The 107,221-nt window shown below is 39.6% G+C and overlaps 2 protein-coding genes across 5 annotated transcripts; both read right to left on the bottom strand.

The window, feature by feature from the left end:
* Positions 1–3,639: 3,639 nt before the first annotated feature.
* On the bottom strand, positions 3,640–97,742 carry LOC138851589 (laminin subunit alpha-like; the record flags this gene model as incomplete). Of its 4 annotated transcripts, XM_070080842.1 has the most annotated exon segments (12): positions 3,640–3,867; positions 16,483–16,702; positions 16,986–17,168; positions 32,721–32,887; positions 41,477–41,506; positions 45,134–45,238; positions 54,843–55,067; positions 64,927–65,168; positions 67,746–67,845; positions 92,491–92,710; positions 96,548–96,772; positions 97,318–97,736. In XM_070080842.1, coding segments are annotated over 12 exon segments (2,092 nt in total), but the record flags the coding sequence as incomplete, so codon positions are not given.
* Positions 97,743–104,103: 6,361 nt separating this feature from the next.
* Positions 104,104–104,832, bottom strand: LOC138851588 (laminin subunit alpha-like; the record flags this gene model as incomplete). Its single annotated transcript, XM_070080841.1, is given in 1 exon segment — positions 104,104–104,832. A coding segment is annotated over 1 exon segment (217 nt), but the record flags the coding sequence as incomplete, so codon positions are not given.
* Positions 104,833–107,221: the final 2,389 nt, after the last annotated feature.

Here is a 107,221-nt window from a genome sequence, read left to right as displayed (position 1 = left end):
AAACAAATCATGCCAAGTGTCCAATACTCGTCAACTGGTAAGTCTAATATTCTTTCGTAAGTGCGCAAATATTATTTATACCATTTTTTACACCAATGCAGTAGTCTGCATAACAGTAAATCTTCTATTTTTTGCGAGAATAAAAATTCAAAGTGGAAAGCAAAAGAATGTAAGAGGGGCATTGGGACGTGACTAATAACAGAGGAAATGTCATTTTAGTGCCAGGAATGTCTTTCTTGTTTATTCTGGATCCTATTCGGAAATTGGCATCTTTTGAAATTTGTGAAATTGGCAAAATTGCTAGATTCTGATCACTGTACTGGATAGTTGAAATTGGTAAATGGGTGGTGTCTTGCACTCATTCGATAGAAAAAATGGAGTTCTAGCGAAATATTCATGTTTTTTGTCGGCTAGTACAGTGGAATTGGCCGAAAATAGGGCTCAAAGTGGGCAAAATCACCGATGCGTAAACATCGCCAAGACCGCAAACTTCGTGAGAGCATAATTCCGTAAGTTTTCCATCAAATTTCATACTTTTGGTGTCATTACGATCGGGAAAAGATTCTATATCTTTTCACAAGAATTTTTTTTTTTTTTTTTTTAATTTGGCCGACCCTGAGAACAAGTCTCGGAGAGGGCCTGTCGACCCTCAAAGGGTTAAATCTAAACATAATCAGTGTCTTTAGATGAATAAAATAACAGATGATGCATGTGCATGTTTTGTGTACATAATAATTATGAACCAGGTTAATTCTTGTATAATGCAGTCTGTAACTGTAAACTACATGTTACATATCAGTCACCCATGAAATTGTAATAACAAGATTGAGAGCAATCCACAGAATGGGTGGGGTTTGAACCCATGGTAAGTATATTATTCGTCTGTATAACATTCATTTGTGGTCGTGGTGGTGATCCATGCTAACACCCTTACAGTGTGCAGAAATACACCTAATAAGATGAATATTATTAAAGCCAGCTGGCCCAGTGGTTAATGTACTGGCCTGTGAATTATAGGGCTCACTTGCCATGGATTCAAACTCCACCTGTTCCATGGTTTGCTTACACATCAGTGGAAAGTATGAATATTAACTAGGCACTTTTTATTCACTGAGTCAGAGCAGTAATTTGAGAGTAGGCTTTGTTTTAGTGTCTCCAGGATGTATTACCTCAGGTTCTCATCTTCAGTCTAAGAATTTAAACGTGAAAAGAGGCTGTGCTCATGCTATCATTAACTGTGCAAAATTTTCAAATTAAACATCTGCACTGCCTCCAGCCTCCTCCTCACTGTAACAGTTTAAAGCCCATTTCTCACACTCATATAAAAGAAGTTGGTACCAGTATAATCTGGTACATTTCCCTTTTTGCCAAAATAATCTTCTCTCCAGAAACACTTCAATGCTCAACTTACCTTTTTTTTTCTCACTGCCTAAACATTTTGTTTCTCTCATTACCTTGCTCTTTTCTATCTTCACTTTCTATTTATTTCTTTGCACACCCTCACTCATTTACCAACCTTGCAGTTTCTCTTTCAATCTGCTAAAGCAACTGTCATCAGCAAAGAGCAACTATGACAACTCCCACTTTGTATCAGATTTATCTATCAATCCCACGTCTCTGCCTAACACCCTAACATTTACAGTGGACCCCCGCATAGCGAACTTAATCCGTGCAAGAGGGCTGGTCGTTATGCGAAATGTTCGCTATGCGAATTAATTTTCCCCATAAGAAATAATGGAAATAAAATTAATCCGTGCAAGACACCCAAAAGTATGAAAAAAAATTTTTTTTTACCACAAAAAAATGTTAATTTTAGTACACACAAACTGAAAAAGGCATGCACAATTACATGACACTTACTTTTATTGAAGATCTGGTGATGATTGATGGGATGGGAGGAGGGGAGAGAGAGTGTTAGTGTTTAGAAGGGGAATCCCCTTCCATTAGGACTTGAGGTAGCAAGTCCTTTTCCGGGGTTACTTCCCTTCTTCTTTTAATGCCACTAGGACCAGCTTCAGAGTCACTGGACCTCTGTCGCACAACAAATCTGTCCATAGAGCTCTGTACCTCCCGTTCCTTTACGATTTGTCTAAAATGGGCCATAACATTGTCATTGAAATAGTCACCAGCACGGCTTGCAACAGCTGTGTCAGGGTGATTTTCATCCATAAAGGTTTGCAGTTCAACCCACTGTGCACACATTTCCTTAATTTTTGAAGTAGGCACAATGGATTCCACAACTGGCATAGGCTTCTCAGGGTTAGCCCCAAACCCTTCAAAATCTTTCTTAATTTCCATACTAATTCTCACCCTTTTTACCACAGGGTTGGCACTAGAAGCTTTCTTGGGGCCCATGGTCACTTATTTTCCAGAAACAGCACCGAAAACACTGTAATAATACGAAATATTCCGAGTGTATGCTTGAATGTTACCGCGGAGGCTGGCTGGTAAACAATGGGACGGGCGGCACATGTGAGGCTGGCTGAGGCCGCACATTGGACGCGTCTCGGACGAAGGTCGCTGAGCGGGTTTTTGTCCACTATGCGGGGCAAAATTTTAGCGAACAAAGCGTTCGCTATGCGGATTGTTCGCTATGCAAGGCGTTCGCTATGCGGGGGTCCACTGTACTTCTTTACAAAATACATCTTGTAGATAAAATATTTTTATATACATGTATAGAGGAAAGACATGTTATTTATGCCAGACATGAATAATAAATTATGAAATTATAGAAGCAAAACCTTTGTATTTATCGAAAAAAAAAAAACAAGAAAAAGGTTATTGCTTCCTATAATTTAATAATTTATTATTCATGTTTGGCATAAATAATAAGTCTTCTCTATATATAAAAATATTTTACCTACAAAATATATTTTGTAAAGAAGTAAATGTTGGGGTGCTAGGCAGAGGCATGAGACTGACAGATAATAAATCTGATACAAAGTGGGAGTTGTCACAGTTCCTCTTTGCTTATGACAGCTGCTTTTTTATTTATATAGGGAATAACTGTTAATAGTTTTTCTATGTTAGTATAAGCCTTATATTAAATAATGAGCCTTGCCAACACTATGGGACTGGTTTGTATGAGTTTGTTTATGGATTCTGAATAAAAACCATTTTCAAGAATGTTAAAGGTGGGGGGGGGGGGGGGGGAAGTTTAAGCAAATCAAAGCAATTAAGATAAAGATTAAATTTTATTTTTAAGATAACCTAAAACTGTAGCCTTGATACGAGGAAAATGGAAAAATAAGAGGAAATTAGTAGAATAAGAGGAACTAGGAAGAAAAGAAACCAGATAGAATGATAGTAAATAAGTTGTATAATAGTAAATAGGTATAATAACAGGAACTAAGAAAGTTTTCAATGAAATTAATTGTGTAATGCAGTATGGTAGGAACACATAGTTAAACATTTGTTAGCAAAATATAACTATTGTTTAGAATAATGTTGCTGCACACTGTGGACATACTCAATTTTGTTTAAAAAATTCCATTAAGGTTACTTGGCACAGGATGTAGGAATCATCAATCAGTATACAACAAATGAAATAATATTTATGACATATTATAAGTATGTATAATTATGAACATGCAAAAACTTATTCACAGAAACTTGGCAAGATATGTGAGGACAACATACCTTGGATGGAGTGCCAGTTGCCATCACACAACATCCATGGCGATGGTGGGGTATACCTCGCTGTGATAACACCTTTTCCGTTATCGACACTAAGTTCAACGCTACCGTTGTTTAGCTGCAGAATCACAAAATCACGCCTGCCATGAACAGAGGCAATAACACCACTGTTTTTTCTGGGTTTTACATCCAATGTCATTTCAAACACTCTGCCCACACTGAATCGCTTGCCTGAAAAAAGACACATCGCATTTTGTATGCATACACAGTGTGAATTTACAAAAAAGAAATGGAATGAGCTGGACACTGATACAGTAGAACCTGAACCCATACAGGGGTTATAACAAATAAAAACAATAATTAATATCAGACAATCAGAAGTCAATGGGATATGGGTGGGTGAGGATCAAGAGCTAGAGCTTACTTCATGTGGAGAAATTTTCTCCAGGAGGGGGTATCAGCCCCCTTCAGCCCCTTTCAGCCCTGAGGGGCCCAGCCCTCTCAGAAGGGGCAAGCATCTTGTTTACTGCTACAGCAAGTAATTGATCCCAGATGCAGTACCAGTATGCGACGTGTGGTCAAGCGACCGACGCTCCTTGCAGTCCAGTGTTGCAAAGTGTATTTTTTTTTTTTTTACAAGGTTAAGGATCCCTAGCTTTATTGACAAGCTATTTACAGGTTAAGGATAAAAGACAGTCCATCTCTTACCTTAGCAGGACAATTAAGGAAAATCCTGCTCCCATTTTATTACCATGGTAAAGATAGTGTACATTGTTGTCTATGCTTAAGACAGCAAGAATCAAACATTCTGCTTTGCTTCATGGAGGAAGTGGCAAGGAAGCAAAAAGTACTAGGTCAGCTTTTCCTTTATGTGCTAGGGGCAGTGACGGTGGAGGACGCTGTGATTTCAGATTACTTTTGACTCTACTGAGAGTCACACTGACACCAGGATAACCAACAAAGAACATTGATCCGTGCATTAGTATGAATAAAGTGTCTCACAAAACACAATAAACACTTACAGAGAAGTGTGATCAGCTTCTTTAGTGATAAGATTGTGAACAATAAAGATAAATCTTGTGGAACATAGTGTACCAGTGTGCGTATTCCTAGACTATGGAAGACGTGGACATCCAAGGACACTTCAGCTTCTATCAAGTCACCGATACCTGTTGAGGGTGTGAAGAACACCATAGCTCACGCTACAAGAGCAAGGTGGGTTACAGATGTCTTGTAGTACGGGGGACTGCGCAGTTCTTGAGTCGCAAGGAGTTTGTAATCAACCTATAGTCGGCAGTGAGGTGCGGACTTTTGAGTCCATACAAGTACGTAAGTCAGCCATCACTGAATGAAATATGCTGACATAACACCCCCTAGGGGTAATTTATTGTTTACATAATATAATTCATTTCAGCCCGTTGAAAAATGATCAAGACAGCTACTCAAGACCTCGTCTGCAGGGGCAGCTGTGTGGACGAGAGCTGTCTTTCTAAGCTAAGTTTCCTTATATTTAAACTTTAAACTTAGCTGTTAAACCATTTCTCAACACTTCAATCCAAATCTCAAATTGATTGACACATCATCAATGGCTGACAGACATAAAAGAAGCCCAAAAATCCAGTACGTAAGTGCAGATACAAGAAAAGGTGAAAACATGAAAACTCATGCAATAATGTAAACAAAAGTACAGTACTGATGAAGGTAAAAGATGCAACACAGTATACCATTTGCAATTTGTGAATGATACAACAATCAGTGCAATGGACTACTATTTCATTGCTTCAAATGCTGGTACAAGACTAAGTGATCAGAATTAAAAAAAAAAAAAAAAAAAAAAAACTAAGTTTTTCATAAGGAAGTCTGTGATGATTCCTGGTTATTGTAAATGGACAGATGCCCAAACTGGAAGAAGGAAGACCACACTAAGTAATGTAGGAAAAGTAATATGACTAGACAGTATATCAATGTGGATACTGAAAAGATGAGAGTTAATGTTTATTATCCAAGATCTATTATACATCAGAGTAGGCAGGTGAGATACCAAACAGCTCTAAACTGAAGAAAAGACACAGAGTAGAGAACAGAGCAAGACGTCTCATCTCTCGCCTGGACCAATCCTAGATAGATCTGTCATTTCAGCAGAGCCTTCAACACAGTAGGGATGTGGGTGGCCTTACTGTTATATACAAGGACAATATTGTCAAAGTACCACACTTGGATCCACTTCGAGGACAGTGTGAAACAAGCTTTTATGCCACAAGACGGGCAGAAAGTAGCAACTTCACTCTAGCTGTACCCTTCTCCAGAACATCACTTCGTCTGAGATCATATACATGTACAGTGGACCCCCGGTTAACGATATTTTTTCACTCCAGAAGTATGTTCAGGTGCCAGTACTGACCGAATTTGTTCCCATAAGAAATATTGTGAAGTAGATTAGTCCATTTCAGACCCCCAAACATACACGTACAAACGCATTTACATAAATACACTTACATAATTGGTCGCATTCGGAGGTAATCGTTATGCGGGGGTCCACTGTATAGCCAGGATGACTCGAGTGTGGAACACATTTATACAGCATAATGATGTCAACGAGATAAAGTCAGTTGATCAAATGAAACTGTTGGCCCACAGATGGCTCCAACTTCATCCTGTTCCCTACTTGTATGTCTCATAACAACAAAATGCTTTCAAAAGAGTTGATGTAGGTAACAGCTCTTAGCTTGTCAATCAAGTTAGGAATCCTGAACCTGTAAATAGCTTGTCAATAAAGCTAGAGATCCTTAACCTGTAAATAGCTTGTCAATAAAGCTAGGGATCCTTAACCTTGTCAAACCCTGTGTGAAAAAAAAAAAAAGGTACAGAGCATGCTTTCATAGTGATGTTTTGCTCTAAATAAAACTTTATCAACTTTGTAAGGCTCTACTTACACAGGGTAAAACACTGTTACAATAAAACCTTGCTCTGTACCTATCTTTTCTATGATACTGTTAACAGTACACCATTATATCCTCCCCTGCACTAAAGATATATTGATAAACATACCCTCTAAGTAGAGAGGAGTACGAGTATTAAAAGGTGGAATTCACAGAAGAGAGAAAAAAGTTGGTCTGAATATATCATCATAATGCACAACTGAGGCATTGTGCTAAAAATCACTGTGGATCACAGAACCTCAGTAAAATGACCTGGAGTTTACCTGGAGAGAGTTTCGGGGGTCAACGCCCCCGCGGCCCGGTCTGTGACCAGGCCTCCTGGTGGATCAGCGCCTGATCAACCAGGCTGTTGCTGCTGGCTGCACGCAAACCAACGTACGAGCCACAGCCCGGCTGATCCGGAACTGCCTTTAGGTGCTTGTCCAGTGCCAGCTTGAAGACTGCCAGGGGTCTGTTGGTAATCCCCCTTATGTGTGCTGGGAGGCAGTTGAACAGTCTCGGTCCCCTGACACTTATTGTATGGTCTCTTAACGTGCTAGTGACACCCCTGCTTTTCATTGGGGGGATGGTGCATCGTCTGCCAAGTCTTTTGCTTTCGTAGTGAGTGATTTTCGTGTGCAAGTTCGGTACTAGTCCCTCTAGGATTTTCCAGGTGTATATAATCATGTATCTCTCCCTCCTGCGTTCCAGGGAATACAGGTTTAGAAACCTCAAGCGCTCCCAGTAATTGAGGTGTTTTATCTCCGTTATGCGCGCCGTGAAAGTTCTCTGTACATTTTCTAGGTCGGCAATTTCACCTGCCTTGAAAGGTGCTGTTAGAGTGCAGCAATATTCCAGCCTAGATAGAACAAGTGACCTGAAGAGTGTCATCATGGGCTTGGCCTCCCTAGTTTTGAAGGTTCTCATTATCCATCCTGTCATTTTTCTAGCAGATGCGATTGATACAATGTTATGGTCCTTGAAGGTGAGATCCTCCGACATAATCACTCCCAGGTCTTTGACGTTGGTGTTTCGCTCTATTTTGTGGCCAGAATTTGTTTTGTACTCTGATGAAGATTTAATTTCCTCATGTTTACCATATCTGAGTAATTGAAATTTCTCATCGTTGAACTTCATATTGTTTTCTGCAGCCCACTGAAAGATTTGGTTGATGTCCGCCTGGAGCCTTGCAGTGTCTGCAATGGAAGACACTGTCATGCAGATTCGGGTGTCATCTGCAAAGGAAGACACGGTGCTGTGGCTGACATCCTTGTCTATGTCGGATATGAGGATGAGGAACAAGATGGGAGCTAGTACTGTGCCTTGTGGAACAGAGCTTTTCACCGTAGCTGCCTCGGACTTTACTCTGTTGACGACTACTCTCTGTGTTCTGTTAGTGAGGAAATTATAGATCCATCGACCAACTTTTCCTGTTATTCCTTTAGCGCGCATTTTGTGCGCTATTACGCCATGGTCACACTTGTCGAAGGCTTTTGCAAAGTCTGTATATATTACATCTGCATTCTTTTTGTCTTCTAGTGCATTTAGGACCTTGTCGTAGTGATCCAGTAGTTGAGACAGACAGGAGCGACCTGTTCTAAACCCATGTTGCCCTGGGTTGTGTAACTGATGGGTTTCTAGATGGGTGGTGATCTTGCTTCTTAGGACCCTTTCAAAGATTTTTATGATATGGGATGTTAGTGCTATTGGTCTGTAGTTCTTTGCTGTTGCTTTACTGCCCCCTTTGTGGAGTGGGGCTATGTCTGTTGTTTTTAGTAACTGAGGGACGACCCCCATGTCCATGCTCCCTCTCCATAGGATGGAAAAGGCTCGTGATAGGGGCTTCTTGCAGTTCTTGATGAACACAGAGTTCCATGAGTCTGGCCCTGGGGCAGAGTGCATGGGCATGTCATTTATCGCCTGTTCGAAGTCATTTGGCGTCAGGATAACATCGGATAGGCTTGTGTTAATCAAATTTTGTGGCTCTCTCATAAAAAATTCATTTTGATCTTCGACTCTCAGTCTGGTTAGCGGCTTGCTAAAAACTGAGTCATATTGGGACTTGAGTAGCTCACTCATTTCCTTGCTGTCATCTGTGTAGGACCCATCTTGTTTAAGTAGGGGCCCAATACTGGACGTTGTTCTCGATTTTGATTTGGCATAGGAGAAGAAATACTTTGGGTTTCTTTCGATTTCATTTATGGCTTTTAGTTCTTCCCGCGATTCCTGACTCCTAAAGGATTCTTTTAGCTTAAGTTCGATGCTTGCTATTTCTCTGACGAGTGTCTCCCTGCGCATTTCTGATATATTGACCTCTTTTAGCCGCTCTGTTATTCTTTTCCGTCGCCTGTAAAGGGAGCGCCTGTCTCTTTCTATTTTACATCTACTCCTCCTTTTTCTTAGAGGAATAAGCCTTGTGCATACATCGAGTGCCACCGAGTTAATCTGTTCTAGGCATAAGTTTGGGTCTGTGTTGCTTAGTATATCTTCCCAGCTTATATCGGTTAGGACTTGGTTTACTTGGTCCCACTTTATGTTTTTGTTATTGAAGTTGAATTTGGTGAATGCTCCCTCGTGACTAGTCTCATTTTGTCGGTCTGGGGCTCCACGCATACATGTCTGAACCTCAATTATGTTGTGATCTGAGTATATTGTTTTTGATATGGTGACATTTCTTATCAGATCATCATTGTTAGTGAATATGAGGTCTAGTGTATTCTCCAGTCTAGTAGGCTCTATTATTTGCTGGTTTAAATTGAATTTTGTGCAGAGATTTAAAAGCTCGTGTGAGTGTGAGTTTTCATCAGAGCTGCCTCCTGGTGTTATTTCTGCAACAATATTATTTGCTATATTCCTCCATTTTAGGTGCCTTAAGTTGAAATCCCCCAGGAGCAAGATGTTGGGTGCAGGAGCTGGAAGATTTTCCAGACAGTGGTCAATTTTTAACAGCTGTTCCTGGAATTGCTGGGAAGTTGCATCCGGAGGCTTGTAGACTACCACAATGACTAGGTTTTGGTTCTCGACCTTTACTGCTAAAACTTCCACTACGTCATTTGAGGCATTAAGCAGTTCTGTGCAAACAAGTGACTCTGCAATGTACAGGCCAACCCCCCCCTTTTGCCTGTTCACTCTGTCACATCTGTATAGGTTGTAACCTGGGATCCATATTTCGTTGTCCAAGTGATCCTTTATGTGGGTCTCAGTGAAAGCCGCGAACATTGCCTTTGCCTCTGCAAGCAGTCCACGGATGAAAGGTATTTTGTTGTTTGTTGCTGGCTTTAGACCCTGTATATTTGCAAAGAAGAATGTTATCGGACTGGTGGTATTGTTGGTACTGGGGGGGGATTTTTTTTCCGGCATTAGTATCTGTATCTGTTGGTTTGGAGTGGAGGCCATCGACTGTGGTTCCACTCCAGGAATGACTGGATTTGGTGTACGATTTCTGCCATTTCCTGCCAGTTTTTTTTCCTTCCTGGCACTAAAAAACCTCTCCCTCTTGAGTGTCTGTGGCTACCCAGGTTTTCCCATGGCCTGGATGTTTTGTATCTTTTTGTCCCCTTTAGATGGTATGCCTGGCAATTTAAGTTATAGCACAGTCTTTCCTGTACTGAAGAGGTACACATTTCAGGGTGAAAAAGCTTACAGGAAGGGAGTTTGCATTTTCCTGTTGTCATATGGACATGACATTTTCTAGGGTGGTCATAGTTGCATGTCCCATCTGTTTTTCCAGATTTCCCATGCCAGCAGATACCAAGTGCATAGTATGTGCACAGGCTTGGTTTCCGTTTGCCTTGGGTTTCTGTGACTGTATTCCCTGTTGGTGCATGTTTCCCTGTCTTATTCCTATCCTCCCTAGCACCAACAATGGAGCTCCCACCAGTTGTTTTTGGTAATTTATCCTCACTATTGCTATTGGAGTCCTCTTGTTTGCTATTTCCTGCGGTATTTCTTGTTTGCAATATTGGTTTTATCTTATCTTTGACTACACTTGTTTCCCTACTATGGCTCCTGTCTTCTATGAGGTCATTTATATGTATTCCTTCCTGCGTATAATTCCCGACTACCTGGACAAAATCTCCAGCTTCACCATTACTGTCTCCCAGGACAGTATCTCCAGCTTCACCATTTCTGTCTCCCAGGACAGCACCTCCAGCTTCACCATTACTGTCTCCCAGGACAGCACTATCAGCCCCACATTTACTGACTACCAGGACATCACCTCCAGCCTTACAGTTTGTGACTACATGGCCAGTATCAAGGGCAGTACCATTCAGCCCAGACTTTTTATGTTCCCATCTGATGTAGAAAGCTTCCAGGTTTTCTATGAAAGCAGCTTTGATGTTGTCCTCTTTTAATACCCTTGTGATTTTAGTCCACAGATTTTCCTCATTTGGGCATACCCAAAAACACTTCTCTGTTTTAATACTGCTTGTAGCTAGTTCTGGGATATCTGCACAAGGAGCGTGACACCAATTTCCACAAAAATGACAATTTATCCATGTGGAAGCCCGTTTGTTTGACTGACCACAGACTACACACAGCTTCATAATGATGTGAATGGTTGATTTACTGCAATTCTACTAGCAACCTCTTGAATATTATATTAATAACCTTAAATGAAGCTCTAGCTATTTGTATTTCTGTTTCTAACTCTTTTTGTATATTGGACAGCTTACCGTCACGTTCCTGATTTTTAATGTTTGTGTTTATAAGGGCGCCTACAAACCCATCCGTTTACAGTCTGCTTTATTGTCCAACGAAACTGTTTGAAACCAGTCCCGGGTTCGGACCAGTCAAGGGTTCGGACCAGTCGATCTGCTCTGATCAGTGGGTCACTTATTTAAAACATACTGGTCGGTGATTTGAGCTAACACATGAAGGATCTACTGGAAATTATCTACCCGAGTAATATGTGATTTGACTGATACAAAAGTATAACTTGCGTGTTGAAGAGCCGGTGATATCTGGCAGCTCCTACAATGACGTACAGTCGACCTCTTTGTTTATCAATCGCTGTATCTGGCTTTTCTATTTTTGTTTTTTCCGTCTCCACCACAATAAATGCTATATTATCACTATAGTTGACTGGTGCAAATTTTGGAGGAAGGACGCTTTTTCTGTAGTAATAATTGCTTCTCGTTGTGTATATTGCGACCGCTGGTAACTACAGGTTATATGAAATTCACAATAACGTCTGGTATTTCAAGAAAAAGAAACTAATGAAAGTCACTCCACTCCACTAAGTACCATTATAATACTGGTTAGTTGCTACTACAACACTGTATTCTGCTATTCACTGGTATCACTAGATTATATGCGAGTACACTAGCAAGCCAGGAAGATTATTAAAAACAGCTGACCTGTGGTAAGTTTCTGGCGACTTCTGGCACCTGCCTCTATAGGCTTATCACTTCATTTACAAATTCACCTGTTTTCAAATGACACTTTAGCCTTTATCATCAATATACTAGGGAGCCACTGTAGTATACACTATACACTATGTATACTCAATGCTTTCAGGGAGACTTTCTTTCCTCTGACACAAAGTTCAATTATTATTATTTTTTTCACACGGGAAACAGGCCTATGATTCCCCTCTGGCAGTAAACTCTGCTAGGTAATGCACACTAATTCTCCTTTTTTGACTCAGTATATAATGTTTTCCGCCCAAGATTGGTTCCAGGCGCTAGAGGGATGTATCGTATAGGATTGATGACACAAAATAAAGTTCTAGCACGTAAGAGCGACCGTGAAAACAAGAGAAAAACCGGGACAACGAGGCACGCTGACAGTCACGCTAAGCTGTCCATGACACTGATAGATATGGCATTCACTGTCTCTAGGTTGAAGAGAGGATAAGAGGTATACATAATATATTAACCCTTTCACGGTCCAAGGCCAAAATCTGAAGTGGTGCTCCATTGTCCAAGAAATTTTTTAAAAAAAAAAAAAAAAAAAATCTTACAGAATTAAAGAGTATATTTTTGTGAAGGTAATAAGACAAAAAAAATTTTCTGATCAGTACGTACCGAGATACAGTGCCAAGAAGTTTACCCAAAATGACCGGGTGGTGGCAACATCGACGATTTCCACATACGTGCATTACTTTATTTAACGTTTTTTGTAGTTTTTCCTTTTCTTTTCTAATTTTTTTCTTTTCCTACTAACATTTGGGGCCTGAGAGACCAATACTGTATATAATGTATATATATAAACTCACTTTACTGAACACAATAACCACACTAAAGTTATTATCATATTATTGTTTACCACTTTTGTTTATTACAATAAACATGCACAAATTTTGTATAATACTAATGTTCTATCATATATTTACATATTTACAATCACTGGACATGGTTTTAGAACTGCTGGAGCTTGTAGAACTCCTTGAAACAAGGCACCATGCACAGAGGTACCTTACATTCCTCGCACATAAACCGAGTGTCTTTGTGTCTTTGTTGCCGTCGTTTTGTTTGTGCACAGACAATGCATCGCTTCTGAGCAAATTTCTTCTGAGTTGAAGGAAGCTGTATTATGAAATGATCACCTTCCCTCCTCAAACGCTTGGGTATATCCTGAGGAATTCGAGGACCTTGTTTGTATAGCAGGTGTTGTTACCTGGTACTTCATTATGAGTTGTCTGACAACAGACAAACAAAATTCACCATACGGTGGTCTGTTGCCAGTCTTCATTTGGTACATATTATATGCACTGAGCATTGAAATGTCCATGAGATGGAAGAAAAGTTTCATGTACCACTTGTAACTCTTACGAACACAATCAACAAAGCCAATCTGCATGTCACATTTGTCAACCAAGCGCATGTTTTGTGTATAATCAATCACTGTCACTGGTTTTCGAATATTTTCATTAGTCACTCGATCAACGTCACTATCATCATTACTGAAGTCAGAGGCCTGGCCACGCGAAAATAATAGTTTTCTCTTGCGATGAGGTACAACTGACCGTGACTGAGGAGTGCCCACACTAGAGGTAGAAGGTTGAGGATTGTCAGGGTTTTCTGCGCTATTATCGATATCCTGGCCATTCCTTTCGGTCACTAACTGATCAAAGCCAAAGAATTCGTCTTCATTTCCACTTCCATCAGTGTCAGAACCATCAGATAGGAAGAGGAGGGTCCCAATTTTCCTTGGAGTGAGAGCTGCCTTGCAACGAGGCATGGTGAACAAAGGTAACTGAGCCGGCGTTCCCACAATGCTATGCGGGCGCCTAAAATTTTTGCTTACGACGCACACCCACCACGCAGACCCATTCTCTCACATGTAGGCCTATGAGCATTTTTGCACTAAATTTGACGCCGCTAGAATTTTGGCGTAGATCTACGGGACGGACCCTGAAAGGGTTAAAGACAAATGATGGTAAGTGTGCCAGTGAATTTGTCATCATCAGACACTTTTCCCCATTGCACTCATTTGAAGTGCAAAAAACTGTCAACCATTTAACCCTTTCAGGGTCCAGAGGCCAAATTTCAAAGTGCACACCAGTGTCCAAGAATTTTCAAAAAATAATTGTTATTTTTTTATGAAATGGTAGAGAATCTTTTTCTGAAGGTAATAAAACAAGAAGTACGAAATTTGATGGAAAATTGACGAAATTATGCTTTCACGAATTTTGATGTGTCAGTGATATTTATGCATTGGCGATTTTGCCGACTAACTCCCAATATAGGCCAATTACCTTATTCCAGTCAACCAAATTCTTAGCTATTTCACTAGTATTACTTCTATTCTATCGACTGAGCACAAGAAATCGCCAACTCAACTGTTTCAACTACAAAATAAAATACGTAATTGGAAATTGATAATTTGGCCAATTTAGTGAAAAGTTCAAAATATTCCAATTTCAAAATAGGGTCCAGAATAAACAATGCAGGCATTCCTGGCACTAAACTAACATTTCCTCTGTTCATTAGTTACGTTTTCAGGCTTTACAAATGAATTCCATTTTGATTTTCAATTCACATAATGAATTTTTATTCAAACCAAAAAATAGAAATTTACTGTCATGAAATATTGTAATAATTGTATAAATAATATCACCACATTTGTGAATGTATATTAGACCCACCAGCTGACATGTATTAGACGTGTAAGGTCATTTGTTTACTCTTGAACATCGGCAAAAATTTAACATTTCTGCTACTTTGAGCTCAGTTTCCAATCATTTTCAGTACTAAAACCAATCAAAATCATCTCTATTTCTGTAATATGTCTTCCATTCTATAAATGAGACCAAGAAATCGCAAATACAACTATAGAAAACCTACGAAAAAACACTGCAAAGTTACTGTTTTAATCGAAAATTACACTCTCAGTTTTTCTCTCATTATGCACTGTGTGCTGCAGGATTTGCATTATGTGGTGCACACATACCACATAGATGTATTCTCTCATATCTAGGCCCAAATTTACCGCTCACAGCTTATCAAAGTGAACTGAGCTCATGGTGTAGATCTATGGTTTGGACCCTCAACGTAAAGCCATAGATCTATGGCGCAGACCCTGAAAGGGTTAATAAAGGTATAGTCTAGCAAGAAGACTATTTTGTTTGAATATTTCAGGCTATACAGGTGGTGAGAATATATTAAAAATAGAATAATGCAAGAGTCATTCTATCCAGATGAAAAAACTTTATCCAGTTACATAGCTAACAATCCCCTATTTTCCATTACATAAAGTTTTTTTTCCAAGACTGAAAACACTTGTTTACAACTTGTTCTTACTTCACCAGATCCCAGTGTTGATAGTTCTACCTCCCATCACATTTGTAGAAGTTATAATACACAAATAACTTACACTTAAGAGATAAACTCTGTATGACTAGTTAACAGTCCCAGTCGGACCAAAATGTCTTCGTAAGTTTCAGTCTCCCAAGAGCAGGTTGTGTATTGTTCCTGTCACAGTACAACATTTCTTTCATTTACTAATTATATAAGACAACAGTGCCAAAACTCTGAAGGAGGGGTGTTAATGTTGCAGTTTTATAACTGTAGTGTGAGCATGCCTCTGGCAAGACAGTAATGGAGTGAATGATGATGAAGGTTTCTCTTTTTGGGCCACCCTACCTTGGTGGGAAGCAGCCGATGTGTTAATATATAAAAAAAAAAAAAAAATTATTTGATCCTCCAGATATTTGTTTTGCTGATTTGTCAGTTAATTAGTTTAACTCAACCAAATACAGTAAATGCATGACCCTAACAAATTTAGTTTTCTAATTTTTATTAAAATAATAATAATGTTACTATTATTGTTATTATTATTAATTACATTAATAATAGTATAAAAATTTAATTTTCTATTTAGATGTACAGAAAAGCCCCACATTTTCTGCACCCTCTTTTTTGGTGCTCCACACTTTTGGTGTTTTCCAATTTAACCACTGTTCATCATGTTCAGTGCTTTTTCCACTTTTCTGCAACTTTTGCACAACAATTGCATAAGAGAAGGGCAACCTGTGCCATATTGTAAGGCAAGTACTGCATATACTGTGTAATTATTTTAATTTTGCATTTTTTTTTTATGCCTAACTGCACTGAGCACTTTAATATATAATAGTGTAAACATGTTATCAGGCATTCGATATAGAAAAAACTGCTCTTTTCCACCCGCAGGCGATTTTCACTTATCGGGTATGAGAACATAACAGCGGTAGAAATGGGGCCCTCCTATATAGCATTAGTCATCATTTACTCTTTTTATATATTTTTTATGTATATAATTACAGCACTTTTAGCTTGAATTTCTTTTCATTAGGTGTTCTATTAGCGCTAGAACAATATTATAAGCACTGTCAACTTTTTTCTATTTAAGCACTGCATGTTCAAATTATTCCTATAATTTAATGCTTTTCTGAGAATATAATAATAATTATTTACAACAAAACCTGCAGAATGCTTCAACTTACGCAATATAACATTAGCGCGAGGTCCATCCCCAAAGAATATGCCAGGTTCAACATTAGCAGAACAGCGGATAAGACCATAAGCATCGTGTGAACCGCCAACACGCTGGTTATTCAAGCGGAAGTTTCTCAGACATCCATTGAAAGAGAGCTCAGTACCTTCGGTATTTGGTCGGACCACATCTGCAACCTCAGCAGCAATACCACCATAGTACACAGGCTCCTGTTCACACATAAAACTCTCAGTTTTAATTTAAGCTCAAGCCAAGAGAGTGAATCAAATAGGAGAAAGAATATGAAGAAGAGACAGGTGAAGAGGAGCTTTCACTGTGAGAATAATAACAATAACAGCTTGTCTTGCACCAGTGTCTTCATTATTGTCAAGAGTAAATTTCTGTATCCATGAGAAATCATAAAATAAATTAAATATTAATCAAAAAGAACATTTTAGTTTCATTTTCTTAATGCACTATAAGCTTTCATAAAAATTAAAAAATACTTCAAACCTTTAGGTCAATGAATTTGGAATCTCCTTTGCCAGTGCCATTAGCAACCTGGAAACCATCAATAAAGAGCATTCCGTGCTCATCCCGTCGTTCCACTACTGCACTATGCCATGCACCATCATCGTAAGATTGTTCTGATCGCATCAGTGCAGCTCCAGTACCAGTGTTGAAACTGAAAACAATCTGTAAGCAAAAAATTAATAGTGAATTGTAATCATATTAACTGGTACAGGTGTCCCTGGCTTTATATAGTAAAGTACATGAATTTTAAGACCATAGAACTCAGGCCATCAACACTTAATTCCACATAAGAAATAAATACACATTGCAAACCACACCAATCACCTATGACAAATCTACATTACACACAGAATTACCAAAAGAAACTACACATCATATAACAAGTGAATTCACATACAGTAAACCCATATATAGAAAAGGAAACTTGTATATTAATAATAAGTATTATACAACAAAATTCTGGTTTTTGCAATACAGCAGAAAAGGCTAGGTGCATTCACTGAAAGTTTTAGATTGTTGCATTTGACAATCTATATGTTTTATGCTAAACATGATAAAGGTCACAATATCTGAACATGAAATTATTAAATATATTTTTAGCTTAGGAAGTTAGGGGTACATGTATGAGTATATAGTTTGTCCTGGTTCGACATAGGGACTGGGCTGAACAGATCATGTTTGAAAGGCCTTAATGTATTTTTTTTTTTTACTTTTTGAGATACTTTTCAATCACTCTTTCACTCTGTCAACTACATAAATTCCACTAGTGAACCCTACTCATGCACTGTATCTTGCGAAACTTCCAAATGGATTTCTAACTTGTCTTTTGTATAGAAATCTGTGTCTAACTTTTCCTTGGTAACACTTTTCATGTGTATTCATATGAACTTTAGAATATCTGTTATGGTATCACACTGTTTTATGTAAATACATTACTCTTATCTTGTTATGTAATCAATTTTATGTTTTTATCTTAACAACATCCATCTCCCACTGATGAAGGGAGACCCAAAAAAGAAAAAACCTGAAGTTTCTCTTTATACATTTAGTAATATACACAGAAGAAGGGGTTACTAGCCCCTTGCTCCTGGCATTTTCGTCACCTTTGACAACATTCATGGCTTACAGAGGAAGGATTCTTCTCTACTTCCCCATGAAGATGAAAGGAAAATTAACAAGAACAAGAACTATTAAGAAAAAACTGACATGGGTGTGTATACATTCAATTTTATGCACCCTTGATATACCTTATACTTAGTTAAATTTTTATATTTTTTCATCTTTCTGTTTATTATTACTATTCTTTATAAAATTACTATATTTTTAGTACTGTTACAACCTTGTCATTGTACAATAATTATTTTTATTACCCTTATTATTAGAAGCATAAAATAATTTTAATTCTTCCTCATCATTAATTCCTTATTACATACTATATTATAGTCCACGAGTCTCAATGCTGATCCTCAAGTCTCCTCTCTGATCTTCATAATAATCAACTTACAACAGACCAAGTTTGCCAAACAAAAACTACCTTCAGAAACACCAAGAACATCTCAGTATTACATTGTAATGCTAGATCCCCAAGTAAATGATAGCAATACACTGCTAGAGTCACTAAACAACCCTTCCTCCTAATAACTATGTCACACTTTTACATAAGGTATGCTGCCCATTTCTAAGTTAGGTTAGGTTAGGTCAGGTTAAGTTAGCCTAGGTTAGGTTAGGTTAAGTAAGGTAAGGTATGTTAAGGTAAGGTAGGGTTAAGTTAGATTGGGGAAGGTTAGTGTACAGAAAAACTGTAAATATGAGATAAAATACACTTAAACAGTCTGCAGTACATATAGAAAGCATACACATAATGTGCACAGCAGATGTAACTACAGTATATTGTTTATCAACTGTTCAAGGCACCATCAACAGCCACCAATTTGACTGCTTTTACAACAGTGCCATGTTGTCTATGGTCAAGACGACAAGCTGCACTAAATGCAAAACCTAACCTTCCTTATTCTTTTTGAAACTGGGCTAAAGCTTAATACTACAGACATTTAGAACTTACTTGGATACACAAATCTGATCAAAATGAGGTAAAACAGCAATCTACTACATAATGACATGAAATGTATTAGCTCAACATGTACCAGAGACAAACCTGAGGAATACATATTTGCACAATTTACAATGAAACCTTAAAAATACAGTCACAATTGGAGCTGTCTACACAGCACATGCAAATATAGCCAATTCTGGTGGTAATTTGAACCCTTTGAGGGTCCATCCTGTAGTTCTACAGCTTTGTAGCCAGGGTCCAAGCCGCAGTACTACGTCATGAGCTCAGTTCACTCAGATGAGCTGTGAGCAGTAAATTTGGGTCTAGATATGAGAGAATGCATCTATGTAATAAGTGTGCACCATATAAACAAATCCTGCAGCATGCAGTGCATAATGAGAAAAAACTGTGACTGTGTTTTTGGATTAACACAGCGAGTCTGTGGTGTATTTTCATATGGTTTTTACAGCTGTATTCACGAATTCTTGGTCTCATTTGATAGAATGGAAGATATATCAGAGAACTAGAGATGATGCTGATTGGTTTTAATACTCAAAATAGCTCGAAACTGAGCTCAAAGTAGCAGAAATGTTTGATTTTTGCCAATGTTTAAAAGTAAACAAATCACATCATTCCAATACACATCATGTCCAATACACATCAGCTGGTGGGTCTCTTGAGCATTCACAAATGTACTGATATTATTTATACAATTATTACAATATTGCATAACAGTAAATCATCTATTTTTTGGTGAGAATAAAAATTCTTTATGTGAATGAAAAATCAAAATGGAACTCATGTGTAAAACCTAGAAACATAACTAATAAACAGAGGAAATGTTATTTTAGTGCCAGGAATGCCCGCATTGTTTATTCTGGACCTTATTTTGAAACTGGAATATTTTGAACTTTGTGTGAAATTGGCCAAATTACCAGTTTCCAATCACTTTACTGAGTAGATGAAATAGTTAAGTGGGTGATTTCTTGTGCTCAGTAGATAAAATGGAAAACATACTAGCAAAATAGCTAAGAATTTGGTGTAGTGGAACAATGCAATTGGCCGAAAATAAGACTCGTAAATATCACTGACAGAGCAAAATTCACAAAAGTGTAATTTCGTCAGTTTTCTAAAAAATTTCATACTATTTGCTTTATTACCTTCAGAAAAATACTCTACCCTTTCATATGGAGTTTTTTTTTTTAATTCTTGGACCCTGTGGGTTGGGGATCTGGACCCTTAAAGGGTTGAAAACAGTCATAAACATTTAAACAGATAAATATTGCTTAATAATTGAAGGAGTAAGGTGATGAGGGTATCAAATGATTTAGATAAAGAAAAATTGGATGTCAAATTGGGGAGGAGGAGTATGGAAGAAGTGAATGTTTTCAGATACTTGGGAGTTGACATGTCGGCAGATGGATTTATGAAGGATGAGGTTAATCATAGAACTGATGAGAGAAAAAAGCTGAGTGGTGCATTGAGGTATATGTGGAGACAAAAAACATTATCTATGGAGGCAAAGAAGGGAATGTATGAAAGTATAGTAGTACCAACACTCTTATATGGGTGTGAAGCTTGGGTTGTGAATGCAGCAGCGAGGAGGCAGTTGGAGGCAGTGGAGATGTCCTGTCTAAGGGCAATGTGTGGTGTAAATATTATGCAGAAAATTCGGAGTGTGGAAATTAGGAGAAGGTGTGGAGTTAATAAAAGTATTAGTCAGAGGGCTGAAGAGGGGTTGTTGAGGTGGTTTGGTCATTTAGAGAGAATGGATCAAAGTAGAATGAAATGGAGAACATTTAAATCTGTAGGATAAATAAGTATACACGATATGATGTAGGGCGAAATGACAGTAGTTTGTTGGATTATGTATTGGTAGATAAAAGACTGTTGAGTAGACTTCAGGATGTACATGTTTATAGAGGGGCCACAGATATATCAGATCACTTTCTAGTTGTAGCTACACTGAGAGTAAAAGGTAGATGGGATACAAGGAGAATAGAAGCATCAGGGAAGAGAGAGGTGAAGGTTTATAAACTAAAAGAGGAGGCAGTTAGGGTAAGATATAAACAGCTATTGGAGGATAGATGGGCTAATGAGAGCATAGGCAATGGGGTCGAAGAGGTATGGGGTAGGTTTAAAAATGTAGTGTTAGAGTGTTCAGCAGAAGTTTGTGGTTACAGGAAAGTGGGTGCAGGAGGGAAGAGGAGCGATTGGTGGAATGATGATGTAAAGAGAGTAGTAAGGGAGAAAAAGTTAGCATATGAGAAGTTTTTACAAAGTAGAAGTGATGCAAGGAGGGAAGAGTATATGGAGAAAAAGAGAGAAGTTAAGAGAGTGGTGAAGCAATGTAAAAAGAGAGCAAATGAGAGAGTGGGTGAGATGTTATCAACAAATTTTGTTGAAAATAAGAAAAAGTTTTGGAGTGAGATTAACAAGTTAAGAAAGCCTAGAGAACAAATGGATTTGTCAGTTAAAAATAGGAGAGGAGAGTTATTAAATGGAGAGTTAGAGGTATTGGGAAGATGGAAGGAATATTTTGAGGAATTGTTAAATGTTGATGAAGATAGGGAAGCTGTGATTTCGTGTATAGGGCAAGGAGGAATAACATCTTGTAGGAGTGAGGAAGAGCCAGTTGTGAGTGTGGGGGAAGTTCGTGAGGCAGTAGGTAAAATGAAAGGGGGTAAGGCAGCCGGGATTGATGGGATAAAGATAGAAATGTTAAAAGCAGGTGGGGATATAGTTTTGGAGTGGTTGGTGCAATTATTTAATAAATGTATGGAAGAGGGTAAGGTACCTAGGGATTGGCAGAGAGCATGCATAGTTCCTTTGTATAAAGGCAAAGGGGATAAAAGAGAGTGCAAAAATTATAGGGGGATAAGTAGGTTGGTAGACAGCAACCACCCAGGGAAGTACTACCGTCCTGCCAGATGACTGTGAAACAAAAACCTGTAACTGTTTTGCATGATGGTAGGATTGCTGGTTTCTTTTTCTGTCTCATAAACACGTTAAGATAACAGGGATATCTTGCTACTCCTACTTACACTTTGGTCACACTTCATAGACACGCACATGCATATATATATATATACATACATCTAGGTTTTTCTCCTTTTTCTAAATAGCTCTTGTTCTTTTTATTTCTTCTATTGTCCATGGGGAAGTGGAAAAGAATCTTTCCTCCGTAAGCCATGCGTGTCGTATGAGGCGACTAAAATGCCGGGAGCAATGGGCTAGTAACCCCTTCTCCTGTATACAATTACTAAAAAAGAGAAGAAGAAAAACTTTATAAAACTGGGTTGCTTAAATGTGCGTGGATGTAGTGCGGATGACAAGAAACAGATGATTGCTGATGTTATGAATGAAAAGAAGTTGGATGTCCTGGCCCTAAGCGAAACAAAGCTGAAGGGGGTAGGAGAGTTTCAGTGGGGGGAAATAAATGGGATTAAATCTGGAGTATCTGAGAGAGTTAGAGCAAAGGAAGGGGTAGCAGTAATGTTAAATGATCAGTTATGGAAGGAGAAAAGAGAATATGAATGTGTAAATTCAAGAATTATGTGGATTAAAGTAAAGGTTGGATGCGAGAAGTGGGTCATAATAAGCGTGTATGCACCTGGAGAAGAGAGGAATGCAGAGGAGAGAGAGAGATTTTGGGAGATGTTAAGTGAATGTATAGGAGCCTTTGAACCAAGTGAGAGAGTAATTGTGGTAGGGGACTTGAATGCTAAAGTAGGAGAAACATTTAGAGAGGGTGTGGTAGGTAAGTTTGGGGTGCCAGGTGTAAATGATAATGGGAGCCCTTTGATTGAACTTTGTATAGAAAGGGGTTTAGTTATAGGTAATACATATTTTAAGAAAAAGAGGATAAATAAGTATACACGATATGATGTAGGGCGAAATGACAGTAGTTTGTTGGATTATGTATTGGTAGATAAAAGACTGTTGAGTAGACTTCAGGATGTACATGTTTATAGAGGGGCCACAGATATATCAGATCACTTTCTAGTTGTAGCTACACTGAGAGTAAAAGGTAGATGGGATACAAGGAGAATAGAAGCATCAGGGAAGAGAGAGGTAAAGGTTTATAAACTAAAAGAGGAGGCAGTTAGGGTAAGATATAAACAGCTATTGGAGGATAGATGGGCTAATGAGAGCATAGGCAATGGGGTCGAAGAGGTATGGGGTAGGTTTAAAAATGTAGTGTTAGAGTGTTCAGCAGAAGTTTGTGGTTACAGGAAAGTGGGTGCAGGAGGGAAGAGGAGCGATTGGTGGAATGATGATGTAAAGAGAGTAGTAAGGGAGAAAAAGTTAGCATATGAGAAGTTTTTACAAAGTAGAAGTGATGCAAGGAGGGAAGAGTATATGGAGAAAAAGAGAGAAGTTAAGAGAGTGGTGAAGCAATGTAAAAAGAGAGCAAATGAGAGAGTGGGTGAGATGTTATCAACAAATTTTGTTGAAAATAAGAAAAAGTTTTGGAGTGAGATTAACAAGTTAAGAAAGCCTAGAGAACAAATGGATTTGTCAGTTAAAAATAGGAGAGGAGAGTTATTAAATGGAGAGTTAGAGGTATTGGGAAGATGGAAGGAATATTTTGAGGAATTGTTAAATGTTGATGAAGATAGGGAAGCTGTGATTTCGTGTATAGGGCAAGGAGGAATAACATCTTGTAGGAGTGAGGAAGAGTCAGTTGTGAGTGTGGGGGAAGTTCGTGAGGCAGTAGGTAAAATGAAAGGGGGTAAGGCAGCCGGGATTGATGGGATAAAGATAGAAATGTTAAAAGCAGGTGGGGATATAGTTTTGGAGTGGTTGGTGCAATTATTTAATAAATGTATGGAAGAGGGTAAGGTACCTAGGGATTGGCAGAGAGCATGCATAGTTCCTTTGTATAAAGGCAAAGGGGATAAAAGAGAGTGCAAAAATTATAGGGGGATAAGTCTGTTGAGTGTACCTGGTAAAGTGTATGGTAGAGTTATAATTGAAAGAATTAAGAGTAAGACGGAGAATAGGATAGCAGATGAACAAGGAGGCTTTAGGAAAGGTAGGGGGTGTGTGGACCAGGTGTTTACAGTGAAACATATAAGTGAACAGTATTTAGATAAGGCTAAAGAGGTCTTTGTGGCATTTATGGATTTGGAAAAGGCGTATGACAGGGTGGATAGGGGGGCAATGTGGCAGATGTTGCAAGTGTATGGTGTAGGAGGTAGGTTACTGAAAGCAGTGAAGAGTTTTTACGAGGATAGTGAGGCTCAAGTTAGAGTATGTAGGAAAGAGGGGAATTTTTTCCCAGTAAAAGTAGGCCTTAGACAAGGATGTGTGATGTCACCGTGGTTGTTTAATATATTTATAGATGGGGTTGTAAGAGAAGTAAATGCGAGGGTCTTGGCAAGAGGCGTGGAGTTAAAAGATAAAGAATCACACACAAAGTGGGAGTTGTCACAGCTGCTCTTTGCTGATGACACTGTGCTCTTGGGAGATTCTGAAGAGAAGTTGCAGAGATTGGTGGATGAATTTGGTAGGGTGTGCAAAAGAAGAAAATTAAAGGTGAATACAGGAAAGAGTAAGGTTATGAGGATAACAAAAAGATTAGGTGATGAAAGATTGAATATCAGATTGGAGGGAGAGAGTATGGAGGAGGTGAACGTATTCAGATATTTGGGAGTGGACGTGTCAGCGGATGGGTCTATGAAAGATGAGGTGAATCATAGAATTGATGAGGGAAAAAGAGTGAGTGGTGCACTTAGGAGTCTGTGGAGACAAAGAACTTTGTCCTTGGAGGCAAAGAGGGGAATGTATGAGAGTATAGTTTTACCAACGCTCTTATATGGGTGTGAAGCGTGGGTGATGAATGTTGCAGCGAGGAGAAGGCTGGAGGCAGTGGAGATGTCATGTCTGAGGGCAATGTGTGGTGTGAATATAATGCAGAGAATTCGTAGTTTGGAAGTTAGGAGGAGGTGCGGGATTACCAAAACTGTTGTCCAGAGGGCTGAGGAAGGGTTGTTGAGGTGGTTCGGACATGTAGAGAGAATGGAGCGAAACAGAATGACTTCAAGAGTGTATCAGTCTGTAGTGGAAGGAAGGCGGGGTAGGGGTCGGCCTAGGAAGGGTTGGAGGGAGGGGGTAAAGGAGGTTTTGTGTGCGAGGGGCTTGGACTTCCAGCAGGCATGCGTGAGCGTGTTTGATAGGAGTGAATGGAGACAAATGGTTTTTAATACTTGACGTGCTGTTGGAGTGTGAGCAAAGTAACATTTATGAAGGGATTCAGGGAAACCGGCAGGCCGGACTTGAGTCCTGGAGATGGGAAGTACAGTGCCTGCACTCTGAAGGAGGGGTGTTAATGTTGCAGTTTAAAAACTGTAGTGTAAAGCACCCTTCTGGCAAGACAGTGATGGAGTGAATGATGGTGAAAGTTTTTCTTTTTCGGGCCACCCTGCCTTGGTGGAAATCGGCCAGTGTGATAATAAAAAAAAAAAAAATAAAAGTCTGTTGAGTGTACCTGGTAAAGTGTATGGTAGAGTTATTATTGAAAGAATTAAGAGTAAGACGGAGAATAGGATAGCAGATGAACAAGGAGGCTTTAGGAAAGGTAGGGGGTGTGTGGACCAGGTGTTTACAGTGAAACATATAATTGAACAGTATTTAGATAAGGCTAAAGAGGTCTTTGTGGCATTTATGGATTTGGAAAAGGCGTATGACAGGGTGGATAGGGGGACAATGTGGCAGATGTTGCAGGTGTATGGTGTAGGAGGTAGGTTACTGAAAGCAGTGAAGAGTTTTTACGAGGATAGTGAGGCTCAAGTTAGAGTATGTAGGAAAGAGGGAAATTTTTTCCCAGTAAAAGTAGGCCTTAGACAAGGATGTGTGATGTCACCGTGGTTGTTTAATATATTTATAGATGGGGTTGTAAGAGAAGTAAATGCGAGGGTCTAGGCAAGAGGCGTGGAGTTAAAAGATAAAGAATCACACACAAAGTGGGAGTTGTCACAGCTGCTCTTTGCTGATGACACTGTGCTCTTGGGAGATTCTGAAGAGAAGTTGCAGAGATTGGTGGATGAATTTGGTAGGGTGTGCAAAAGAAGAAAATTAAAGGTGAATACAGGAAAGAGTAAGGTTATGAGGATAACAAAAAGATTAGGTGATGAAAGATTGAATATCAGATTGGAGGGAGAGAGGATGGAGGAGGTGAACGTATTCAGATATTTGGGAGTGGACGTGTCAGCGGATGGGTCTATGAAAGATGAGGTGAATCATAGAATTGATGAGGGAAAAAGAGTGAGTGGTGCACTTAGGAGTCTGTGGAGACAAAGAACTTTGTCCTTTGAGGCAAAGAGGGGAATGTATGAGAGTATAGTTTTACCAACGCTCTTATATGGGTGTGAAGCATGGGTGATGAATGTTGCAGCGAGGAGAAGGCTGGAGGCAGTGGAGATGTCATGTCTGAGGGCAATGTGTGGTGTGAATATAATGCAGAGAATTCGTAGTTTGGAAGTTAGGAGGAGGTGCGGGATTACCAAAACTGTTGTCCAGAGGGCTGAGGAAGGGTTGTTGAGGTGGTTCGGACATGTAGAGAGAATGGAGCGAAACAGAATGACTTCAAGAGTGTATCAGTCTGTAGTGGAAGGAAGGCGGGGTAGGGGTCGGCCTAGGAAGGGTTGGAGGGAGGGGGTAAAGGAGGTTTTGTGTGCGAGGGGCTTGGACTTCCAGCAGGCATGCGTGAGCGTGTTTGATAGGAGTGAATGGAGACAAATGGTTTTTAATACTTGACGTGCTGTTGGAGTGTGAGCAAAGTAACATTTATGAAGGGATTCAGGGAAACCGGCAGGCCGGACTTGAGTCCTGGAGATGGGAAGTACAGTGCCTGCACTCTGAAGGAGGGGTGTTAATGTTGCAGTTTAAAAACTGTAGTGTAAAGCACCCTTCTGGCAAGACAGTGATGGAGTGAATGATGGTGAAAGTTTTTCTTTTTCGGGCCACCCTGCCTTGGTGGGAATCGGCCGGTGTGATAATAAAAAATAAATAAATTAAATCTGTAGGGGAAGGAAGGCAGGGTAGGGGTTGTCCTCGAAAAAGTTGGAAGGAAGGGGTAAGAGAGGTTTGGTGGACGAGGGGCTTGGACTTCCAACAGGCGTGCATGAGCGTGTTAGATAAGAGTGAATGGAGACGAATGGTATTTGGGACCTGACGATCTGTTGGAGTGTGAGCAGGGTAATATTTAGTGAAGGGATTCAGGGAAACCGGTTATTTTTATATAGCCAGACTTGAGTCCTGGAAATGGGAAGTACAATGCCTGCACTCTAAATGAGGGGTTTCAGGATATTAGCAGTTTGGAGGGATATGTTGTGTCTCTTTATACATATATGCTTCTAAACTGTTGTGTTCTGCGCACCTCTGCAAAAACAGTGATTATGTGTGAGTGAGGTGAAAGTGTTGAACGATGATGAAAGTATTTTCTTTTTGGGGATTTTCTTTCTTTTTCGGCCACCCTGCCTCGGTGGGAGACGGCTGACTTGTTAAAAAAAAAAAAAAAAATTGAAGGAGACTTAACCCGTATACGGTCCAAGCAGATCTACGTTCACATGTGTAGTGCTCCAAAAGTAGATCTACGTTTTTTTTTTACATATTTTCAAATATAACAAAAAAAAAAGTACACCAAAGTTTTTTACACATTTTCAAATGTAAAAAAAAAAAAGAAGATCTGCTTTTTTTACATACTTTCAAATGTTGAAAAAACGTATATATACGTTTGGACCATTTACGGGTTAATATCAACTTCATTCCATCAGAAGGCCAGCAAGTAGCTGGGTTCCTAAACATACATGTATATAACTGATTATGTATTAATATCTTAAAAACCAAACCTATGAAAATTACTGGGACAGCTGTATTTTCATTTGACTACATCTTGACAAATATAAGAGCTCCTCTAAAAACAAGCATTTTCACCAAAAACAGCTAATCATTACCCTCACGCACCAAGAGACAGCCAAACTGACGCACAAATGCCCCAGACGGCGGACAGACGTGTCCGAAAGGGCCGATTTCCGGGAGTCGAAAAACCGACCGATCACCGAGTTGGCCGATAACAGGAACGGCTGATAACCGAGGGTCTATTGTATACATAAGGATTGATGAGTGAATAGCATAGTGTGAGTAGGCTGATTGTAGTACGTAGTTATGTATTTTAGAGAGGATCCCAACTGTTTTGGATACTTTATTTGTTATTTGTTGGATATGGGTGTTGAATTTCAGGTTTGTGTCAAGGTGCAGGCCCAGGAATTTGCACTCATGTTTAGCAATATGAGTGTTGTTAATCGTTATGTTCAGCAGGGCAATACCTGTTCTATTCCCAAACATAATGTAGAAGGTTTCGTCAATATTAAGTGTAAGTTTATTAGCAGTCATCCAGGTCTATATTTTTACAAGCTCTTCATTAACAATAGTGTTGAGTGAGGCAAGAAATAGGATCACTAGAAAGAAATATAAATCTGGGGTGGAAGCTAGAAGGATCAGGAGTCATCCCAGGAAGGGCTGGAGGGAGAGGAGGGTGTGTGAAGAAGGTTTTGAGTAGTAAGGGCTTGAGCATCCAACAGGCATGTGTGAGCATTTGATCAGAATGGGTGTCTATAGGAATGTGGCTTCTGAATTCCAAAAACTTATCTAATGAATGATTTTCAGGAAAGCATAACCATAACAGCTGAGGAATTTAATGCATTTCTAAATAAAAATTATCAAATATTTTTCATATTTGAATGAAATTTTATATTTAAAACAACTAAATATGCCTGATAATATAAAAAATAATGCAAACCAGTTTATCATGTAACTTCTTAAGTAGCAATGCAATAGTGAAAGACAATACCAAGTGGGGGATTACTTTGTTATATTATTTTTATTTTTTTTTATTATCACACCGGCCGATTCCCACCAAGGCAGGGTGGCCCGAAAAAGAAAAACTTTCACCATCATTCACTCCATCACTGTCTTGCCAGAAGGGTGCTTTACACTACAGTTTTTAAACTGCAACATTAACACCCCTCCTTCAGAGTGCAGGCACTGTACTTCCCATCTCCAGGACTCAAGTCCGGCCTGCCGGTTTCCCTGAATCCCTTCATAAATGTTACTTTGCTCACACTCCAACAGCACGTCAAGTATTAAAAACCATTTGTCTCCATTCACTCCTATCAAACACGCTCAAGCATGCCTGCTGGAAGTCCAAGCCCCTCGCACACAAAACCTCCTTTACCCCCTCCCTCCAACCCTTCCTAGGCCGACCCCTACCCCGCCTTCCTTCCACTACAGACTGATACACTCTTGAAGTCATTCTGTTTCGCTCCATTCTCTCTACATGTCCGAACCACCTCAACAACCCTTCCTCAGCCCTCTGGACAACAGTTTTGGTAATCCCGCACCTCCTCCTAACTTCCAAACTACGAATTCTCTGCATTATATTCACACCACACATTGCCCTCAGACATGACATCTCCACTGCCTCCAGCCTTCTCCTCGCTGCAACATTCATCACCCACGCTTCACACCCATATAAGAGCGTTGGTAAAACTATACTCTCATACATTCCCCTCTTTGCCTCCAAGGACAAAGTTCTTTGTCTCCACAGACTCCTAAGTGCACCACTCACTCTTTTTCCCTCATCAATTCTATGATTCACCTCATCTTTCATAGACCCATCCGCTGACACGTCCACTCCCAAATATCTGAATACGTTCACCTCCTCCATACTCTCTCCCTCCAATCTGATATTCAATCTTTCATCACCTAATCTTTTTGTTATCCTCATAACCTTACTCTTTCCTGTATTCACCTTTAATTTTCTTCTTTTGCACACCCTACCAAATTCATCCACCAATCTCTGCAACTTCTCTTCAGAATCTCCCAAGAGCACAGTGTCATCAGCAAAGAGCAGCTGTGACAACTCCCACTTTGTGTGTGATTCTTTATCTTTTAACTCCACGCCTCTTGCCAAGACCCTCGCATTTACTTCTCTTACAACCCCATCTATAAATATATTAAACAACCACGGTGACATCACACATCCTTGTCTAAGGCCTACTTTTACTGGGAAAAAATTTCCCTCTTTCCTACATACTCTAACTTGAGCCTCACTATCCTCGTAAAAACTCTTCACTGCTTTCAGTAACCTACCTCCTACACCATACACTTGCAACATCTGCCACATTGCCCCCCTATCCACCCTGTCATACGCCTTTTCCAAATCCATAAATGCCACAAAGACCTCTTTAGCCTTATCTAAATACTGTTCACTTATATGTTTCACTGTAAACACCTGGTCCACACACCCCCTACCTTTCCTAAAGCCTCCTTGTTCATCTGCTATCCTATTCTCCGTCTTACTCTTAATTCTTTCAATTATAACTCTACCATACACTTTACCAGGTACACTCAACAGACTTATCCCCCTATAATTTTTGCACTCTCTTTTATCCCCTTTGCCTTTATACAAAGGAACTATGCATGCTCTCTGCCAATCCCTAGGTACCTTACCCTCTTCCATACATTTATTAAACAATTGCACCAACCACTCCAAAACTATATCCCCACCTGCTTTTAACATTTCTATCTTTATCCCATCAATCCCGGCTGCCTTACCCCCTTTCATTTTACCTACTGCCTCACGAACTTCCCCCACACTCACAACTGGCTCTTCCTCACTCCTACAAGATGTTATTCCTCCTTGCCCTATACACGAAATCACAGCTTCCCTATCTTCATCAACATTTAACAATTCCTCAAAATATTCCTTCCATCTTCCCAATACCTCTAACTCTCCATTTAATAACTCTCCTCTCCTATTTTTAACTGACAAATCCATTTGTTCTCTAGGCTTTCTTAACTTGTTAATCTCACTCCAAAACTTTTTCTTATTTTCAACAAAATTTGTTGATAACATCTCACCCACTCTCTCATTTGCTCTCTTTTTACATTGCTTCACCACTCTCTTAACCTCTCTCTTTTTCTCCATATACTCTTCCCTCCTTGCATCACTTCTACTTTGTAAAAACTTCTCATATGCTAACTTTTTCTCCCTTACTACTCTCTTTACATCATCATTCCACCAATCGCTCCTCTTCCCTCCTGCACCCACTTTCCTGTAACCACAAACTTCTGCTGAACACTCTAACACTACATTTTTAAACCTACCCCATACCTCTTCGACCCCATTGCCTATGCTCTCATTAGCCCATCTATCCTCCAATAGCTGTTTATATCTTACCCTAACTGCCTCCTCTTTTAGTTTATAAACCTTCACCTCTCTCTTCCCTGATGCTTCTATTCTCCTTGTATCCCATCTACCTTTTACTCTCAGTGTAGCTACAACTAGAAAGTGATCTGATATATCTGTGGCCCCTCTATAAACATGTACATCCTGAAGTCTACTCAACAGTCTTTTATCTACCAATACATAATCCAACAAACTACTGTCATTTCGCCCTACATCATATCGTGTATACTTATTTATCCTCTTTTTCTTAAAATATGTATTACCTATAACTAAACCCCTTTCTATACAAAGTTCAATCAAAGGGCTCCCATTATCATTTACACCTGGCACCCCAAACTTACCTACCACACCCTCTCTAAAAGTTTCTCCTACTTTAGCATTCAAGTCCCCTACCACAATTACTCTCTCACTTGGTTCAAAGGCTCCTATACATTCACTTAACATCTCCCAAAATCTCTCTCTCTCCTCTGCATTCCTCTCTTCTCCAGGTGCATACACGCTTATTATGACCCACTTCTCGCATCCAACCTTTACTTTAATCCACATAATTCTTGAATTTACACATTCATATTCTCTTTTCTCCTTCCATAACTGATCATTTAACATTACTGCTACCCCTTCCTTTGCTCTAACTCTCTCAGATACTCCAGATTTAATCCCATTTATTTCCCCCCACTGAAACTCTCCTACCCCCTTCAGCTTTGTTTCGCTTAGGGCCAGGACATCCAACTTCTTTTCATTCATAACATCAGCAATCATCTGTTTCTTGTCATCCGCACTACATCCACGCACATTTAAGCAACCCAGTTTTATAAAGTTTTTCTTCTTCTCTTTTTTAGTAATTGTATACAGGAGAAGGGGTTACTAGCCCATTGCTCCCGGCATTTTAGTCGCCTCATACGACACGCATGGCTTACGGAGGAAAGATTCTTTTCCACTTCCCCATGGACAATAGAAGAAATAAAAAGAACAAGAGCTATTTAGAAAAAGGAGAAAAACCTAGATGTATGTATATATATATATGCATGTGCGTGTCTGTGAAGTGTGACCAAAGTGTTAGTAGGAGTAGCAAGATATCCCTGTTATCTTAGCGTGTTTATGAGACAGAAAAAGAAACCAGCAATCCTACCATCATGCAAAACAATTACAGGTTTTTGTTTCACAGTCATCTGGCAGGACGGTAGTACTTCCCTGGGTGGTTGCTGTCTACCAACCTACAACCTATATGCTATATATGTTATATATGCAGTTTAAATTTTTTTTGCACTGGGTACAAAATTAATGCATTAAATTCAGTAAAAAAAAAAAGTTCAGATACAAATTTAGTATAAGAGTTCAACTAAATAAAATTTCTAAAGACATTTTTAACCATATACTAAATATGAAGTATAAAGCTGTACATTACCTTGCCATCTTTAAGATAGAAGGTGATATAGTCACGATGAGTTTTGCCTGAAGCATAGAAGATAATACCCTCATCAGCTGTAGTCTTGAAATCGAAGGAAAACTTAAAGTCGGCACGTGTGCTCCCTGGCAAGGCATTGAACTGAATACGGCTGTTACGTTTGCTACCTGTAAAATATTGGAGGATTTGTGGTCTATAGTTTATATGAAATACAAGAAAACAAATGTACAATTAATTTCTTTATATATTTGCTATAACTTAAACTATACAAATAAGTTTTTTGATTTAGTTTCTTAACATTCCTCTTCAAAAAATATATAACTGTAACTGAAGAATACAAATAAACACAGCAATGTCTCAGTCCATCTACTGCTGTTAACAGTATTATAAAGATTAACATTAAATGAAACGTCAAATTTTATTAATCTGAATTCAACAAGATCATTCTCACACTCAGAGCCGAGTATCAACTCGAAAATGCTAAATGCAAGCACCGTGATATATTTGAACAGGACACATACGTGTGTAGGTTTTAAACATACAGGTTGTAACATACATCGCTTCATGAAATACAACAATATGTGAATTTCAGATGAGAAGACATCGGCAAACAATAACAATCAGCACACAATCATTGACGCCTTCAACCTATGACATTCACAAAGACACAACATGGCTGCAAGTCTGTGTTAGCATACCAGTTGCAAACTGCTGACAGTCATTAAGAAATGCTGGTGGAGAGCAAGCTCTTGCAACAATATTTAGGTCTATTTGGTTCTTTATGAAGTGATTTATTAAAGCTATTCATAAAGCAAACTATTGGAACACAAAAAGCTTAATCTGCATCTATTTATTTGTATCAAAATAATGCTAAGTATTGACTGGGTTACCCATGAGTGAAGCAGTTAGTTTATGTGCATTATAGTTAATAATAATAATAAGAATACCATTATTATATTATACTGTATTATTATTATTATTATTATATTATTAATATTATTAATTATATTATTGTTATTAATTATTATTATTGCAATTATTAATTACTAATGCTTTATAACTAAGATAATTCTCATTATTTTACTTAGTCTTACAGTAAAATAATGAGAAATATTTTGCTAAACAGTATAATTAAAATACCTTAAGAGAAAAAGTTGAAATGCAAAATTGCTTTAAATGGTAAACAGGAAAGCAAGGCAGAGTGCTGGCTGAGAGGTATTATGTGAGTAGCCAGGAAGGTGTAGCATAGCAGGCAAAGTGAGCAAGATAATAAAAATATGCCCCAAAACTCTACTCCAAGTATTGTAGTTTTTATTTTCATAGATTATGTTACCATTTTTGTATTTAACACAGCAACAATGTCACCATCTTTGTCATTCACATAGCAAACTAAAATTCAATACACACAAAGAATATTTTGAATACAATCTTCAAAGCAGTGTGCATTCTCTCAGTAATGTAGTATTATATACAGCAAACATCCCTATTTTGTACTACTCCCTAATCTATCCATACCACCTATAGCATTTATGGATATGGATCAACAAGAGTAAATCACCTGAATCCCATTGCTACAGAGTAGAAATCAGCTCTTAGAATAATCACTCATTTGGGTTTAAATTTGTTTAACTAACAAAAATATTCAAACGTACTACTGTGTGCACTATGTATACAGGACATTCAGTACAAACATTAACCCAGAACTTAAACTCTTCCTGGCGAGCTACAACAAAACCCACAGAAACAATATAAGGGACAAGTATTACTCTGATACATTATCACATGTATGACTCAACCTGTTCAGAAACTCCATGAGAATGAAAGACCCAAAAATTATGGATCACACTGCCTAAAAGTGCCACAAGTTCCTTATCTAACAACAACTTTAATGACACTTTTTAAAAATAACTGTTAAATTTTTTTAAAGGTTTTATTCAAGATATGCCTGTAATATGTGTTCAATATTGTCACCACTATACTACTACTCAAAAAAATTAAAGGCATATAATTGATGTGATACAAATTTACTGCAAATTATCTGTATTTGCCCAAAATTGGGAAGTATGGTGCCTGCACTCTGAAGGAGGGGTGTTAATGTTGCAATTTTATAACTGTAGCATAGGCATGCCTCTGGCAAGACAGTGATGGAGTGAATGATGAAAGTTTTTCTTGTTCGGGCCACCCTGCCTTGGTAGGAAACGGCCGATGTGTTAATAAAATAATAAATAAATAATTGCCTAAAATATGCTATGACTAGAATTAAGTACTATGTTAAGTTCTAGGATTAGTTTGCTCAAAATCTATGCATAATAAGTGGCTTTCTGTTGGCATTCAATTTAATCAAACTGCCTTTTTTTACTGTAACTGTATCAAAACTATAATCAAATGTACCATAAACTTCTATATATGTCCAACAAGAAATTATTTTTAGTAAATGCTAGGGCGTTCGTAAGAGGGGTGGGATTAAATTTTGGGGAATCACATTCAAAATGGGAAGTGGCACAATTACTTTCTGCTGTGCTTATGGAAGATTCTAAAGAAAAATTGCTAAGGTTAGTGGACGAATTTGGGAGTGTGTGTAAAGGTAGAAAGTTGAAAGTGAACATTGAAAAGAGTAAGGTGATGAGGGTATCAAATGATTTAGATAAAGAAAAATTGGATATCAAATTGGGGAGGAGGAGTATGGAAGAAGTGAATGTTTTCAGATATTTGGGAGTTGACATATTAGCGGATGGATTTATGAAGGATGAGGTTAATCATAGAATTGATTAAGGAAAAAAGGAGAGTGGTGCATTGAGGAGGTACATGTGGAGGCAAAAAATGTTATCTATGGAGGCAAAGAAGGGAATGTATGAAAGTATAGTAGTACCAACACTCTTATATGGGTGTGGAGCTTGGGTTGTGAATGCAGCAGTGAGGAGGTGGTTGGAGGTGGTGGAGATGTCCTGTCTAAGGGCAATGTGTGGTGTAAATATTATGCAGAAAATCTGGAGTGTGGAAATTAGGAGAAGGTGTGGAGTTAATAAAAGCAATAGTTAGAGGGCTGAAGAGGGTTTGTTGAGGTGGTTTGGTCATTTAGAGAGAATGGATCAAAGTAGAATGACATGGAGAGCGTATAAATCTGTAGGGGAAGGAAGGCGGGGTAGGGGTTATCCTCGAAAAGGTTGGAGGGAGGGGATAAAGGAAGTGTTGTGGGCGAAGGGTTTGGACTTCCAGCAAGCGTGCATGAGCGTGTTAGATAGGAGTGAATGGAGACGAATGGTATTTGGGACCTGACAAGCTGTTGGAGTGTGAACAGGGAAATTTTTAGTGAAGGGATTCAGGGAAACCAGTTATTTTATATAACTGGACTTGAGTCCTGGAAATGGGAAGTACAATGCCTGCACTCTAAAGGAGGGGTTTGGGATATTGGCAGTTTGGAGGGATATATTGTGTATTTTTATGCATATATACTTCTAAACTGTTGTATTCTGGGCACCTCTGCAAAAACAGTGATTATGTGTGAGTGAGGTGAAAGTGTTGAATGATGATAAAAGTATTTTCTTTTTGGGGATTTTCTTTCTTTTTGGGTCACCCTGCCTCAGTGGGAAAAAAAAAAACCATCTTTGCTATGTATATAGCATCAAACATGAATGTTATGGAAAAACACCTGCCCAGAGTAATGGCCTCTGGTGCTTGTAGTCATTGTGTTTTAAAACCACTGAATACACAGGCTATGAGCTATTATCCTATCTCAGCTCTTTTCAAGCCCAGCCCTAAGTAACCCATGATAGTAAACTATTTACTAATAGGTAAAAAAGGCCAGAAAGTGTAAGGAGACTTGCATGTAGTTTATACTACTAGTGACTGAAGTTGGGTCTTTTGGGTGCAAGTGAAAGGAACTACCACTGAGCTATAACCCACCTTAACACTGAAGTTGGAATTTTGTCGCCATATTTAATATAAAATTCAGTACCATAAACCTTGATGTTTCTGATGAGATTTTTAATCATGTATTGAAAACGTGGCCAAGTATCAGCAAGGAAAGTTTTGCACTGATTTTGGGTTGTGCACATTGTAAACTGACAATTTTATTAAACTAATTCAGCTTGTCAGTTCCCTGAACCATTCATCTAAATTCCTGTCAGACAGCAACATCTTGGGATTTTAATACAGGGAATTCTTCACTTGCCTAACCTTTAGGCATGATCTACTTCTTCATTCGGATTTGTCAAATGTGATACCACCTATGACTGCTGCACCTCACCTGCCTACAGTATATAAGCCCCTTTTTTTTTATTTATTAACACATCGGCAGACTCCCACCAAGGCAGGGTGGCCTGAAAAAGAAAAACTTTCATCATTCACTCCATCACTGTCTTGCCAGAGGGATGCTTTACACTCCAGTTAGAAAACTGCAACATTAACACCCCTCCATCAGAGTGTAGACACTGTACTTCCCATCTCCAGAACTCAAGTCCGGCCTGCCGGTTTCCCTGAATCCCTTCATAAATGTTACTTCGCTCACACTCCAACAGCATGTCAAGTATTAAAAACCATTTGTCTCCATTCACTCCTATCAAATACGCTCATGCACACTTGCTGGAAGTCCAAGCCCCTCACACACAAAACCTCCTTTACCCCCTCCCTCCAACCCTTCCTAGGCCGACCCCTTCCTTGCCTTCCCCTTACTACAGATTTATACACTCTCTAAGTTTACCTGGAGTTTACCTGGAGAGAGTTTCGGGGGTCAACGCCCCCGCGGCCCGGTCTGTGACCAGGCCTCCTGGTGGATCAGCGCCTGATCAACCAGGCTGTTGCTGCTGGCTGCACGCAAACCAACGTACGAGCCACAGCCCGGCTGATCAGGAACTGACTTTAGGTGCTTGTCCAGTGCCAGCTTGAAGACTGTTTTGTTCCATTCTCTCTACGTGTCTGAACCACCTCAACAATCCCTCCTTAGCCCTCTGGATAATAGTTTTGGTAATCCCACACATTCTCCTAATTTCCAAACTACGAATTCTCTGCATTATATTCACACCACACATTGCCCTCAGACATGACATCTCCACTGCCTCCAGCCTTCTCCTCATTGCAACATTCATCACCCATGCTTCACACCCATACAAGAGTGTTGGTACAACTATACTCTCATACATTTCCCTCTTTGCTTCTACAGACAAAGTTCTTTGTCTCCACAGACTCCTAAGTGCACCACTCGCCCTTTTCCTGTCATCAATTCTGTGATTCACCTCATCCTTCATAGACTCATCTGCTGACACGTCCACTCCTAAATATCTGAATACATTCACCTCCTCCATATTCTGTCCCTCTAATCTGATATCCAATCTTTCATCACCTAATCTTTTCGTTATCCTCATAACCTTACTCTTTCCTATATTCACTTTTAATTTTCTTCTTATACATACCCTACCAAATTCATCCACCAACCTCTGTGACTTCTCTTCAGAATCTCCAAAAAGCACCGTGTCATAAGCAAAGAGCAACTCTGACAACTCCCACTTTGTGTTTGAATCTTTATCTTTTAACTCCACGCCTCTTGCCAAGACCCTCGCATTCACTTCTCTTACAACCCCATCTATAAATATATTGAACAACCACGGTGACATTACACATCCTTGTCTAAGGCCTACTTTTACTGGGAAATAATCTTCCTCTCTCCTACATACTCTAACCTGAGCCTCACTATCCTCGTAAAAACTCTTCACTGCTTTCAGTAACCTACCTCCTATACCATACACCTGCAACATCTGCCACATTGCCCCCCTATCCACCCTGTCATATGCCACTTCTTTGCACATATTCTTTTCAAGATTGATGGACTGATTATATAGACTCAAACTGAGGGACTGATTACCTCAAACTCCTCTTGTTCTTCACCATTCTCCTTTGTATGGACTGATTAAGCCACTGTGTGGCGAAACGTTTCCTCAATGGGGATACCCAAGTGTTGCACGTGTCTAATTTATTAACTTGTCGGTTCTCTGAACCATTCATCTACTTTATGATTTTGTTATTCACTGACAAGGTGTACAGTCAATAGAGATCACTGGAGTGAACACAGTATATAGGTATGAGAAGTGCCAAAGTGGGTGAAGGAATGCAGCAGCCCAGAAGGAAACAGTTGTTTGCTTGACCATAATGGTGCATCATGTGCATAAGACAAATTGCCAAGGATTTGGTTAATTGAAAACTCCCTCTGTTCTAGATAACAGGGTTAGAAGTCATGATAAGAGTAGATATCAGTGATGGATTCTTCTGTTATAATGAAGTCCAACACAATCCCAGCTCAGCAAGCAGTCTTGTGCCTTATACAAGACCAAAAGACTGCCCCAGTGTCATACCTGCTACTCAAGAGCAATCACCATAAATTCCTATTTAGTCTTAATAAACACTAGGAGCCAGCCTATGAGTATCCCACCTGCCAACATTTGTGGCTTAATTGCTAATATTAGTGTGCATGTGCACAGTTTTGTCAGATTTACATTTTTTATTTCCTTCCAAGTTTACAATGTGGTTGACATATTGTAGGATGTATATATGCATAGGAAGTTTACAATGAGGGTTTACAATGATTTGTAGTGCAAAGAGCCACTATCATGCCTTGGCATTACGGGCAGTCTAAACTTAACAGATTACTGGTTACTTAATACTAGACGTACAAAACATAGTTTGATCAGGTTACACTAATTATACAATAGGTTATACTTATATCAAATACAGTGGTACCTCAAGTTACGAACTTAATTCATTCCAGAAGGCTGTTCGATTGCCAATACTGAACAAATTTGTTCCCAAAAGGAATAATGTAAATTAGATTAGTTGGTTTCAGACCCCCAAAAATACATTTACAAAAGCACTTACAAAAATACACATACATAATTGTTCTAGTTGGGAGCTGTTCTACACTCGAGGAACTGCTATATATGTTAGCCAACATTTGCAATTAAGTATTTGCGTTAAAATATGAGAATTTATTGTACTCTGAGCATTTACTTTTGGGGTTCTGAGGCTAGGGGAATAACACAGTGAGCAATTATAATTTGAGGCAGTGGAGAGTGATTTGGTAGCTTTGTTGGTAAGGTTGGGTATTGAGTATTTAGTTATGGGTGAACAGGTGGCTTTTAAGATGAGTCTTGAATTGATTTACTGACAGGGTTCCTTTGGTATTCACCGGCAACGAATTCCAGATTTTTAGGCCCTTTATGTTTATAGAGTTTTTACATAGTGCGAAATGGACACAAAGAACATCAAAGAGTGATCTGTGTCTTGTGTTATGGTCATGTGTCCTGTTAAGGTTGGTAAGGAGAATTTTAAGTGGAGGGTTTATATTTGAGTGTAATGTTCTATGTATGTAGTAGGCACAATAATAGGTATGGATGTTCTCTATGGTGAGTAAGTTAACCCTTAAACTGTCCAAACGTAGATCTACGTTTGCATGCGTAGTGCTCTGAACGTAGATCTACGTTTTCTTTACATAAGAAATAATGTAAAATCGAACATTGATCTACGTTCAGAGCGCTACACGTGTGAACTTAGATCTACGTTTGGATAGTTTAAGGGTTAATGTTCATCGCAATATGATCGCCTTCACTGAGACATTTTTGAACAACAGACCTCCAGAGAATTATGCTTCAATTGGTGGCTACACCACATGGATGTGATGAGACAAGTGAGGTCATAGAAGCTGCATTAACATGTACTTTAGTAAAAGTATACATGCCTATCCCATTGCTCCTGTCACCTCTTTACACTAACAAGTAACAAGCTCCTCTCCTAGTTCCCATATATTGTGTTCACCACAGTGATTTCTATCGACTTTAAAAAGTATGCTAAGCAAAATGCTATCATTATTACTAAAATTTCCTGAACTGCACTTGGAATCTTGGTTTATATTAATTAATTTTTTAAGTCCACTGTATCTTCATGGATAAATGGATGAATAAAAATAACAATGACTCATCCAAGTTGAATTTTTTTTTTAGGCTACACTTTAAAGAAAATATTCTACGCATTGTAATAATGATAACAAAATGTCAATGTATCACCAATTTTCTTCCTAAAATTGTACTTAAAATAACTTACGAGCCTGAATATTATCTAGGCTCTGGAGTCACTCTTACACTTAGATAGCAAGACATTTCAGATCAGTGCTGTTCACAAATGAAGAATTAAGTACTGATGACCTGAGATTACAAGCTGCCATGAGCCTGGACTGCATTTGCTGCACAAAGTCAGGAACACTTGCAATCCCTATGTTTTCTGTATTTGATTAGAAAGACCTTCGACTCTTTTTATGGTTGGGGAGCGATGTTCAAGTTTACTAAACTTGATGATACTCTGTCACAATTACCATATCACTCATTTCTTAAATAATAAGATCATGTCAGAATAAACTTAGCTATGTTTGTGTTGGAATGTGTGTGAATGAGAAAGGGAAACAAGTCAATTTAAGGATGCAATAGATGTTACAGTAAACACAGTTCACACCAAGTCTCATTGCAGCGATAAAAGTCCTGTATATAATTTTCATCACCTTGTGAATTTTAGATTATACTGTACATGCATATTACAAAACGCACATGAAAGTATTTTAATTCGTGCATATGCACAATTTAAAAAAAAAACATTCTAAAGTTAAAGAATGTCAAGGCAACTCAGGTTATTAGCAAAGTAATCAGTCAACAAATATGTTCATCTGAATTCCATTTGTCCTAAAATAACTCATTTCAAGGCAGTGCTACTAGACCACTCACCAAAGCCATAGCCGCTAGAGTAGTCTTCATCTAGGGAGTGAAAATGTTTAAAGAAAAATTTTATACATAGCGATATACTCTTTTAAAATTTGACATTAGGTATCATTTTAGATATATATTTAAAGAACAATTTTCATGGTAATGAAAAAATCACAGGACATCAATTACTTTACTCATAATTTTTTCCAGTTCAGTAAAATATTCAGTGGCTTGATGCAAAAATTGTGTGATTAAATATGAATTAGAATATCATTTGAGGGCATAAGTAATTATTGCTCACTGCAGTAATACTAGCGATGAATATGCCATTATAATTCCCTTTATAATTACATTTTAATACCCACTATGTTAGTCACATTTATTACCAAGTTTATACTCTATGCTGTACTTACCCACAGTAGTGGCCTTGCTTAAGAATTAATAAAAACTAAAATTAGGAAAAGCCAAAAACAATAAATCACAAGATGTACAGAAGAGCATTTCATTCCAATAACATAAAAAATTTTGGTATTAAAAAGATTTTCTAAATTACTCATAATATTTTTTCATTACCATGCAAATTTCACCATCAAATTAACACACAACTTGTACACCCCAATCCTAATAACAGCTCCAAAAATATATCTTCTATGTGACAACTGTAATTTTTAATACAATAAAACCCCTCAAGTGACACTAAACAAGGGGATTTTGTTTAAAGATGATTGAATAAGTGAATTCTTTTTTGCACACTTCATAAGTGTGGAAGAATCAGACTACACAGTCTTGGTATCCAAGCTGTAGATTACCCTTTACTCCCCTACCCTAGTTGGGCCTAAGGGTGGAGTGTGTGGAGAGGCACAGCTCCTCTCCTTACCCGTGCCACCTGTAGTTGCTTTTTCCAGCATCACCTGCCTTATTGTGTTTACCAAATAATTTTTAATATTTTCATTACCCACATCTTATGCTTGGATATTAACCATGGCACCAAAAGAAATACAATACAGCAAACTCTCTCTCATTAATGAACTAAAGGGGGAGGGGTGTACAATAATGGTGATTGTCCGAAACTTCTGAATTAAGAAATTAACTTTTTATGATAGTCTGGTTGCCTTCTGAGCTAATAAACTTGGTAACTGCTGTTACAGAAAATAACTGGACACTACTGATACTGGTACTGTGACCTGTAGTACTACAGTACACCACTCTACTCTAGTAATTTATAGTACTGTACATAATTTACAGTAATTTTATTTACCTTTTCGTGGATGAGAGATGAAGTATAAAATGCCATGATGGATGGTGGTGACTCAGTATAATTTTTATTCTGAGAGGCTGTAAAGCTCTACCAGTGAAAATAACATTGATAGCTGAGAAGACAGATAGCTGAGAATAGGAAGATGTTGAAAAAGTAATAAGTTTAAAGAATGTGTCCAGCTTCATTTGTTTGCCACATTGATGGTGGTCCCTTATGACACATTCTCTAAGAATTCATAAGTGTGGATAATGGGCCTTCACTTCGCTTTTGTCAAAGGTCAGTGTACTTGATGAGAACAAGAATACAACTCGTACAACTGACAGTTCTGGAGGCCTTTCAATCTCTTCATCATTATCACTACTCTATTCTTCTGTGCTATGAGACTGCACTGCAATTTCTTCAGCATTCAACATCTGGTAACCAGGATAACCATCATTTTCTTCTAGCCATGCCAACACATCTTTCTCTGTAACTTCTGTTTCTCCTGCCCTCTAAAGGGTACATGAAAATCAGTGGCCTCAAACCCCTCAAAGTTCAACTCAGTACCAAGGTTATATATAAAAAAAAAATCAAACTATTCGTTAATGTTGTTCTTTTAAGTTCCTTCCATGATGCTTCAAGGTTAAAGATGGCAGACTTCAGGTTATACTTTTTGATGTTCTCCAACATCTCTTTCCAAATCTTCATCCTCAGTCATTACTGGTACTTCATCATTGTACCTAGACTGGTACAGTCTAGGTACAAGGCTGTACAGGCTGTAATAACTCCCTGATCCACTGGTTGGATTGGGGAAGTGGTATAGAGGGGCCAGAAACATGGCCCTAATTTTACCATACATGCTGCTTAACTTTTTAGTTCTTGGGTGAGCAGGTACATTATCAAGCAGCAGAATAGCTTTGACATCCTTGGGATCTAGCTTTAGAATCTCTAGCTGGTACTTGTGTACTTCAGGTATGAAATATGTTAAAAACCAGTCACCAAATACATCCCTGTTAACTCAACATTATTTTACCCTTGTAATAATTTACCAGCAACTCATTCACACAATCCTTTAATGCATGATGCCATGCTGATTTGCCTGTGACTGTCAATTTTAAATGGTGAGAACCATCAGCATTAGCACAACATATTACTGAGAAGTGGTCTGTATTGAGCTTAGGGCCTGATATTCTTTCTTCATGCTGAAAGGCATGTTGGAAGGCAGTGAACTCCAAAAGAGACCAGTCTCATCAGCATTATACAGCTGAGATAGGAGCTTCTCACTATCTATCCGATCAATTAACATTAATCTGAATGGCTCAACTTTGTCTGTGGGTGCACTCCCAGCCTCACCAAAAGTCTTCATGTTTCTCAAGCCATAACAGTTACAGAAGCATCAAAGGCAACCATCACTTGCTTGAAACTCTGTGTTCATATGCTCTGAGGCCTATAAACAGAAGAGTGAAGATCAACACTAAGAACATTAACACATTAATCAGATGGATGCTTATGAAGGACTCATGATTAAGAATTTAGAGCCACCCTTTCCTTTCATGGATCACAACTGATTACCTTCAATTCTTCAAGTGTTGTATGACTTCTACAAGTCTGGCACTTCCCAAGAATAATAATAATACACGTAATAATAATAATAATCTACACACTAATAATTCTCTCTTATATTCCTCATGGTCTTTGATGTTTCCAAAATCCTTCTCATTGCCACTCATTATTTTGCCAATACAAAAATATTATTTCCCCAACAATTGAACATGCATATATCTTGAAGACTATTTAATAAATGCAGCAATTCAACATTTCCATGATACTGGTAAGTTGTCATTACTCCACAATTATATCTAAAAAGAGCAGACAGGCAAGCTATCGATATGGTTGTTTTATCTTGATTCAAGCCTGAGCTTGTATGAAGCCTCCTCCCTGGTAATCCCCCTACCCCAGCAGCTACTCTTGGGTCTAATTCCTCTAGCACCACATTAATAAATTTAAAATAACCTAGTATAGTAAAACCATGATTTAACAAACCCTTATATAACAGGTTTTGGAATTAATAGACAAGAGTCCGTGGCTAAACAACATCAGGAAACAACAGGCAAAATCTATTTAATCTGGAAATATTCATTAGTGTTACAGTTTACTGGGTAAATTGATTTTGTATTTAATGGACAAAGACCCTTAAATTCAATGTAGTCCACTATTATGATTATGGCAAAACAATCTCATTCAAATTTAAGGGACAATTGCAAAGACACACCTTCTTCCCCCTCTTAGTCTGTTAAATCAAAGTTTCATTATATAGTACTACATATCTTAATTAGTCACCATCACATTAATTAATACAGGTGTTTCACTGGTAATGGATAATTACCGTAAGAACTTTGCATATGCAAACATAAAGCAACATAAAATATATTATTCCTCACCAAATCTAAATCCTTCAGTGGTAGGCACTTCCTCCTGAGCAGGTTCTACAGGCAAGGCACACCCATCACTTAAAAATGTCTGTGACACTTCTGCACGGACTTCCTCTGTTAAGAAAAATAAAGCAATCTTTTTAATATATGATAAGTATAACATTCCTAGGTAGTAGGTTGGTAGACAACAACCGCCCAGGGAGGTACTACCGTCCTGCCAAGTGAGTGTAAAACGAAAGCCTGTAATTATTTTACATGATGGTAGGATTGCTGGTGTCCTTTTTTCTGTCTCATAAACATGCAAGATTTCAGGTACGTCTTGCTACTTCTACTTACACTTAGGTCACACTACACATACATGTACAAGCATATATATACATGAATACCCCTCTGGGTTTTCTTCTATTTTCTTTCTAGTTCTTGTTCTTGTTTATTTCTTCTTATCTCCATGGGGAAGTGGAACAGAATTCTTCCTCCATAAGCCATGTGTGTTGTAAGAGGCGACTAAAATGCCAGAAGCAAGGGGCTAGTAACCCCTTCTCCTGTGTATATTACTAAATGTAAAACGAGAAACTTTCGTTTTTTCCTTTTGGACCACCCTGCCTCGGTGGGATATGGCCGGTGTGTTGAAAGAAAAGAAGTATAACATTATAAATAGCATGTTCACTATATGTATTCTATATATACACACGGAGAGAGAAAAATGAAATAACAGATCAGGAGCTATATATTTCAACCTGCAACTGAGACCCTCTTCAATTGTAGAAGACCTCCGGCTTATGGATGATGCTCTGGTTAGAAGAGAGGAATAAGGGACTTCAAGTACTATTATTACTATTCTTATTATTCTTATTCTTATTATTATTATTATTGCTGTTGTTGTTATTTTGTATTTGGGAGGATTTGGAGCGTTTGCCTCCCTTTGGTGCAGTCACTGCTCAGTCAGAACTGTCATATGTAAATATACCTATAAGATAAAGTAAATATACCTGGTTGGTCTTGTAGTACTACGGCTTTGAAGCCTGAGTCAGTTCCATAGTTCTACGCCATGAGTTCAGGTCACTCAGATAAGCTGTAAGTTTTAAATTTGGGCCGTGATATGAAAAAATGGGTCTATGCAGTAAGTATGCACCATATAAAATATCCTACAGCAAGCAGTGCATAATGGAAAAAACTGCGACCCTGATTTTAGTTTACAATAGTGAATTTGCGGTGTATTTTTGTATGGTTTTTATTGTTGTATTCTTGGTTTCTTAGTCTCATATGACAGAATGGAAGATATATTACAGAAATAGAGATAATTTTGATTGGTTTCAGGACTGAAAGTAGCTTGAAATTGAGCTCAAAGTAGCAGAAATGTTTGATTTTTGCCAACATTCCAGAGTAAACAAATTACAGTGGACCCTCGACCAACGATGGATCGTCTAACGTTAAATCCGACTAGTGATACATTTTAACGCAAAAATTTTGCCTCGACTAGCGCTAAAAAACTCGACTAACACAATTCATTCCGTCTGAGACACGTCCACTTGTGGCCAGTGTTTACAAGCCAGCCAGCCACCGCGGTCCCATCCAAACATACAATCGGAACATTTCATATTATCACAGCGTTTTTAGTGATTGCACCTGCAAAATGAAGTCACCATGGGCCCCAAGAAAGCTTCTAGTGCCAACCCTACAGCAAAAAGGGTGAGAATTACTATGGATATGGAGAAAGAGATCATTGCTAAGTATGAAAGTGGAGTGTGTCTCCGACCTGGCCAGGTTGTACACAAAACCCCAATCAACCATTGCTACTATTGTGGCCAAGAAAACGGCAATCAAGGAAGCTGTTCTTGCCAAAGGTGCAACTATGTTTTTGAAACTGAGATCGCAAGTACTCGAATATGTTGAGAGGCTGTTATTGGTGTGGATAAACGAAAAACAGATAGCAGGAGATAGCATCTCTCAAGCGATCATATATGAAAAGGCTAGGAAGTTGCATGATGATTTAATTATAAAAAATGCCTGCAACTAGTGGTGATGTGAGTGAATTTAAGGCCAGCAAAGGTTGGTTTGAGAGATTTAAGAATCGTAGTGGCATACATAGTGTGATAAGGCATGGTGAGGCTGCCAGTTTGGACCAATAAGCAGCTGAAAAATATGTGCAGGAATTCAAGGAGTACATAGACAGTGAAGAATTGAAACCTGAACAAGTGTTTAATTGTGACACTGACAATGCTGTGAAACACTTTAGGAATGTCATAAAGGAACGGGAGGTACAGGCCTCTATGGACAGATATGTTGTGCGACAGAGGTCCAGTGACTCTCAAGCTGGTCCTAGTGGCATTAAAAGAAGAAGGGAAGCAACCCCGGAAAAGGACTTGCCACCTCAAGTCCTAATGGAAGGGGATTCCCCTTCTAAACACTAACACCCTCCACAGTCTCCCCTCCTCCCATCCCATCAATCATCACCAGATCTTCAATAAAGGTAAGTATCATGTAACTGTACATGTCTTCTTCAGTTTGTGTGTATTAAAATTAATATTTCATGTGGTATAAATTTTTTTTTTTCAATACTTTTGGGTGTCTTACACGGATTAATTTGATTTCCATTATTTCTTTCGATTAACGATGAGCTCTCAGGAACGGATTAATATCGTTGGTGGAGGGTCCACTGTACGTCACTTGTTAAAAATGTATCCAACTGGTTAGCCTAATGTGTCCATAAATGCAGTGACATTATTTATACAATTTTTACAATAATGCAGTAGTCTTCGTAACAGTAAATCTTTTATTTTTTATATTAATAAACTTTCAAAATGGAAAGCAAGCATAATATAGCAGAGGCCTGACAACATTACTAGTGAACAAAGGAAACGTTTTTTTTAGTGTCAGGAATTCTACACTGTTTATTCTAGATCCTATTTTGAAATTGTAAATTTTTTAATTCTGTGTGAAATTGGCCAAATTACTATCAATTTCTGATCACTTTACTGGGTAGTTGAATTAGGTACAGGGGCTGTTTCTTGTACTCAGTTGACAGAATAGAAGAAATAATAGTGAAATAGCTACAAATTTGGTTGACTAGAACAGTGGAACTGGCTGAAAATAGGGCTCAAGGTGGGCAAAATCACTGATGCATAAATATCGCCGAGACTGCTAACTTTGCAAGAGCGAAATTCCGTTAAATTTTTCATCAAATTTAATGCTCTTGGTTTTATTACCTTCAAAAAAAGATTCTCCATCATTTCACAATTTTATTTTTAAATTCAGAGCAAATTTCAGATCAGGATTTCCAACCCTCAAAGCGTCGGAAATGAAAAAGAAACTATTTAGAAACTAAAGTTGACTGTAGTATTATTCTGTGTCTGGAAGACATAATACAGTGGACCCCCGGTTAACGATATTTTTTCACTCCAGAAGTGTGTTCAGGTGCCAGTACTGACCGAATTTGTTCCCATAAGAAATATTGTGAAGTAGATTAGTCCATTTCAGACCCCTAAACATACACGTACAAACGCACTTACATAAATACACTTACATAATTGGTCGCATTCGGAGGTAATCGTTATGCGGGGGTCCACTGTACTATCAATGTCTAAGGTCTGCATTATATACTACTGTAAATGATGGTGTAAGCAAAAAAAATGATGGTGTAAGCAAAAAAATTTGTTTTCTAATTAATAACACAATTATATTTTATAAAAAATGCAAACCTGAAGCCTATTTTTTTAAATAAAGAATGTATAGTAAGAGAAGCAAAATCTTGTCACTTGGATTTATTATGGGTAATATTTTACAATATTCAATAACTGTTAAGACAGCTATTAAGTGAATGATGGTGAATATGTTTCCTTCTTTAGATAATCCTACATTGGCAGGAAATATCCAACGTGTTAATAAAAATAAATTAAGTACGTATATACCTCTGTAATCTGTAAATACCTTTGTAACTTGTCATGATTGTGACCAGATCTACCAGGAGTTCATTGCCTTTGTAACTTGCTCAGCTATCAAAACTCTGGGGCCCAGTCCCTGGACCCATTATGTACCTCTGTAATCTTCTGACTACCGCCCATAGGATGGGTATGGGGTGCATAATAAATATATTAAACTAACTACGTACACTGAAAACCAAATAATTAACATATTAATGAACAGAGTTGAACAATACTACTCTATAATATAACATGCAATTCTTGTGAGTGAATGATTGAATAAAAATGGTAGTGTTCACACAGGTAATACAAAAATAACATTTAAAAACTTATTAGAGAGCTAAGGGTCAGCGGAAGTGAGTCATTAAAACATGGCGTATATATAAAACTATGTAGAATAAACAAACTCAACTTATAATACTTACATTTACAACTTTTATTACAAAAGTAACAGCTAGAATGTATTCCTGGGTACATAATGGACTGCCAGCTTTTAAAGAAGAATTAATATGTAAATAATGTACAGTAATTATGTATTTCTAACTACAGAAGAAGAGTTAAGTTCATGGAGTCCTATCTTCAATATTCAATCTATGATAAAACCTTCCAGTGACTGTAGTACTTACTCCCCTCTCTTGTAAACCATTATATATATATACAGTGGTACCTTGGGATACGAACACCTCAAAACTCGAACAATTATGTAAGTGTATTTATGTAAATGCTTTTGTAAGTGTATTTTTGGGGGTCTGAAATGAATTAATCTAATTTACATTATTCCTTTAGGGAACAAATTCATTCAGTATCAGCATTCAAACAGCCTCCTGGAACGAAGTAAGTTCGTATCCCGAGGTCCCACTGTGTGTGTGTATATATGCATGAGCGTGTTCGATAGGAGTGATTGGAGATGAATGGTATTTGGGACCTGACGATCTGTTGTAATGTGAGCAGGGTAATATTTAGTGAAGGGATTCAGGGAAACCGGTTATTTTTATATAGCCAGACTTGAGTCCTGGAATTGGGAAGTACAATGCCTGCACTCTAAAGGAGGGGTTTGGGATGTTGGCAGTTTGGAGGGATATATTGTGTATTTTTATATGTATATGCTTCTAAACTGTTGTGTTCTGAGCACCTCTGCAAAAACAGTGATGATGTGTGAGTGAGGTGAAAGTGTTGAATGATGATGAAAGTATTTTCTTTTTGGGGATTTTCTTTCTTTTTGGGTCACCCTGCCTCGGTGGGAGACGGCCGACTTGTTAAAAAAAAAAAAAAATTATATATATATATATATATATAGATAGATAGATAGAGAGAGAGGGTGAGAGAGAGAGAGGGTGAGAGAGAGAGAGGGTGAGGGAGAGAGCTTGAGGGAGAGAGGGTGAGAAAGAGGGTGAGGGAGAGAGAGGGTGAGAGAGAGAGGGTGAGAGAGAGGGTGAGAGAGAGTGGTGAGAGAGAGAGAGAGGGTGTGAGTGAGGGTGAGAGTGAGGGTGAGAGAGAGGGTGAGAGAGGGTGAGGGTGAGAGTGAGAGGGTGAGAGTGAGAGGGTGAGAGTGAGAGGGTGAGAGTGAGAGGGTGAGAGAGAGGGTGAGAGCGAGAGGGTGAGAGAGAGAGGGTGAGAGAGAGAGGGTGAGAAAGAGAGTGAGAGAGCGAGAGAGGTGAGAAAGAGAGGGTGAGAGAGCGGGGGTGAGAGAGAGAGATTGTCAAACCCTGTGTAAAAATGAGAGAGAGAGAGAGAGAGAGAGAGAGAGAGAGAGAGAGAGAGAGAGAGACAGACAGAGAGAGAGACAGAGAGAGAGACAGAGAGAGAGACAGAGAGAGAGACAGAGAGACAGAGACAGAGAGAGAGAGAGAGAGAGAGAGAGAGAGAGAGAGAGAGGGGTAATTGGCCAGCCCTTTGCTCTGAGCTCACCACCACCGATTGGAATGCTCTTCTCCAAGGGGATGTTGACAACCAAGTGAAAGCCTGCACTGGACACATCCTTAATCTACAACAAGAACACATTCCTCACCGGCAATATGTGACAAAGCCTACAGATCAGCCTTGGTTTGGCTTTCATTGTAGAGAGGCTGCTACTGCTAAGTACAAAGCATGGCAAAGGTATAAGAGACATCCTACCACCTATAACAGGAACTTGCACAGGCAAGCCTGTAGGCATATGGGTGACGTTCAAAAGTAGGCCATTGCTAAATGGGAGGTGGACACAAAAAGAAAGCTAGCATCAGGTAGGGTAAGCTCCAAAACCTGGTGGTCCCTGGTCAAGGACAGACAAGGTTATCTGCCTGATGAACTCATTCCACCTCAAAATCGACAGGATGGGACCACCTCTACTAGTAGTCAAGAGAAGGCAGACCTCTTTGCTGAACACTTTGCTACCAAAATGCAAGCTCCTGATCCAGCAAGGGACCCTCCTTGGCTAGCTGCAAGAACTATGTCAAAACTGTCAGTGGTGACAATAAGGCAGGAGGAGGTGCATTTCCTTCTTAAATCGCTTGACCAAGAAAAGGCTGTAGGCCCAGACAAGTTGAGCCCAAGATTGCTGAGAAGATGTGCAGACCAGCTAGCAGCACCTCTACCTCGCATCTTTCAGCACTGCCAAGTACAGTGTAATTGGCCCTCTCTGTGGAAAGAGGCAAATGTATTCCCTGTTCACAAAAAGAAGAGCAGAGCAGAAATCAGCAACTACAGACCAGTGTCACTCCTGTCAATCACTGGTAAGATCCTTGAGACAATAATCTCAAGACAAATGACAGAGTTTTTTGACTACCACTCACTACTTTGTGATCGTCAATATGGCTTCAGGAAAGGTTACTTTGCTGCTGATCTGTTGTTAAACCTCTCCACTAAGTGGCACCAGTCACTGGATGAATCCAAAGTCAGCTGTGTGGTAGCACTGGATATTGCTGGTGCTTTCGACCGGGTGTGGCACCAGGGCATCTTAGCAAAACTTCAAGAACTGGGAATTGCAGGATCTACACTATGTCTCCTCAGTGATTACCTTCATGGTAGATCTCTAAGTGTAGTTCTCAATGGAATGGAATCAGCAAGACATCCTACTGGGGCAAGTGTTCCACAAGGAAGCGTGCTGGGACCATTGTTATGGAATGTCTACTTCAACGACCTTCTTCATCTCATCCCAGAATCACATGCATATGCAGATGACTGTACACTGACATTCACTTATCCAAGAGAAGAAATGCCAGCTGTTCTAAGCTACATCAATCACCAGCTAAGAGCTATATCAGCTTGGGGAAATAGATGGCAAGTAACATTTGCACCTGAGAAAACGCAAATGATGATCGTCTCTAGGCACTATGATGGTAATGCTGGTGCAGTCGTAAGGATGAATGGGAGGGTGTTGGCACCTGGAGAAGTTGATATCCTTGGGGTGAAATTTGACTCCATACTAACCATGAAGAACCATGTTGTAAATCTAGCAAACAAGGCAGCCAGGAAGCTTACAGCACTTCGCCGTATCTCGCATCAGCTTGACAGTAGAGGTTGCAAGATTATAGAACGAGGCACAAGTACGATCACACCTTGAGTATGCTCCACTTTCTTAGTTTGCCTGCCCCCCCTCTCATCTGCGACTGCTTGACAGAGTGGAGAACAGAGCAAGACGTCTCATCTCTCGCCTGGACCCATCCTGGATAGATCTGTCATTTCAGCAGAGCTTTCAACACAGGAGGGATGTGGGTGGGCTTACTGTTATGTACAAGGCCAATATTGTCAAAGTACCACACTTGGATCCACTTTGAGGACAGCGTGAAAAAAGCTTGTATGCCACAAGACGGGCAGAAAGCAGCAACTTCACTCTGGCTGTACCCTTCTCCAGAACATCACTTCATCTGAGATCATTTATCCCCAGAATGAATCGAGTCTGGAACATATTCGTACAGCATAATGATGTATACGAGATAAAGTCAGTTGATCAAATGAAAATGCTGGCCCACAGATGGCTCCAACTTCATCCTGTTCCCTAGTTGTATGTCTCATAACAATAAAAATGCTTTCAAATGAGCTGATGTAGGTAACAGCTCTTAGCTTGCCAATAAAGTTATGAATCTTTAACCTGTAAATAGCTTGTTAATAAAGCTAGGGAACCTTAACCTTGTCAAATCCTGTGTTAAAAAAAAAAAAAAGAGGGAGAGGGAGAGAGGGAAGGAGAGGGGGGGAAGGAGAGGGGGGGACGGAGAGGGGGGGAAGGAGAGGGGGGGAAGGAGAGGGGGAAGGAGAGGGGGGAAGGAGACAGAATGAGAGGGAAGGAGAGGGGGGAAGGAGAGGGAAGGAGAGGGGAGAAGGAGAGGGAAGGAGAGGGAGAGAGTCAGCAGAGCCTTCAACACAGGAGAGATGTGGGTGGCCTTACTGTTATATACAAGGCCAATATTGTCAAAGTACCACACTTGGATCCACTTCGAGGACAGAGTGAAGCAAGCTTCTATACCACAAGACGGGCAGAAAGCAGCAACTTCACTCTGGCTGTACCCTTCTCCAGAATATCACTTCATCTGAGATCATTTATCCCCAGAATGAATCGAGTCTGGAACACATTCGTACAGCATTGTGATGTCAACAAGATAAAGTCAGTTGATCAGATGAAAATGCTGGCCTGCAGATGGCTCCAACTTCATCCTGCTCCCTACTTGTATGTTTCATAATAATCAAAATGCTTTCCAATGAGCTGATGCAGGTAACAGCTCTTAGCTTGCCAATAAAGTTAGGAATCCTTAACCTGTAAATAGCTTGTCAATAAAGCTAGGGATCCTTAACCTTGTCAAACCCTGTGTAAAAAAGAGAGAGAGAGAGACAGAGACAGAGAGATAGACAGAGAGAGAGACAGAGAGAGAGAGTGACAGAGAGAGAGACAGAGAGACAGAGTGACAGACAGACAGACAGACAGACAGACAGTGTGAAGCAAGTTTCTATACCACAAGATGGGCAGAAAGCAGCAACTTCACTCTGGCTGTACCCTTCTCCAGAACATCACTCCATCTGAGATCATTTATTCCCAGGATGACTCGAGTCTGGAACACATTCGTACAGCATAATGATGTCAACGAGATAAAGCCAGTTGATCAGATGACAATGCTGGCCCACAGATGGCTCCAACTTCATCCTGTTCCCTACTTGTATGTTTCATAACAATAAAAATGCTTTCAAATGAGCTGATGTAAATAACAGCTCTTAGCTTGCCAATAAAGTTAGGAATCTTTAACTTGTAAATAGCTTGTCAATAAAGCAAGGGATCCTTAACCTAACCTTGTCAAACCCTTCATAAAAAAAAAAGATGGGGGGGAGAGAGAGAGAGAGAGAGAGAGAGAGAGAGAGAGAGAGAGAGAGGGAGAGAGAGAGAGGGAGAGAGAGAGAGAGAGACGGACAGAGAGAGAGAGAGAGAGAGGACGGAGAGAGAGAGAGAGAGAGAGAGAGAGAGAGAGAGAGAGAGAGAGAGAGAGAGAGAGAGAGAGAGATGGACAGAGCAGAGAGACGGACAGAGAGAGAGAGAGAGACGGACAGAGAGAGAGCTCTTAGCTTGCCAATAAGTTAGGAATCCTTAACCTGTAAATAGCTTGTCAATAAAGCTAGGGATCCTTAACCTTGTCAAACCCTGTGTAGACAGAGAGAGAGAGAGACAGAGGCAGAGAGAGAGAGCAATAAGGGGTGGGAGGATGCAATGATAATGGTGGCTGATGCCACTACTGTTTGCTCTACTTATTATAATAATGTAAAGGGCAAGGTTGATATTATGTTAACTGTATATAAAAATAATAGAATATCTTGAAAATACTTTGAATACCAGCTACCTGTATCTGTAGTGGTGGTAGATGATTCAGTATCAGCAATAGTAGTAGTAGTAGTAGATAGGGATGAGGGGAGGGTGTGTATATCCTCAGTGGTAGAGGAAGTATATAAGGGAGGGTGAGGGGTTGACTCAACATCCACTTCCACCACTGGTGGCAAAGTGGGCTGTTCGGCGATGATGGGAATATCTTCGTAGCCACTAACGTTGGTACTCGCTACTTCTCGTCCTGCAGCCCCAAGGTCATCATTCACAGAAACAAGCAGCAAACGAAAGGCAGAATTAGCATCACGGCAATGCAAGTGCTGGCAGAAATTTGCCCTTATGTGGACCTGTATGTTTAGTAATTCAGTCTTCAGCTTCTTTATACACCCAACACGCACAACTGATTCTCACTCTGACGAAAATAATATTATAAAACAAAAGATTAAAGCAATACACAAGGTCACCAATTTACAAATGCCACAAGTTACATTCGTACTTACAATCAGTGCACTTTTGAACTAATTAAGGTTGTATAAATGCCTGGCACTGGTATAAGTACGTGTAAAACAATGGATGGTTATTAAAGCTGCACAGAACCTATTCACTACCCATCAAGAATGCTTTCTTAAGAGGAATTTAATGAACCTCTTGGTGTATACAATCCACCATTGAACTACATGTACAGGCTTAATGACAATGGGTATGTGTGCAGAGACTTTGCAAAAGAAGCTTTCATTAAAATAATGTTTAAGAGTTGAGCTTCATCATGACTTTTGATATAGTTCAACCCTGACCAAAATGATGCCCTCCAATAAAAGCTTTTTATGCATATTGTGTCTAGATATTCACTATACTGATATTTCTATACAAACAAATTTTTTTAAGTTGAAAACCTGTAGCACAACTTGCTCATAAGTTTGGAGACCTTGTGTATGTGCATCCAGAACTGTCTAACTATATGCTTAATAGCAAAACTAACATGCAGTACAAAAAAAAAAAATACTAATATTAGCAAGGAGCATAAGTAAGAGATTAACAATAACTGTCTTTATTAAGCAGGTGGGGATGGCTTCAGTAATCAGTATCTGTTTTCTACCACTAATAAAAATCTTTACAGAAATGAGCAATATGATACATTATAGCAAGAAGCATCACATTTGCATTAATCTTCAATGAGTTATAATTATTATTTACAGCTGTGTTTTGTTGAATAACTTCATAAATACACTAAGTCTAGACACATGCTTCATCAAGTCTTCTACATACTCTTGATGCAATGGTATACAATGTTTCTGGCATGCTATAACACTAATATACTAAGAGAGGAAACAGTGGAGAATAACTCAATGGCTCATTATTGAGTCAGCTAAACTTGTTACTTATTACTAAATGAATTGTATACTGTACTTCATTATAATAAAGATCTGGATTTTGATTTTGGTATGCATATGTACAGTGTTCAACAAATGCATTTACCACTTGTATTTATGACCAGCACAGCTCTTTCACCGTCTCCTGCATGCCAGTAGATCTGCATTTTAAGCACAGCATCCTCATATATGCTGTAAGCAGTAAATTTTGGCCTAGACATAAGAGAATGGGTCTGTGTAGTGGGTGTGACCAATATAAAAAAATCCTTCCCCATGCAGTGCATGATGGGAAAAGCAGACCTCAGACTGTGTTAAAACAGCTACTCAGAGGTGTTTTCTAGGGTAATTTCATAGTTTTACTGTTTGTTTCTTGATATCACTTGACAGACTGGAAATCATATTAGTGAAACACAGATGATTTTGGTCAGTTTCAGACAAGATGTAGCTTGAAATAAGCCTCAAAGTGGAAATATGTTTTTAGATTTTTCTTAACCCCCCTTCCCTGGTGTATATTATAGGGTTATACTAGGTGTGCTTCAATTATTGGGATGGCCTAAATCATGACCAATTATTCTTTATTATATTTTGTCTGAGAAATAGGGTAAAACTTGGATTTTGTGTGATGGAAAAAATGCATGGCAAGTGCTATACAGAAAAGATACGGGAACATGATTAATGAACAAAGAAAAAGTTGCTTTAGTGTCAGGAATGCCTACAGTGTTTATTTTTAACTCTACTTTCAGATTGAAATTTATTGAGGTTTATGTAAAAATTGGCCAAATTACAGTTTTCTGTGCACTTTATGGGGATAGTTCTGATAGAGGAGAGTCCTGCTTTACAGTGCTTCACTTTCACAGCACTTTATGGGGTAGTTCTGATAGAGAGGAGTCCTGCTTTACAGTGCTTCACTTTACAGCACTTTATGGGGTAGTTCTGATAGAGGAGAGTCCTGCTTTACAGTGCTTCACTTTACAGCACTTTATGGGGAGGGGTAGTTCTGATAGGGAGAGTCCTGCTTTACAGTGCTTCATTTTACAGCACTTTATGGGGGTAGTTCTGATAGAGGAGAGTCCTGCTTTACAGTGCTTCACTTTACAGCACTTTATGGGGTAGTTCTGATAGAGGAGAGTCCTGCTTTACAGTGCTTCACTTTACAGCACTTTATGGGGTAGTTCTGATAGAGGAGAGTCCTGCTTTACAGTGCTTCACTTTACAGCACTTCGCTAATGCAAGCGGTTTTCCACTTATACCCACTCTTCGTTCATTCAGATTTCCTACAACAGATATATTTACCACTCACTATAAGTTAAATATAAGTTGAATATAATGCAGAGAATTCGTAGTTTGGAAGTTAGGAGGAGGTGCTGGATTACCAAAACTGTTGTCCAGAGGGCTGAGGAAGGGTTGTTGAGGTGGATTCGGACATGTAGAGAGAATGGGAGCGAAACAGAATGACTTCAAGAGTGTATCAGTCTGTAGTGGAAGGAAGGCGGGGTAGGGGTCAGCCTAGGAAAGGTTGGAGAGAGGGGGTAAAGGAGGTTTTGTGTGCGAGGGGCTTGGACTTCCAGCAGGCATGCGTGAGCATGTTTGATAGGAGTGAATGGAGACAAATGGTTTTTAATACGACGTGCTGTTGGAGTGTGAGCAAAGTAACATTTATGAAGGGGTTCAGGGAAACTGGCAGGCCAGACTTGAGTCCTGGAGATGGGAAGTACAGTGCCTGCACTCTGAAGGAGGGGGTGTTAATGTTGCAGTTTAAAAACTGTAGTGTAAAGCACCCTTCTGGCAAGACAGTGATGGAGTGAATGATGGTGAAAGTTTTTCTTTTTCGGGCCACCCTGCCTTGGTGGGAATCGGCCAGTGTGATAATAAAAAAAAAATAAAAATAAAAAACGATAGATTTTATTTCTTTGCAAAGGTTACAATGTGTAATTACAATTGTGATTTGCTAAGTACGAAGAAAGCCACTATCATGCCAGGGCATTTCGGGCAGACTAATCCTAATACTTAAATCTACTAAAGTCTAAACAAGATAAGAGTGGTTATCTTTTTAATAAATCTTTATTGTATCTTAATACTAATGCAAGGTAGTCAGAGGTGGAGGTTTATAAGAATAACAATCCAGGACTCAAATCTGGCCTGCCTGTTACCCTGAATCCTTTCATAAATGTTACCTTGGTCACACTTCAACAGCACATCAAGTCCTAAAAACCATTTGGCTCCATTTGCTCCTATCTAACGCACTCACGCATGCTTGCTGGAAGTCCAAGCCCCTCGCACACAAAACCTCCTTTACCCCTTCCCTCCAACCTTACCTACGCTGACCCCTACCACGCCTTCCCTCCACTACAGATTAATACACTCTTGAAGTCATTCCAGTTTGTTCCATCCTCTCTACATGTCTGAACCACCTCAACAACCCCTCCTCAGCCATCCAGATAATAGTTTTGGTAAACCTACACCTCCTAATTTCCAAAATACAAATTCTCTGCATTATATTCACACCACACATTGCCCTCAGACATGACATCTCCACCGCCTCCAGCCTTCTCCTCGTTGCGACATTCACTACCGATGCTTCACACCCATATAAGAGCATTGGTGGTATAACTATACTCTCGTACATTTCCCTCTTTGCTTCCATGGACAAAGTTCTTTGTCTCCATTGACTCCTAGGTGCATATAAATGCACTGTTGCTTAGTTAATATATGATACTGTAAACGTGTTATCAGGCATATGCACTTGAAAGTGAAAAATGGCTGTTTTACTATGTTTCACCGTACAGCAGTAGCCTGGACCCTAAACTGCTGTGTAAGTGGGGCTGTCCTGTAGATGAACGGGCAGTTTCTTGCAAACAATCGATAGAATGGAAGACAAATTAGCAAAATAGTTATGAAGTAGTGTAGTGATACTGCTCCTGTGGGGAGCAGCAGCAGGATAATACTGCACCACCTCTCGGGGCCCTTAACAACAACAACAGTTTGGTTTGTGTCATGGGCGCCAACACTTGGTGTGTGATTCTCTTCTCTTCTACTATCCCTATATTAGTGATGCAGATTACATGGTGAGTTTAAATATGTGGCCTGTAGTTATAACTTTTCTCTTGACATATGCAAGACATCACCATCCCTGTAGAAGCCATTATTAGATGTACTAGTCATTATATTTTGTTGTTGCAGAAGTACTATGAAGATTCTATGTTCAATAAAGCCTAGAGATAAGGCCTGTGTTTCTATCACAACAATTTATTGAACATAGAATCCTGGGCTACCTGGTGGTGATCCTGCGCTAGACTACATCACAACATGGAGCGTTTATTGAAACCTGAGAGACTAGACTGTGACCCCAGCTTATCAACGGCTGCTCAGGAATGGAAACACTGGTTTAAGACTTTCGAAAACTTCTTGGGAGCCCTTCCTAAAACAGATCTAGATAAACTAAGTCTGCTCATCAATTTTGTGTCACCTAAGATATATGAGGCTATTTCTGAGTGTAATACCTACGAAGATGCTATCAAAACCCTCAAGTCTCAGTATATTAAACCTACAAATGAAATCTTTGCACGCTATCGCCTTGCAACTCGCCGCCAGCAGATTGATGAATCCTTAGAGGAATACTTTCAAGCACTGAAAATTTTAGGTAAGGACTGTCACTTCCAAGCAGTGACAGCTGCTCAGTATTGTGAAGAGTCCATCAGGGATGCTTTTATCAGTGGCCTGCAATCACCAATAATAAGGCAGCGTTTATTGGAGAATAAAACTCTCGACTTAGCCGCTGCCTTTGACCAGGCAAGAGCTCTAGATTCAGCCCAGAAGAATTCTGAAGTATACAGTACCACTCAGCCTTCTCGAGTGGTAAGTGCTGCAATTCCTGACCAAGACTCTTACAATGAAGTTACTGTGGAACCTGCCTCAGTGACAGCAGCAGCAGGTACGGTGTGTTTCTTTTGTGGTTTTTCAAGACATCCACGTCCAAAGTGTCCTGCTCGTGAAGCAATGTGCCGTAAATGCCACAAGAAAGGTCACTTTGCTAAAGTATGTCGTGCTAATGCATCAACAAGAGCTAGTGCCTCCACACATTCCAGTGATCATGCGACACTAGCAACAGTGACTTCTGCGGCTACTCCAAATTCACTGTCAAAGGCAGTTGTGAAAGTATTCATCAAAGGAACAGAAGTAGATGGTCTTATTGATAGTGGCAGCTCAGAGAGTTTCATCAATCTTGACTTAGTTAAACGCCACTCCTTGACTGTACATCACTCATCAGGTACCGTTTCCATGGCATCAACATCTCTCTCTATTCAGACCTTAGGGTTTTGTAAGGTAAATCTCAGAGTTAATGGAAAGGATTATCAAGATGTACATTTAGCTATTCTGCCACAACTGTGCTCTGATGTTATCCTTGGTCAGGACTTTCAGAAGCTGCATGGTAGTGTCACCTTAACATATGGAGGTGAACTGCCTCCTCTTGTTGTCTGTGGACTTAGCACTTTAAGGGTAGACCCACCAAAGCTGTTTGCAAATCTTACCGCGGATTGCCATCCTATATCAGCTAAGTCACGCCGCTATTCTTATGAGGATCGGATGTTCATTGAGAAAGAAACTCAGAGGCTGCTGAAGGAGGGTATTATAGAACCGAGTAATTCCCCTTGGCGTGCACAGGTTGTTGTTGTTAAAGATGATTATAGGAAACGGAGACTGGCTATCGATTACTCTGAGACAATCAACAAATTTACACTTCTTGATGGGTACCCTCTACCTCGAATTGATGATACAGTGAACAAAATTGCTCAGTACTATGTGTTTAGCACAATTGATCTACAGAGTGCCTATCATCAAGTCCCTATAAGGAATGAAGATAAACCATACACAGCATTTCAGGCTAGTGATGGCCTGTATCAGTTTACCAGAGTCCCTTTTGGAGTCACCAATGGGGTAGCCTGCTTCCAACGAATTATGGATTCACTCATTCAGGAAGAGCAACTCATGGGAACTTATGCGTATTTAGATAATGTTACCATTTGTGGCAAGACCCAGGAGGAACATGATGCAAACCTTGATAAGTTTTTGGAAGCCGCCAAGAAGCAAAATATCAGTTACAATGAGGAAAAGTGCACTTTTTCAACTAAAAGGCTTAGCATCCTTGGTTATGTAGTGGAAGGAGGTTCAATATTCCCAGACCCTGAACGACTACGACCTCTACGGGAACTTCCAATGCCTCAAGACAAAAAGTCACTCCGAAGAACTCTTGGTCTCTTTGCTTATTACTCACAATGGATCTACAACTATTCAAATAAAGTCCGCCCATTGAGTGCTACCACATTTCCTGTGACAAAGGAAGCAGAAGCCGCTTTCTATACTCTCAAACAAGACATTGAAAACTCAGTAGTTCAAGCCATTGATGAATCCCTACCATTCGAAGTGGAAACGGATGCATCTGACATTGCCATTGCTGCAGTCTTGTCTCAGGCAGGACGACCAGTAGCCTTCTTTTCGAGAACTTTTCAAGGATCAGAGAAATGTTACGCTGCTGTAGAAAAGGAAGCCCAGGCCATCATAGAAGCAGTTCGCCACTGGAGGCATTATTTAACTGGTAGACATTTCACCATAAGGACTGACCAACGGTCCGTGATGTACATGTTCGACAAGAAGCACAAAAGTAGGATAAAGAATGACAAAATATTACGCTGGAGGATGGAACTATCGTGTTATGACTTTGATATTCTGTACCGACCGGGTCAAGAGAACATCTCACCTGATGCATTCTCTAGGTCCCACTGTGGAGCAGCATGTCATGATTTACAATCACTCTCAGCTCTCCACAAGGCTTTGTGTCACCCAGGAGTTACACGCCTGTACCATTTTGTCAAATCGAAGAACATGCCCTACTCAGTGGAAGATGTGCGACAAGTGATCAGAGCATGCAGAGTATGTGCAGAGTGCAAGCCAAACTTTCATCAGCCAGAGAAGACTCATCTCATAAAATCCACCCAGCCTTTCGAGAGACTGAATATAGATTTCAAAGGACCTCTACCAAGCACAAATCAGAATAGGTATTTCCTTAACATAGTAGATGAATATTCAAGGTTTCCCTTTGTATTCCCCTGTGCAAATATGACTGCTTCAACTGTTATTAGTTGTCTTTCACAGTTGTTCTCTATTTTTGGTATGCCAGCTTATATCCATTCAGACAGGGGATCCTCGTTCATGAGTAACGAACTTCAGGAGTTTTTGTCTAGCAAAGGTATTGCCTGCAGCAGAACAACAAGCTACAACCCTCAAGGCAATGGTCAAGTGGAGCGGTTCAATGGTACTATATGGAAGGCAGTTACAATGACATTGAAGTCGCGCAATCTACCTGTTCAACACTGGCAAACTGTCCTACCTGATGCTCTTCACTCTATTAGATCATTGCTGTGCACAGCTACTAATGCAACCCCTCATGAAAGACTCCTCAACTATTCACGTCGTTCTTCTACGGGAGCCTCCGTGCCCACTTGGTTATGTCATCCTGGACCCGTTCTCCTGAAGAGTCACCGTAGGATGAACAAGACGGATCCTTTAGTGGAAGAGGTAGAGCTCCTGCAAGCTAATCCACATTATGCCCACATTCGCTACCAAAATGGTGAAGAGACTACAGTATCTACAAGACATTTAGCCCCAGTTGAAATCCCCATTAGTGTGGAATCTCAAGATACACCAATAGATGTGAAAGATGCTTCGTTTTCTCCTGGAAAGCCCCTTGAGACTACCCCTACGGAAATAGAGGATTCTGCTCCAGCAGTTAGTCAAACCCCGCTGGAAAATATTGAACCTGGTGAAGAGGCTCAAGGGCTACGAAGGTCGGGACATGTACGTCGCCCACCTAACAGTTTGGGAGATTACTGTCTCTGATATTTTAGAAGGGGGAGATTGTAGTGATACTGCTCCTGTGGGGAGCAGCAGCAGGATAATACTGCACCACCTCTCGGGGCCCTTAACAACAACAACAGTTTGGTTTGTGTCATGGGCGCCAACACTTGGTGTGTGATTCTCTTCTCTTCTACTATCCCTATATTAGTGATGCAGATTACATGGTGAGTTTAAATATGTGGCCTGTAGTTATAACTTTTCTCTTGACATATGCAAGACATCACCATCCCTGTAGAAGCCATTATTAGATGTACTAGTCATTATATTTTGTTGTTGCAGAAGTACTATGAAGATTCTATGTTCAATAAAGCCTAGAGATAAGGCCTGTGTTTCTATCACAACAAGTAGATCGATTTGAGCACTGAAACTGGCTTAAAATAAGACTTAAAGTGGGTGAAATCACCTATGCATAAATTGTGCCCAGACTACCAACTTTTTGCTTTTGTAATTCCATAAGTTTACCATAAAATTATCTACCATTCCAGTAGATAATTTTTCTTTTTAAAAAATTGTGACACTGTCAGCACTTTTAATTTCAGAGGTCATGACACTGAAAGGGTTAAACAAAGAGCCTACCTACATAAAAGACTCTTAGGAGGGCATAGCTATCCCTGACATATCAGGCAATTGTGGTGCCAATACAAAAAGTAAATGTGAGGCATCGTCTTTGAATGCTGCAGCAATACAAAGGCTGGAGGCAGTGGATACGGTTGAGAGCAGTGTGTAGTGTGAATATTATGCAGAGAATAAAAAGTGAAGAAATAACAGTCTGATGGTGTGAAAAGAATGATTCAAAGCATGGTTCGGTCAATTAAAAAGTGTTAAGCAGGATAGGTTGACCAACAGGGTGCATAAATCAAGGGTGGATGGAAGATGTAGGTATACACACAGAATGAGAGGAGGGTGAAAAAACTTTAACCCCTTCAGTGTCATAACCTCCAGAATTAAAATTGCCAACACTCACTGCGGAGACCCATTCTCTTGTTTCTAGGCAAAAATTTACCACTCATAGCATATTTGTGGAAGCTGTGCTTAATACGTAATCTGCATGATGCTGGCGTCAATAACATAGATTCACATAAGAGACAGTGAAGGGGTTAAATGATAGGGGAGACATGCTAATGGAGCAAACATTAATATTTATGAAGGGATTCTGAGAAAACGATTAGCAAAACTTAAGTTCTACAGTGACTATCCTATGAAGAATGTGTGGGATGTTATAATTCAGTGTGTCATCTGACCTGTGAATTCAATGCACTTCTGAGAAAATAAATAAGAATGAGTGATGGTTAATGTGTTTCCTTGTCTGATTGATACTACCCTGGTAAGAATGTACTTGAAAAATATCAAATTTCCATAAGCATATCAATTTGACTAATTTTTCTCAGAATATAGTAAGGGATGAGTAGCCAAAGACAGAAATGTGAAACCCCACAAAACGGTGTGAAATTTCCTTAATAGATAGCATTTCATCTTATGCAATGTCAATTCTACAGATTTGATAAGGCATTATTTAGGCTAAAACAATATCTATGAAAAAAAGTTTGCTCTGACTACATGTGTTTCACATTTCTATTTTTTCTCAAGGTAAACAAGTTTCATTTTTAAAAATGTAACATACTGCACTTTTCTTAATATTAATGTCTTAAACAAAATCATTACAGAAGAAAACAACACTAGTACAGAAGCCATATTACAGAAGCCATCCCCAACCATGGTATCGAGCATTTATTTTCAATCATTTTCCAACTGAGTGAATGCGTTTAATCTTAAGAAATAATAAAAAAGTACTGAAAGCATGCATGTTTCTTATTTCCATACCAACAGATGGCTTCTCAAAGACTGAAGAACTCTTCTGCAAAGGACACTTCTGTAGATGTGCATTGAATCGATCTTGACTCTGAGCAAAGTTGACAAGTTTGCTGTTAAGAGTAGCATCTCCAATACAGCCGTAGAAGTTAGTGTCAGTGGCCGAGGCAGCAGCAGCTATGTTGTAAATTTCAGGAACTCCACCAAAATATACCGGCCCGTCAAATGGCACTGCCTGTTCTGCCACTTTGACTCTATAGATTTGATATATTATTATAATAACCAGAGTTGTTTCTAGTAAGTTATGCAAATTTTACTTTCTAATTGATATAACTATGAAATTTTTTTTTCTATAAAATATTCTATATACATGTATATATATTGCAGTGCAACAGCTCCTACACCTGGTATTACTGAAGGCAGTGAGAAGGCAGGTACCTGAAACAGACACTGCATATACTCTTAATGTGCTAATAACTCAAGATAAAGAAATTTCAAGACTTGGTATAAAAAATAAACCTAAGTCTTAACCCTTAAATTGTCCAAACTTAGATCTATGTTCACCTGTGTAACGTTCCGAATATTTGAAAAAAAAAAAAAAAATTCCTTTAAAGTGCAGGCACTGTACTTCCCATTTCCAGGACTCAAGTCCGGCTATATAAAAATAACCGGTTTCCCTGAATCCCTTCACTAAATATTACCCTGCTCACACTCCAACAGCTCATCAGGTATCAAATACCATTCGTCTCCATTCACTCCTATCTAACACGCTCACGCATGCTTGCTCAAAGTCCAAGCCCCTCGCCCACAAAACCTTTACCCCTTCCCTCCAACCTTTTCGAGGATGACCCCTACCCTGCCTTCCTTCTCCTATAGATTTATACATTCTCCATGTCATTCTACTTTGGTCCATTCTCTCTAAATGACCAAACCACCTCAACAACCCCTCTTCAGCCCTCTGACTAATACTTTTATTAACTCCACACCATCTTCTAATTTCCACACTCCAAATTCTCTGCATAATATTTACACCACACATTGCCCTTAGACGGGACATGTCCACCGCCTCCTCGCTGTAGCATTTACAACCCAAGCTTCACACCCATGTAAGTGTTGGTACTAGTATACTTTCATACATTCCCTTCTTTGCCTCCATAGATAATGTTTTTTGTCTCCACATATACCTCAATGCATCACTCACCTTTTTTCCCTCATCAATTCTATGATTAGCCTCATCCTTCATAAATCCATCCGCTGACATGTCTACTCCCAAATAGTATCTGAAAACATTCACTTCTTCCATACTCCTCCTCTCTAATTTGATATCCATTTTTTCTTTATCTAAATCATTTGATACCCTCATCACCTTACTCTTTTCTATATTCACTTTCAACTTTCTATGTTTACACACTCCCAAACTCGTCCACTAACCATTTTAACTTTTCTTTAGAATCTCCCATAAGCACAGTATCATCAGCAAAAAGTAACTATGTCAATTCCCATTTTGTATTTGATACCCCATAATTTAATCCCACTCCTCTCCCCAACACCCTAGCATTTACAACCCCATCTATAAATATATTAAACAACTATGGTGACATTACACATCCCTGTCTAAGACCTACTTTTACCGGGAAGTAGTCTCCCTCACTATATATGAAACTCCTTGAAGCATGGTGTTCATGACAAGTGTCAGTAAACTGCTGACAGTGAAGCAGTGGAGTGACACTTGATGATCTTGCACTGCTGCAGGGAACCCCTGGCTTTGTTTGTTTTCACTGTTACACACAAACATGTCTGTCTGTCTAGCTCTGCCTATCTGTTTTTGTCTGCCTGTGTGTGTGTCTTTCCCTCTGCTTGTCTCTATGTCTTAGGGAAGGGCTCATAAACTTGTTGGTTTACGAGCCACTCCCTGATTGATAAGCAAGTGAAAATGCATATTACTTACGTCATGCTTATTATGCCTTATATCTACAAGCACTGTATAGCACTTTGCCTGGAATTTTTGGGTTATCCTAGGTAATTTACACTATGTATAATAACTGTACTTATGTGTACCTGTGAGAGACAGAGACAGCCAAAGCAAGCAAGCCAGTCAGCCAGCCAGCCAGCCAGCCAGCCAGCCAGCCACCCAGCCAGGAACCCAGGAAGCCAGCCAGCCAGGAACCCAGCCAGCTAGGAACCCAGGAAGCCAGCCAGCCAGGAACAAAGGAAGTCAGCCAGCCAGGAACCCAGGAAGCCAGCCAGCCAGCCAGGAACCCAGGAAGCCAGCCAGGAACCCACGAAGCCATCCAGGAACCCAGGAAGCCGACCAGCTGGCCGAATATATACGACATTCTGGCAGGATGACACTACCAGTGGTATCAGAAATGAAAGGATGTTGCACCTGGGTTATTATCGAGGTTTTTGATATTTCCTTGACCACTTGTGGCCACATACATCTCAAAGCCACTAACCTCTAGGTCAACATCACTTTCCTCTGAAAAGGGGAGTGTTAATACGACATGACATCAGTGAATCCCTTGTGTTTGCGATGCTATTTGCTCTAGCTGGCGCTCAATTGAACTGGTGCTCCCACAAGGTATTAATTAGTCCCAGATTTTTTTAATACTGCTTACACCGAGTGTAAAGACCCATTCTATACTGACCAGGTATCTTAGGCCAATCATGCCAATTTTGAAGGAATGAAAAATAAAACATTGATCTACATTCGTAGCGCTACGCACATGAACATCGATGTACACTTGGACAGTTTAAGGATTAACAATAGTCTGAAATCAAAGCTATATTGAAAGGATTTATAAATTACATTCCAAAAAAGCTATACTTACGCATAAGACTTAAAATCATCAATATCGAGGCGAAGTTCATTATGCTCACGAGTAGCAATGACAACGTGCCACTCACTGTCATTGTACTTCTCGTAGGAACCTGGTTCAAAAAATATTTTTTGTAAAAGTATAAAATCATACACATTTTTTAATATAATCAAATTTATAATCAACACATTTTAAAGTAATATAATTTAACAATTCCTATCTCAAATACAGGAAGGCCCCACTTATACGGCGGGTTAGGTTCCAGGCTAGCGCCGTAAAGCGGAAATCGCCGTAAAGTGGAACACCCTTTTTTTCCACTTATAAATGCATACAAACACTAGATAACAAGTTTACACTAACATATATTAAGTTAGCAATAGAACCAGGCATCAAAAAACAATAAAAAGGTACAATACACACATAGTGCACTCATTACTTACCTTAAAATATTTATAGTCTTAATCTAGGGTGAGACAAGTAGTATTTATTGTAAGAAATCAAGTGTGGTATGTATTGTAATAGGCAGGCTATTTCACCAGGCCACCCCACCCACACATACTATTCTATGATATTTAAGCATCCCAGAGCGATAAAATGTATATACAGTTCACTCATTACTTACCTTAAAATATTTGTAGTCTTAATGTAGGGTCAGGAGTAAGTAAATGAGATAAAACGAATAAATGAGAGAGAAAGAATGAATACATGAGAGGTGACAGGCGCAGAGTTATGTAAACAAACCAGGCTCCCACATCTTATATTTATGTTTATTTATTCTATTGTGGGGTGTATTTATCTTATTTATATGTTATGCATCGTGTTTATTATATAATTTTGAAAAAAATATCATGGATGGATTAATGAAAATGTGTATATTACCGTAATATACGACATTTAATGAGACTCCGTGACTATTGTTATTATGGCGTCACTTGTGGAAGTCGTCTGCTACCAGAGATCACATTTATGTTTATTTATTCTACTGTGGGGTGTATTTATCTTATTTATATGTTATGTATAGTGTTTATTATATAATTTTGAAAAAAATATCATGGCTGGATTAATGAAAATGTGTATATTACCGTAATATACGACATTTAATGAGACTCAGTATTGTTATTATCACCACTTGTGGAAGTCGTCTGCTACACAGCTCACATTTGTTTATTTATTCTACTGTGGGGTGTATTTATCTTATTTATATGTTATGCATCGTGTTTATTATATAATTTTGAAAAAAATATCATGGATGGATTAATGAAAATGTGTATATTACCGTAATATACGACATTTAATGAGACTCAGTATTGTTATTATCACCACTTGTGGAAGTCGTCTGCTACACAGCTCACATTTGTTTATTTATTCTACTGTGGGGTGTATTTATCTTATTTATATGTTATGCATCGTGTTTATTATATAATTTTGAAAAAAATATCATGGATGGATTAATGAAAATGTGTATATTACCGTAATATACGACATTTAATGAGACTCCGTGAGTATTGTTATTATGGCGTCACTTGTGGAAGTCGTCTGCTACCAGAGATCACATTTATGTTTATTTATTCTACTGTGGGGTGTATTTATCTTATTTATATGTTATGTATAGTGTTTATTATATAATTTTGAAAAAAATATCATGGCTGGATTAATGAAAATGTGTATATTACCGTAATATACGACATTTAATGAGACTCAGTATTGTTATTATCACCACTTGTGGAAGTCGTCTGCTACACAGCTCACATTTATGTTTATTTATTCTACTGTGGGGTGTATTTATCTTATTTATATGTTATGCATCGTGTTTATTATATAATTTTGAAAAAAATATCATGGATGGATTAATGAAAATGTGTATATTAACGTAATATACGACATTTAAATGACTTGATGTATGTAAGTTTATTTAGGTACAGGTATACATAAGTATAATTATCAGAGTATATATAAAATATGAAATAACTTTTAAAAACATTTGAAATTTTGGAGTTTCCAGACAAAATGGAGAGACTTAGTGCTTACTGAGCTCATGGAGAATGTAAACAAACAGGGTGGGGCACGGTGACCGTATTAGAAAGTCAGGTGGGGGGAGCCGTATAGTGAGTTTTGGTCATAATTTGAAATGTCCGTATTAGCGGAACGCCGTAAAGTGAAACGCCGTAAAGCGGGGCCTTCCTGTATTACAACCTTCATCATCTTACTCTCAAATTCACCTTACTAATTTTCACTATCCCAAAAACTTTAGACACTTATTGAAACAAATTTACAACATTAATGTAAGTAAAAAGATGCCAAGGTAATTGAATTTTATATATACAGTACGGTACAGCTGTAGATGTATAACCTTACCACCCCTAAATAAAAAATAAACCACTCAATGAGAAAGTGCTATAATGGATTTTTTCTATTCCATTTCAAAGGACTCAGACAATACAAGTTGAATTAACATCTGCTAAGGTGCCACAGAAATAACTAAACTACATACTTATACATCCAAAATTTATTTAATGAGGTGACGAGGAGAAAAACATGAAATGTTGAGTGTACCAACAGTCCAGCACCTTGGAGCAATGGATAAAGATACAAATGCAGTATAACACAATCCTTCATTGACAACATTTTGCCCACACAGTGGCATTCATCAAGTCACAAACAGATCTACCCAGGGAGGATGTGTGTATCTATGTCAGGAATGTAGTGACATGAAGAGTCAGGTGAGGTATGTTGAAGCTTAATTCTTGTGTAACAGCTTGGTCAGATGTGAAGAGTCAGATGAGATATGCTGAAGCTTACTTCTTGTGTAACAGTTTGGTGAAATACATAGCTTGAAAAAGGTGGATTCAAGAAGGACCTACGTAGCTTGGGCCAATAGATTTGCTGCAGTGTTCCTCTCTACACTGATCTGTTGCTATGTGAGATAACAGTCAAGAAGCTTCCTGGCAAGGGGTTCATCTCTGTTGTAGAAGCTGTTGTTCTGAGTGAAGTTGTTTGAAATGCTGATTAATGGTGTCTTCTTGACAATGAGTTGCGCATCATTATAATTAATCAGTAAAAATGGCTGTGCTTCTGTAAGAAGCAAAGCCAATTTTCATTTGGTCCATTCTGCAGGCACAATGATGTTCAGAAATGTGTGTGTGAAGGTCTCTCAATGTTTCTCCCATATATATTTGGGCATAGTCATTGCAAGTTTGCTGCTGTGGTTTGGAATATTTGGTGGTGTTCCTTACTGGTGATATTCTTGACTAGTAAAAGCAGTGGACACTTGAAATTTGGTGTTGGAAACAGTGCTAGACACTTATGTAGCTATAGGACCCAACATGTATTTATAAGTAACAGTTACTCTGGAATACCTAATTATATTGAATTGATGGGGACTCAGTTCTAAATGTCATAAGGGCTGATCACCCTTAGGACTGAGAGGCAGCTGGGTCAAGCCTTTTTCTCAATATAATAGGTTATACTATAGACACACAAACACACAATTTAAATAAGTAGTTTATAAAGTTGTATTTCTTTTTGTAAAAGTAAAATTAAGGTTTGGTAGAATTGTGGTAACCGGAGAATTGTGCTTGGCAACAGTCTTTTGTTTTTGGTGGGTGTGGGAGGAGCTTAGCTAGGCTCCTCCCCCCTCCCTCTCTCTCTCTCTCTCTCTCTGTTTTGGTTGACATGAAGGTGGAAGGACCTCTGGGTCCTTCTTTCTATCTTTTTGGGGCATGTGTGCTCCAGGGGTGAGTTTTTATAACTTAAGTTGTGGCCACCATACCCAGAGTGACTAAAGTGCATCAAAACACTGGTTAGCCCAGAGTTAGTCAAGAAGAGAGAAGGACAAAAGTTGCTGAGATGCACCATGTAGGAGAACAGCTATGGAGTGTGTAGATTTTTGTTTTGAAAATGTGAGGCTGTAATTGTATCTTCTGTACATATATATTTAGAATACAGTTATATTTTTACAGTAGTAGTTTAAATAACCTGTGAGGAGGGCTGGTGAAAGGATATCAGAGACACTCAAGATGATCAGCCATGATGTAAGTATTACCCCTAGACAGATAAGGCCATTAAGTAAAAGCTACCCCACACTAGAACATGTGGTGAGAACCTTACTATCAAAGTAATAAGGGACAAACCAACGTAACATGGGGGCCTGTCCAGGAGAGTTATTTGACTGCTAAAATAACTCAAAACATTCTTTTAACTATATGTGCTGGTATGGGGTAATAACAGTTGCATGTTTCTGGTAGAAGATTTACCAAGGTGGTGTCAGTGGAAGTGTTGTTTTCATATATTAGTTTACAGGTTGTTTTTCTCCTAAGGTGGGAGAAAGGTTGAGTAACACATTTTTGTTGTGGTTATGGTAAGTGCTATGTGCATAGTTTACATTCAATTTGTGTTATTTTATGTGCCTGTGGGAAAACTTTGTCCACTGATACTGTAAGAGGGAAGCAAGTGTTTAAAGATAAAATCTATGTCGGAAGATGAGTCTTTAAACGTTTTAGGCTTCAGGGAGGAAGGTAATAATTCATCAGTAAACATGCCTGTTAACAGTGAACATGAGGGATCACCTACTCCAGGTGATATGGAAATGGAGAGAATGAGATTTAAATTAGCTGTGCTAGAGGCTCAAATGAACTTAATGAAAGCTAAGGAGGAAGAACGTCAAAGGTTAGGAGGTTCAGAACAAGAGCCTGAGCAGTACTTTAACATAACTAAAGCTGCAAATTTTGTCCCTAAGTTTACAGAGAGTGACCCAGATAGATATTTTTCTTTTTTTGAGAAGACTGCTCTGGAGCAAGGATGGCCCAAACAGAAGTGGGCTACCCTAGTTCGCACACAACATGTGGGTAAAGGATTCCAGAGAGTTGAGACTCTGGAGGGGCAAGATTTTTCTGATTATGATAAGCTTAAAAAGGAAGTACATGTATTGCTTGCCTACCAAATGATGCCTGAGAAATATAGACGAAAGTTCAGGAATCAAAAATTTCAGGATGGGCAGACCTTAACTGAGTTTGGGAATGAGAAACTGTTCCTTTTTAAGAAATGGGTTTGCTCCAAAGGAGTTAATAAAGACTATAACAAATTAGTAGATCTGATGGTTCATGAGGAATTGTACAATACAATCCCTGTTGACCTCAGAGAATATCTGAAGGACAAAAACCCAGATAATCTTTCAGAAGCACTGGATCTAGGTGACAGATTCTTGGCTCGCAGGGAATTGGTAAGTAAAAACAGTCATGCTGCTTCTGAAAATTTCCCCACTCGTTCTAAACCTTATTCCAAGTCCTAAGGTCATAAAGGTAAGTGGGACAAGAATTTTCAGGGACAAATGAAGGCTGAGGTGCCCTCTAAAATAGAAGGAAAAGGTAAGTCAGCTGGAGTTCAAAGTTTACTTAGACAATCAGATAATGTTTCAGGTCCTCGAGTAAACAGTACCAGTCCTACACCAAATGGTAAAAATACCTTTAAGAGTTTTATCTGTTATTACTGTAACAAAACTGGACACACACAAAAGTTTTGCTGGTCAAGACGGCAAGATCAGGAAAGGGAGGAACCATCCCAGGGGACCCTAACTGCAGAGATACATCCAGTTGCCTGCATTAGGTCTTCAAGGCAAGGTGAGGAGGAACCTTTGGATCTAGACCCCAGGATGTGTATATTTTCTAGTAGGTCCACAGTTGGTTTGCAAAAGGATGTAGGCAGAGTTGAGAACATATTGTCCTTGATAGATGGATGTAGCACCTACTCTTTGCTACGTGCTGGAGTGCTGCCAGTGTCTCAGGATACCTATACTGGGGTAGATATATTGTTGAAGGGTATTACGGGTTCAACCATAAGGACACCTGTACACAAATTATGGGTAGAATCTGCATACCAAGTTGGCTATCTCCCTGTAGGTATCTCAGATGAAATTCCCTTCGAAGGGGTCGACTTCTTATTAGGGAATAATGTTATGGGCCTGTTAGACAGTGAGGAACAACTAGTTTGGGGGAAACCAAGTCCCAAATGTTGGGAGGAAATGGCAAGGAAAACCCTGCCAGACCTTCTCCCTGATGGTTCCACCATGAGAAGTATGGCTCTTGATCATGTTACCAACAGTCTTCATGATATTTCTCATGAGGATGGTGAGGGCTTAAGTTTGGTAACTCTGCTTTCTGATGTTGAACTGCAGTCAACTGAAGAAAAGGATGTTCCAGCCAGAGCTGAGCATGATTGGAGAATGGATCAGTTAAATAGTGCGAGAGAGGCTGCACCTGCTAGGGGGCAATTAATTTCTGTGCAGGAAAATGTCGCTGTTGCTGAGGAAGAGATTTTACAGTTAAATAAGTGTTTTCATTTCAGGGAGGAAACTCTTACAAAAAATTCACCTCTGTTTGCAGTATCAATGGAAGGAGAACAAGGGTTTTTTGTCCCCAGATGGTGATGTCCAAGGTTTTCAGGCATTTCTTCTGGTCTCAGCTGTGGGAGACTGTCAGAGAGTATATTGAGACCTATCATGTCTTTCAATTTATAGGGAAACCAAGTCGAAGTATTTAACCTGTTCCCCTTCAGTCTATTTCAGCACCAGGTGAACCCTTCAGCAAGCTGGTAGTAGATGTACTTGGTCCATTCCCAAGGACCAAACTGGGAAATGATTATTTACTCACAAATATTTGCTCCACTACCAGGTACCTGGAAGCAGTCCCTCTACATAAGCTAACTGCTCATGTAGCCCTAAGGGTTTTGATGAAGTTCTTTTTTCATGTTGGTTTTCCTCAAGCAGTGCAAAAAGAAATGCTTTGAAGGGATTAAAAGTAGAGCCTCAGTGTTCAACTGTGTATCACTCTCCATCTCAAGGGGAAATAGAGAAATTACATCAAACCCTCAAGACAATGATGCAAGCCTATGGTATAGACAATACTAACAACTGGGATGAGAGGATCCCTTTCTTTGTATTTGCTGAGTGGGGAAGCACTCTGGAATCTCTGAGCTATTGGCTTGGGGAGGATGGTGATGCTCCCCCCTCGGAGCTTTTTCTCAGTTTCAGACACTGTTTGGCTCGTATGAGGTGGATGGTACCAGTGAACGTGCCCATCAACCAGACCAGGATGATGATGTGGGACCATAATGTGGACCATGATACTCTCGAAGCTGGAGAGGAAGTGCTGATACTGGAGCCAATTCATGTGAAAATCTGTATGGCAAGTTGCTGTGAGCTGAACATTTTGTGGGGGAAGTTCCCAGGGGTTAGATATAAAACCCACACCCCCAAGCAAGAAAAGAATGAGTATAATGTACACAGTAACTGGCCAAAGGGTTTGAAGTTATGTCAAAAATTCAGAGAGACTAATGTTTTAATGGAATGTAAAGGGCTGCAAAACAATAATCTGTATGAAATACCAAAAGTGTATTTAAGAAATAACATGTGTGTAAAAGATTTTGGGAAATGCATGCTTGGTTTTATTTATTTATTTATTTATTTATTTATTTAAAAATTTGTGCACACATACAGAGGTACAAAAAATACAGAAAAGAGCAGTATGCCAAAGCCACTTATACTATGCATAGCATTACGGGCTGGCTTAAAATTAACTTAAGATGAACTAAGCAATGATGACATCGGTGATAAAACTTTAATGTAAACAGATTACTATAAAGCACAAGTGAGTATTACAAAGACAGGTCATATGGTTGTATGCATTGTTGTACATTCAGTAGAATGGAGTATTCTGTTAGGTAGTGTATTTAAAAAATAATAAAGTTAGATTGGGTTTTAGGTTTAACATTTATGTGATATAATTGTGAGAAACATTTAAGATATACAATTTATAAGGTTCAGTTATTCAGTATTTATTTGGTTTTGGGTGAGTAAGTGATCTTTTAGAAGAGACTTGAATTTATAAACAGGTAGTGTTTCTTTTATATTTACAGGTAATGAGTTCCAGATTTTAGGGCCTTTTATGTGCATTGAGTTTTTGCATAGTGTGAGGTGGACACGAGGAACATCAAAGAGTGATCTGTGCCTTGTGTTATGGTCATGTGTTCTGTTGAGGTTGGCAAGGAGATGTTTGAGGGGAGGGTTAATATCAGAGTTAAGTGTTCTATGTATGTAATAGGTGCAGTAATAAGTATGAATGTTTTGTATGGTGAATAGGTTTAGTGTATTGAATATTGGTGGAGTGTGCTGCCTATAGTGAGAATTTGTTATCATTCTAACTGCAGCCTTTTGTTGGGTAATTAGTGGTCTGAGATGGTTACTTGTTGTTGAGCCCCATGCACAAATTCCATAGGTGAGATAGGGGTAAATAAGAGAGTGATATAGGGCCAGGAGGGCTGACTGTGGAGCATAGTACCGTATCTTCGATAGTATGCCTACAGTCTTGGAAATTTTCTTAGAAATTTGTTGTATATGTGTATGAAATTTGAGTCTATTATCAAGGTGGATTCCTAAGAATTTTCCCTCTGTTAGCTTTGTGATAGGTGATCCGTTTATCATTATGTTAAGAGGGACATCTGTAGCTCTGTTACCAAACTGAATGAAGTAGGTTTTGTCAATGTTTAGTGTAAGTTTGTTAGTCCTCATCCAGGTAGATATTTTCTGTAATTCTGTATTTACAGTATTGGCTAGCGTGACTGGGCTCGGGTGGGAGAAGACGTATGTAGTGTCATCTGCAAATAGTGTGGGTTTGAGTAATTGTGAAGCATTTGGTAGGTCATTTATGTATAGGAGAAAGAGAAGAGGGCCAAGGACACTTCCCTGTGGGACACCAACTGTAATTGGTTGTGCAGAAGAGTTTGCCCCATTTGCATACACATATTGGCTTCTGTTGCTGAGGTATGACTTGAGGTAGTTGAGGGAGTGCCCTCTTATACCATAGTGTGACAATTTTACGTGGAGCAAATCATGGTTAACTGTATCAAAAGCTTTACGTAAGTCAATGAAGATCCCCAGTGGGACTTCTTTTTTCTCTATTGCAGTGTATATATGTTCTAGCATGTGTATAATAGCATCATTAGTATTTTTATTTGGCCTGAATCCAAATTGGCAGGGGTTGAGTATGTTTTGGGAGATAAGGTAGGAGTAGATTCATTTATGAATTAATTTTTCGAAGATTTTTGAGAGAGGGTGTAAGTTGGATATTGGCCTATAGTTATTCAACTCTGTTTGGTCTCCTCCTTTGTGGATCGGGGTGACCCTTGCTATTTTGAGTACTGTGGGGAAGGTGGAGGATTCAATGGATTTGTTAAAGAGTGTTGCAATGATTGGTGATAGCACTTGTGACACTTTTTTGTATATAAAGGGTGGTAAGGTATTTAAATCTCCTGCCTTGTTTTTAGCGTGTTGATAATAAGGGAGACTTCGTATGGGTTAGTCGGAGCTAGGAACAGTGTGTTCGGGTAGTTGCCAGTGAGGTAGTCATTTGGTGGGGTATCTGAGCTTGGGATTTTATTGGCAAGGTTTTGTCCTATAGTGGAGAAGAAGTCATTGAGTCTGTTTGCTGTTTCTGTTGGTGGGAGTTGGGGTTCATCTGATTTTGCTAATTTTATTTCGCTATTTCGTTATATCTTTTTTGTTCCTAGAATTTCTGATAGGGTTTTCCAGGTCTTTTTTATATCACCTCGTAAGTTGGATAATCTGTTCTCATAATACAATTTTTTTGCCCTTCTTATCAGGCTGGTTAGGATTGACGAGTAACGTTTTGTTTGGTCTCTGGTTATGTGACCCATTCTGTACTGTTTTTCATATTGGTGTTTTGTATTTATGGATTTGAGAATGCTGGGTGTTAACCAGGGACTGTTCAGTCTCTTAGCTGTCATCTGTTTAGTTTTTTTAGGGCAGTGCTTGTTATAGAGGTATTGGGTCTTTTTTAGAAAATTATTAATACATTCGTCAATATCTGTATAGATTTCTAGCTCAGTGTGCCAGTCAATGTTTGCTACTGCTGTTGTGAAGTTATTAATGGCTGCCTCATTGTGAAGTCTGAAGGTGACTTTAGTAGTGTCTTGGGGTAATTTACCAAGAGTTGTTATGAGAAAAGTAGGGTAGTGGTCTGTGGTATTATCTGTAATTATGCCTGATTTTAAAGGGGATATGGTGTTGGTCCAGATGTGGTCAAGTAGGGAAACACTAGTCTCTGTAACTCTTGTAGGTTTTGTTACTGTTGGTAGCAACATACAGTTACTCATTGTGTTTGTGAATTCAGTAACGTGTGGGTCCTGGTCTTGCAGGAGATTTATATTGAAGTCACCTGAGAGTAGTAAGTGATCTTTGTTCATGCGTGCATCAGTTATCATACTTCCTAGGTTTTGACTAAATTGGCTAATGTTTGACTGTGGAACTCTGTAAATGTTTATCAATGTGAGAGGTTTTTGTAGGTATTTGGATTTGAATTTGGCTATTATATATTCCCCATGTTCATCCCTTGTGCAAGTATTAGTGATACATTCTAGTTGGTCTGAGTAGTATATGGCTGTGCCACCCCCTTGTTGGTCTGGCCTACAGTTGTGTATGGCTGTGTAACCAGGAATGGCATAGACATCTGTACTATCAGGCTTTAGCCAGGTTTCAGTTAGTGTAATGATGGACATATTGGCATGTAAGGAATTTAGTAATGCTATGAGGTCATCGTAATGCTTGCTTAAAGATCTGATATTGTAGTTAAAGATAGTTATGTTGTTGTTGGCACTGAGAAGTGCCTTTGATTGTTCTGCAGTGTAGTAATTACAGTAACTGTTTGAATCATTTAAGTCATTAAATAAGAGGTTGGTATCAGGATCAATGCTTGTAATCATAAGATTTGTAGTGAATCTATAGTTAGAATTAAGTATAAAACAAAGTAAATAGTCTTAAGCTAAAAAATAGCACCTGAATTATTTAACAAATGTAAAATAATGAGCTAAGGTAGTTTTGGAATATAATGGCAAAGTTGTGAACTTATTCTACTTTAGCACCTGAGAATAGCACCTTGATTATTTTAACAATTGTGAATGTATAAACTAGGGTAGTTATATAAAGCTAAAATAAAGGAGAAAATATATGAGGGACTAAAATTAAGTAATGGTAAACAAAGTTAAATGGACAGGTGGTCACTATGAAATAATATTGGTTTAGGAGTAAGATCTGATTTGTAATATTAAATAAATTGAGCAGTTTATTGCACAATAAAAGTAAAAAAAATGAGGTAGTTGGTACTAGCTAGCAAAAGATAGTTTTGGTACTTGCAAAAAAGTAATTGGAATATACACTAATTGCATACACAATAAAAAGTGACTAAAAAACAAGTAGTGATAAACAAAATTAAATGGACAGGTAAGAATAATGAATATTATTAATTTGGAGTAAGATTTGACTTGTAATTTAAAATTATGAGCAATTTATAGTAGTAAGAAAGAAGTATGGAGTATTGGAGGTATTTGATTAGCTAGTGATGAAAAATAATAAAAATAATAATGTACAATATAACAGTAACGTACACTATATGCACCACACGTATATATGTATTAAGGGCACTTATCTAATCTGTTACAAAAATGTCAGCTTTTCTAAGGAAGGTAGAGAAATCGTGTTCATTTGAGATAGTATATTGTTGTCCTGTTGATGTTTTCCTTACTAGTATTTTCCCATCTCGCGTGAAACACTGATGTATTTTGTTTTCCTGTTTAAGTTTTCTCAGCCTGAACAGAAGGTTTTGACGTTTTTTTGTTAGACACTCATTTATGTACACTCCATTTTTCATTGTAATTGCTGATTTAATTAAGTCCTTTCTTTTATCGTATGAATGAAGTCGGATCATTATACTGTGTTTACTTCCTGGTTTTCCTAGCAAACGTGTTTCTTTGATTTCATTGTTTTGCACGATGACTTGTACGTGGTTCTGTATTATCCTGATAGCAGTTTCTTTGCACTGTGCTTGTGTTATGTCACTAGGAATGTGTGGACTGTTTATTATAACTGCATCAGACAACTTATCTTGTTCAGTTTTGTCGTCTTGGAAATCAAGGTATTCATTTAGTCGAGTGTGCATGTTCTGATTCCAGTCCTTGATTGCTTCTTCAACCTTCATATTTATTGTTGTTATTTGCTCAGTGTGACTGGCTATAGCTGCTTTTAGAGTATTTTCTGTGTCAACACTTCCCGATGTAATCTTCTCTTCAAGGTTTTGGATCTTATTCTCGAGGTTGGTTATCTTGGATTCTCGTCGCTCGAGTGTTGCTTTGATATCTTTGATTTCATTTTCTAGAGCAACGATGTAGTCCTTGATATTGTCAGGAATAATCATACCTGAGTTATCATGGGTGAATCCTTTGAAGGGAGTGGAGTTGGAGGGGGAGTCAGCCATGTTTGTTGTTGTTGTTGTTGTTGTTCCTTGGGTGGCGGCGGAGAGAGGGGTTGATGATACACTGGCGTCCTGCTGGGTAGACAAGTTGAGTTCTAGGGTCCTTGCTGTTATTCTTTTATTACTGGTGTTGATTCTTCTGCGATATCCTTTCATAGTATCACTGAAGTAGATACTGTGTAGCAATGGAGGAGAAGGCTTGTTTTCTCGGAGCTTGGGTTAAGTGATTGTCTGGCAGCGGAGGCAGTGTTTGGGTTAGCAGGGCTGTCTTCCTTAGATCTTCTAATTTTGTCAAGATTTGGGTTACATTCTTAGTATTCTTGGGTCATGTTGTGGTCTACGTGGGTTCATGTAGTTGAACTTTCACTTTAGGCCATCACAAGTTTTGTTGAGCGATGTTTTTTGAGAAAGAAGAGCTGGCAGGATACCGTTGCTGCCGCTGCCGCTGCCACTCCGGGTAACAATTTAATGAGAAAAATGTTGGAGAGTTGGCTCAGCCACCTTGGAACTTTATAAAAGTTTGGGATGTCAGTAATGGGGAAAAGCTGAAACTCCATGAAGAAATTGTTAAGGAAGCTGAGCCAATTCAACAATTTTTGTGTGGGAAAAATCTGTATGAAAAATTGGATATAGAGGAAGAAGTGAAATTCTTCCACCACCAGTTTGTAGTGCTTAGTGAGAGTCAGTGGGCATTCCCATGCTTCATGGTTCCCAAATTAGATGGCACCCTGGGCATAAACACTGACTACCACAAAGTACGTTTAACAACTAAGGTTTACAGGATTAGAAAGATTGATACTTATGCAGTAAGAGATGCAAACATTTCAAATAAACTAAAACATGGGGCAGGAAGATGTGATTTCCATGGCCTGTGTTCCAGTACCATTTTCATGTGTGTAATGCAAATTGTGTTCATTGTGTGCTTAAAATTTGTGTGTGAGATGGAACGTGATGGTATTTGTGTAAACTTGATGTATCCAACCTGGGTGCAAAGAGATGTCTTTGGTGTTTGTTGTTGCACTGCAAGAGGTTGCAGAACTGTTACTATCTATGAACAACCTTCTAAGTTTAAATGTCAACATTTTACCACAGGAAAGAAAATTTTCATTTTGGGGCTGGCTCTTCAGCATTTGTATATGCCTCAAGATCTCTTCATCCTGTTCCTGTGTATGGTGGCTAGAATCAGACTTTTAAAATAGGCTTTGTTCCTACAGCCTTTTAATTTGGAAGTTAAATATATAAAAGGCTCAGAGAATGTGGTTGCTGATGCTCTCTCTAGATGTTTCATGTAGATGCATGGTGCGTACTTTGTACATAGTGTTTGTCATGTGCTGACCTTGTTGTTTTTGCAGTGGTGAACTCTCGGCGAGCCTGAGTACTCTCTACCAGCCATCTGACTGTGAAGGAGTTGAGTCGGAGCCAAAAGTGTGACGAGGGTCAGTGTATATGTAAATGTGAGTTGAGGCAGTGGTTGGCAACCTTCGGTAACATGAGACGTTCAGGAAGGTATGTGATGTTGTGTTTTGGTGTGCTCTATATACAAAACGGCCTGACGATTTGCCTTTGTGGTCCCTTGGACCCCTCCATGTTCTATGTCAGCCTCCTCTTTATAAGTTTGGAAGATCTGTGTAGAGTGGGACCTCGGAAGATGAGCTTGAGTGCCTGACCATGTTAAGGATCGTGAGTGTTGACTGGAAGTCTCACTGTTTGGTTCGGCCACCAAGTGAGAGACACCTTGACATGTTTTGTGAAGTTTCCTGCCTGGTGTACACCTGACTGCTCTGGGTTTGGCTCTACTCTCGTCTCCTGATCAGGATGATGCTACCCTGGAGTACCAGTTACTTGCTGGATTACCGTAGCAGAGGCACAGGCCTGTTGGTGCGGGCTTTCACAGTGGGCATTGTGTGCAAATTTTGCATTGTAATGTGTATTGTTTAAAAGTCACTAAAATTGTAAATAGTTACACCCTTGAGTATATGGGTATGGTTAAAATCCTTTTCTAAAAAATTCTGCAATCTGTTGTAAATAACAGTAAAGTGAAGAGTAGTTATGGTGCTAGAAAATATGTAGCATTTCTAGTAGTCTTGCTTACCGCCTTCAGACTTAAGCAATATACTTTTACTAGCCGTATCCTGAGGGACATGGCTAGCTTTTGTGAGACTTCGTCTGGAGGTGGGGGTGTTATGGGGCTATAGGACCCAACATTCAAATTCAAATTCAAAGTTTATTCTCTATAAGAATTACAATGCTGAGTTTACAGAATTTGGTTATTGTGTGGTTTACATGTAAAATAATGATTACAGAGTGTACCACTAGAACACCTAGCATGGCTAGGCATTTCGGGCAGACTTAGTTTAATTCTTAATTTTAAAATATTACAAATTATGAGGTAAGTTGGTATTATGGCTAAGTGACTAAATACTAGTTTGTGAGTTTAGCAATGTGAATGCTTTGGTTTTGGCACAGTACATAGTTTCAGTATTGGAGTATCACAGGATTCATTATTTTAAGATTGAGATTAATATTTCTGTTTATGGTCAAATGGGTGAGTGAGTGTAAGTGTGAACCACCAGGTGGTATTCGTGTAGTTACTTGACGGGGTGTATCAGGGAGATAAGATGTTTTCTAATGGTAGTTTTGAAGGTGATGAATGTGTCTGCAGTTCTAGAGTTCTCAGGTAGGGTGTTCCAGATTTTAGGACCTTTGACATACATTGAATTTTTGTAAAGGTTTAGTCGGACACGGGGAATATCGTAGAGATGTTTGTGTCTGGTGTTATGCCTGTGGGTTCTGTCACAACTATCAAGAAAGCATTTTAGGTCAAGGTTGATATTGGAGTTTAAGGTCCTGTAGATGTAGATTGCACAGTAGTAAGTGTGGATGTACTGAACAGGGAGTAAGTTTAGATCTATGAAGAGTGGGGGGGGGGTGTTGCCAGGGATGGGATTTAGTGATTATTCTTACTGCAGCTTTTTGTTGGGTTATTATTGGTTTTAGGTGTGTTGCTGCAGTTGATCCCCAAGCACAAATAGCATAGGTGAGGTATGGATAAATAAGTGAGTGGTATAGTGTGAGAAGGGCATTTTGCGGCACGTAGTATCGTATCTTGGAGAGGATCCCAACCGTTTTGGATACTTTTTTGGTTATGTGTTGGATATGGGTGCTGAAATTCAGGTTGTTGTCAAGGTATAGGCCTAGGAATTTGTCCTCATTATGTCTGGTAATTAGAGTGTTGTCGATCTTAATGTTAATTTGTGCATCTCCTGCTCTGCTACCAAACATAATATAGTAGGTTTTGTCAGTGTTAAGCATAAGTTTATTGGCTGTCATCCAAGTCGATATTTTGATCAGCTCCTCGTTAACAATGGTGTTGAGGGTGGCAAGATTAGGGTGAGAGATGACATAAGTCGTGTCGTCAGCAAAGAGAATGGGTTTCTGGTGTTGGGATACATTTGGAAGATCATTGATGTATATGAGGAAGAGCAGGGGACCAAGGACACTTCCCTGCGGAACTCCAGTATCAAGTGGCCGTGTTGTTGATGCTGTGTCTTTAATGGTGACATACTGATACCTATTAGTAAGGTAAGATTTGAAATAAGCAAGCGCATGGCCTCTTATACCGTAATGGTCAAGTTTGTGGAATAGGATGTCGTGGTCTACTGTGTCAAAAGCTTTTCTTAGGTCAATAAAAATTCCTGGAATACCTAATTATATTGAATTGATGGGGACTCAGTTCTAAATGTCATAAGGGCTGATCACCCTTAGGACTGAGAGGCAGCTGGGTCAAGCCTTTTTCTCAATATAATAGGTTATACTATAGACACACAAACGCACAATTTAAATAAGTAGTTTATAAAGTTGTATTTCTTTTTGTAAAAGTAAAATTAAGGTGTGGTAGAATTGTGGTAACTGGAGAATTGTGCTTGGCAACAGTCTTTTGTTTTTGGTGGGTGTGGGAGGAGCTTAGCTAGGCTCCTCCCCCCTCCCTCCCTCTCTCTCTCTGTTTTGGTTGACATGAAGGTGGAAGGACCTCTGGGTCCTTCTTTCTATCTTTTTGGGGCATGTGTGCTCCAGCGGTGAGTTTTTATAACTTAAGTTGTGGCCACCATACCCAGAGTGACTAAAGTGCGTCAAAACACTGGTTAGCCCAGAGTTAGTCAAGAAGAGAGAAGGACAAAAGTTGCTGAGATGCACCATGTGGGAGAACAGCAATGGAGTGTGTAGATTTTTGTTTTGAAAATGTGAGGCTGTAATTGTATCTTCTGTACATATATATTTAGAATACAGTTATATTTTTACAGTAGTAGTTTAAATAACCTGTGAGGAGGGCTGGTGAAAGGATATCAGAGACACTCAAGATGATCAGCCATGATGTAAGTATTACCCCTAGACAAATAAGGCCATTAAGTAAAAGCTACCCCACACTAGAACATGTGGTGAGAACCTTACTATCAAAGTAATAAGGGACAAACCAACGTAACAGACACATGTTTAATAATAGAGTTTTTAGAGAGTACTATGTATCTTCTTTCTGTAGCATCTCATCTAGGTGAGTTGTGTGTCCAGCACCTGCAGTCTCTGATGAAATTATGAAGATAGTGAGGTTCAAAAAAAATGTATTCTAGGAAAGAGCATTCTTCAGGAAATTCAGTGCGGCAGATACAGAGAGTACATAGGAAAAGGTTCATGATGACACCACGTTTAGACCTGGTGTCACAGTGTGAGTAGAAGTAGAGAAGACTGTGTTGACTGTTAGGTTTGTGGAAAACTTTGAAACAAAGGTTCAAGATCAGATTTGCAGAGCAGAACATCGAGGAAAGGTAGTGTGCCTTCAACTTCCTCTTTAAGTGTGAATTGGATGGAGGACCTAGACGATTCAGTGTCACTGCACTCCAACACAAATTCAACCAGGTCAAACCCTAAATTGAAAACTAGAAGAGAACTACCAGTTTCACCAGCGTAAGAGAACTCCTGGTACCACGAAAATACTGAAGGGAGCACAAGGAAATGGAAATGAAATAGGCACCGAAAGCATCAGTGACAGGAGGAGAGGTATGAACATGATTACTATGAAGAGTTGTAGTGTGGTGAATTGCAAGTTTGATATCTATTGGACAGAGAGCGTTGTCATGATTTAGAATACTGGAAATGTAGAGAAAGCAAGGTACAGGATCTTTTGCAAAAGAAGCAGGTTTGGAAGAGAAGAAAGACAGAATTTATGAAATTGGGAAGATAGCCAAGGCAAGAGAGTGAGCTGCGTAGTGGAAACTTTAGTTAAAAAACTGAGGCCCACAGATGTGTAAGGCATGGAGAATAATTCAGACCCAAAGATGTGTAGGACATGGAGAAAGAGAGAAACTGAGACCCAAAGATGTGCAGGGCACAGAGAGAGAAACAAACACTATTTTCCTGACAGGAGCATGGTAAGAAAAAGTAGTGAAAGTATATACCATTATGTATAAATCTACAAAAGAAATAAAAAGAAAAGCCTGTCAGAAAGCACTGGACATGAACATCAAGGAAAGGAAGCAATATGCTAAATTTACAATCAGCTTTGCACTTTTTGCAACTTATTCTCTGGCCTTGGCTGTTTTCCTAACTTTATAAACTCTGCCTGCTACCAGCCAAAAGTCTTTTTTTAGGTTACACTGATGTGGAAAAAATATTTCTTTAACCCACTGGCCATCTGCAATCAAGGCAGGATAATCCATTAAAGGAAGACATATTTGACATCATTCACTCAACAACTGTCTTACCAGACATATGCAGACATCATAATTCAAATGACCCCCCATCCCATCCCTCTTTCAGAGTGCAAGCATTGTACTTTGCTCCTCCAGGACTCAAGATCAACTAATCAGTTTTCCTGAATCACTTAAATAATATCACCTTGCTCACACCCCAAGAGCATAACAAACCATAAAAACCACTTGTCTCCATTCACTCTGATCTAACATGCTCAAAACAAGCCTGCTGGATGCTCAAGCCCCCAGCACTCAAAACCTCTTCTATCCCCTTCCTCCAACCCTTTCTGGAACCCTACCCCTCCTTCCTTCCATCCCAATTTATTCACTCTCTTGGTAATCCTATTCTGCTCCATCCTCTCTCTAAATGCCCAAACCATCTCGACAACACCTCAACACCTGTCAATTACAGTATACCCTTGGTTACCCCACACTGTGTTATAATTTCTATGTTCCAAATTTTCTAGCCAATATTCACACTACACATGCCTTCAAACATGCCACCTCAACTGAATCCAGCTTCTTCCCTGCTGCATCATAATACAAAAACATTGCAAATTTAATATTTATTAATAGCATATACAGTGGACCCCCGGTTAACGATATTTTTTCACTCCAGAAGTATGTTCAGGTGCCAGTACTGACCGAATTTGTTCCCATAAGGAATATTGTGAAGTAGATTAGTCCATTTCAGATCCCCAAACATACACTTACAAACGCACTTACATAAATACGCTTACATAATTGGTCGCATTCGGAGGTGATCGTTATGCGGGGGTCCACTGTATAAACTTCTAAATATTTTTTTTGCAAGTTTTTACCTTTTATAGCATAAGGTATAAGTGACTGGAACTCAAGCATACAGAAGACGTGTGTGAATGTGTTACATCTGAGTAAGTGGAGGCCAGTGGTTCTGAGATGATGATGTGCTGTTGGAGTGAGCAAGGTTACATTCATGAAGAAATTCAGGGAAACCATTTAGCAGGACTCAAGTTCTAGAGGTGGGAAGTACATTGCCTCTTTCCTCTCTAAATGATGTGTACAGATGTTGTAGTTGGAAGGGTCATTTAAATTGTGATATTCATGCAATTTTCACATGACAGCTATTAAACAATCAATAATGAATGCATTTTCATTTTTTTTTTGGTCACCCTATCTTCATTTGAAATGACCGCTGTGATAAAAAGAGCTTTCTGACTGGGACAATACAAGCACCTTGCTGAACAAGTTTATAATTAGAAGTGTACTGTTGTTTATAGGGAATTTTTATGGATTAGTTATAACTTAATATTATAAAAAAAAAAACTGTTAAAACCAGTGCATGATGCTGAACCTTCAAAGGAAGGAGAGAGAGAGACAACAGGCAGTATAATTATTATATAATCATGGAAAATGTTAAGCCTGTGTAGATCATTCACCACTCACAGAACTTAAGATCAATGAACAATGCACTGGCTGAGCTTGACTGAAGGAGGGTGAACTGGAAGACAGACTGGATGGTCAGGGTCTATTCGATCTCTAGAAAGTTGTCGGGATCTTCCAGAATGAGTCGACTCGCAAGCCTTGTTGCCTGCCTGACCAATCTCGGTGTAAAGACAAGGGATTATGAACACTGACATAATTTCATCTACGCAACTACTCACACAACATAAAGCCCAACAAGAGTAAGCATTACACACACCAATGACCCCAAAAATAATGGAGACCTACTTAAATGCAAGTAACCAACAGAGGACTGGGAATCAGCCAAGGACCATAAGGGTGCATACCCTACTAACTTGTTTGACCTAGCCAAATACTATACACAATATGACCATACATAGATGACAGCAAAGAAATGAGTGAAATACTGAAGTCCTAATATGACTCAGCATTTAGTGAGTTGTTAATCAGACTAAGGGTCGACAATCTAAATTAATTTTTTATGACCAAGATTCAAAATTTGGTCAATTCAAGGATTCCTGATATAATCCCAACACCACAGGACTTCAAAAAAGTAATAAATGGCATGTCCATGCACTCTGCCCCAGGTCCAAACTCGTGGAATTCCATATTCATCAAGAACTGCAAGAAGCCCCTTTCATGTGCCTTAAGCATTCAATGAAGAGGAAGCATGGACACAGGGGTCATCCCACAGTCACTAAAAACAATAAATATAGCCCTACTCCACAAAGATGGCAGTAAAGCAACTGCAAAGAATTACAGACCGATTGCACTAACATCCTACAACATAAAAATATTTGAAAGTGTTCTAAGAAGCAAGATCGCCAACCACTTGAATACCTATAAATTGCACAACCCACGACAGCATGTGTTTAGAGCAGATCACTTCTGCCTCTCACAGATACTGCATCACTATGACATGGTCTTCGATGCACTGGAAGAACAATCAAAATGCAGATTAGCATACAGAGACTTTGCGAATACCTTCAACAAGTGCGATCGTGGCGTAATAGCACACAAAATGTATGATAAAGGAATTGCAAGAAAAATTGGTAGATGGATCTACAACAGTAAACAGAGTAAAGTCAGAGGAGGCCACAGTGAAAAGCTCTGTTCCACAAAGTACAGTACCCTTTCCCATCCTTTTCCTCATCCTCATATCTGACATAGACAGAGATGTAAGCCACAGCATCATGTCTCCTATGCTGATGACACCAGAATTTGCATGACAGTGTCATCCATCAAGGACACTGCAAATCTCCAAGCTGACATTAACCAAGTCTTTAAATGGGCATCAGAAAAAATATGAAAATCAATGAAGACAAATTTTAATTACTCTGCCATAGAAAAGTTGAAATAAAAACTGTATCGAGTATAAAACAAATTCCAGTCACACAACAGAGCGAAAAAAACTAATGTGAAGGACCTGAGAGTGGTAATGTCAGAGGATCTCGCTTTCAAAGCTCACAACAGTGTATCTACCACATCTGCTAGGAAAATGATAGGATGGATAATGAGAACCCTCAAAACAAGGGATGCCAAGCCCTTGAAAATTCTCTTCAAACTGCTCATTCTCTCTAGACTGGAATACTGCTGTACACTAATGGCCCTTTTCAAAGCAGGTGAAAATGTAAATCTGGAGAATATACAGAGAACTTTCACTGTACAAATAAGTACCATAAAGCATCTAAATTACTGGGAATGAGTGAAGGTCCTCGACCTGTACTCCTTGGAGTGCAGGCAAGAAAGATGCATGATAATATACACTTGGAAAATCCTAGAGGGACTAGTCTCAAATCTTCAAACTGAAATCACTCCCTACAAAAGCAAAAGACTTGGCAGGCAGTGCAACATCCCCCAATGAAAAGCAGGGGTGCCATGAGTATGCTAAGAGACAACACAATAAATGTCAAGGGCCCAAGACTGTTCAACTGCCTCCAGGCATACTTAAGGGGAGGGTTTTCTAATACACCCCTGGCTGTCTTCAAGAGGGGGCTGGGCAGACACCTAAAGTCAGTACCTGACCAGCAGAGCTATGGTTTATACGATGGTCTGCATGTAGCCAACAGTAACAGCCTGGTTGATCAGACCCTAATCCCCCATGAGGCCTAGTCATGGACTGGGCTGTGGGGGCATTGACCCTCAAAATACCCTTCATGTATACTCCAGATAGTTCCACCATAAATTACAAGGTTAAGTGCCACACTATTATGCAGGGTTCTGCATTGTGGTATACTGTTATGTTATGGACAAGTGCGCCATAATTTATAAATAATGTTATCAATTTGTGGGCACTTTAACCCTTTGACTGTTTCAGGCCCCTTTCTGAAACTGTCATTCTATGTCGCTCAATTTTTAAAAAAAAAAAAAATTATTTTTTTTCTTATGAAATGATAGAGAATCTTTTCCCGATGGTAATGACACCAAAAGTTCGAAATTTGGTCAAAAACTCATGGAATTATGCTCCCGCGAAGTTAGCGGTCTCGGCGACATATGTGTATCGGCGATTTTGCCGACTTTGAGCCCTATTTTCAGCCAATTCCATTGTTCCAGTTGACCAAACTCATAGCTATTTCTTTAGAACTCCACTTTATCTATCAGCTGAGTACAAGAAACCTCCCATTTACTAATCTGGACTACCCAATATGGTGGTCAGAAATTAGCAATTTGGCCAATTTCATGCAAACTAAAAAAGATGCCAATTTCAAATTAGGGTCCAGAATAAACAAGGTAGACATTCGTGGCACTAAAATAACATATGCTCTGTTCATTAGTCACATCTCTAGGCCCCTCTTATATTATTATTGCTTTCTATTTTTATTTTTCATTCATACAAAAAAATACAAAATTTACTGTTATGCAGACTATGGCATTATTGTAAAAATGGTATAAATAATATCAGTGCACTAGTGAAAGAATATTAGACTCCCCAGTTGACATGTACTGGACGTGTGGTGTGATTCATTTACTCCTGAACATGGTAAAAATCGAACATTTCTGCTACTTTGAGCTCAGTTTCAAGGTCGTTTTCATCGTCGAAGTAATGAAAATCATCTCTATTTCTGTAATATGTTTTCCATTTTATCACCTAAGACCATGAAAACGTGAATACAACAATAAATACTATACGAAAATACACCTCAAAGTCGGCGTTTTATTCCAAAAAAACGATCAGTTGTTTTTTTCTCATTACGCAATGTGTACTGCAGGATTTTTTTTATGTGGTGCACACTGACCACACAGACCCATTCTCTCACATGTAAGCCTACTAGCTTTCTCCCGCTTGATTTGAAGCCGCTAGAATTATTGAGTATATATACGTCAGAAACATTGGCTCGTAAGACGTATTTATACGTCGAAAACAGTCAAAGGGTTAAGTTAGCCTAAACTTTAAATTTAAGTTAAGTCACAGCGTGACTTATTTCCCATTGGAGTGTGGGAATAGCGTGCATCTGAGTGAGCGTAGGTTGTCACGCGGGAACAGCGTGGGTGATCAGCATACAGATCATGGCACCCTTTTTTTTTTTATTATACTCCTTTTTCTGAGGTTACCATTATGCTCACCTGGGCTCTGATATGGTCCTGGCCCTTATGGGTGAGTGAGGGCTTATGAATTTGGGTGAGATTGTGATGTATTTCCCTAGGAGGCTAAGACAGTGGGGTTAATGTAATGACACTCACTGGGTCCTAGCACATATTTATGTATTTGTGTTTTGTTTTGTTTTTGTGTCTTAGCCTGACAGCATCCTAATGTATTGTTTGTTTAGGTGAAAAGTACGGAAGGAAGGTTGTGTGTGTTTTGTGCAGTGTTTGTATATAGCTTATGAATATTAAATGTATATTTCTTCAAATAGGGTCTTTGCTTGTCTTTGCTGATTTAGCGCTTTGTGAATTTACCAAAGTAGCCCTCAGGTGGTTCATTTTCTATTATTTCACATTATGCCCCTAGACAAGGCCTACACCTCCGCCCCCCCCCCCATCCCCCAGGCTCAACCTTTCTGTGTAACACACTCCACTCTCACTCATCTTTATTTTGTGAGGCCCACAAATCACAAAACAGACCATGAATTAAAACATAAAATTTTAAGTTTGGGCTGTGAACACACAAATAGACCAACAAGTAACTTGTCACCAAGCCTCAAAGGGGCAATATTTTATAAGTTGACTGATGTAGGTGTGGCTAACAGAGAACCTGCCATTATGACTATCCACCCAACAAAGAAATGTTTTTTTTTTTTTTACAACACACTGGCCGTCTCTCACCGAGGCAGGTGACCCCAAAAAAGTAAGAAACACTTTCACCATCATTCAAAACTTTCACAAAGAAATGTTTTGCCCATTAAAGGTTGCAGCTCCTGTTGCAGGCTCAAATTCCCAATAAGTGTAAACGAGGAGGATGTGGGTCTCCTGTAGCTAGATTGCTAGCACACTGAGCTATGGTATGGGTGGAAAGATTAGGACATGTCTCCTTAAGACACTTGCTGTCCCTGTTCATCTATCAGTAAAATAGGTACCTGGGTGTTAGTCGACTGGTGTGGGTCACATCCTGGGGACAAAATTGACCTTATTTGCCCTAAAAGCTCTACGTAACAAGGGGATTTCTATATCTAGGCCTGTATACTTTGTATATATTTGTAGAAACAAAGATTACTATTATTATTATTTACAGAGGGGCATTTATTTAGTCATGGTCACTCTATAAGGGAATCCCATCCAGTGTAGCCCTTAGTATCAACAAAGACCATATTCTCCCTAATGAAGAAAAAACTGCTGACAGCTCAATTCACAGCTCACATATAAGCACAATTGTGTTCTGAGAACACATTTCAAAAGTAAAAATAGACTATTACCTAATCAAATTCAGAGAAGAGACCTGGACTGCATCTTTCCCCCAGTTATGGTACTATATAAAATAATTTTTCTTGCATGAATCTGCTTTGATTAGGATTACCACAGAAGACACACCTTGGACAAAGGTCATACAAGCCAATATATTAATTTTACCTCGACCTTGTTTCTCAATGCAATTTAAGGAGTAATTGCACCAACTTTGCAAAAGCCTAAACAGTATAATCAACTTTTTTCCTAAATATTTTATTTTCTGATGAAAAGCCTAAACACACAGAGGCATTTAAAATGTTTAGGAGGATTCTGTATATCGCTACTGGCTCAAGGATGGAAAGTTCTTGAAGTTCTTTGGAAGGGAATAAAGAGTAAAAAATAAAGCTAAATAGGTTAATTGATTTACAGACTTACCTGTAGTAAGTTCTCCTCCTGGGGCAGCACGAAGGATAAGAGCACTTTCTGCTAGAGAGAGAGAGAGGTAGCTGTTTTGATTCCTTGTTGATGTGTACAATATTAAACCATCTGGTTCTTCTGTCTTGAACTTGAACACAAGTTGCAAGCCATTACCATCAGGACTGTCATATTTCACATAGCCTGGAGCTGACTTGTCAAATGATACAAGACTGGCTACCTACAAAAAAAAAAAAAAAAAAAAAAAAAGAGTCTGATATAAGTCAATTGGTGCATTACAATTATAGGAACCTGTAATTTAATTTTCATCTAGTCATTAAAAACACTGGGAGCTATGTGGCACATGTAGAAAATGTACTGAATATGAGACATGTTACTACAAGACAGTTAAGGATTTTTAAGCAGAAAGTGAGGCCCAGGTTGAGTTATGTAAGAGGGAGAAGCTGTTGAGGTGGTGTAGGCATATAGAGAGGATGGAGGGATAAAATGACAAAGAGGGTGTACAGGCATACCTCATTAATACGGAGCTTGCTTTAGAGTGCTTCAGTAATACAGTGGACCCCCGGTATTCAATGGCATCGGTATATGTTAAGTTCGGTATTCGATACATTTTAATGCAAAAATTTTCCCGCGCCACTCGCTAAAAAACCCACCACACGCGATTCGTCCGGGACGCATCCACGTGAGTGCCAGTGTTTACAAACCAGCCAGTGTGCTCGCATCTAAGCATACATTTGGTACATTCCATATTATCAAAGTGTTTTTGGTGCTTGTTTCTGCAAAGTAAGTCACCATTGGCCCCAAGAAAGCTTCTAGTGCCAACCCTGAGGTAAAAAGGGTTAGAATTAGTATGGAAATTAAGAAAGATTTTGAAGGGTTTGGGGCTAACCCTGAGACGCCTATGCCAGTTGTGGAATCCATTGTGCCTACTTCAAAAATTAAGGAAATGTGTGCAAAGTGGGTTGAAGTGCAAACCTTCATGGATGAAAATCACCCTAACACAGCTATTGCAAGCCATGTTGGTGACTATTACAATGACAATGTTGTGGCCCATTTTAGACAAATCGTAAAGGAACGGGAGGTACAGAGCTCTATGGACAGATTTGTTGTGCAACAGAGGTCCAGTGACTCTCAAGCTGGTCCTAGTGGCATTAAAAGAAGAAGGGAAGTAACCCCGGAAAAGGACTTGCTACCTCAAGTTCTAATGGAAGGGGATTCCCCTTCTAAACAATAAGTTCGACACTCTCCCCTCCTCCCATCCCATCAATCATCACCAGATCTTCATTAAAGGTAAGTGTCATGTATTCTATTGTTAGTAGAGTACTACTAACTGTGCATGTCTTCTTCAGTTTGTGTGCATTAAACTTAATATTTCATGTGGTAAAACTTTTTTTTCATAGTACTTTTGGGTGTCTTGCATGGATTAATTTGATTTCCATTATTTCTTATGAGGAAAATTAATTTGCCTTCCGATAATTTTGGCATACGATGAGCTCTCAGGAACGGATTAATATCGTATACCAGGGGTCCAATGTATGGCATGTTTCAATTACATTTATGCTCATTATTTTTGGCGCTTGCCTTGCTCTTAAGATGGTTTTCGGCAATTTACAAGGAGATGGAAGGGGTCCAAAAGGCTTTGTGTTTTAGGGGCTTGAGAATCCAGCAGGTTTGTGCAAGTGGTTTTTTAATGAACATGCTGTTGGAGTGTGAGGAAAATGACATTTATGAAGGGATTCAGGAAAAACCAGTTAGCCGAACTTGAGTCCTGGAGGCGCTAAAGGCAGTGCCTGTGTTCTGCAGGAGGTGTAGGGATGTAACAGTTGGAGGTTACTCTGAATTATGATGCCAGTATTTTCCAGGAAAGATAATGAGTGAAGAAATGATGGTATGTTTCCTTTACTGGGTCACCCTGCCTTGGGAAAAGATGACCATTGAGTTAAAAAAAAAATGAATTTCTGATATGAATGTTCCTTAATTTGCTTATAAACTTTTATGTAGACTGTTAATAAGTCATAACACATGAAATTTGCAATAATGATATAATATTTAATGATATTTAATAGGGGTCGTCCTCGAAAAGGTTGGAGGGAGGGGGTAAAGAAGGTTTTGTGGGTGAAGAGCTTGGATTTCCAGCAAGCGTGCGTGAGCGTATTAGATAGGAGTGAATGGAGACGAATGGTATTTGGGACTTGAAGAGCTGTTGGAGTGTGAGCAGAGTAATATTTAGCGAAGGAAATCAGGGAAACTGGTTATTTTTATATAGCCGAACTCGAGTCCTGGAAATGGGAAGTACAATGCCTGCACTTTAAAGGAGGGGTTTGGGATATTGGCAGTTTGGAGGGATATGCTGTGTATCTTTATACGTATATGCTTCTAAACTGTTGTATTCTGAGCACCTCTGCAAAAACAGTGATTATGTGTGAGTGAGGTGAAAGTGTTGAATGAAGATGAAAGTATTTTCTTTTAGGGGATTTTCTTTCTTTTTGGGTCACCCTGCCTCGGTGGGAGACGGCTGACTTGTTAAAAAAAAAAAATGAATATCTAAATTTGAAAGTTATTTCATATACTGTAAAAAAGCCACCATGTTTTAAACAGTAAATAAATATTTACAGATATTAAACTAAGAATTTTCATACAATGTATAGCATTTATAGCACATTTCCACTGATTTTTCCTACAAGTAGGATTCAACTTATTTCAGAACATTCATACTGTGTCGTCATGTTAGTTCCTAAAGTCTCTAACAAAACCTCTAAACAGTTGAAGTTAGTTAACCCTTCCCAGGTCAGTCCTATAATATTATGGCTCCGAATCTGGAATCGGCCCCGTAATACTACGCCAAAATTCTAGCAGCTTCCAATTTTGCTGAGAAAGCTGGTAGGCCTACATATAAGAAAATGGGTCTGTATGGTCAGTGTGTGCAGTATAAAAAAAATCCTGCAGCACGCAGTGCATAGAGAAAAAAACTGCGACAGTTTTTGGTGTAAAACAGTAACTTTGCAGTGTATTTCTGTATGGTTTTTATGGTTGTATTCTGGGTTTCTTGATCTTATTTGAGAGAATGGAAGATATATTATAGAAACCGGAATGATTCTGAATGGTTTACCAACTACAAGTAGCTTGAAATTGAGCTCAAAATAACAAAAATGTTCAATTTTTGCCAATGTTCAAGAGCAAACAAAACAGTCATGTGTTCAATACACGTCAACTGGCCTGTCTAATATGCACTCACGAATGCACTGACATTATTTATACAATTATTATTACCATTATGCAATAGTCTGAATAACAGTAAATCTTCAGTTTTTTTTTTTTGTATGAATAAAAATTCAAAATGAAAAGCAAACGTAATATAAGGGGGGCCTGGAGATGTGACTAATGAACAGAGAAACTGTTATTTTAGTGCCAAGAATGTTTACATTATTTATTCTGGACCCTATTTCAAAATTGGCCTTTCTTGAATTTTGTGTGAAATTGGCCAAATTAATAATTTTTGATCACTTTACTGGTTAGTTGAAATAGGTAAATGGGCAGTTTCTTGTACTCAATTGATAGAATAAAAGGAGTTCTAGCTAAACAGCTATGAGTTTGGTCGACTGGAACAATGGAACTGGCCCAAAATAGGGTTCAAAGTGGGTGAAATCGCCGATGCGTAAATATCGCTGAGACCGCTAACTTCGCAAGAGCATAATTACATACGTTTTCCATCAAATTTCATGCTTTTGGTTTCATTACCTTCAGAAAAAGATTCTCTATCATTTCATAAGAAAAAAAATTTTTTTTTTTTTTAAATACTTCAAACCTGGGAGCAAGTTTGCGAGCAGGGGTCTCGGCCCTCAAAGAGTTAAATAATGCATGGGAAAACTCTATATGATATCACCATCTCATAAAGAAAAAAGTCCCCACAGTGAACAAGGAATTAAAGATAAAAATAAAATATATAGTAGATATACTAAAAATTTACAGTAAAACTATATATCTTGAACACAAAATTTACAAATGTTTTAACATTACAGTAAGAACTCTATAAGTAGTTAAAATAAAATCAGCCTACCTTGATTGGACATCCTGGTGCTGTATCAATAGACTCTTTGCTCTTGGAAAGGTCCACAGCAACAGAGGACATAACAATATTGTCAATACAGCCATTAAAGTCCTCGTTAGTAATGTCAATGTAATCATGTTCTCCAGGATAGCCACCAAAGAACATTGTTTCTGGTGTACTTGAAAACTGTTTTACATTACCAGGAGATTCAGCTTGGATAGTCTCAGAGGCAATCTGCAACACCAGAAAACATCAGCAATACTTAATACATAGTATAGCAATTAATGATTCAGTATTTAGGAAGGGATGAAATATCATGTTTCAACATTTGGTCAACATTCTCAGCTCTAAGCTTACAGTATTATGTGGACACTGTACAAATAGTGCTATAATCACAGAAATACAAAAAACCTCAGTGGATCACAGGTTTTATACAAACCTTTACATGGATGAACATCACAATGGAGAATATTAGCAATAAAGAATAAAATGGCACAATACCATGCACAGAACAATACACAAATAGCCTGCACATAGAAGAAAGACACTTACATTGATGTTTCAGTTCAACTTCGACCATTAACTAGTTAATGGTCCAAGTCAGACTGTAACAAAAGTCACAAATTTCTTTCTCATATGTGCAGGTTATTTGTGCATATTAGCTATATTTGTGATTGACTCTGAAGATAATCCTACTCTTAAAGCTATATGAAAAAGTTTGTTCAGTGTCATATATAATACTCATTCATAGAAAATTTATTTGGGGCCCCGTTACCAACCTTCAACACTCCATTGCGTTGCTGCCTGGCAACTTCCACGTGGTGCCACTCTCCGTCATGGTAAGTGTTGTCAGATTTCATGGTAGCTACGCCTGATCCCAGGTTATATTGAAAGATTACATGGCCTTCTTCCATTGCCACTGTCATGTACTGATCCTGGGAGCAGTGACAATATTGTTTAAAATAAAAGCGCTTGTATAGACTAATTACAATAATTCAAAGAAAACTATATAATAAAATGAAAAGAGAGAATGAGAATGAAATTAAGACACATGTGCAGCATCAGGGTATCTTTATTGTAGATGTAGGCTCCTTGCCTCTGCTCCAGAACATCCCCTCTTCAAGGGGGGCTCCTTGGCGTGGTGAAGAGGCTCTTGGTCTGAGGAATTAGCCCTGTCGGTCTTCTTCCTCAGACCGAACCTAATTACCCCCCATTCTCCCCTCCCCTATCCCATCCTCCCCATCCTCCCCTTTTTCCATTCCTCCTCCTCCTCCTCACCCCTCCCTTTTGCCCTTCCTCTTTTTAGCCTTCGTGATTTCTCCCACAGGCGCGCTAGTTCCTAGGTAGGGGAAAGGACACCGGGGTCCATCCCATTCCGTTGAGGTTTCTTGGCGGTGGTGTAGTTTGCCGTGGAATCTGGATTGCCTAGGGATGTCCCGATCCCTCTCCGGTATCCCGGAGTAGCTTTGGATGTCTTTTGGGCGACGGGTGTATCTCTGGAAGCCACCTTTCGGATTCCGGGGGTGGTGGCTGAAGGAGGTATGCTTTGTGGCGGATATCCGGCCGCCCTCTCTTTTGTCCACCGAGGTAGCTCGGCAGATGTGAGGTTGCTATCCCAGATTGCTGGTTTACTGGCATGAAGGGTAGGGTATGGCACGGGTTCCATGCTGCATCTGCGCTACTAGCGGTGTCGAGTCCTCTTGGGCGCGGAGGGAGATTTCTGGCCCTTTCATTCCTCCTAGGAACTATCCCTCCCCGGTCCCCCCTTTTTTTTTCTTTTTTTTATTTTTTATTTTCTTCTTTCTTTTTTTTTCTTAAAAACAAAAAGAAAGAAGTAACCTAACCATGGCAGCCCTAGTCCATGAACCTGGTACCCCCGGGCCCCTTTTTGATACCGCACCCCGTTCTGACCCCGCCTCGTCTTTGGACCACTCTTCAGACATTCCTCATGCCTCTGTACCTATTGCCGGTGCTGTTTCCTCACCCGCTTCAGGTACTGAGGCCTCGACTGACTCCTTCGATTTATCAGACCTTCGCTCTCCTCTGACTATGCTTCCGGCCTCTCCCTCTACGGTGCGGCAATTTTCAAATCGCCGACCCGTTCCACGTCGGACCAACTCTGGTCCCACGCCTAAACGTCAACGACAATTACCTGCTGATGATACTTCTCCACCTTCACCTTCTCGTTCTTCTCAGAAACGATCGACACGTCCTTCACTACCTCTCCACGCTCAGTTTCAGACTGAACAGTGGACTAAATTCTTCACTTTACGACCAACTTCCTCTACTGCCTATCTTTCTGACCATAGTATTGGCAAGGCACTCCTACGCCATGTTGGTAAAGATATTTCTTTTCATGCTCTTAAGAGCGGTACGCGCATCATTACCGTACAGAATGCTACCCAGGCTCGTGAGCTCTCTCGTCTTTCCCATATAGATACTGTTCCTGTCACCCTTGAAAAACATCATTCCCTCAATTCTTGTAGTGGTACCGTTATTCTGCCCCATACCATAGTTCAACAAAATTTCCAGACATGTGGCACCGACATTCTAGAACAGCTGGAACTCCAAGATCTCCCAATCCTCAAGGTAGACACTTACGTTCTTCCTGCCCGTGGGCGGAGACGATACCCTAGCAATGTGGCTCGTTTAACTTTTGACAGCCGAGAACTCCCATCCTCCGTTTATATAGCAGGACATCGGTTACAAGTTCGAAAGGTGATCCCTACACCACAACAGTGTAGAAATTGCTGGCGATTTGGCCATCCAGCGAAATATTGCAGATCTATCGCCGAATGCCCAGTCTGTGGTGCCGATGACCATTCTAATACGTCTTGCAATCAATCTCCCTCTTGCCTTAACTGTCATGAGGCTCACCCTTCGTACTCTCGCCGTTGTCAGGTCTATTTAAACGAGCGGGAAATCCGTTACCTCAAAGAGACAGAAGGTCTCCCTTATGCCATGGCAGTTTCTCATCTCCGCCTCCAAGGGAGACTCCCACGTGTTTCTTATTCCCGTGTTTCAAAACGTCCCCCCACTTCTGGTATCCCATCTTCTACACCCACCTCTGTGGTTACCTCTCCCATAATCACTCCTGTATCTAATCCTTTTGCTGTCCTCGGCTCAGACGTCCCTACTTCAACGCCTCAGTCTAATCTCGCTTCTTCGAGTTCTCTCTTACAAGCCTCAGTATCGACGAGACCTCGTACGACACCTCTTCCCAATCGTCCCTCTACTTCTCAAAAGTCAAAAAAAGGTCCGGTAACACCTCCTACCCATCTTCCACCTCCTCATTTTACCCTCCCTGTCTCTGTCCCTAGTTCTTCCCCTCTCACTGGCTCAGTTACAAGTGCAGAGGTTCACCCTCCTCCTCGTAATGTACCTTCCTCCCCTGTTCCCTCCCAAGTTTCTTCCTCTTCTGCCACCTCCCAGGTTCCTGTCTCTTCTGTCCCCTGCCACGCTTCTCCAGTTCCCTCCACCCTTTCGCCCCCCCCTACCTTGGTACAGTCCAATACAGTTCCAATCTTTACTCATCCTCCCCCTACCATTCCCAATATTGTCTCCCATACGACATCTCTGAATTCCGAAACACTTGAAGCAATCTCTGAATATATTGCAGAGACCAAACCATCAATGGACACTGATCCACCTTCCGCTCTTTCTCTCTCCTCTGCTCCATCTGCGCAACTCCTTTCTTCACAGCGCACCGTTCCTTCGCTGCTTGAACATTTTCCACTGCCTCCGCATGTGGACTTTTCTAACCCTTCTAGTCCGTAGGAACCCTTACCTGCGGATTTCAAGTATCTTTATCATTGCCAATCATGGCCTTTTTACAGTGGAATATACGCGGCCTCAGGGGTAATCGGGGTGAGCTTCAGATGTTACTCTCCCAGTTTGCCCCTGTTGGTGTTTGCTTACAGGAACCAAAATTACACTCTGCTGTTATTTCTCACATCTCAGGCTATAATTTATTGTATTCTTCAGATCCTTTTCCTGATGGGACCTTTAATGAAAGTGCCCTTCTTCTCCGCACTGATATTCCGTACCATCAGCTATTTATTCATACTTCGCTGCATTACACAGCAGCCCGTATCCACTTACATAGGTGGTATACGCTCTGTTCTTTATATCTCTCTCCTTCTCGGGCATTATCTATTCCGGATTTTGCCTTCCTTGTTTCGTCATTACCGCCACCGATTCTGTTACTTGGTGATTTTAATGCCCACCATTTCCTCTGGGGAGGGTCTCACTGTGATTCCCGTGGAATTCAGTTAGAGGCTTTTCTTGCCACCCACCCCCTCCATGTTTTAAATACAGGTACTCACACCCATTTTGATCCTCGGACTCATGCTCTCTCTTCCATCGATCTCTCAGTTTGCTCTTCCTCCGCCGCATTGGACTTTACTTGGTCTGTTCTCCCGGACTTACATGACAGTGATCATTTCCCAATCATTCTTACTTCCCCTTCATATTCGCCACCTCTTCGCACCCCACGCTGGCAATTTAATCGGGCAAATTGGAACCTTTACTCACACCTGACTGTTTTTAAAGAGGTTCCTTCTTCGTCCTCCATCGATGAGCTTTTACACCTCTTCTCGTCCTCCGTTTTCACCGCAGCTTCTCATTCTATACCCCAAACTTCGGGCAGGCATTCTCAGAAATGCGTGCCTTGGTGGTCTCCTGCTTGTGCTCGTGCAGTACGTTTGAAGCGCGCTGCATGGGGCAGGTACCGGTACAATAGAACCACAGAGCGACTCCTTGATTTTAAACAGAAGCGTGCGATCGCTCGCCGTGTCATCCGTGACGCTAAACGCACTTGCTGGCGAGATTATGTCTCCACCATCACCTCTGCTTCCTCTATGAGTGCAGTCTGGAAAAAAGTACGAAAACTGAGTGGTAAATATTCTCCTGACCCGGCTCCTGTTCTGCGGGTTGCCGGTGTTGATATAGCAAACCCACTAGATGTTGCCAATGAAATTGGCAATCATCTGGTCCGTATTTCTCAGGGACTCCATCTATGCCCCTCATTTCTTTCCTCAAAGTCTGCCAGAGAGTTAGCACCCTTGGACTTTTCTTCTCTCAGAGAAGAACAGTATAATGTGCCTTTTACACTTCAAGAACTGGAGGCAACACTCTCAGCTTGTCGATCATCGGCAGCTGGGCCCGACGACATTCATATTCGTATGCTACAACATTTACATCAGTCAGCCCTTGCAGTCCTATTACGCCTTTACAATCTTATTTGGTCACAAGGAGTTCTTCCACAGCTGTGGAAATCCGCCATTGTTCTCCCTTTCCGCAAACCAGGCACTACGGGACATGAAACCTCCCACTATCGTCCCATTGCTCTTACCAGTGCAGTTTGCAAAGTAATGGAACGTCTAGTAAATAGACGTTTAGTGTGGTATTTAGAGACACACAACAGTCTCTCCACTCGTCAATATGGCTTTCGTAAGGGACGTTCTACCATAGACCCCTTACTGCGCTTGGATACGTATGTTCGTAATGCCTTTGCGAATAACCACTCAGTTATTGCCATATTTTTTGACCTTGAGAAGGCATATGACACAACTTGGAGGTATAATATTTTAGCCCAAGCCCACTCCTTAGGCCTTCGAGGCAATCTACCATCCTTCCTTAAGAACTTTTTAACTGACAGGCATTTCCGTGTTCGGGTTAATAATGTGCTCTCCCCGGACTTTGTCCAAGCTGAAGGTGTCCCCCAGGGATGTGTTCTGAGCACAACACTTTTTCTCCTTGCTATTAATGATTTGGCCTCTAGTCTTCCATCAAATATTTGGTCATCACTCTATGTTGATGACTTCGCTATTGCCTGTGCAGGCGCTGACTGTCACCTCCTTACAGTTTCTCTCCAGCATGCAGTCGACCGTGTTTCCAATTGGGCCACCACACATGGGTTTAAATTTTCCAGCACTAAAACCCACCAAATCACTTTCACTAGACGCTCTGTCATCTCTGATCATCCTTTGTACCTCTATGGCTCACGTATCCCTGAACGTGATACAGTCAAGTTTCTGGGCCTCCTCTTTGATCGTAGGTTATCCTGGAAACCTCACATTACCTCTCTGAAGGCAACTTGTCACAGCCGGCTGAACCTTCTTAAAACCCTTGCTCATCTTTCGTGGGGAGCTGATCGTCGAACCCTCCTTCACCTACATTCCACCCTTATTTTATCGAAACTTGATTATGGTGACCAGATCTATTCAGCGGCATCTCCTGCTACTCTCTCTAGCCTTAACCCCATTCATCACCAAGGATTACGTTTATGCCTTGGTGCTTTTCGCTCTTCCCCTGTCGAAAGCCTCTATGCAGAAGCGAACGTTCCATCCTTATCCGATCGCCGTGATGCCCATTGCCTGCGCTACTATGTACGCTCTCATGATCTCCGCAATCCTTCCATTTATAGAATGGTCACTGATATTAGTAGACATTCTTTATTTGTTCGCCGCCCCTGCTTACTCCGTCCCTTCTCTCTTCGCCTTCATTCGCTCTTGTCTTCTCTTCAACTACCACCTTTCTATGTACATGTAGCATCTCACTTTTCCCTACCCCCCTGGGAAGTTCCAGCTGTTCGAGTCTGTTCTTTCTCCCTCCCTTGCTCGAAAGCCCAACTGTCTACGGTCGCTTCCCGCTCTCTTTTTCTTGACCACTTTCACTCTCATTCTCATGCCATTGCTGTGCACACAGATGGCTCTAAGTCTTCTGACGGCGTAGGATTCGCAGCAGTGTTTCCGGACAGCGTCGTACAAGGGCATTTACTATCTTCAGCTAGTATTTTTACTGCTGAATTATATGCCATCCTTACAGCACTTATCCGTATTGCATCTATGCCTGTGTCATCATTTGTGGTTGTCTCAGACTCCCTTAGTGCTTTACAGGCTATACAAAAATTTGATACACCTCACCCCTTAGTCCTCCGTATCCAACTTTGGCTACGCCGCATCTTTACTAAGCATAAAGATATTGTTTTTTGTTGGGTCCCTGGTCATGTTGACGTACAGGGCAATGAACAGGCAGACACTGCTGCGCGGTCAGCAGTACATGACCTACCAGTTTCTTATAGAGGTATTCCATGTACGGACTATTTTGCTGTAATATCTTCCCACCTTCACACCCGTTGGCAACAACGTTGGTCTACTATGCTCGGCAACAAACTTCAGTCTATTAAACCGAGTATAGGTTACTGGCCGTCTTCTTATCACCAGTGTCGAGGTTGGGAGACTACTCTCTCCCGTCTTCGCATTGGCCATACTCGTCTTACTCATGGATATCTCATGGAGAGGCGTCTTGCTCCTCTCTGTGAGAATTGCCAAGCTCCATTATCAGTCAGCCACATTCTGTTGGACTGCCCACTTTATCAACGAGCACGCAGAATTTACCTCTGTCGTCGTCTTCGCCCCGCTGCTCTCTCTTTACCTTCCCTTCTCGCTGATGGACCCACCTTTCATCCGGACTCTCTCATTGACTTTTTGACAACGACTGACTTACTTCACAAATTCTGATACTTTCAGCCCTTTCTACTTGTATCTCTTGCTACCCTCTACCCCCGTACTATCCCCTGCCCCGCTGTTTTCTGTAACCTGCTGATCATCCCCCCTCCCTTCTGCCATCCAATTCCCTTGCTTCCTTCCCTACCCTGCAGCGCTGTATAGCCCTTGTGGCTTAGCGCTTCTTTTTGATTATAATAATAATCCAGAACATCCACGACTACTGTGCTTTTTGCACCAACTCCAAGGCTGAGGGATTGATTACCTCATCTTCTGTATACAGTTCTATTGTGTTCAAATCATGTCCTGGAATTTGTATTGATAAAGCCACTGGATGGTGAAACATCTACAATAAAGATACCCAGATGTTGCACGTGTCTTAATTTCATCTTGTCAGTATTACCTTTGAAGAATTTCGAGAGTATATCTACTCTCTGAGCCTGGCCATGGGCCAGGCTCGTCTGGTGCTCGCCTGGTCAACCAGGCATACCATTCTTGTACAATGAGAATGAGAGTGTTCAGGATACTTTAACAAGTTTGACTTAAGTACACCTATGTAAGAACCTGAATCAGAAGTATAATATTAAACATATTTTAACAGAAATGTGTATACATACAGGGCCTCCACCAATCATAAAGAGAATGCCATCCTCAGCATATGTTTTGAAATCCATTTGTATGTCAAACTGTCGCTTGAAGCGGTATCCATTACGAGTGTCCATAGCTGCATATCCACTCCCATCAAATCGAAGACCTGTTGGGGGTGCCAGGTCAACAAGGCGATCCCTGAAAGATATAATTTCCCAATTGATTTTTTTAAAACGTTGGCCATTCCCCACCGAGGCAGGGTGACCCAAAAAAGAAAGAAAAAAAAACAAAAAGAAAGAAAAAACTTTTATCATCCTTCAACACTTACCATCACTCATACATAATCAGTCTTTGCAGGCATTGTGCTTCCCATTTCCAGGACTCAAGTCTGGCTAACCAGTTTCCCTGAATCCCTTCACAAAATATTACCCTGCTCATACTCCAACAGGTCGTCAGGTTCCAAAAACCATTCATCTCCATTCACTCCAATCTAACATACTCACACATGCTTGTTGGAAATCCAAGCCCCTCCCCCACCTAACCTCCTTTACCCCCTCCCTCCAACCTTTTTGGGGACAACCCCACCTTCCTTCCCCAACAAATTTATACACTCTCCAAGTTATTCTACTTTGTTCCATTCACTCTACATGACCATACCACCTCAACAGCCCCTCTTCAGCCCTCTGACTAATACTTTTAGTAACTCCACACCTCCTAATTTCCACACTATAAATTCTCTGCGTAATATTTACACCACACATTGCCCTTAGACACAACATCACTGCCTCCAGCTGCCTCCTCACTGCAGCATTTACAACCCATTCCTCACACCCATATAACAGTGTTGGTACCACTATATTCTCATTCATTTCCTTCTTTGCCTCAATGGTTAATGTTCTTCATCTCCACAGATACCTCATTGCACCACTCATCCTTTTTCCTTCATCAATTCTATGGTTAACCTCATCCTTCATAAACCCATCTGTTGACAAGTCAACTCCCAAATAGTATCTGAAAACGTTCACTTCTTCCATATTCCCTCCCTCTAATGTGATATCCAATTTTTCTACATCTAAATCGTTCGATGCCCTCTTTACCTTATTCTTATCTAAGTTCAATTTCAATATTCTACCTTTACACACCCTCCCAAACTCATCCACTACCCTTCGCAACTTTTCTTTGGAATTCCCCAAAAGCACAGTATCATCAGCAAAAAGTAACTGTCAACTCCAATCTTGCATTCGATTCCCCATAATTTAATCCCACCCCCTCCCTAACACCCTACCAATTCCTTCTTTTACAATCCCATCTAAAAATATGTTAAACAACCACGGTAACATTACACATCCCTGTCGAAGACCTACTGTTACTGGGAAACAATCTCCCTCTCTCCTACACACCCTAACCTGAGCCTCAGCATCCTCATAAAACTTTTTACAGCATTTAGTAACTTACTACCTATTCCATATACTTGCAATATCTGCCACATTGCTCCCCTATCCACTCTATCATATGCCTTTTCCAAATCCATAAATGCAATGAAAACTTCCCTACCATTTTCTAAACACTGTTCACATATATATTTTAATGTAAACACTTGATCTACACATCCCCTACCCATTCTAAAGCCTCCTTGCTCATCTGCAATCCTGCTCTCTGTCTTACCTTTAAGTCTTTCAATAATAACTACCATACACTTTACCTGGTATACTCAGTAAACTTCTTTCTTCTTCTTTCAACACACCGGCCATATCCCACTGAGGCAGGGTGGCCCAAAAGAAAAAACGAAAGTTTCTCCTTTCAAATTTAGTAATATATACAGGAGAAGGGGTTACTAGCCCCTTACTCCCAGCATTTTAGTCGCTTCTTACAACACGCATGGGTTACGGAGGAAGAATTCTGTTCCACTTCCCCATGGAAATAAGAGGAAATAAACAAGAACAAGAACTAGAAAGAAAATAGAAGAAAACCCAGAGGGGTATGTATATATATGCTTGTACATGTATGTGTAGTGTGATCTAAGTGTAAGTAGAAGTAGCAAGACATACCTGAAATCAGGCATGTTCATGAGACAGAAAAAAGGACACCAGCAATCCTACCGTCATGTAAAACAATTACAGGCTTTCGTTTTACACTCACTTGGCAGGACGGTAGTACCTCCCTGGGCGGTTGCTGTCTATAATTTTTACAATCTCTTTTATTCCCCTTCCCTTTATATAAAGGAGAACTATACATGCTTTCTGTCAGTCCCTAGGTATCTTCCCCTCTTTCATACATTTATTAAACAAAAATACCAACAACTCCAAAACTATATCCCCCCTGCTTTTAACATTTCTGCCATAATCCTGTCAGTTCCAGCTGCTTTACCCCCTTTCATTCTACATAATGCCTCATGCACCTCCCCCACACTCACATCCTTCTCTCCTGCACTCCTAAAAGATGTTATACCTCCCTGGCCAGTGCATGAAATTACTGCCTCCCTGTCTTCATCAACATTTAAAAGTTCTCAAAATATTTTTGCCATCTACCCAATACTTCCAGCTCCCCATCTACTAACTCCCCTACTCTGTTTTTAACTGACAAATCC

This window comes from Cherax quadricarinatus, unplaced genomic scaffold (assembly GCF_038502225.1).
Source record: "Cherax quadricarinatus isolate ZL_2023a unplaced genomic scaffold, ASM3850222v1 Contig1100, whole genome shotgun sequence".
Lineage (NCBI taxonomy): Eukaryota > Metazoa > Arthropoda > Malacostraca > Decapoda > Parastacidae > Cherax > Cherax quadricarinatus.
This window is presented reverse-complemented; position numbering and strand designations above follow the sequence as displayed.